Source organism: Eublepharis macularius, chromosome 1, assembly GCF_028583425.1.
Source record: "Eublepharis macularius isolate TG4126 chromosome 1, MPM_Emac_v1.0, whole genome shotgun sequence".
NCBI classification, from domain to species: Eukaryota; Metazoa; Chordata; class Lepidosauria; order Squamata; family Eublepharidae; genus Eublepharis; species Eublepharis macularius.
In genome coordinates, this window is record NC_072790.1 from 134915451 (window position 1) to 135035596 (window position 120146).

The following is a 120146-nucleotide window of genomic DNA, read 5'->3' on the forward strand; positions in this document are numbered from 1 at the left end:
GTGTGCTCGTCAGGTACTGAGACTGGGGAAATGATGGCTGGTGGAGGGAGGGGCTCTTTTCATCCTTCTTCAAAATGATAAAACAATGCAAATGTGTCACTAATTAAAGAAAGAGATCAGCCTCTAAAAAGACTGTTGCATCTCTTCTTTGCTGAACCTTGTCTCTAAACATTAGCAATATTATTCTTTTGGAATGTTGTAGAATATTCTCTAAAAACAGTAAAATCAGTGGAAAAATGTCCCAGGAACTTAACCTCAACTTCCTGAAGGGACTGGAGCAAGAGATTGTTTTGGATGTCTTGTATCGTGACCAGATGTTGAGAAAGATGGAGGAAGAAAGAATAAGGTATGTTGCCATTCTAGAATATGGTATGCTGTTGTTCCCCCCCACCACCACCTTTTTTTGGCTTTTTCTGGCATGATTTTTGCTTCTCCCAGCTTCTTAGCAGGTGACATAATTTGCTAGAAGCAATTTATTAAATGTATTTAGTCACGACCATTTGTATGGGAAAGACTGCTGCTTACTTAGTGCATAAGAATTTATACTGAACTTCCTTTCACAGCAAGTGCATATGGGGGAAATTTATTATATTTATTTTATCCAGGTTCCTTTAACTTCAATTATACCAGAACTTTTCAAAGATATTTGGAAAGCAATTGTGACTTTTCAGTACAGCTCACTAGAAAAAAGGGGCTTTCGTTGGACTGGGCTCTCAGCATAGGGAGAATGGGTTTAACTTCTGCTATCAGTTTCTTGATTTATATCACTCATCCAGACCTGCTATTTTCCTTGTAAGGGAAAACATATAGATACAATATAGTAACTTGTCTGTTTTCCCCCATGAGGCAAATAGCAGCTTGGGAAAAGTGATTTAAATTGGAAAAATGATGGAGTGAAAGGTTAAACTCCCTGTCCTGCCATGCCACAGCCCCAATCCTGCTTTTAGCACTTGCAAAAAAGTGCCATCTCATCAAATTTGGCCATAGGAGCAAATCCACTCTCACATCCCATGAGGTCAGCTGGTACTCCAGCATAACATCACAGTGTATAGATACTGTGGAAAAATTAATTATGGGTTGACTCTTATTTGTACTTGGTTTACATTGCCTATGCTAAATAAAGTGTATTATCCCTTAAAATTGTTTCAAGCCACTACCTAGACAGAAATTGCAGTGTTGGTAACTATCCAGAAACATTTATATTATTGCAGTCACTATATGCTGAATGTGTGTGCATATTTCTATTTCTTATGTTTGGGGACAGGAAACTGAAAATGCAGCTGCAGGAACTTCAGTGGAAAGGTTCAAAAAGCACAAGCCAGGAATACTCTGAGAAGTTATGTGCCCGCTGTCAGAAATCTCTTGGAGTGCTGATGAATAGAGGTGCTGTGTGTAATGGATGCAGCCATCGAGTATGCCCTGGATGTCGCATCATTCTGAATCCCTACACGTGGAAATGCACTGTCTGCTATGCTCAAGAGTGAGAAATTCTACATTAGTCGTGGGTGGTTATACACTGCTTGTTTCCTACCCCTTCTAGTGGACCGGCATCAGTCCTAAGACTTCCCCATCTCCTATGGTATACTAAAGGAAAGGAAGTATGGAAACTGCCTTTTCCACATTGCCACCCACCTTAAACTTCCTTTCACAGGTTTGGGGGCTTCCCAGGCAGTTAAAAGCTGGTCACCACACGCCACCCATCTAACCTCCAGTTTAGCAGACAGAGAGCCCTGACCCAAATTCTCACAAAGTCTCCTCTCTACTCTCCCAGAGGCTTTACCAGACAGGCAGCCAGTTCCCTCTATTTACTTCCCCTAACTCAGCTACTGCCCAGAGCTATTGGGGGGAGGGAGCTTAGAGTTTACTTTCCCTCATATACGCTGCCACTATTTACTTTACCTGGAGGACATGGAAAATAGCATAGGTTCAAAAAATAATGCAGGGAAGCATTGTAGAATCTTGAGAGAAGGGAAAAGAAGAGAGTCTAAAATCCCTGTCCACGCTGCTGCTGAAATGCCTGAAATGGTTCATTCCCCAGTCATATGCTATTGGGTTTATGAGAGGTATAAAATGATTTTCAGAATGAAAAACTGCTGTGTTTATATTCATTCATAAAATACGTTGCAGAATGTGAATGTTAGAATGTAACACTGACTGTTGACAAAAGGCTTCAATAAGTATAGATGTAAAACATTATCAGACTAGTGTGTCATTAAGCTCAGAACTTCATCTACCAGAAATGGCCAGTCAGATGTTTCAAAGAGGCTCAAATGGAAGCCATGATGGTGGTATTCCTCTTCTTGTATTAATCCTCTGTAGCTGGTAGTGAAAGATACAGACTTCCTGAGCAATATACATCTCAACATGGAAGCCACTAGCCTTTGATGCAATCCATCACAGCTGTGGTGTAAGCGTGAATACTAAAAGCACATGGGAAAGTCCATGAAGCTTTCCCATTTAAACCCTGCTTGCAGGGAAGCTTGCCAGTCTTGCCAGTCAGGGTGTCAGCCAACATCAGTTCTCAGTCCTCAACCTGCTTCTGGCCTTTAATATGTTTACAGGTAACAATCAATTTCTGCTAGTCTCTATGGAATACCATAGAATCTCTGTAGTATATAGTGTACCATAGGAGATGGGGAAGTACTAGAGCATCCATCCTGTGTAGCCACTTTAGGACTTCCATGCTATAATATTTCATAGTGCATCCTCTGAAGCTGCCAGTTCCTCCTGAGGAAATGATGTGTAGTCTGGTAATCAGTTGTAATTCCATGTAGTTCTAGGAGAATTCCATGCTGTACCTTGGAACTGGTAGCCTATATATCCTGATGGCAAGAACAGAGAATAGTTTCATTATCTTCTGTCATTTCATTTTTTATCTCAGTTGTTTAAATTGTATTGTTAGCTAGCTCTTTATACCATTATGCTGTTGCATAGTGGTTAAATGGTTGGGGTTGCAAATCAGCAGTCTGCAGGTTTGGCTCCCACTATTGCCATGAGCTCTGTAGGTGGCCTTGGGTAAGCCACTCCTCTCAGCTCCAGCTCTCCAGCTATATTGTGGGGATAATAACAACACTGATTTTATTCACTACTCTGAGTGGGCACTAATCTGTCCAGAAGGGTGGTATATAAGCACGTTGTTGTTGTTGTACGTTATTTATAGTCTGCCTTTCTCACTGAGACATGGGGTGGATTACACAGGGTAGCTTAAGCACAACCAACAGCATAGGACATCCAATAAAACATAGCTGTAGAGCTTGGTTTGCAGAAATCTGAAAACAAGGAAATGTCTGACTGAAATAAAGTTCAAACAACCTGAAGCTGTCTACATAATTGTTTAGTTCATATTGCTGTTCTTTGAATTAATTAACTACATTTTATGTAATGTACAGGAAAACATTTTGATAGATTTTTAAAAAGCTATTGGCCCTAGGCAGACATAATATTTCCCAATACTTTAACTGTGGTTAAGAGATTAGGAACACTTAATAGGCTTCTATGCACCTTCCTCCTTTTTCTGTCTGACCTTCTACTGTTGTCTATGTGTGTGTGAGAGAGAGAGAGTGAGAAAGAGTGAGAGAGATATTTGGAAATAAGCTGGCAAAAATTGCAGTGAACTTCTGTTGTTTTTGAGTACTTTAAAAAAAGTATTCATATTGGAACATAGTGTGATACGACATCTCCACTGTGGTTAAAGCTAACCATGCTTATTCCCTCCTCTTTTTGCCCTCACATCAAGCCCTGTAAAGTAGTTTAGGGTGAATAGAGCGACTAGGCTCATGGTGAGATTTATGCCTGAACAGTCTGTTGCAAACCACTATGTGACTATGTCACTATGTGACTATGTGACATAGTGGTTTGCAACCCTAATTAAGTGGTAGCTGAGGTTCCTTTGCCTCTTGTAACTCTGAGAATTATTTTCATGTCCTCTTATGATTATGAAAATCTCACTTGAAAAAAAGTGTGTATAGAAGGTTAAAATGTTTATTGTCTGTATTGCAGGGATATTAAGGCAAAAGCAGGCGAGTGGTTCTTTGAGGAGCGAGTAAAGAAATTTCCAGCAGAAGGTAGTTATAAAAAACAGCAGCAAATCACTATGTAGTACTAAATGGAATATAAGTCAAAATGATCTGTTATTTTTACACTTCATGTTTTGCTGACTTAGCATGAAATAAGATTAATCTTATCTGAAATAAATAATAGGTCCTCTGGCATGTAAACATATGAGCCTATAAGATGGGGAAATGCTATTTGCTTTGGCTACAAACCTGGAGAGCTTGGATTATATTGAAATATAATATTTTTAAAATCAAGTATTTTAGCAAAGTAGAATATATTCCATCTAGATTATAAATGTTTACTATGAATAACTGTTTATACTGGCCATTCTCATATCCATTGGCCATTGATAGCAATGCATGCCACTTGCATCATTCTTCTTATACTTGATATATATGGGCATACCAATCTGTGCAATAAGTAGACTGCACAAGTCTGAATTTGACAGAGAGATTTGATTAAATGAAGATCATGGATTGGATCCGAAGGTAATCTTATGTTCATGGAAGGAGTTATTCTGCTTACAAAAGCAGAATATTCTGCTGTGAGTGGAAGAACCTGTTTGGATCTAACCTGTAAAGAACTATGACACGGTGCATATTTAAAATGACTAGCCATGAAGAAAATACAGTATACATTTGCTGAGCTTGGGAAACTGATCCTGAAGGAGGGCATGTCTGTGCCAATGGAACAAAGGGAAACTTTAGTGGCCTAACCTTCCTGAAGTACTACAAATGTAGCTGAAATTAAATAGAGAGGACCAGCTATGCATGGAGGGCAACTAGCTAAATTCCAGCTGTGAACATTCTATTTCCATCCCTTAGACAGCAGAGAGGGAGAGTTCAAATGACTCCTTTAGAAGAAAATAAAAAGCTTGAGAACCTGTCTTCTCTAATGTTTCACAGGTAAAAATAGATGCTTATAACGCCCTTATAACAAGAATCACTTTCTAACAGTGTAATCCTAAGCACAGTTGCTCCAGTCTAAGATCATTTAAACGAATGGTAGTGATTTTCCTTAGGATTGTGCTTTAAGTACCCTAGCCCACCATTCTAATTTGCAAAAAGGCTCTAATCCGTTTCATCTGTAGCATCTGGATTGTTCTACTCTGTAACAGCCTGCCTTCCATTGGAAAGCCAAGAACTTGTTTAAGATATTTCTGAAAAAACATAACTGTCCTACAATCAGCATTTCAAAACGTACATCAGCAGCTACAGTGTGTAAAATGGAAGGCTAAACACTGTGTGGTGTCAGTGTTATTACAGGAACCAAATTTTAAAGAGTGACAATTTTAACAATTCACAAGAATAACATTTTAACAAGGCATATCCAAAGTTGCTGCCATATGGGGCATGCGAAAATGAGCCTCCATTGTCATGGGAGCAGTAGCAAGCTTCGTTCTCCCCATTACTGATCACCCTGGGACATCTTGTGTCTAAAATCTTCCCTACACTTTCCCTTTCCCTACTGAGCCATGCTATAACATAACATTACTGCACAGGTTAGCTCAGCAGGAAAAGGGCAGGAGGCTTTAAATAGTTAAAAGGGTGGTGGTGATGCACCCAGTTTTCCAGGCTGATGGGGTAGGGGTATGTGATATCCCTGTGTGAAAATAGCCAAAAAGTCAAAAATTGGGACAAAATATGGACAGTAATATTTCAAGACCATAAAACAGGAACTGTCCCTGGTAAATAAAGTGCTGCAAGAGATGGAACCCCTGAACTGACCATCAGAGCAGCTATTATTAATACCAAAGGTAAATACAATCAGGGTTGGGCTTTAAGGTGCTGCTAGAGTCAAATCTTGCTCTTCTACTGCAGATCAACATGGCTATCCACCTGAAACTACAATCAGGGTCATAATTCCAGGGAGGCCCTGATCCTTTTCCTGACCTTTCAGCTTTCTTTCTTTCTTTCTCCTTTTTAAAGAGACATGAGCAAAAATGAATATGAGCAAAAATGAATATTGTGCATTTGTCCCCAGTTTTCAGAATTCTCTTCAAAGTATAAGAATTGGAATGATTGAGAAGCAGAGATGTTTATCATTATTAATTCAACTATTTAATTATTTAAAAATACAAATATATTGGTCTACTTGTATTTTTTGCTTAGAGTGTGCCCTTGGTGTATATACCTTTAAGTCTATCTGGAATAGGGTTACCAGGTCCCGTGGCACAGAGTGGTAAGCTGCAGTACTGCAGCCTAAACTCTGCTCATGACCTGAGTTCGACCTGAGTTTGATCCTGGCAGAAGCCGGGTTCAGATAGCCAGCTCAAGGTTGACTCAGCCTTCCATCCTTCTGAGGTCGGTAAAATGAGTACCCAGTTTCCTCGGGGTAAAGTGTAGATGACTGGGGAAGGCACTGGCAAACCACCCCGTAACAAAAGTCTGCCAAGAAAACATCGTGATGTGACGTCCCCCCATGGGTCAGTAATGACTCGGTGCTTGCACCTTTACCTTACCTGTCTGGAATAGGGTTACCAGGTCCCCCTAGCCTCCCAGTGGAGGCAGGGGACCCCCATGCTTACCTCACTTCCATTCCCATAATCCTCTTTGTGAGCAAAGCACGCACAAGCCTGTGTAATAACAGGAAGCGATGTTATTATGTAGGCACGGCGGCCCACACATGCTTTGGCCCACAGCAAAGCCTGCGGTCTGAGGCAAAGCACAGAAATGCTCTCTAGGTGGTGCAATGACATCACTCCCAGGAGTGATATCATTGCACTGCTCCTGGAGTGCACCTGGGAAGCCCATTCCTGTGAATTTCCTCTCCGCTGGCCAGATGAGTAGTGGCCGGGTGTGTGTATGAAAGCAGGAGATTCCACCACCCCCACCGCAGGAATGGGATCCTTAAGTCTAGAATTTCAAATCATGCAAAAACTGTTCCAAGTTAAAAGCTGCAATCCTAGACATAGTTAGGCTGCTTAAATCCTATTGGTCAATGAAATTTCAGCAGTCTTTCAATGTGCAGGATTGTAGCCAAATACATTTGTTTTCCTATTTTGTGACTCTCTTAAAGGAAGAGTTAATGTACAAAAGGAAAACAGTTAACCAAAACTGTAATGATTATTCTTAGCTGATTGCCTTTCTTCACACTAATTGCTATTTGGGCAACTTAAGCATTCTGACGTACTCTGTACAGGGAACTGCGGAAAACAGAACTGCCAGTCTGTTAAAATGTAACTGATGAGTTGTCTAACAATTTAACGTCACTAATATATTAATTGATTAAATTTAAGATATTAATGTTTCTGAAAACTCAGCCTAGGTGCCTTCTTGAGATATTGAAGGAACTGTGTGAAAACTTACAGTTAAAAATGGAAATGGCTTGATCGTCTTAGTAGCAGCATTGAATCTAATTTACACAAGCCAATGTACTGGTTCCTCTGTAATTTGTCCATAATCCCCTCAACAAGTGTGCTTTTAAATCTCAGTCCCAAGATGTTAATCTATTAAAATGTAACCTATCAACTACAATGTAAAATATTCGAAGTTCTTTATCATGATAGTTCTTTTAACAATAGTAGAAGGTAGTAGACATTGGCCGTCGTCACACGGGCATCTCTTCCATTAAATTTACAGCATATAGCGTCCTACCTGTTATCGGCACAGTAACGTTTCTTTGGGTCAACTAATGGCTCTTCGCGCCACCAGCTGTCCACACCGAAGCACTCTGTTCTGTTCTCTCTAACCGCGCAGAAGCAGCTCCTCCCCCTTTTTTTTATTATTCTGGCATTTAATTCCGCTATAATGGAATAACAGCATATAAACATTCCGTTAGAGCAAAACATTATGACCCTTTTGTTTTTCCAACTTTGAAATTATATAAATAGCCCTTTGCCCGCAGAAAACTCCCTGTCTGACGTGATCCCCATCGCTGAAGACTCTGCCATGGCGATTGAGTCATTTTTACTTCAGCAGAAAGTTTGCATTGTGTTATGTCGTTATGGCGTTATAAGGACATAATAAAATTAAAAAAAGGGGAGTCGCAGGAAGAAATGGATTCTGGGATTGAAGGGAGGGCATAGGAAATTGCGAGGCGAAATACATCGATGTGAGGCATTCACACTGAGGCACAAAATAACGTGACTATCAAGCACAAAGCAGAAGAGAGAAAATCGCTGCAGTGTTGGAATAAGGTGGGTGTTTGCCAGGAAATAGCACCATTTTAGCGCTAAATAAAAGCCCGTGTGATGACGGCCATTATCATCCCCATATTACAGGGTAAGGAAGGAGCCCTGAGGTCAACCTCCTGTGGACTTTGTGGAGCGAGAATTTCCTGCTTCTCCCTCCCACCACCATTCTCTGGTTCCTAAATTTTTAGGCTGGCTTTTAAAGCCAATGAAAATTTGTCAAGCCCTGTGTTTGGGTATCTACTTGAATTACCCACATTGACTGCTTCCACACAAAACCAGTTTTCCATGTAGCTCTCATTGCAGTTGTAAATGCTGAGGCATTCATTGTGAGAATGGAGAATGTACACAGTAGTTTTTCTAGAACTTTCCTTGCCATAACCCACCCAGTCCCCATTCCACCATCTCTATTAGATGGTTTTAGACTGGAAATAGTTAGATCATTGTAGCATGATAACAATCTATTTGTTCCTGGCTTTCATTTTTTAAAAGTCTCTAGCCCTTTTCGTTGTGAAGGTATAAGGGGAGATGTACAGCCTGCACTTTTTGCCTTATAACTGCAAGGAAAAGGGTGAAGTACTTACCTTAAAAAAAGAAATCTGGTAACACGTAGATTGTGGCAATAAATTGTTATAACATTATTGCACTATAGCAATGTGTTAATTGCCATTTTTATCAAAAACACTCTATAGTTCCATAGGTGAAGGGAAAACAGGGGTGTGTGGCTATGGTAAGGAAAATGGTGCCAGTGTGGGTGGGACTTACAAATTCATACCTTCCTTTTCATACAGCATCTAAAAGCTCTTTGATAGCAATCTTTGTAAAAAGGTCTGACCAAACAAGGTTCAGGAAAGATCCCAGAAAAGCAAAGGAAAACAGAAGCAGGATAAGTACAGGAAGATGTCATGTGGATGCTCCAAAATGCTGCTGTAAGAATGCCAAAGCAGAGCAAAACATCTGTGTGGAAGCCGTCATTGATAAGTGAAGCAGCTCTTTCAACAGATTTCTTGTATGATGATTGCCCACCTCTCTGTTTTGTTGGCATAACCTGATATAGAAGATCAGGTAGTTGATTATTGTGGGAGAATAATTATTATCACTTATTTAACTGATCACACCAGTGTACAAGTTACCTTTTGTATTGTTTTAGTTAATAATTTATCTGAGGCACAATGATTATGTTTGTAAGTAGCTGTGTGATAGCAGAATGAGATTTCTGCTATTAATTATTGATGCTGATGTTTTTGCTGTGTGCTGCCCTTTGTTCGTTGCATGTGATTGGTCACCTGACTCCCTTGAATTGCAAGTATTGCTTAGCTGATTGTAGTGACAGAATTTTGTGAGCAGAAAGATAATTTTTATTGTTCATGTTTGTTATTTATTCAGATGTCTAGGTGTTGCAAATGTATTATAAATGTGCAAAATAACAGTAGCTATAGCAGTGTTTTTCTCTGATCATCCTGTTTTTTCTTAATTGTTGATAACTGACTTTTTTCCAAATGTAATTAAAGTTTCTAGCATCTGTACATTGTAGCACATTGAACTAAAATCTGGAAGAATGCTTTTTAAAAAAATCGCATTTTAAAAATGTGGGGATATGAGGGACTGCCCTGCAATGGTCTTTTTTCTCCGTGGTCGGGGACAGAAGGTGGCACTTGGGGAGAGATTATCAGTACGCCTACCATTGGTGTGCGGCATCCCCCAGGAGCCGATACTCTCCTCTTTGTTGTTCAATCTGTATATGCGCCCCCTTCCTTAGCTGGTACGGAATTTCAGACTGGGTTGTCACCAGTATGCAGATAACACCCAGTTGTATCTGTTGATGGACAGCTGGCCTGGATCTCCCCCTGAAGCCCTAATTAAAGCTTTGGAGGCCATGTCTGGATGGGTAGACTGAAGTTGAATCCCATGAAGATAGAGGTCCTGTACTTGGGCCGTGGGGTGTCGGAGGGGGGGATCCAGCTCCCAGCCTTTGATGGGGCACCACTTGTGCCCGTTCCATCGGTCAGGAGTCTTGGCGTGACATTGGACTCCTCCTTATCAATGGATGCCCAGGTCATGGCAGTTGCCCAGTCTGCTTTTTTCCAGCTTGCCCCCTATCTTTTAACCCATGACCTAACAACAGTGATCCATGCAATGGTCATCTCCAGATTGGACTACTGTAACTCGCTCTACACAGGGCTTCCCGTGAGTCTGACCCGGAAATTGCAGCGGGTCCAGAATGTTACTGTGCGTGTGATTGTTGCATCATACAAGGTACACATAACTCCAACCTTGCAGCAGCTGCACTGGCTCCTCGTGGAGTTCCGGGTCAGGTTCAAGGTGTTGGTCTTAACCTATAAAGCCCTAATCGGACTGGGACCAGCATACCTGAGGGATCGACTCCCCCTGTATATGCCTCTGAAGGTACTGAGATCAGCAGGTAAACACCTGCTGGTGGTCCCTGACCCCAGGGAGGCTTGACTGGCCTCAACCTGGTCCAGGGCTTTTTCAGTCCTGGCCGTGACCTGGGGGAACTCTCTATCTGAAGACACCTTAGCCTGCCAAGATCTTTCATCTTTTCGGCAGGCATGCAAAACAGATGTTCCACCAGGCATATGGTTGAGGCCAACATTAAATCCACCAATGAGCCTTCCTGCCGGTCTCCTACCTGGGGGGAGCTATATGACCCCCCCCCCCCCGCAATGCATGAGCAGCCATAAGCTATTGATCCAGTCCTCCACCCTTTTTATATATGGTGAACAGGTGGACTTCCTGATATGTTTGTGTTTGGAAACTGTGATTTTACTGTATTTTACTGTATTTCTCTACTTTTACTTCTTATTGTAACCCGCTCTGAGCCTGCTCAGGGCGGGCGGGATATAAATCAAATAAATAATAATAATAATAAAAATCATTTGAGAACCTCTAAGTGCAAGAAAAATGGGGGGGGGGATGTAAAGAACTTTTTGAATGCAATTTTATTGGTGCCAAATTACCTTAATGGGTTCTCTTTTTCTTTCATAGGTAAACATGAAACTGCTGGCACAAAGCTCCTGGAATCTTATCAGAAATTAAGGTAAGCATAAGAAGGACAATGTGTCCTAAAGAAGGAATATATTGAACAATACAAAATAGACTTTCCCATGAAATTTCAGCAGGTGTCAGTGTTCACTTTTTTATGACAAGCTTTTAACAGTGGTGCTTCTAACAAAAATTCTGAATAACTTGGGGCAGAAATGGATATTAACTAAACGGGTTTCTCCCAAAAGGGCTATCTTGTGTCAAGTCCCTGCTTCTCTATCTGTAATTACTAGTATCAGTCATCCCATGACCTGATGCCATTTAATGTGTGTTTTCACTGCTAACAGAAACCAGTGATATAGAGCAGCAGGAGTGGGGAGATGCACAGTGTAGTAAGATCAGGACATGGGGCAAATTATGCTAGATAGAAAATGATGGAAATCTTCCCATGGAGCTGCTGTCAAAAACATTATAGTGACGTTTAATTTAATTCTTTAGTTGGCACAACATAACAACAACAACACCACCACCACCATCTAAACTACATACATAACATACAATATTACATATAGGATCAAGCAGTGAGCATATCATAATAATAATAAAAAAGATTAAATAAGAAAGGGAAGAAAAATGAGAGAGAGAAAAGATGAAAAAGAAAACAGGCAATGTTGAATCAAACTGTTGAGGACTTTAAAAATTTATCTTGCACAATATAAAACATAGAGAGGTAATTTTTAATGGCATATGGGAGTTTTTTAAAAAAACATTTCTATATATACTATGAATCTAATCTCTTTTCCATAATTTGAGGAAGAGTTCAGATAAGTGTTGATGTTGGGTACTGTTCTGATTAGTATATGAAATGAAGTCTTGTCATGTTTCATAAAAAACTGGCATTACCTTTAACAACTCTAAGTTGATGTGCCAATTTTTTTGCCGTAGCTATTTGCCATAACTCAGAGTACCAGTGATGTAATGATAATGATTCTGCCAGATTTCCAGCACTTTGCTATTACCTTATGCACTGCCATCAACATGAACATTGTTAATCCCTTGGATGATACTTTTCTATTTTGTTCCCCCTATATTGTTAGCAAAGCCAATTGCTGGTGTGGCATAAATAACTTGATGTGTGATATTTTCCATTTCTATAAATATTTTCATCCAAAATTTTGATATGACAAAATTTTGATCACCACAATGCTGCATATTATCATTTTTGTTGTGAACCATCTTGGACAATCATCTGTGGCTGATGAATTTTAAACTGCAATGGTAAATAAAGTGGAAGGAGATAAAGATGGTGAATAGAACATTACCGAAATCTATTAAAATATTTTTTATGATGTTATTTTGTCCTTTATGTTCTTAGTAACATTTCTGTGATTCCTCCAACACCTCCTCCATTCTCTGAATCTACAAGTGGAGTTAATACAGTGGTAATGTATATTTCCGTCTTTCGGCTTAATAGGCTATCTAGATATACTCCTTTTAGCGTTGTCAGCTGCTATTTCCTTTTCCAGCCTTGTGTTCCTTTTAATCTTTTAGGCCTTGTTTTACTAGATGACATTGTATGTATGTAAGTCAGTTTCTGAGGACCATACTAGATGTGATAGTGGTAGATATGTGTGACTAAACCCTAGATCTGTCACAATCCAACAGGGATATGATGTAGGAGGGGGACTCCCCCTTCCTTTGAGCTTATCTTCCTGTAGTCTGTCTCCCAACTTCACTTTTCTCTCAGATGGCCATTGATAAAGGAAGTAACCTCTGTCAGGTCCAGTGTATATCTAAAACTATACTGACTCCATTTTCTAATGCTTCTAGTGTTTAAGTGCTTTCTTCCCAGGTGCACCAGTTCCCAGGCAGCATCCCCGCCGGAGGCGACTGTTTTGTCTAACCCCGTTCCACCAAGCATTGGCCTTGAAGGAGAGCAGCTTCCCAGGACTGAGAGATGTTGTTTTGAGAACTGTGGGGGGAGGCGAATCCAGATGGGTATTGTTACTTTGTACCTCATGCTTTGCCCTTCATTGGTAACAATGACTGTGTACCATCCTGAGTCTCCTATTCAGGACTGTGGACTATAATGGACCTTTTCTGCAGTAAAGTTTCCTTATTCAATCAATGGACTCTTGTTTGCTTTTGAGAGGGAACTTGTAGAAAGAACCTTATCTAGCCACAAGCTGACATTTTGTTACCAATCATGCCTGAGTCGGGCCCAGCGGAATCCAAGGGAGTCCCGGACAAGGATCCCTTGTTTGATCCGTATGTGTCCCCCGACAGTCAAACAGCGCAACCCCAAGAACCTCAAGAACCGGTGTCGGTCGGGGCCGGAGCTTCGACCTCCACACCGCCTCTCATCGACCTCGGCGGTGAGGGGACCAGGCCGAAGGCTACCGCTCTCCCCTTGATCTCGTTACCCACCCCGTCGGAGTGGGGAGCCAGACCCCGAGAAACGCGAGAGCGCCGGGCCGGAGGACTACATCCTAGAGTTTCGATGGACGGGCGCCGAAGCCTAGGAACTGTCCCTGAGCTGGATAGCAGCCAACCGTGGCTGTTTTGGAACAGGACGACCGAACGTACGGACGGGAATACATCCCACCGCGGCGCCCTGAGTTGGGATTATTCGGAACTTGCTCCATGGAAAGAGCCAACGGAAGTTCCTGAACAAAGTTGGGTGCAGATGCAAAGTCGCACCCATGCTGTAGATTCCGGGATCTCGGCAGTGACGGGTCTAGCCAAAGGAATTTTAGCAGCGAGATCGAGAGTCGATCAAGGAGATCCTCCGCCTTGGGGGCCGCTTTCCCCGGTGAGTACAACCGAGGGAGATTCCGCTACGGGGCAACCGGGTCCAAGCCGAATGCAACAGTTGGAAGCTAGACTGATTGATATGGAGGAAAGTTTGGCTCATGCCATCCACCTAATCTCAGCGATGGGGGCAGGAGAGAGGCTTTCACCTGAAGAAATGGCTGTACAAATAGCCACCCTCCAAAGCGTTATGTCCTATCCAGTGGAGGACGTTGGAGAACCGGGGGAAACGCCCGAGGAACCCCCTAGATTAGACGAAATTCCGCCTAGCGGGGATACTCCAGCTGAGGCACCCGGAGAGACTCCAACGGAAACCCCTAAATCAGACGGGGATACACCTGCCGAGGAGACTCCAGCTGAGCGGCCTGGAGAGGGGGAAGAAGGACCAACCCGTCCAACCGAGACGACGGTGATACCCCCTCCTGCTTCTACAACGACGGTACGGCCGACTCAGACGGAAGAGCCTCCGGCTCCTCCTGGGGAGGAATTGCCACAACAACCACGAGAAGCGGTCCCCATTCAACTAACCCCGAGGGACGGCCTACCGGCACCTCAAGATCAGTCTCTGCTTCCCAGGATCACGGCGTCGGGAGGGGCAAGCCCGCGCGACCCACCACCCATCAGACCTTCGCCGCTGCGGCCCCTTCCGCTTCGACCGCAGTTAACCCCGTTGCAGCAACCGATACATTTGCCACTTGATCAACCCGTGTTACCACCTCCGAACCAACCGGTGGGACCTACACCACTACGACCCCACCAACCCATCCCTCAGCGGCCGGTCATTACTCAGCCGCACAGGCCACCTCCACCTCAACCGCTACTGCCAGCACCTCCTGTATTGCCACCACAAGCCCGACCGAGATTGCAGCCGCCGGTCCGACCACGACTGCAGCCACCGGCCCAGCCGAGAGCACCACCGCCAGCCCAGCCGAGACCGCCACCCCCGGCTCAACCGGTGAGGCCGCCGCCAGCGCAACCAGCACCGCTACCACAACCGGGTCCCCCCATACCTCAAGTGCCATTGATGCTTCCGACGGACTTCTACCCAGCACCGGCTCCGAGGCAAGACCTCCCGATGGGTTGGGTGAAACTGGAAGCTACTTTTGATGGAGATCCCTCCAAACTGGGATTTTTCTTAGTGCAAGTGGTGCAATTCTTCAACCGGTGGGGACACCTCTTCGGCAGCGAGGCCAGTCAAATTGAACATCTCGGCTCCCGCTTACAAGGCAAAGCAGCGGACTGGTATGTAGGACTATACAATATCGGGGCCCCGGAACTCGATACTCTCCAGGGGTTGGTGGATGCTATCCGAGCGCAATATGAAGACCCCTTAGAGGAAACCAGGGCCCGAACAGAATTGCAAGCCATTAAACAGGGCAGTATGTCGGCGAGAGACTATATTACGAAATTCCGACAATTGGCCGCCAAATGCCCCAGGTGTGAGGAGTCCACCAAAATCATTCTGTTCAAGCAAGGATTAAACCCGAGACTTTTGGACAGAGCCCTCATGCAGGACAATCCCCCTACGTTGTTAGGTTGGATCCAACTTGCGTGCGAAGTTGAGAATCGCATTTTGGAAGTCCGTTTGGTTGAACAACAACAACAAACGGGACAAAGAAGACCCTTGACTTTACAGAAGGGAGGACGGGGAGCTGGGTACGCCACCCGTGGAGCGAGAGATGCTAGATGGCAACAAGGGCTGTGTTTGCAATGCGGACAAGCCGGTCACTTTGCAGCACAATGCCCCTACCGGCCTGTGCAAAGACCTCCGCTTCAATTACGGCGCCCAACCCTTGCTCCATTTCCTACTCTCCAACGCCCGATTCCCGCGCCACGCGCGAACAGAGGCCGCGGCGCTTCCCAAAGGCCCGCCTCAGAGAGAGGACTGGAAGCGGAAGAAGTTATGGAATACGACCCCGCTTCCCCAAACGCAGAAGTCAATCCAGAAAGCCCCCAGTCGGGAAACGAGATGGATCTGTCGTAAAAGGGCCCAAACGACAGATCCGCCCCAAGCCCGTCCCTGCACGGAACCGGCCGCCTGGGTCCATCTTATTCATGCCAGTAACTCTCATCAACCCAGAGAGAAAAATGCACATCCGAGTGCAAGCCCTTATAGACTCGGGCTGTTCGAGAGACATCATCGCCCCAGCTCTAGTCAATGGACTAGTCTTGCCAACTCGGGAATTACAAAATCCAGTAATCTTTGAACAAATGGATGGCACCAACATGAACCCTGTTACCACTGAGACCATCCCAGTGATCACAGGCATGGGACAACATTGGGAAAAAAGGTCTTTTGTCATCAGCGCCACTGCCAAATACCCGTTAATTCTAGGCAGCAAGTGGCTATGTGATCACAATCCCTACATAGACTGGGCACAAGGATGTATCACCTTCAATCATACCAACTGCAAAAATCACCGTTGGAACCAAAACTGGGGCAATGATCCAACTCATACTGAAAAGGCCCTTCTTACTCAAGAAGAAATCAACCAAATACCCGAACCGTATTGGCCTTTTCTAAACGCCTTTTCCGAGGAGGAAGCTGATACTCTACCCCCGCACCGACGAACGGACTGTGCGGTGGAAATTTTACCCGGAGCCTCACTGCCCAAAGGACGACTCTATCCCATGAGTCTCCATGAGCGAGAAGAGCTCCGGAAATTCATCGACACCAACCTCCAACGAGGGTTCATCCGCCCAGCCAACAGCCCCCACGCTGCTCCCGTTCTCTTCGTGAAAAAGAAGGATGGGGGACTACGACTGTGCACGGACTTTCGAGGACTTAATGCAGTGTCCACCAACAACGCCTATCCTATACCACTCATCCGAGACCTTCTCAACGTCGTGGCCCAAGGTAAGATCTTTACAAAATTAGACTTAAAAGATGCTTACTTCCACGTCCGTATCAAGGCAGGGGATGAGTGGAAAACCGCATTTAATACGCCCCTCGGACAATATGAATACCTAGTTATGCCTTTTGGATTGACGGGAGCCCCGTCTGTATTTATGTCCATGATAAACGAAGTTCTGCACGAATTTCTGTACAAAGGGGTGGTGGTGTACCTTGATGATGTCCTAATTTATTCAGACACAGAGGAAGAACATATCCAAATGGTACAAAAGGTCCTGGCCACCTTGATGAATAATAAACTGCCCATCAAGTTGTCCAAATGTGAATTCCATAAAACCGAACTCACTTACCTTGGGTATTGCATCTCCCAAGAGGGTTTAAAAATGGATCCAACCAAAATACAAGCGATTCAAGAATGGCAAACACCCACCACCCATAAAGAACTACAATCCTTCCTGGGTTTTGCCAACTTCTATAGAGACTTTATAGCAAATTTCGCCCAAATCACGCTCCCCTTAACAGAATTGTTGAAAACAAAAGATAAAGGGGACCAAGCTAAAAAACCCTCCTCCAAACTACAATGGACCTCCGATTGCCAAACTGCTTTCGAATGCCTGAAAAGGCGATTTGTAACGGAGCCCATCCTCTCCCACCCCAACGAACAGTCCCCTTTTGTAGTGCAAGTCGACGCCAGCGATACGGCAATAGGGGGAGTTTTATTGCAGAAGGGGGAGGATGGAAAGTTGCGGCCTTGTGCGTTCTTGTCTAGAAAATTTTCGGAGGCGGAAAGGAATTGGAATGTGTGGGAGAAGGAGGCTTTTGCAGTAAAAGCAGCCCTTACTAATTGGAGACATTGGCTGGAGGGGGCGCGATACCCCTTCGAGGTTTGGACAGATCATAAAAATCTGGAGGCCCTCCGAAGCCCACGCAGACTGAATGCCAAGCAATTGCGATGGGCGGAATTCTTTTCCAAATTCAACTTCACTCTAAATTTTCTCCCGGGCAAGACTAACTTTTTGGCGGACGCCCTATCGCGCATGCCCCAACACAAGAGCAAACGGGAGGAGACTGTCGACACGGTCTTCTCGCCTACGCAACTTGGGGGCGTGGTGACTACTCGCAGTCGAGCCAAACAGCCCCTCCCGGCCAACCAGGAGTGGAAATCGAAACTTAAAACTGAGGTGGAAAAGGAGGGGGATAAGGCGCCGCGAAACAAACTGGTCCAATCCCCACAGGGGGATTGGCTAGCTGGGAGCAAGTTTTATGTCCCAGACAGCCTCCGGCTGGAGGTTTTGCAGCGCTGTCATGATGCTCCCACTGCTGGTCATTATGGGTATCTGAAAACATTGCATCTAATCCAAAGGCAGTTCTGGTGGCCGGGCATGCGCAAAGATATTTCCCAATATGTTAGTTCCTGCCCCGTTTGCCTCAGCGCCAAAACCAGAAAAGGAAAACCTCCGGGTCTCCTACAACCATTGGAAACACCCAACAGACCTTGGGAAATAATATCTATGGACTTTATCACTGATCTACCTCTTTCAAAAGGACATAATTGCATTTTAGTCGTGGTAGATCTGTTCTCCAAACAAGCTCATTTTATTCCCTGTACTGCTATACCCACCGCTCGAAAACTAGCAGATTTATTTTTAAAACACATCGTAAAATTACATTCTTTTCCGTCCAAGGTGATTTCGGATCGCGGCGGACAGTTCGTTGCCAATTTCTGGCGGGAGCTTTTGAGAATGTTGAATATTGAGCAAGGCATCAGCTCAAGCCACCACCCGCAAACCGACGGACAATCCGAAAAAACAAACCAGATACTAGAACAGTTTCTTCGTTGTTACATTAATTTCCAACAAGATAATTGGGTAGACCTTCTCCCTCTGGCCGAATTTTCATATAACAACAGTGTACACGCTTCAACTGGAGAGGCCCCTTTCAAAATTGTCTATGGAGCTCACTTCAATCCCTTCCCGTTGGACGCTCCCCCTCTCCATTCCTCTAATTTGCCAGATGTATCTTCGTGGTGGGGGGAGGCGGCGCAACAATGGACTCTTATTAAGAAACATCTCGAAAAAGCCAAACTGGATTACAAAAAATACGCAGATCGCCATCGTGTGGCCGAATGGGATTTGCAACCTGGAGATCATGTGTATATTTCCACAAAGAACCTAAAACTAGCTCAAACAAGCCGCAAACTCGCTCTGAAATTCCTGGGACCTTTCCCCGTGCGCAAAATAATAAATAAAGTGACTGTTGCTGTAACTTTGCCCAAGAACTTACGCCACGTACACGATACGTTCCATGTCAGTCTTTTAAAAAGAGCTCCTACCGATGACAAGTGGCACATCAAAGCTCCACCCATTCCAACTTTGATTGACGACCAAATACACTATGAGGTGCAACAAATTTTGGACTCTAAACTTAAACGAAATCAGCTTTTTTACCTCATTAGATGGAAGGACTTTGATTCTGGGTACGATGAGTGGGTGAACTCTGTACATGTTCATGCTCCTAGATTAACCAAAGCTTTTCATACTCGCTACCCATATAAACCAGGGGGGGATCTATTTTAAGGGGGGCAGAATGTCAGGTCCAGTGTATATCTAAAACTATACTGACTCCATTTTCTAATGCTTCTAGTGTTTAAGTGCTTTCTTCCCAGGTGCACCAGTTCCCAGGCAGCATCCCCGCCGGAGGCGACTGTTTTGTCTAACCCCGTTCCACCAAGCATTGGCCTTGAAGGAGAGCAGCTTCCCAGGACTGAGAGATGTTGTTTTGAGAACTGTGGGGGGAGGCGAATCCAGATGGGTATTGTTACTTTGTACCTCATGCTTTGCCCTTCATTGGTAACAATGACTGTGTACCATCCTGAGTCTCCTATTCAGGACTGTGGACTATAATGGACCTTTTCTGCAGTAAAGTTTCCTTATTCAATCAATGGACTCTTGTTTGCTTTTGAGAGGGAACTTGTAGAAAGAACCTTATCTAGCCACAAGCTGACAACCTCAAATGGAAGATTTTGGGGAAGGAGGCAGCAGATGTAAGTAGGGGTGTGCCCAGGAAGAAAATTCTGTAAATTCAGTTTGGTAATATCAAATGGGAGAAAAAATTCAGTATTCCCTGAATACCAAATTGATTCTCTGGTTTGGTTTAGTATTACAGAGCAAATTCAGTAAAATTTGGCCATTGTATCCTGTGGGAAACTCAATTTGAGTTTATCCGGTGGCCTGGGGGAGGTCATTTTTTGACCAAATTTCACCAAATTTGCAGGGTACCTACTCCTAACTGTCCTCTAGAGATGTCCATCTCCTCTTCCCTCCTTCATTTTCTTTTAACCCATTGATTGCTACAACCCCAATTATGGACAAAAAAGGGGTGTTTCCCTTTGAGGAAGAAGGGTTACCCCCCTTGAACAAACAATTGAGACGGGAAGATTTTTTTTTTGCCCTGTAAAACTACAAAATAGATACAGCTGCCTTAAGATAGATGCTAATGGGGAAGAAGGGGAGGACTGCCCACTGGTTCAGATCACCTCAAATGTATATCAAGAGAAAAATCAAGAGGCAATTGCTTTGCCCCAGCCTGAGCCCTGGTTTAAAACTACATGCAATATGGGGCTGGAGGCACTAGCACATCAAACTCTACTGGTTGTACACACAGTTCAATTTTTTTTTCTCATTTCAAAACAATTAGAGATTTAATTCAAAAGAGACTTCTTGCCTCTGAAACGATACAGCAGCCTGCAAATACTTATCCCACAGAGGTCCCCAAGGATCATGATCATACCACCAACATTGTTGCCAACAGGAATGACAGGAATAAGCTCTCAAATAAGGAACACCCAATCCCACCAAATAACCCAGAGATCTTGAAGGAAACCACCCAAACATTAGTCTTCAATCCAAAAAGTAAAGTAGTGAACAAACATCTTCTTTTATCAAGGAAAGCATATCAATTTGTCCGCCAAGTGGAAGGCAACAAGTCATCTAGCTGTCCTCCTAAGCTTTGCACCTTCATCAATTGATATTATGAAAACTGTAAGACTGTGCCATTACTACAAAGCTAATAAAATATTTAGGGATAAATGTATCATCACGAAATGAGAATCTCTATAAAAATAATTACCAAAAAGTTTGGATAAGTATTATTAAAGATTTACTGAGATGGAAAAAATTAAATATTTCATGGCTAGGAAGAATCTCAACTGTCAAAATGAATATTTTACCTTAATTGAACTTTTTATTTCAAATGATTCCAATTCATATAACACAGAAGATTCTCAACAAGTGGCAGAAAGTAATAAATTACTTTATATGGAAAGGAAAGAAACCAAGGATAAGATTTAAAGTACTACAGGATGATAAAAACTGAGGACGACTGGCAGTGCCGAATATCAAACTCTATTATCAAACAGCGGTGTTAGTTTGGATAACAGATTGGATTATAAATCCAAGTAGCAAACAGATCAAATTGGAGACAGAGGACCCTAAGAAGGCATCCACAATTATTTATGGATCAAAAAATCAGGAAATCTATTCATAAGCAGGATGTGATGGATTGCTTAAAATATGGTTTCAGTGTAGAAACAGATTGAGTCACTAATCTCCCCCCTGATGTCGCCAATTAATGCTCACTATAATGCAGCAACCTGGCAAGAAATCCAAGCTCAAGGCAAAAATATTCTATGGCTGATGTATCATCAAATAGTATCAAGACTAAAGGAACAAACTCTTAAACAACGTGGTAGATTGAGATAAAAAAATACAATATGAACTATTAATATATGGAAAATGGAAGCATCTCTTGGGGAAGATTTACAAAATCTTTTTGCAATATCACACAGAAACAGAGCAAGTTAAAACTTGTATGATAAAATGGAGAAATTATCCCGATGAACATATGGAAAAATTTATGAACTAAGGACATAAAATTTACAGATTGTCAGTTATTGAAAGAGAATTGGTATAAAATGTTCTTTAGATGGTACAATACCCCCAAAGATGTTGCGAGAATTAGTAAGGGTTACAGCGGACACTGTTGGAAATGTCAAATCTTAGATGCAACATTTTATCATATGTGGTGGAACTGTAAGAAAATGTGAAAATATTGGATAAAGATACATGACGAGATGCAGAAGATTCTCAAACTTATATTTGAATTAAATAAAAAAAAATCCTCTTAAATATTCTACCAACTAGTAATAGAAAAGAACAGGGAGATCTTTTCTGTTATGTGGTGACAGCAGCAAGAGTATTATTTGCAGCAAAATGGAAAACAGATATCTGTCCTGATGTGTTAGATAAGATTCATGAATATGCATCAATGTCTAAACTCACTACCTATCTACATAACAGACCGATAGCTGAATCTGGGGGGAAATGGAAGGATTTCTTTGACTACTTAGGTAGAAATTAACTTTAATTAAGGCAACTTTGTATAAAGACAAAGCTGATATTGTAGTTTGTAGAAGTAAAATTAACCAAGGAGAGGGAAGGAGTAAAGGAGAACTAGTATGCTGTTACCAGAACTGCTTTTTATGGGGAAATTAGCAAGCAGTTTGGCTTGAGCTAGCGCGGATCTTTAACCAATATATACCAGAGTCAGGCCCTTTTCGCACTTAAGGTTTAAACCGCCGTTTATGAGCATTCGCCCGGATCGCAGTGGCTTTGGCATTGCACCTGTTCATTTCACACTGTCCACTGCAATTTCGATTTGGTGTCTGTGCTTCATTTCAAAACCTCGGTGCAATTTTGGGCTTTTGGGGCCTTGCAATTCACGTCACACTTTTTTAAAAAAAATTCAGCATGCGTAGTAACGTTGCAATGTTGGAACCCTTCCCCCCTTTTTGCTGATTGGGCTGTCCCCTGCCCACCGGAGAGGCAATTGGTGGCAGAGTTCTGGGGGAAAACATGTACCACTCTCATTTTTTTAAATCAAGCCAGGAAAGGGTTAAAATGCTGCCGATTAATCTCCTCCCAGGAAGCAGAGGCTTGTTTCCAAAGGGCTGTGCAAAATGCTTGGGTTTTTTCCCCCTCTTTGGCAAAGTCTGAAACATGCCTGGGAGGGAGGGAAAAGCAGCCATTTAATCCTTTCCTGGCTTTTAAAGCCAGGAAGAAAGTGCAGGAACATTACAACGTTGCAACCCATTCTTGTCTTTAAAAAAAAAAAGAATGTGTGTGCATACCCTAAGGGAGGAAGGAGAAAGCAGCTATTTAACGCTTTCCTTGATTTTAAAGCTAGCAGGGAATTAGCAGCAAGTTTAGGAATCATTCCTGGCTTTTGAAAAAAAATAAAACAGCATGCATACCGGGAGGAAGGAAACCAACGAAGAAGCAGCCTTATGACCCTCAGCTCCCTTTACTAAAAAAAATGGTGGACAAGGAGTTCAGAGAGCTGAGGAGGGTGGGAGTGGTTAATTCTGCACAAACCAATCAGCTCCCAGGGAAACGGAGAGGGGGGGAGAGAAGCAAAAAGGGGGCAAAAGTGTTCACATTAGCAAAATGCGGGCCAGCTGCCAGTCGGCAGCGAACTTAAAAAAACATCGGGGTATGTCCGCAGGGGGAAAAATCGGGGATACAGCGGACAAAAAGCGGGACTGCATCCCATGACTGCTTTTAAGTGTGAAAACCTTGCAAACATGGGATGTGGAACAGGTACAAACGCGCTCTAAAAACCGAGTGCGAAATGTACCTCAGTCTATCAGATTACTCAGACAAGAAAGAGGAGGCTAATATTCAAATAAATAATATTTACTAAAAGTGTGGCATATGCCTGACATAGCACTTACATACAGCAGACATACAAGAACTCAGAAATAAAGGTTGGAAAGAGTTACAGAGACATTTGCATTAGCAGGAACCCACTTGAGATCGATGGAATAGAGGCAATACATTACCTGATCACGGTGAGGAGCAGAGATTCCAGCAGCGAGGTTGGGGGGCGATGTACAGTGCCATCTGGGTTGGGGATGGGGCACAATGCCTGGCTGAGCATGGCAACAGGCACTGGGCACGGCGCCCAGCACCGAGCACCGAGTGTCAGGCAGACCCTACTTAAATAGCCAAAAATGTACCCTGGGGCGGGGGCCTTCCATGTAGTTCTCAGGAGGGGGAACAAGAGCTTGATGACTCTATAACTATCGCTGATGGGCCACTTTAGAATCTAATTATGTGATAGTGACACCTTGGGTAGGGACAAAAGGAAGGGAAGGAGTGCAGGGCAGGTTGATTAGATTTGACAGGAAGCCGGGTTGTACTGATGGGATCAGCTTGGAATGTCAGTGCTTGATGGGTGCATCAATATGAATCCATTGTCTGTTTTGTTCAGCCAGCATATCTCTTCCGTCCCAGGGCTGTGGCCAGCGATCTGCATATCAGGGTGAGCCTGGGCTCCCTGAATGTGACAGGAGCTGGTCTTGAAATGGCAGCTTCAGAGTAAAATGTCCTTGGTGGTTTTTTGCTGCCTGAGAACATGGCTTCTCCCTTGGCATGCTTTGTGGGCTGGCTAGCAGGCTGCCCAGTGGCAAGGGCAGACCCAGTGACCTTCCTGCAAGGGGCTCTCTGCGGGAACTGACCATGGGGTGCCTGGCCAGGCTCGTGGAGAGTCCCTCCGGCTGGCACTGTGCTGCTGGCGGCATGGCTCTGGGCCCAGGTGAGGTAGGTGTCCAAGGAGGCAGTAAACAGGCATAGGTGGCGCTGTCCATTACAGCAGGGAGATCAGGAAACAGACATGGGCAATGCTGCCCTTAAACAGAGTCTTTGGTGGAGCCTCAAAACAGCAAGGCAGGAAGCTGGCACAGTTCATAGCAAGCTCCATAACAGAAGGGGGGGCCTGGCAACAATGCGACTACGTTTAGGTATATCAAATTTTGAATGTATTCCGTTATTAGTTTAATGTAAATTTAAGTGTAGTACTTGTACAGGTCTTAAAACAATTTTATATGTACTGTTTATATAAGATTGTGTGTCTCAACTCAATGTCCAATCTAGTATTTGTATAATCTTTTTTATGCACTTTCTATTTTCACATATTCTTTTCAAAATAAAATCTTCTTGAAAAATAAAAAAGGAAAAAAAATTGAAAGACTTCCAGGACCTTTACGCTTTGAGCATTTTCTATTGCAGTTTCACTCAAATAGAATACCATCAATTATGCTCTCTCATGCTGTGGACTTCAACAAATGTGGGATTAGACTTCAAGGACATTTTAGGAACACTATAGTTCAGAAATTAGATCTACCAATCCCAAACAGCGGAATTAAATTTTCCAAACAGTCATTGTATCACGAGCAAAGAGAGTCGACAAGAACCAGCTGTTAATAATGGATCAAGCTGCTTCATCAAACCTGCCAGAACTAATGATTGACTCCTCAATAACAAACTATCAATCACCCAATGTCAATGGTGTACGGAACAAGGTGATTGCTGACCTATATTGGCTTGAAGAAGAGATTGAAACAAACCTTTTAGCTACCTTCAAAAACCTGCCAGAACAGGAGCAAGATTCATTGATAAATAGATTAGACCATCTAGTATATACCTTAAAGTGTCTAAAGCACCCATTGCCCATTAAGCGTCAACTAGAGACCCCACACCCCACTACCTTAGATGTCTTGATGGATCTCTCAGAAAATCCATCAGAAAACCAATTACCTTTAATTATAATTAATTATAAAAAAGAAAAAAGTCAAATTGAATCTTGTTGCTCCCCCAAATAATCTCATACTCTGCATGATATTCGAAGATATATCAACATAGGTCAACTGTCCCCTAAATACCCCCCAAGTTTCATAAAGATTGTACCTCAGGGGAGCATTTTGTGCCCCCCCTAAAAAGTGCCCCCAGCCTCCTCCAATGTCCATTATTCCCTATGGGGGCTATCCAGGGGGCTGAACGTGGCACTTTGCAAGCAAAATCCACCAAATTTTCAGGGGACCTACTTTGGACTATCCTTTAAAGACACCCCCCCCCCAAGTTTCAGGGAGATTGGATCCCAGGGTCCAATTCTGTGGGCTCCTGAACAAGGTGCCCCTAGCCACTCCATTTGTTCCTATTGTGGGGGAAAAGTCCAAGCCCAATTCTGTGGGCCCCTGAACAAGGTGCCTCCAGCCACTCCATTTGTTCCTATTGTGGGGGAAAAGTCCAAGCTGACACCCATGGTAGAAACACAACATCTAAGGCTGCCATGGCCAGAGGCACACTCCCAAAAGGAAGTTCCACAAGTTCAACAAAACCAAACTGATTCCCCACCCCCAAATCCCAGTGCTCCCTGATCAGTTTGACCTGCTGCTCTCCATTGTTCCCAGTGAGGACCAACATTACACCAGAGAATCATCCAAACCAAACTGAAGCAAGGAGCAGTCTTGCAACTAGAAGCAAACTGAAGAAGGGAATGGAATCTCCCCAGACCCAAAGTGCAGCAAGAGGACCAACTTCACACCAGAGAATCACATCCATTCCACCAAAACCAAACCGAAGCAAGGGACACTCTTGCAACTTAGCTGAACAGAGCCAGTATTATTCTCAGGAGCCAGGCACTGGATTCAGCCAGTAAGGAACACCACATAACAGAACCAAGCAGTATCCAGCCATAAGCACATGACAATGGCAAGTAAGTACAGTTGCATAAGATGAATTCTACCCACATGGCCTCAGGCTGAAACTGCAAATGAGGTACTTGAGAAACCCAAGTAATCCTCTCTCTGCAGCAGCCTTCATCATTGACCCCCTCCATCCCATCAATGAGGAAAGTTAACATTAGAACAACACATTGCATACATTATATTTCACAACAGCGTTCTGTAGTTTCATTTGGGTGTTGCTGTGGATTTCCCTCTGTGACACATGGTGTGTCGTTTTACTTTCCCAAACACTGACCCTTCCCATCCCAGTGGCAACAGAATAACATTTCTGTAGTTAATGGTAAGAAATAGAATGGTTCTAGTGCTGTTGGAAGTCGATATAAGAAAGGGGAGGGGGGGGTGGGGACATATAACAACTATTTAAGGGAACGAAAAAATTGGAATGTATTAATGTATATATATGCTGACCTACCCAATAAAAATTGTCATAATAATAAAAAAAGAATAACATTTCTGGTGCCTCTTTTCTCAATTATCTGCAGAAATTTGTGCTAAAACGGGCTGCTAGTTTTGCAGTGGGGGTGGGTGGGGGCGGGGGCAAATTGCAGTATGCATTTCTTGTGCCAACTGAATCAACTGTCCTTCTCCTGCCAGTTTTCTACTTAACTTTTAAGTCTTGGGGAAAGCATTTTTCCCACCTCACAGACTCCCAGAGGATGCAGGCCACCAGGTAGGCTCACCTCATTCACTCTGGAAGTCCAAAGTTAGGAAATTGAAGAGCAGCATGTTGAGTTTCAGGAAGACCAACTGTTCAACTCTCCAGGGGAGCAGGCGAGTCTGATACAAGCTGACAACATTGCCTGCATGGGAAAAGATGCACTCACTCTCCACACTTGTGGGAGGGTGTGAGAGGAGTTTCTGAGCCTCGAGGAAGAGGTCCAGCCAGACCACCTCTTTCTTGGCCCAGTAGCTCAGTGGATTGGTGGAAAGCAACTCACAGTGCTCTGCAAGGTAGTCCCTGACTATTGCCTCCACAGAATCCTACCTCATGCGCCTCATGTTCCCAGAGGGGCCAAGCACACTCTGGAGTATCTCCATCTCCATGAACATCCCAGCCTGGCCATGGGAGGAGCCTGTTGAGAAGGAGTGAGGGGAACAACAGAAGAGCTGGGCCCCTCCCCCAGTCCTCCTGCTGGCAGCAAGCCTATCTTGGCCTGCCTACATCACATATCTTGTGCTGGTGATGTTCCCAGCCCACTCAGCAAAGATGCCCTTGATGCTCAGGTTGCCAACATCTACGACTACTTCTCAGAGAGAGGCTGCAGCCAGGATGTGATGCTCTGTTGTAGCCTTCTCACAAGCACAAGCACTCTTGGAACAAGGTCTGCATGCCCCGCATCTGTGTCCAAGAAGGAAGCCTTAGCACTCTGAAGCATATGCACCAGAAGAATGACCAGACCCAGGGTCACCATATCAGACAAGACCATGGCACGGAGTTCCTTGAAGGGCCTCAGAACCTCCACTATTTGGAAGATGATGAGCCAATCCTCTGGGATGAACTTACCCTCCCCAATCCAAGTGTCACTCTCCAAGAGCCACAACATGAGGGTGGCCTGCTGCTCCACCAAATGCTCAAGCATGTCATGGGAAACTAGGGAAAGCCTAGTTAAATGCCACTAGTGGGCGGCTTTTTTGTCTATAGAATTTGAGTAGAACACAAACACAACTGAATCCTTCTTAATTCCTACACAAGCCTGTTAAAGAGAGAAAACTCTGTTGGTTCCTAAAAGCTAATACAGTTTTGTTTTACAAGACCTACAACTAGCCTATCTTAAAAACACTTTCTGAAAGTTTATACAACCCTCTCTGAATACCCAAAATACACTCAAACACCACTAGGTAAAAGTGAACCAAGCAGCACCCCTATAACACCCCCCCCCCTCCGGAAGAAGAATAATCAACCAACAAAAATCTACAGTGAGCACACCAAGCTAAACTTCTATGCCAACAGAGTACAGAAACACCACCAAACTTCAATAAAGAGCAGCCCTAACAACATGGGAAAACACAGACACCCCCCACATGAAGAACAAGTGAATCTAATAAGCAGAAAAAAACTATAAAACAGCAAACAAAGCACCTCAACAACACAAGTAAAAGCAAGCCCCACCAAACCAAACCAAAGTGCACCCCCCCACAGCAATCCCCACAGCTTTTAAAGAGCATACTGAAAAAAAACTTTTTCCTTTTCCTTTCCCTTTACCCCTATCCCTACCAGACACCAGTACAACACTCTTCCCCCAAAAACAGAAAAAAACGCAGTGAGTCTATGAATCTCAAGGAAGTGGAAGTCCTTCAAGTGCAGAAGTCCTCCAGGTGCAGGTCTCAGCAGGCAGCAGCAGTAATCCATTGGGCAGCAGGATCCAGTCCACATCAAGTCCAAAGCAGGCCAGGACCAGGCCAGACCACAAAGAGAGGGTCCACAGCGAGCAGCAGGCAGGCAGTTTCTCAGATCTCTCTAGGCAGCCAGAGCACACACACTACACAAAATGGAGGCTGATCTGAGGCAAGGCTGCCTATTTAACTCCTTGTGGAAAAGTTTTAAAAAGGCACTCTCCTTCAATAGAATCTCATTGGCCAGAGAAGGTGCGCTCCTGCAAGTATTGAATCATAGAATCATAGAGTTGGAAGGGGCCATACAGACCATCGACCCCCTGCCCAGTGCAGGATCAGCCTAAAGCATCCCTGACAAGTATTCATCCATCCTCTTCTTGAAAACTGCCAGTGAGGGGGAGCTCACCACCTCCCTAGGCAGCTGATTCCACTTTTGAACTACTCTGACTGTGAAAAAGTTCTTCCTAATATCCTTTGTGCATGTAATTTAAGCCCATTGTTTCGGGTCCTACCCTCTGCTGCCAACTGGAACAACTCCCTGCCCTCCTCCAAATGATAAAGAGAGCAATCATAACAAACAGCAGAGCAACAAAATTTTAGAGTTTCTGTGAGCCTGAAATGTGTTGTGATAAGAAGAGAGATCTATTGTGTTTTAAAAACTGGTTAAAAACTTACTTGATGAAGGGAGGTGGTACATGAGTTAATACTTTAGATGCATATAAATATTTTCTGAGGTGGAAGGTTGAGGAAAACTGACTATTATTAAAAAGTTGATGGTAAGGAGCCAAAAAATTGATTAATCGCAATTGTAGATAAAATTACTTATTTTGTATATAAATCTTGGCTGACATAGAATTTGGCAAGCCAAAAATAGATTTGTATTTCTATATATATGCATTTTTTTCTAATAAAGGATAACAATAATGGAGGTATGTTGTTTGTTGTTGTTATGGACTCCCAATGCTTTGGTAGATGCAAAAGGACTGGGCTGAGCTCTCTGTCTTTTTGCAAACATTTATAATTCCATCCCAGCCAAGATATTTGCTTAGAATTTCTTGACTATAGAATTGATAACTGTCTGCAAGCCTGGCACACCAGCTTCCTTTGCAGTTTCTAAGGGCATGAGACATGAGAAGCCTTGACAACACAGCTCCTTATTTGGTCTCTCTTTTTTGTTTATATATCACAGGAACATGACCAGAGGAAAGGCTTCCATCGGTCTGTGGAAAACTTATTTCTGTCTTTTACTACACATATAAAAAGTAAGTGGTCTTAAAGATTTCTAATGTTGCTATGAGAGCAATCCTAAATGGGTCTACTCAGATTTCTACTCAGGTTTCTTTAATGGGGCTTTCTCCTAGGAAAGTGTTCTTATGACTGCACTATATCTGTATCAAAGCTTGTCACCAGGCAGTGTTAAAGATGGGTCACACCCTTGGAGCAGAATGGAATGCTTCAACTTCCTTCTTCTGGTTTCACCACCTCATTGCTGACACATGGCCAAAGTAAAGGACCTGAAACTTGATATTTTAGAGAAAAATTTAGATTCAGTCTGCCTTCACTTTTCTTCTGAGGTGTGTACCTGCTTTGACTCCAGTGTGGTTCCCCACCACCACCCTTCAGGCATCAGCTGCATTTTAGTTTTTCAAAATGTATTGTCTGGGATCTGAGGTTCAGCCCCCAGACTTACTAGGAGAAGGGGACGGGAGGCAGTTGGGGGACAGCCACCCCAATGGGCACCCAGGATCAGAGCAGACCAACAACAGAAAGGGGAAGGAGGCATCCATGCCACGGGAGGGCAAAGAAGCACCCAAGCCTCAGAGAGTCAGGCGAGGCAGTTGTAAACCAGCTAGCCCCACCCTCTGGTGGGAAGGCAGGGGGCTGGGCAGGGAGAGTGAGGACCCCCAGGAGGGCAGTAGACCTGAGGGAGGAGGCACAGGAAGCAAAGGCAGTCAGCTAGCAGCCTTACCAGACAGGGAGAAGAGGCAGCCAAAACAACACAGAGCCACACCTGAGCCTGCAGGCCAGCTAGAAGACAGTAGCCTGGAGCAAAACAATCCCAGGTGAAGCCACCTGAGGCAATCTGCAGGAAAAGCTTGGCAGCCAGCCAAGGAGGCACAGGTGTACCTGCCCCAATCAGCCAGCAGAGCAAGCCCAGGTGCAACTGCCTGAGTCGGCCAGGGCCATGGACAGAGTGCAGGAGGGGTGGGTTGTGTAGGAGCGTGGTGGAGTTTGGAGAGAGAGGGAGGGAGGGGGACAGAAAGAAAGAAAGAAAAGCTGGAAGAAGTAGGAGAGAGATGAAGATCAGGAGGAAGAGCAAGCCCAGAGGAGATGAGGAGGGCAGAGGCTTTGAAAGGCGAGGAGAAAGGGGAGGCAGCCAGGACTCTGTCAGGTTGAGCAGGCCTGCGAGTGGACTGAGAGGGAGAGAGGGTGATGTATACCCCCCCTCCTTCCACAGAGCAAGAACCTGCACTGTCCCTGACAGTGTCAGGCTATGGATGACAGGATATGGTAGACAGGTCCCTGTACCATGGCAACAAGAAGTCCAAGCTCCTGGTTAAATGGTTTTATTCAAAAATACAATCATTTCCATATATATGTCCATAGAATTACTCAGAGGCAAGAAAGCATCTAAGCAGCACATGTTTTCTTGATAAGAATAGAGACTTGAGGAAAGTACAACTCTAAATACCCACTCATTTCCCCCCTCCCAGCTAGACCACAGGTTTGCGCAGGAAAGGGTTTGGGAATGCATGAAAGTAAGCTGTAACATTTCAGACAGTACAAGGTCACTTCTGTGAGCTTCAACGAAATGAAATAACACAGCTGGATTCTCAGGCTGTTAGAGAAACGGAAGTGTTGGTTAGAGCATTTGCAAAATGAAAACAAGGTACAGCATTAGCAGTGGTTCAACACATAGAACAATGGCATGGAGGTAGGGGTACAGACATGACAGACGGCTTCCCAGAATCAAGGTCAGGTGTGCTGGCCACTGCCGGCGCCAGGGTTTCTGGTGCCTGTGGCCAGCCCAACATGCACGCGCATGCAGTGTGTGAGCATGCCCCGGACTGCGCGATCACGTCATCACGTTATGATGTCATCACACGGCAAAACCGGGCCCATTGGCTGGTGGGTGGCTGAGGCAGCGTGTGGAGGCTGCCTGCTTTCCGCACGCCACCCCGGCCACTTGCCGTGCCTGCCCCGCAGCTGCTGCACCCGGCCAGAGCGTGTGGCAGCGGCGGTGGCAGTGGTGCAGGGCTGGCCAGCTTGAAGCAGCTGTGGGGCAGGCATGCCAGCTCCATGGCGTGTGCCTCCACCCCGGCAGCCCCTCCAGCACCCCCTTCCGGTGCCCACAGCGGCCACCTCACCACCTCAATGGTGGCGCTGGCCCTGGTGCTGGCACCCAGCATAGTAGCGCTCATGGCAGAAGCTGACAGGTATGTTGCCAGTAAAATGGTCCAGTTCTTCTCTACCTTATGCAGGGATGCCTTCCTTCTAGCTGGGCATGTCCATTGTCTGAGTGTCCTAGCCAGTTCCCACAGTCCATGTGGAAACGACCTGTGCCTGTGTCAGCTGGCACCTGGGTCATCACCAGCCCCTCTGGCATGGGCTAGCTGGGCTTCTTTGAAGGTCGGGATTTTAAATGTTCAAAGTGAGGTAGTGTGCTATGTAGCATGACCAGTATAGTCTCTACTCCACCCTTCACTTGATAGACAGGCGTTAAGTGACTTTGAAAAGCAGTAATTCCAGCTGAGGCTTGAAGTAAACGGAGAAAATAGTAACTTTCATTAACTTTTTTTGATAAAATAGGGCTGTTTAGTAAAGAGGTTTAGAACAATATACAAGTATAACACAGAGAATTAGCTGGGCTAAGTTACAGTGTTTCAGTTAACAAAGTAGAAGAGCAGAGAGCAGTTTTCAACCAAACTTTGATCCCTGAGGCAAACTTTTGCTCTTCTCCCAACCTTAAGAATTTCACTATGTAAGTGTGAGCTCCTTCTGGAAATTCTAATAACTTAACCTTCTACCCCTGAAAACCAAACTATAAGAAAGCATAGTGTTTACCGAAATGCACTTGCTTTATCCCAAAAGCCAGGCTCTGAGATGTACAGAGTTGCCTGATAAAGGATTTTTTCCTGTCTCCTCTTCTGGAGGCACAAAAACTATCTAAAAACATTCACTACCTGCTTGCTATCAAAGTTGTCTCTGAGACATACAAGTCTTCTGAGGCAGGATCTCTCTAACCTAGCACTCTGGAGGCACAAACCCTATCTGACAAGCTGACAGAATTAGAGATTTTTCTCTAGCACTCACTCTGCCCTCTAGCTCCTTCAGCCATCCCTGGGCCCTGATTGGCTGTTACTTGCTCTGTGCACTCATCATATAGGAATACAGGGGACTGCTGCCTGACAGAAAGGGGCAGGGCCTTTGTCCATCAGTCACAGGTTTCTAATATCTGTTTGTTCCCATTGCCCACTGCTGGCTTCCATCTCCCTCCCTACTCCTGCAATGATGAAAAACATTACAGAAAATGCGCAGGATTTGCTCTTCCAACCTCTCCCCCAAGCCATCTTGGCTGCTTTAATTTGGGCAACTAGCCCTCCTTCCATGTCTTTTCTGCAGCAGCAGGATGGCTGTGCCTGTTGAAGATGGATTGCTTGCAGGGAGTTGGGAGTGGGGACTGCTAATGCTGTCACCAATATTGAGGAGTGTGGCTAATGGAATGGTTGTGACCCTGGGCTTCTATTTATAAGGCATGTTTAAGGTATCTTCAGAGGCTTCTTAATAAGTAGTAGGAGTTGTACCAAGTTTTTTAGAAGTTATTGAGGAAGTAACATGGATTGGGGGTGGATCCAAGGCAGAAGGCTAGAAATGATGTTTGATGCATAAGCAGTGATGCTTGCTTTGGTGAACCCATAATGAATGAAGGGGAGATATATGTGTTCCTCAGAGATGTATGTGCCAAGAGACACAACTGACTGTGGCTTTCTCTCTTGGGTGTAGTTCATGCTTCTAGATATCCTCTTTTCCATAATTTATTGTGCTCACTGAAACTTATTCTAAACCCAGCTCCTCTATATATCTTTCCAGGAAGAACCATTTGAGGGCCAATCTAGAGACTACAGCATGCACACATCTGACCTATGCACACCACCACCATTTTAAAGAGATCTAAAAATGCTGTGAGGACTTGATCCTGATTGGACATGCAGCATGGTGGGCTGAGGCACTCGTCTTCCCTGCCTTTTCAAGTTCTGAAACAGCTGCGGGGAGGGGGGGGTGCAGCTTTTTTGCCACTTGAAAAGGCATAGGGAGAGCAGAAACAAAAGCACCTTCGCCTCTTGCATTGTGGGCTGTTGGGGCCTTTGGGGCATTTTTAGATTTCTTTAAAATGGTGATGGCATCCATAAGTCAGACCTGTGGATGCCATCATATCTAGTTTGGCCCTGACAATAGTCATTTGAACATATTCTCCCGATGAAGGTAATGGAATGTTTCAGGAACTGCAAGTTTCACTAAATAACTGTACTTACTGGCTCTGACTCTTTTCAGGGTTTTGGTATGGCCTTCAGCCTTTTGAGTTTGTTCATCTCAGCAAGCACTCCTATGTATGTGGCAAACATGCATGCCTTATTATGTGTATATCAGCAGTTGGTTAATTCTCTAACATTAACTTAAACACATAGATAAATGTAAATATGTGACTAGCCACACTGTGATCTTTATATTTTAGACACATTGTAGGAAATACTTAACTGAAATTGCAGTTGAAATTCAGATTGTGTGTTATGTGCTGTTTTGTTGCTTCCTACTTCTGGGGACCCTATATATAAATTAATGGCCTTCAAATTATCCTTGCTCAGGTCTTGCAAACTAAAGGCTGTGGCTTCCTTTATTGAGTCAAGCCATCTCATTTTGGGTCTTCCTCTTTTTCTATTGCCTTCAACTTTTCCTATTATTATTGAATTTTCCAGAAAGTCTTGTCTTCTCATGATGTGACCAAAATACGATAGCTTCAGTTTCGTCATTATTGCTTCTAGGGAGAATTCAGACTTGATGTGATCTAGAACCCTCTTATTTGACTTTTTGACCATCCATGGCATCTATAAAACTTTCCTCCAGCACCACACTTAAAATGAATCAGTTTTCTTCCTGTCAGCTTTCTTCATTGTCCAACTTTCACATCCATACATAGTAATGGAGAATACCGTAGTTTGGATTATTTTGATCTTGGTCACCAGAGAGACATCCTTATCTTTAAGGATTTTTTTCTAGTTCCCTCACAGCTGCTCTTCCAAGTCTCAGTCTTCTTCTGATTTCTTAGTTGCACTCTCCTTTTTGTTTGATGATTGAGCCAAGGAAGAGAAAATCTTGAACAATTTCAGTTTCCTCATTGTTCACTATAAAATCGTGTAATTCCTCAGTAGTCATTACTTTTGTCTTCTTGATATTAAACTGTAACCCTGCTTTGGCACTCCTTTAACCTTCATCAGTAGTCATTTCAAAACTTCACTATTTTATTCCAGTAATGTAGTATCATCGGCGTATTTTAAATTGTTAATGTTCCTTCCACCAGTTTTCACTCCATCTTCATCTAAATCTAATCCAGTTTTCCTTATATGTTCTGAACAGAGAGATAGTATACATCCTTTTCTGACAACCATTAGGAACCATTTTGTTTCTCCATATTCTGTCCTAACAGTAGCCTCTTGTCCAGAGTACAGGTTACATATAAACACAACCAGATGTTGTAGCATATCCACATCTGTAGCTTTTCATGATCCACACAGTTGAAAGCTTTGCTATAATCTGTAAAACAAACTAAATTCAGATCAGCAGAATGTAAATATATCAAGATGGATCCTACCACTCTCCTGAACAAAGTGTGTCACTTTCCTCTAACTTAAGAAGCTCTTCTGTCTTCTTCCAGTGGAAATGCTGCTTGAAGGATGGTTAGATCAAATGGAACAATTTCTCTCTCAGGCGTATCAAAACCTCAGCATAAATTTAAAAGTATTGCATATATATGTTTGTTCACTTTCTCTTCTTTTCTAGATATCTCAAAGTCCCAGAATGACATGACAGTTGACAAATATCTTCTAACAGCAGATTATGGGCAGGAGATGGAACTAAGGAAGGAAAGGAGGAGTCAGTCTGATACTGCCATTGATATTGCAACCAGGGTATTTGCACATATTTTAAAGGGCAAAGTGAATGTATCCAGTGAACTTAGCATTCTGTGCTGAAAGCAATACTAGATTCTGCAAGCAGAAAACACAACAGATCTTGAGAACGGAATAAATTACTGAAACTCCTAGTATGCTCAAAGTATAATATGTTCTTAGTTTAACTAATATGTTTTGTATGACTGGGAATTCTGTTATGTAGATTTTTTCCTGCTAAGAGAAGGAGTGTTGATAGGAAGTCACAGTGTGCATACAAGAATTCCCTGCACATGTGGAATGCCCTGTTATCTTTAACAGAACGAGTACACGTAGGTCACTGCCTTCCAGCATTGTGATCAGAGCCATCTTTTGGAGTGGAAGTTTTCATATATGAGTGGAGTTCTTGCACCTGCTGAATATTGTTGGGTTGGGTCCACTGTCTTAATGAAATAAACACGCAAATGGAGGAAAATTTATTTACAGGTAAAACTTGCCCCAAGTCTTCAGCGACTTATAAGTGGAGCACAAGATGGCAATGGAATTGCTCCTGAGAGGAATTGTCTTCAAAAGGTTGTTTCATCCAGTCCCCTAAGTAGCATATTTTCTGCAGGCATAAAACGAGTAAGTGCTGATCCTGTTTTCATCCTATGTTTCCATCCCTGAGCAGAGGGAAAGATTCTTAAATATATTCCTGAAATAGATTACTGAACATAAATATTCACTCATGCTACTTATGGTCAAACCGTGGAAAATTCCCTCCACCAAGAATATACTCCGTTTCACAAAACACCATAGACTGACCTTTCTACAGTTCCTGTCAAAAGGTGGAAACTATTAACCGATGGAAGCAAAAGTGCTAAAAACATGCTCAGTCTTATGAAGTTAAGATATCTGTGGTGTTTCAAGGCTGTAAGACTATACATCACACAGGAGTGTAGTCTAAAGAAGGATAAATGAATAGTGGCTTTGACATTGGATCTATTCTTGTCTTTTTACAGGGCAGTTTGTATAGCCTAAACAGCACATGCAGTGAAGCTGGCAATTTTGAGGAAGCTGATGTCAGTGGTGAAATAGAATTTGCCATCAGATATAATTTCAAATCTAGCATGTTAGAAATATTCATCAAGGCCTGCAAGAATTTGGCTTATGGAGAAGAGAGGAAGAAAAAGTGCAATCCGTAAGTTTATTTTGTTTTGTGCATGGAAACAAAGGCAGCTATTTCTTTAGTCTACAGGGACTAATGTGTGTCACAAATCAATTTAAATCATCATTAACTACCAGCTAGATGGGGATATACTTGCAGAAATTTATTTTGCTGCAAACATTTACTGGCCAGAAGGGGGCAAAAGACTGAGTTGTTTAGGAAGAAACCAAGTTAATAGATGGTACTTCCTTAGAAAGATTTTTAAAGCAGTCTTTTTAAGGATAATTGAAGCATGAAGAGATTTGTATTCTGATCCTATTTGTTTTATTTGGAAGTAATTCCCACTGTGTTCATAGGAGTTTATTCCAAGTTCATAAAGGTTTATCCCCAAGTAAATGTACATAAGATCCAACCTTAATTTCAAAATATTAATAATAAATTCAATTGACATTAACTATTATTAACTTAGTAATAGGGGTGTGCACCAAAGCAATTTTTTTGTTTAATTCAGATTTTGATATCAGGAATACCATAAATATTTGGTATCCCTGATATCTGAGTCAGATTCTCTAAACCAGTTTGGTAAAATTAGAGAATCCCAAATATATCCGGCCATTATTCCCTATGTTCCTCACAAGCAGAACAGCAAGCAACTCTTAACAGCAAAACTAAAACACCTTTGCCAAAAGAAAAGCCATTATTAAACTTTATCTAAGAAAAACCTTGCTCCTTCCTCCTTTGTCAACCCCCCCCCCCCCGCTCCAAACAGGGAAAAACCCCAATGAGTCTTAGTACTCTCAAACCAGATGATGTCAGATCAGGTGGACCTCCTCAGAAGGCAGCTCCTCAGGTCTTCCTTCAGTCAGGCAGGCAGGCAGGCAGGCAGGCAGGCAGGCAGGCAGCAGCAGTAAGATCCTGGCAGCAGCAGTAAGGTAAATCCAGTAGTGGTATCCCAAATGCCTTTCTCACTGAGACCCAAGATGGATTACACAGTGCAATCCAATAAAATCAACAGCTAGGACATTCAGTGAACAAACATAATAGGGTGTGGAATGTAGAAAATTGAAAAACATCATAAATTTGAACATGGAGATGAAACATTGTTGAAACAAAGCATAAATAATTAAATATCATGTGTGGTAGACATTCAAGGAAACGAGGAAATATTGGATAGAAATACATGAACAAGTTCAAAAGATATTAAAGTTTCACTTTGCATTGAATCCTAGAAATATGTTATTAAATATCTTACCAAGTAATATCATAAAAATAAACAGTGAACTATTTAAATATATGGTGACAGAAGCAAAAGTAGTATATGCAGCAAAATAGAAGGCAGAATTCTGTGTAGATTTGACAGAATGGATGAATAAGTTATATGAATGTGCATCAATGGCAAAATTAACATCTTATATACATAATAGGCCAATCCTAGAATTTCAGGAAAAATGGAAAGCTTTTTTGATTATGTAGCTGAAAATTAAGAATAACTAAGAAGAACAATTATCAGAAAATAGCTATCAAATCTGTAATGTAAAATGTTGAATATAGATTGTTGAATTTAAATGAATACAAGCAAGTATCATATTTCACAGAAAGTGTTTTGGGGGGGAAATGATGAAGGGGATGGTGGGAGAAATAGTCTGTGGTTGATATATTCTGTTATATATAACTTTTTCTGATTTACACAACTATGTTATATAATCCCTTCTTTTCTGTATCTCTTTTATTATTATTGTTTTTCAAAATAAAAATATTTTTTTAAAAATCAGGGAAAAGAGTACATGGAAAGAAAACAACAACAGTCTAGCTATCTTTCTAGTTCTGATATACTCCACCTTGTTTCTTTGTCCCCTTCTCTTTCTCTCTCTCTGACCCCTTGCATATGTGCAGGATAGTATGAACTATCTCCAATATATTGATTAGCCAATAGTCAATCTTAGGGTTACCTCATGAAGAATAAAACCTCCCCCATTTTGGTGGGAAGAGTCTACACCTAATTGGTTTTATGCTAAACTTGTCAATCAGCTTACAGAAACTTCACCTTAACCCTTTCATGACTGAAGGGATGACACTCGCAAAACCCAACAATCCCTCATTAAGAAAGATTAATTTCATTTCATTCTAACTCAACAAGATATTCCCAAAATTTTAGGGCATTTCTGAGGAGCAAGTGAGGAGGGGAATGTTAGACTTACTAATGATTGTCACTTAAATGTAAGTATATCTGGATATGTGAAGAAGGGACCTCTGACTCTTGAAAGATCATATCCTGAAAATCTTGTTGGTCTCTAAGGTGCCACTGGACTCAAACCCTGCTATGGCTGGATAGGCACTCTTAAGCTCGAGTTCTGTTCTTTGGATCACACAGCTTCTGGAGGGGGTGAGGATTTTAAAGAAATCACATGATTCTGACATTAGTACTGGTGGGGAAGTATCATTACTTACACTCCCCCAACAGAAACCTATGACAGCCACTCACACAACTACATTCCACAGAGTAAGTGTAATGCCAGTGACAGTGGAGGAAATGTTGCATTTTGAATGCTCACAAACTGATATATCTCTAGAAGGTTGAAGGAAAATATGAAACATTTTTGCAATAAATGATAAACTAATAGGGTAGGTAGGTCTAGAAGGCTGGGTGAACAAAAGAAAAGAAATGAAAAACCAATGAATGTTGCATAGATTAATGAGTAACAAACATTTGCTTTAATTCCTTCTTTCCTTCCAACTGCTCTTAACTGCTGTCTCCATCTCTATTTGCAAGGTATATCAAGACATATTTGCTACCTGATAAATCACCTCAAAGTAAACGGAAGACGTCTATCAAAAAGAACACAGTTGATCCAACTTTCCATGAAACATTAAAGGTACATTGCAGCAATAGTCATAATACAGATATCTCCCTCCCCACATTTTCTATTTCTCACAAAGCAAAATTCTCTTTGACATTTTGGGAAACTTCTAGTGAAGTAAGATCTCTTAAAGGCATATTTGGGCCATTTTATGTCTAGGACAGCCAAATCAAAGTAGCTCTTAAGAAACAGCAGACGCAATCAAAATAAGGAGCATCTTAGAACAGCTCCATCAAACCAGACAGTATCCATTTGTGGTGGTCTTGCCCCAAGATCCAATCATTCTGGGACTTAATTTCAAGGAAAATTAAGGAGATTACAGATTATGAACTGCTCATGACTCCAGAATCAATTTTGCTGGATCTTTGGGAAGACCCTGCCATACCAAAGGTGCAGAAAAATTTAATATTTATGTTACTTGCTGCTGCAAAAATGCTTCTAGCAGCACACTGGAAATCAGACAAGCTTCCGAAGCTACAACAGTGGGTTCGGAAAGTATGGGATATTTTTACTATGGAAAAAATAGCGGACCACCTTCATTCTATCTATAAACCACAGTATCAGTCATCATTCTTTACACAATGGTTGCCCTTTTTGAATTACTTACACAATACTAATCAACTGCCTAATGCTGACATCAATACTTTTAGCTTATTAGCTATATTATGAGAATATCTCCTCACTGTTCCCCCTTGCACTGTTTTTGTAGTCTATTACATTGGCTTTGTTATTGTTATTGACCGTTCCAAGGTTTGTTTCTTGTATTATTGTTATGTGTATTTATGAATATTGTAAAATGAAAAATAGTTAAAAAAAAAACAAGACAGTAGGAAGGCAGTGCTACCTCTTCTTTCTGTAAAGAAATGGAATGTAGCTTGAATGATGTTACGGCCATATGTTCCTAGAATGTGTTATCTAAACAATGCAAAGCCTGTCCAGAACAAGCTTATACACATGGGTTGTTTATATTACCAAGGATAGTTTCCATGAGCTCTTTCATTCATTCATGAACTTTTTACAAGAAGAGTGTCTCATGCAGTGTTAATATATGAATCATGCGTAGCTGTTAAGCCAATAGAAGTTAATATCCACTGTATAAGCTTCCTCTTCTTAATGCCAGCATGTCATTCATCACTGTTTACAATGGTCTGTTTAAATATGATGTTTCAGTTGTTACATTAAAAGGCAGTGGAAGATGTCAGTACTGATGGCTATACAGAATTCAGGGAGGTTCATCTTTATTTCATAGACCGGAAACTGTATTTGAAGATCTTGCAAAACTTTCAGAAGTTTTATTTGCTTAACTTCCTGCCCAGTAGATAGTTGGTGGTGAGTATTCATTGAGCCATCACGATGGAGTGACAAGGTCAGAATGGAGCTCAGGGCTCTATTTCATAACCGAGTTATGAAAGGCAGTTTCACCAACTGTAGCTGAAATTACTTGACCCTGCATGACAAGTCACCTGCTGAAATTTCCTCTTCTGCACAACTTGAAAAAGAACAGGTGTCCTCTCTGCCTTTGCATCTGATCACTCTATCTAAACCACCAAAACAGATAATCAGAGGCTTCAGCATTAACCCAATGATATATAGGCAGTGTGCTGTTTTTTGACCAGTGCAGTATCTCAGTATTATGGGAGTCATAACAATCAGAATGCTGCTAGATTAGAAATCATTCCTTGCAGCAACAGTAGCAGGAAGTAATTTTTGTGGCAGGGGTTTTGGGACATCACTGCTGCTTGTTGTGGAAATTTTGTGGGGGACCCCTCCTCCTTTCTCCATCCGTGGGTCCCCGTGATCAGTACCTTGGTTGTGTGTTCTGGGTGCGCCACTTACCAAGGCTTGTGTGTGTGTGTGTGTGCCACCTTAACCTCTACTTGCTTTCCCTATTGCTGATCTGCGTTACTGACGTAGACAAACACCTCTGTACAGACAAGATCTTAACCAGTACCAAAGGTTTATTTTAGAAACGAAGTGTTACATACACAGACATACAAGCATGCAATTAGTAGTATTATAACCTATATTCCTTATAGAAACCTAAGGAGAGTGCTTAACCTTAATAATATAAAACCTTAAGCAAACCTTGTAACAGTTCTATAGTAAAAATCCTTATGCAGTCCTAATGAAAAAATCCTTATAACAACCTATAAGCATGCAATTAAAATAGTTCTATAATGCAAATCCTTATACCTAAAAATAAGCAAGCATAAAAACCCTATAGCAAAATCCCAATCCCAAAGGAGATCTCCTGGTTTACCTATTGGAAACCCCTGGACCAAAGACAGGTCGGTGGTTGTTGTGGGTTTTCCGGGCTGTATTGCCGTGGTCTTGGCATTGTCGTTTCTGACGTTTCTCAAGAAACAGACACACATGAGATGAAGCGCCTTAGGAAGTTGCTTTTTAGGCCAGGACTGGTGCTATGCTATGGGTTTGGGTCCAGACTGATCCAAACTTCCAAAATTCTTACCACACTGCTTAGGTGCAATGATATCCTAATCCCAGTGGATTAGCAAATAAACTACAAATCTTATCCCACTTTAATTTGTGGGATGATTGGTGCTCTGCTGAACTGCTGATCATCCCATAATTGCGTGATCTGGGGACGCTTTTCAAGAAGTTGTTGGGTCTTATGCATAACTCTGCACCTTTCTAGGGACGGTCATCTACAATAGTTTGTCATAGATCCAGAGGAGTTAGCCGTGTTAGTCTGTAGTAGCAAAATCAAAAAGAGTCCAGTAGCACCTTTTCGGGGATCACAGTTCTCTTTGTCAGATGCAGCTGGCAGGGAGAGCTGTGATCATCGAAGGCTTATACTACATAGGAATTGGATACTTACAAATGAATATGGCAAACTGACTGCACACCAAAAGGAGATGTTTACATTTCCAAGCAAAGGAATGTTTTGACTGCCTCCACGCTAATTGCATTCTGTCTCCTTGTGATATATGTCACCTTCTCTCTCCCCTCTCATCCCTCCTCTTCTGTATTTGACCAGTTCGGATCATGCATCTGATGAAGAGAACTTGATTCTCGAAAGCTTATGCTACAATAAAATTGGTTAGTCTTAAAGGTGCTACTGGACTCTTTTTAATAGTTTGTCAGATACTGTTGTTCTCCTTTTGTTCTCAGTGAGATAAGAAAATATATATTCAGCATACCTTTTTAAAATTACTTTGCATGTAGGTGAAACTGTACAAGTCTTCAAATTGTAGAGCTTTAAAAAAGCTCCATCAACAGTCTGATCACAAAAATGGCATGGGGAAAAAAGGCTTGTCCCCTTCCCTTGTGTCATGATGACCCTGATTCAAGCTGGTGCCCACATGAGTGCAAGCAGTGGGTGGAAGATCTGAAAATGGATCTGCTATTATCATGCCTAGTTTGACCCTGAGTTGGCTAAACAGTTTGATTTGCTCTAGGGTGCACTGAATTCACATAAAGCAATAGTGAGGCCCAACAAGCTGTTGAAGTGTTTTCCTTCTAGAGTTGATCCTGTTTGTAATGTAGTTTATTGTACTGTCAGGGCAGGGGGAAGACTGGATTTCATTCTGTTGTGACATGCTGTAGATCTAGTTGGAGAAAAGGTATGGTTAATAGAAATTAATTAATTATATTACATGCAAGATTTCTTATGATTCTTATACTAGCTCCATTTATCTTTACAGTACAAGATTGAATACTCTCAGCTGGAAATGCGACAACTTCAGGTGTCTGCCTGGCACTCTGGAACTTTCAGACACCGAGTATTCCTTGGAGAAGTGGTCATATCATTTGAATCTTGGAATTTTGAAGACAAGTCAACTCAGTTGCTTAGTTGGTATCAACTCAAAGCAAAGGTGACTTGGGCTTTATTTAAAAACTGCAAACTTTAATTTTCCAGTTTCTTATTTTTTTAATGGCATGTGGCTAAATGTGTACAATAGTTAATTAATTAAAAACATTTATGTGCTGCCTTTCCATTCAAATTCTGTCCATAAATATGTTTGAAGCATATGAGTGATTATAAATCAGAACCATGATAGAACTTGCATTCACTTCTCATGCACATCATTTGGTTAACCCTCCTACGGCACACACATTATGGGGTACTGCAATTTGAAAAATTAGAGGTGCTTTGGGGGATTAAAATGGACCATTCTGAAGTCTTTAGCCAGGACTTGACAACAAGCCCCACTGTGACGTATTTGCTATTTTCTTCTCAGCCCTAAATGCTTTAAAGTAGTAGATACTCATTTTTATTAAATAAATTAATTAGGAGCTGGGAGACAAGGTGCACTAGTGCTAGAAGTAGGTTAAAAGAATGCAGTTTTTAGCCTTTTTGTTTCAGGTGGGTAGCTGTGTTGGTCTGCAAAAGAGCAAGATTTGGGTCCAGTAGCACCTTAAGGATCAACTAGATACCCTGGATGGTCTTTAAGGTGCTACTGGACCGAAATCTTACTCTTACCTTTCTGTGGCAACACAGGCATGGCAATAAGTATATGAAAAGGGCAGATGGTGATGAGATAGTGTTGGAGTAGAGGTGTGTGTTTGGATATATCAAAAGCTGAACATAAACCCAAAATTAAACCCCAGTTCAGGGATATCCAAAATGACACCCCCACCCCAACTCCAAAATTCTGAGAAAACATTTCATCTCTTGGAATTTCAGGAGTGTCTCTTGAGATGCCAAGAGCCCAAAGGAAGAGGGAGGAAGCTGGCTTTACCAAAGAGCTGTTGTGCAGCACCTCCCTCCCTTTAACTATTGAAGAGCCATTATGTCCTATAGGTAGACATAGCCTCTGTACTGCCCATAGGAGAAATGGGTAGTATACCTAGCCTCCCAGGTCTACTCAATCAACTGTTAGACAGGATCGCCAGCCCCTTTAAATTTTAAAGGGCCATTATTTTATGTGGAAGTAGACCTGTCTTCAGAGGCCAGGTCTTCCCATAGAAAATAATGGCCCTTTGAAACTTAAAGGAAAGGACCAAACAGCTGTTTGGTAAGGCCAGCTTCCTCTCTTCTTCCTTCACTGCTCCTGCTGCCTCTGGGGAGGTAATTGCTAAAATGGTTGTGAATTTTCAGGACACCTTCCCCATTCCTAAAAGTAATCCTGAAACAGTAAAGAAAGTCCCCAAAACTGGGAATAACAGAAAACATCCCCCCCCTGAAATCCATATCTGAAATTAATACAATTTTTTTGAAGTGCACACTCCTGGTTGGGAGGCAGAGGTATCTAAGTATGGGTAGAAAGAATACATTATTTATTTTATTTTATTTATTTTATTTGATTTATACCCTGCCCTCCCCACGAATGGGCTCAAGGTGGTTCACAACATCCATAAAATACAATTAATTAATCATAAAACTATAAAATCAGTAACAATTTTAAAACAGTCAAAATAATCCATGCGCCTTATCCATAGGCTACTTAAATAAACAGTTGGGAGTCTGTATATATGCATACATATGAGCATAGTACATGGCTGAGGGCAGTCCCAGAAAAAGTGGTAGTCTTAGGTGGAAGAGTGGGGACACCTGCTGGTCCTCAGTCAAAGGCCTGGCGGAACATCTCTGTTTTACAGACCCTGCAGAACTGCAACAGGTGTCAGAGGGCCCAGATCTCCAGTGGGAGAGTGTTCCACCAGGCCGGGGCCAGGGCCAGACGGATGTCCTTCGGGCCAGGGATCACCAGGAATTGCTTGTCTGCAGAGTGCAACACTCTGCAGAGGATGTAATGGGAGAGGCAGTCCCGCAGGTATGCAGGTCCCAGTCCATGAAGGGCTTTAAACACCAAGGTTAACACCTTTACAGGATGGATAGCAAATTGTAAAGTCAGTGGAAGTTGTAAGGTATCTTTTGGGCCTTGAAACTGAGTTTAGATAAAAGACAATTATTGGGATTCCCAGTCTGACCTAGATTGAAGTCTACTAGCATTCTAGTTTGATAGGTAGATCAGAGAAAGATGAGTTTAGACCAATTATGCAGATAATTGTCTCACATAATTGCTGTAATTACCACAGATAAACTTCCATTCTTGGATTTTTCTCTCTCTCGATAACAGCCACCTCTGCTGATCATGGGAATAAATCATGAGAGGAGGGGAGTGGCATGGAATGTTCATAAGTTTTCATGTGTGTTCCTCTCAACTTTGGTTCAGGCTGAACAGTCAGAAGATAACATGATTAACTACAGTGGAGAACTTCTGGTACGTGCAAAGCTGATTTCACCTTCCCTTTGTAACAACTCTGAATATGAAGATCAGATGAAAGAAAATAGAAAACACTGTATGTATTAATTTTACTGTTAATATTCTGGAATGATCTGTGTAAAGCCTTTAAAAGGCAAAATCACTGTTTGTTCAAGGTCTTATACAGTCTTGAATCTTCCATTGTGGAAAAATAGGAAATGACTGTATAAAACAGGTAGGCTAGTAATAGGTTTCTAGTCCTCCTGTCCCTTCTCCCTTCCTTTGCTGAAAGTTTTATGCCACATTCACTTTAGAGCTTTAGTTAGCTACATAAAAGTGACAGCAACAGCTTGGTTGCAGGATTGTGGCACTCTCTTTTCTTTGCATTATTAGATCCCCTTCTTACAAATGGCAGATGAGGTGGCAAACTTGTGTTTGGACTATACCACTTCTAAGTACAAGTAAGGATTCCATGATGTTTGTCCATATAAAATGTTCCCCACATATTTGAAACTGGACATGTTAATTTTCTTTGTGTAGGGATTCTTTGTAAAGAGGAAAACTCTTACACCTGCAGTCAGAAGTAGTATAGTCCAGACACAGGTTTAACATTTTATTATTTTTTTGTGAGTATTAGGCCTTGGTCTCTTTCTCCAGCTGTATTTTTTAAAAATTTCTTCCTCTGCTTCCCCATCAAATCCTCAGTACGTTAGGCTTTGAGCTCAGTAGCTTTTAGCATGGTGTAACCTCCCTGCCCCACCTATCTCTACTGTTCTTGTTTAATTAGAAAGCAAACAAGGTGAATTATTAAATAATATATATAAAGATCTAGAAGAGTAGCCCTGGAAAATATAAACATTCCATGGTACCTTTAGGTTGCAGTCAGTATTTGAGTCTTGGATAGGGGTAATTCTCTGAATCTAACAGTTTGACATACACATTCTGTCTCCTATACTCTAGTGTTAGGCACATCAGAACTTTCCACATTTTTAAAAAAGGGAATAGGATTGCCATAGAACCTCTTGCATAATGCTCTTTATTATGATTTGGATGCTAGAAGTTCTACAGGTCCCCAGAACATGGCTAAGCCTACCATTAGGCAGAATAAGGTGGCCACTTTATGTGGCAAACTTTGGATGCTGTTAAGGGGCATCAAATGAGTTAGTATGCTTATTACTAGGAGTTCATGTAGAACTGTAACTGCTTCTACATGGGGATTTTTCCCACATGGACGGCCGGAATCTTCCACTGTAAAGGGGAGCATCCAAATGACATCATGCCCAATCTGTGCACAATTCATCCGGACCCCATTTTCCCACCTTTTACTCCAGAGAAAATATATTTTCTCTGAAGTAAAGGGAAAACTGCAGGGTGGCTGTTGGTGTAGTGTCCAACTGGATGCTCACCCACAGCTGTTAAGGGAAGGAGGGCAGAACTAAGCTGTACCTTCAAGATGGCTGTGCACTGCATTGCCCTTCTTCCCCAGCCCTTTAAAGAGCTTTTTTCTTGTTTCTTAATGAGCCGTTCTGTAACAGTACAGGTGGCTGGGATGGTGTGTGTGTGTGTGTGTGTGTTGTAGGCTGTGTGGGGCTCCAGAGCAGTGGGCAGGTGTGAAGGGGGGTGGTAGCGAAGCAAGTACTGTGAGAATGGGGCATGTAGATGCTGTTCCTGTGCCACTTGCTGCTGCTATGGAGGAGGGGAAGGGTGTTTTCACATCTCGGCATATGCTTTTGGGTTTTCTGCTTGTGTAATGGATCAGTTTGTGTCTAGAAGATGTCACATCATCTTTTGTCATCTTTACATGAATCCATTGCCCAAAGACATACACAACTAATGATTAGTGTGATTTTTGGAAAGTTGCTGAAGGGACAGCACCTAGAAATGTTACCCTAAACATTTTCTAGCCTTTATCCATCTTACAGTTTAAGCAGTGTTTCCTCTTGCAGCGACAGAAGACAAAACATATCCTGGTTACCAGCTCCATCTTATAGTACTTGAGGCCAAAAATTTGCCAGCGATAAGACCTGACGGCCTACTGAATTCATTTGTTAAAAGGTATGGTTGACAATGTTTATGTTAAACTTATCTCAGTATGAGAAGTGTTTTTAAGTTTAAAAGAATGCTTCATACTTTTGGTTGGGATTCCAAAAGCTGGGAGAATAATGGTCCATTTGTATAAGGTGCCATTTCTGCAGCATCTCACCCTTTTGATTTTTATCTTACAATACAATAACAAGCTAGAACAAGAAATAAGACAAAGCAAACAGTCAAATAATACAAATAGATGAGACAGGCCGCTTCTACACATCCTTAATGGGATAGCCTGTCAATGGAACTCTGGCGGGTTATCTCACTCATTACACACGTCATCGTTTCCCATGTGCAAGCGGGTCATAATGATCCTGGTTTTTAAGCGTTTTTTGTGAGATCTGTTTTGGTCTGTGTTTATTTTTGATGCAGGTTTTCTGTGCAATTATCCTACCATATCAATGCATGTGGAGGCAAATCTCTAATCCCTCCTCTCCCCATTACCTCTCCTTTAAACATCACACATGTGTCTGGCTTGCATGCACGATCTTATAATCCCCCCCTTTAAACTTTTTTATTGGTCTTTGTACTATTACAGTATCTATCTATACAAAGGGAATCATACTGCAGTGCTTGCTACATAGGATCGCTCAGCAATCAGACTATCAGTCTAGGAACAACATTGAGAATGGAATGCCATTTATGATTTTATTTTAAACTAGCAATAAGACCCATTGTTTGAGAAAATACAATAAGCCCTAGCAGTGCTCCCCACCCCCGCCACGCCTCCCCCTGAGGCATCAGTTGAGGGAGGGGGATCAGAGAAGAGATGGGGGGCTCTCTTTGGCTCCTTGGCCACCACTTGGCTTGTGTGCAGCCCTTCCAAGGCCCTGTGGAGGCGGCAGGGAGCCCTGCCCCCCTGGCTGCTGCAGGACCTTGGAAGGGCCTCGTTGCCGCACTGAGCCTTTCTGGGCCTCTGGAAGCCCAAAGGAGGCAGCAGGGAGGCAAACTGTGTTGCCCCCCACTTGCTTCTTATCCCTGCATACTGTGCCTGCATGGGGATAAGGAGTGAGTGGTCAGGAACGTAGTTTGCCTTTTATATAGTAGGATATGGAACAGTGCAATCACACTACTTGCATATTTATGAAACACTTGCATTTAAAACTTTGAGTGGGAAATCAATGGTAGAGAACAGAGTACTATGCATGCCCAGTTTCTACAGAAGCTAAAAAACAGGACAACAGTATAGTGCAATCCCACATGCGCTCAAAAAAAAAAAAAAAAAAAGGAAAGTTGGGCGGGAATGCGCCAACGTCACATGTGGCAGAACATGCAAGAGATTCCGCCAATTCCTACTTCCTAGTCCAGCTATTGCATTGTTCCTGGGGACCCCCCCCCCCCATTCTTAAGAGTAGTGCTTGAGGGGGACAGAAGACTGCAGTAGGAAGATGGAGTTGGCAGAAATTCCCGTATGTACACACATTTGTTCTGTTTACAGTCCCTTGTATACGAGTCTGCTGTGCCTTTATGAGTTGTACAATGAGCAGAAGTGTAGCTTCCTCCTCAGTCTATTTCCATGTTAGGTAAAGCTTTACCTGCTAACAATCTGCTGGTCTTGCAGCCCTTAAAGTTCCAAAACATCTGTCAAGAACAGTGTGAGTCCTAATTGTATTCTCACCAGAACAGTACCTTTGAGAGCAGGGAGTTGATCAGTTGCTTGGTAGTTTTCAGTCAGACAACAGGAGCAGCAATATTGGTCACTACCAATTGCACTGTAGTATGAGGGTTGGGAGGGGCTGGGTTCAAATCTTACTCAACAATGAAGCTTACCAGGTTACCTAAGCCAGTAACTTTCCCTTTTAACTATGTATCTGAATGAAAATAGAATGGAGTCTAGGAGATTTATCAGAATACATTAAAAGATAAGGCTATCAAAAATTCAAAATAAAACTAAAGAACCAATGAAAGGTATTTCATACTGCTTTGGTATAGCTATATTAACCTGTCTTGAAACACAGTATCATGGTACCTGAATGAGTAATGAATTTGCAAGAGGCACAGGCTACAGCCTGACGTCTTCATCTATGCTACAAAGCTCATACTACAATAAAATATACCTGTCCTCAATGCCACGCCTTTTTTGTTCTGTCAAACGAGCACAATCCAACCTGTATTAAGTACTTTTTAATCCCATTGCTTTCAATAGGAAAGTGCTACTTGTGTGCTCAGTGCTCCTATTGAAGTCAAGGAGACTTTCTGAATCTCTGACTTTGGTTAGGTTGTGCCCTAACTTTCTCCTGATCTGAAACTCACTGCATGGTTTGTAAATCTCTTTATGGAAGCTGCCTTTGCATCCTGGGACGACGTGACATGAAACAAAGGACTCCTGTGCTGAAGAAACAAGCCCATCCACATTGGAAACACTTGTTTGTCTTCAGTGGGGTTACCACATCTCAGCTGCAGCAGTCTTGTCTGGACTTAACAGTCTGGGATCAATCGACTTTTGGCTTACGCAATCAGTTCTTGGGTGGAGCAAGGCTTGGAACAAGTAAGTTATTGACCCCCCTCCCTATCTCACGTGTTGAGAAACAGATATAATGAATACCACACACACACCACAGCAATGTTGCAACTGGCATAGCACAGGGAGAGAATGCGTTGCCAGCCAGGAAGGCTCCTGTTGTTCCAAGTATCTCATCCATAAATTCATAGGTTTTCAGATTCTCCCCCTGCTTCCCACTCTAAGGATTACTTGAGATAAGAATTTGAAAAAGGCTCAGTATTAATTAAATACAAGAAGGGCCCTGTAAGGACTCACAGGGAAAGAAAATCCCATTTTAATTTTATTAATTTATTGAGAGTATTTATACTCCACCATTCTCACTGAAACATAAGGCATCTTACACAATGGAAGTCAATTTGAAAACCAGCAAAAATCTAAATTAGAGCTGAAACACTGGTGAAACAAAACAATTTAACACGACATATTAAACAATACCTGGCTTGCCTCTACCGCCTGCCAGGCATTGGGCTCACCATCCCCACCCTTGTTGCCTCCTCCTGGTGGCTGCTGTGGTTTTATGCACCATTGTGGTGCTATGGCAGCCCAAAATACCACCTGAACTTTGATGCTTTTGGAAGGAGAGTGATAGCCACATTGCTCCTAATACACTTAACTCCCAAATTAGCTTTTTTTTAAAAAAGTAAACTGCAGGTTCCCCATGTTTGCAGACCTCTAAAAGTGTAGCTGTGGCTGGAACCCTTGTGCCAATTTACCTATCCACATGAGGCTTAGTCCTTAGCTGTTAAGATTATAGGGGTTAGCTTTAAATCCTGTCTTTTGCAGAGTTGGTTGCCTATGTCTTCTTAAATCCCATGTTTTAATTTTCATAATAAAATGACCAGCATGCATATATTGGTTGAGAGTATTTAAAGTGTTGCTCAAACAGTACAACACAGTAGAATAGGCAATATTGTTTATCTCTGTACTGCAGATGGAGATTGAGAACAGCTTGCTTAAGGCTGTTTACTGAATTTGTAATTCAAAATAAGAGAACTTGAGCTCTGGCTCTTAGCTACCATACCAGCATGGTTCCGGGGTAAAATGAAGAATTACAGTCAATAGAAGGATAATTTCTACTTTTCCCAAACCACTTTTAATAGTAACTTTGTTTTAGTAGTTAAATGACTCGATGGACCAGAAGAACTAAAATAAACTTCAAGGCATATAATTTGAAATCGTGTTTTGATAGGTTGGAGAATGTAAAATAACCAAAGCATTTTTAAGGTTCAAGTAGTTGGTTAGGAATGGTACACATGCCCTGATGTGCCCAATGTAATCTACCACCTATTTTGGCAGTTTATACCATGGTGGTTTGGATAAAATTAAAGCAAAGTATTGTACAGACTCACTACCACCTAAGAGTGCAGAATTCATTATACTGAAAAAAACAGTAACAACATTAATGCTTCTAAAGGAACATGTAAATCTGTCCAGCCTTATAGTCTTATGCAGAAAGGGCCAATTTTAGTTCTAAGATAATCAAACTATCCTGCTGGGTGTTCCCAAGATAAGAACTAATTGTCAAAGCTTATGACAAATACAGTGGATTCAGCTGGCAACACTTCCTTCCCCTCTCATACACAAGAAGAGGAAGTAGAGTCATTGTTCCTGTTGCTCTGTTTATAAATATACCCCCAAGGAGAGGCTGCCTGACCACCACAACCCCACAGTAGAAGTAATGTATGAACTGGGGTATCCATGGCAATGCTTGAATTCTTCAACAGCCACACTTGCATGGTATTATTTTTTCTCCTCTGAAAAATGGGGCAGGGCAGGCTGGGATAGGATAGAAATTATATAATGGGCCTCCTGGGCATCAGTTCTTGCATTTATAGACTACCTCCCCTGGAGGCTGCATTCCTTGAAGGATTTTGAAATGGATGAATCTCCAGCATGTGGGTCCCCAATATCCCCTAGAAGCAAAAAAGTTTGGGTAAACCTAGATGGCAGCCCAGCCTAGACAACTATTAACAAATGTGGATACTTGGCCTCCTGGCTAAGCAACAACATGTACTAGGATGGAGTTAGAGGGGAACTTTAGCTTCTCCTAACACCACTCGGCATTTGCTTTCAGAGGCCAGTGTCAGAGACAGAGAACCACTGGTCTAGTGGTTGCAGGCTGTATTCTCCAGTGGTCCTAGAAGTGGGGCAGTCCATACTCTTGGGATATAGCTCCTCCTCTCTGAAAGCAGGGTCAGTCAGCTGATATCGATCCTGGAGGAGATGGGCTTTTCCCTGGAATTGCCAGTCTTTCTGGCCTTGCCATCTGAACAGGACGTCTTCGCAATAATTCCGGTGAAGAAGAAACTGCCAGAGATGAGCTGGGCGTGGTAGTGCACGTCTGTAATCCCAGTACTCAGGGAGGCCAAGGCCAACAGGCAGTGTGGAGCTTGCATGGGAAGGAAAAGGCCCTACCCCACCCCTGTTTTGCTCGGAGTGACCGTGAGCATTAGAGCCAGAGGTTCCTAGGCTCCACAGTCGCAACTGCAAAACTTCACCGAGTTTCCCCACCTTTGGGCTGGGAGGAACTTCCCCTTGGACAGCCAGAGGGTGCAGGGAGTCTGTGGTAGCCTGTCACGTAGACCGATATTATCGGGAACTCCCTCAGGCTTGGAAGAAGCAAACTCCAGCAGCAGCAGTGGAGCTGCTCCAATCCCAGCAGTCCCAACTGAACTATGGTAAGACTGATCCAGTGGGGAAGAGAGGCTGCGAAAGGAAGGAGGGAGGAGAAAAGAGTAGCAGAAGCCTTGGAGCCAGCTATTTCTCCTCCCTTTCGGCTAGGACTTCTGAGGTGCACTTTCACTTTCTCCCTTTGGTGGGAAAATTCTGTTGGCAGGGATGTCAGTAAAGGCATACCTAGCCACCTCCCAGGCCTCAGAGAGTACAAGCCTGCAGCCTAGACTTGACCAACTCCCAGGCCTCTCAAACTAGTGAAAGGGGGCAGGTCCAGGGTCTGGACATATCAAGCAAGGACACCTGAATTGAGTTGCTGTAATGTTGTGATTAAGTGACTGGGCCACAAATCAGCACCCTGCTATTTCTAGTCCCATAATTGCTTGAGCTCAGTAGCTGACCTTGGGTAAACCAGTCTCAACTACCCAGCAGTTCTGGGGGAATAATGATAATTCTGACCTTATCACAGCCCGTGACCTGGTTAGTCCAAGCAAGCCAGATCTCATCAGATACCTGTAGCTCAACAAGGTTGGCCTTTGTTACCAATTGGATGGGAGACCTCCAAAAAAGACCAGTGTTGCAGAGACAACTACAACTGGATGGCATTCTCCACCACCAAGGGGAAAGAAGTTAATGCCCACTATTTACATAGTTGCAGTTGTAGTTATTATTAAACAAACCTACTGGCATGGCACAGGATGGAAATAAGAAGGAAATCAAAGAAGTCTTGAAGGCACACCAACAAATAGTCTAGCGGCTAAACCCTTAAATGGGCAAGAGGGACATGTGAGGCGGGGTCTGACTCCAGAATGGTAAAAGGGTGCCCCCCCCCAGATTAAAGAGACGGCAAGGGCCATTAAGAGCCCAGATCTCAGTTAAGCCTCCAAAAGAGAACTTGATTCTCGAAAGCTTATGCTACAATAAAATAAAATTGGTTAGTCTTAAAGGTGCTACTGGACTCTTTTTGATTTTGTTAAAAGAAAGGAAAATTCTCTAGTACACAGTCACCCTGATACAAACAATGTTTTCCTCAGGAGCTGTATCCTAGAAGGCTCCCTAAGATGATGAGGGTCCTGGAGTCTCTCTCTTTAAGGAGGACAACGGGGTCAGAGAGAATCCTCCCTAAAATCAGGAATAACTCCTTCAGAGATTCCCTTCCAGTAGCCATTCATACCTGTAGAAGTCTAAGAGGGAAACTGACAAAACTAACCACTATTTCCTTTTTTACCCAAGTCTTATACTTTGATTCCTGGGGTTACTAAGAGGATCAAGCTGCTGTCTAATCCTGTGCTGCTCATTGACGACTGGCTATGCACAGAAAATTGGAAGCTTCTGCTACATCCCTCAGAGCATTGGCAACAGCTCCGTTCCTTCCTAGAGCTGCATTCTCTCGGATCTCAGACCTGGCTGCAGTGAGCAGCAAAGTCCTTTAAAGAGCTGAAGGGCAAAGCTAAGAAAATAGCCCCGACAATAGTCTTTACACATTCTTAGATGCTATGCTGTGATCAACAGGAACCATGGTTTTCAGGCAGCCAGGCACAACACTTAGCTTAGGAATTGGAAAGCGGACCATTTCCCCCGAAGCCAAAATAGCTGTGGTTCCCTTTAAAGACATCAACCTGTTCGGAGAAGCTCTGGATAAAGGAAAGCAGACCAAACAGCTAAAGGAGGGTAGTACCTTCTCTCCCAACAAATCTGGTCAGAATACCAAAGAAGGGAACTCAGTGTATTGTCGAAGGCTTTCACGGCCGGAGAACGATGGTTGTTGTGGGTTTTCCGGGCTGTATTGCCGTGGTCTTGGCATTGTAGTTCCTGACGTTTCGCCAGCAGCTGTGGCTGGCATCTTCAGAGGTGTAGCACCAAAAGACAGAGATCTCTCACAGAGCTGGTCGAGGATGTGGTATTGTTCCCTGCATCAATTCCCTCCTTCAGTGGGAGGTGCCAGGCATCCATGCTTGAAAGATTCTTCAGGTTTTGAGACCATGACCTTCTGGACCCAAAAGCTGCTGTTAGTATCACTTCTGCACTTTACTATGTGATCTTCTGAACAGCTTTGTGCAATAGCTGTATTGGGGAAAGTATACAGGATATGCGGAGGTAGCTTGCTGCTCACAGCATCTATCCCTATGGTTTGAGGGTTCTTCTTGTGCCTTGCCAAAAACTGCTAGACTAGTTGGAGAATCTCTCTGGATAGCATCCATTCTGTTTGAGCCATCACTCTCTGGCTTAGCTAGTCCTCCGGGGAGTTGTCCTGGTCTGCTACATGTACTACTTTCAGAGATTCGAGGTGATATTTTGTCTGTATAAATACACGGTGACCTGTGTGAAGATCCTGGGATTCCACCAGACCCAGTCTGATGGCTCCAAGTTCCAAAGGATTTACACTGTTGATTATTTCTTCTTCAGCCAGATGCCCTATGCCATTCTTCCCTGGGTGTGGGATCCCCATCCCCATCCCCAAATACTACAATGCCAAGACCACGGCAATACAGCCCGGAAAACCCACAACAACCATGGAACTCAGTGTGTCTACACCAAGGTAACAGGCATAATGGCGATTGGAGGGCACTTACAATGCTTGGTAAACCCTTGGCAGCCAACAGTAAGAGACAGATGGGTGCTGGATACTGTGATCAGTGGAATTCACCTCTGTGCCACCTGGGCCTTTCCCCTCCAGATCCAAAAGAATTGCTCAAATAAAGCAGACACCTAGGAACAAGAAATGGAATGGAAAGGCTAAAATTTGTCATGACTGCCATTCAGAAGGGAGATTGTCTGGCTTCCATCGATCTCTCAGAGGCAGTTCCAACATCAAGCTCTTCCTTTTGACCTGAAAACGCCACCCAGGGTGTTCACCAGAATCCTAGTAGCACCGATAGCATGGGTAGACTGCAGATCCACTGATCACAGTATCCAGCACCCATCTGTCTCTTACTGTTGGCTGCCAAGGGTTTACCAAGCATTGTAAGTGCCCTCCAGTCGCCATTATGCCTGTTACCTTGGTGTAGACACACTGAGTTCCATGGTTGTTGTGGGTTTTCCGGGCTGTATTGCCGTGGTCTTGGCATTGTAGTATTTGGGGATGGGGATGGGGATCCCACACCCAGGGAAGAATGGCATAGGGCATCTGGCTGAAGAAGAAATAATCAACAGTGTAAATCCTTTGGAACTTGGAGCCATCAGACTGGGTCTGGTGGAATCCCAGGATCTTCACACAGGTCACCGTGTATTTATACAGACAAAATATCACCTCGAATCTCTGAAAGTAGTACATGTAGCAGACCAGGACAACTCCCCGGAGGACTAGCTAAGCCAGAGAGTGATGGCTCAAACAGAATGGATGCTATCCAGAGAGATTCTCCAACTAGTCTAGCAGTTTTTGGCAAGGCACAAGAAGAACCCTCAAACCATAGGGATAGATGCTGTGAGCAGCAAGCTACCTCCGCATATCCTGTATACTTTCCCCAATACAGCTATTGCACAAAGCTGTTCAGAAGATCACATAGTAAAGTGCAGAAGTGATACTAACAGCAGCTTTTGGGTCCAGAAGGTCATGGTCTCAAAACCTGAAGAATCTTTCAAGCATGGATGCCTGGCACCTCCCACTGAAGGAGGGAATTGATGCAGGGAACAATACCACATCCTCGACCAGCTCTGACAAGCCTCACAGCATGGAGATTGAATGCAAACAACTAATAGGGTTGGACTATGCAGAAGGCATAATTGGTACTATGTTAGCCTCCAGGAAGAGTTCCATAGAGTCTACAAAAATTCCTGCCAAGTTCCCAGAAGAGTGCATGGCTAGAGGCATGTAAACCTTTTGGGGCCAATTAGGTAGTTTTAATCCTCCCTTCAAGAAGGGTTGAAGAAAAGTCTTAACACCAGCACCCTTAGACAACAGGTAGCGACCATCTTGACAATTAGAGGTTCTAGGAAGTGGCATTCCCTTATACTTCACCCTCATGGCAACAGGGATAGCATCCATTTTAAAAGGGAACCTCATTGTTGAATCTTCCAAGGCCTTGCCGGTTTTTCCCACATGAAATCTTAATTTGGTATTGAGAGCATTATTCAAAAGACGCTTTGAGCCTATGGCCTCATGTCCTCTAAAGGAATTGACCTTTAAAACCATCTTTCAGATGGGAATAAAATCAGCTAGACAAGTGTCAGAATGGCAGGCACTAGCAGCAGCTCCATGCCTTTTCCTTCAAGATGGTAGAGCAAGTTATGAACAGAACTTTCTTCTGAAGGTGAACTCTGCGTTTTTAAAGAATAGAAGAGAGAGTACTTACCTCCTTCTAACCTAATCCAAAACATGGGAAGGAAAGAGAATCTCACTACCTTGATATACGTAGAGATGCAAGATCCCACTTGGGCAAGACTGAACAGTTTTCACAAGTTTGAGACACTAGTTGTATGCTTTCAGGAGGTCCTCCTTGGGACAGTGTCTTTTTCTTTGCTAAGTAGTAAAGCAGAGAGTACATAATTCTGGCAGGTCAAGCCAGAGGTCTGGAGATACCGCTGGATGTCAGGGCACACTCACTAAGGGAAGCAGCGACATCAGCAGCCTATAAATCTTTTAGTAGTTAGAAAGATCGATAAGGAGGCCACGTGGAAACCAGTATATTCTCTCATCAAGAAATATAGGATAAGTTGTCCTCCCCAGAGACAACCTTCAGTCGGAGGGTACCACAACACACACTCTAGACCTGGAAGCCGGACTATCCATCCTGGGGCACACTGCTCTTGTATGTCCCAAGAGTACATACAAGAGATTTGTTTGTATGGAAGATTTGTATTCACTTACCGTGAAGCTTCCTTTCTCAGTGGTCCAGGAGTCAGGCAGTCCTACCCACCTGAGTTTCTTGGAGGGTGGCTTCTAAGATCATATGAAGAGTTAGGACAATAGTCTTCCACTGGATTCAAGGAAGGGACCTTTCTATAAAAAATTTTTTGAGGGAAGTTATTTATCCCTCTTGATATCGTGATGGGGAGTCAGAGCTTGGGAATGGACTGTCAATTCCAGGGACAAGCTCCTCCCTTCCGGGATCAAAGTCAGCTGACTGATCCTGCCTTCAGAGAGGAGCAGCTGTATTCCAAGAGTATGGACTGCCCCACTCCTGAACCACAGAGAAAGGAAGCTTCACGGTAAGTGAATACAAATCTTCCATTTTAATTGTGTGGATCTTTGAAAGTGGAAAAAGTGAGACACGGAAGTTTTACAACTGCACTAATTAAACATTTCAAAGACAGATCAATGGCTAAAGGAGGTAATTTTGTAGCTTTTTTGTAGCGCATCCAAGACATCTTGCATTTAAGTCAATAACCTAAATGGATGGTGGTAGATATACCATGTAATATCAGTCATGGCTGGTTTTTGCACTTATCTGGCTGATAGTGTTTGGTGCAAAGAAAATTGATAGCCTAGTAAGCATGTTAAGCAATGTTGAACCTCTCTGATTAAATCCCTTCATTCTTTTTCTGGATTTCTGTACAGAAAATGCACATTATGCAGTGTTGGTTTCATGTTAGGGTCAAGTACTAGAAGATGCATTTGGACTTGTGATAAGGAAGACACTCCTATATGTGGTTTTAGGCACAAACCCGAATCAAGTGAAAGATTCTGAACAGCCTGTATTACAAAGACAGTTTTCATGTAAAACTATCCCTGGGATAGTTTGGCATACTGTATTGTTTTAATTAATTTTAATAACTTTTATAAACTGTGATAAGGGACTTAATTGTTTATTAGTCAATGTTTGGTGAATTGTGACGGCCTATGGCTATAGACAAACTCTTTTGATCTCTTTTTGATGTAAAACTCATAAAATGTTTACAGCAAGCAAACTTACAGTTCTATAGGGCAGTGGAAATTGTAAAGTTCTCCTTAGCTGCTTTATTATTCAACTTCCTTACTTCAGGGTGTGCATGTCAAAATTAAAGATAGATATGTTGATTTTGCAAACATGGTACCTGCTGAAAGGAGACATGGTAGGAGTAAGAAGTGTGCATTCCTAATAGCTGTTACTCAGAGTATTCTGTTGCATTCTACATGACACAAACTAAGAAAGATAAAGAACAGAACAAAGAGTCAAAGTAGGTAATTCTTATTTTCTTATGTTTGCAGAAGTCCCAACCAGAACCTCAGATGCAACCTCCCAAGCAGATCTTCAATGGCAAAAAGTACTCAGCAGCCCAAATTCATGGACAGATATAACACTTACTCTACATTCCAATGCTCATGTATTTAACTTCTGAACCATTTTCAGACTGTCTTCTGCAGCTACAGTAGATAGAAAGCTATTTTGTAGCATTAAACCTTGTGTAACAGGTATGATTTGTTTGTTATTTGAACCTAAGGAATAAAAGCCTGAAGAACATGCTCGCCTAGTTGACATTTAAAAACTAGTTCTCCTTGTACACGTCTGGTGCATCTATACACCAAAAGTGGTTAACTGCCAAGTTCATTACAGATAATCCATTTCTTTTGGCAATTAGCTGGGTAGCTTAGTCAATTTGGGCATGACGTTTTCCTGCCACCATTGATGGTGCTAGTTTGGGAATTCAGTGAGGATGCTCTTAAACAAATATTGTCAGTTTATGTTCTACTAGGAAAAAAACCCACAAGTCCACAAAGATGGCTATATTTTACTGTTCTATTGCTTTCTTGAAGCTAGGCCCAGCAATGAACTAAACAATGCAAATGGTCAATCTTATCTCAAACTTGGTATGCAACTGTGAAAGGCTGCATATTTTGTATACAAGAGGTTATACAGTCATCAAAGGCTACACCCTTATTCTTTCTTCCACAACTTGCTTGGTCTTCTCTTCAGTACTAGTCTTTTCTTCATATTTCTGTACTATTGCATCAGCATTTTTATTTGATCAGTCTGGGTTTCATTAATGACACAATACTACCTGTATAATAAGCATGGATCTCGAATTTGTAAAACTGTACCAACATTTACACGATTTAAGGTATTTATAAATTGTTTTTCCCATACAGTTCAAATGATGCATCAAATGCAGCCAAAACATTTTGCCACTTGAACACCACACCCATGGTGTTCTTTTAGAAAGGCCATCTTAGGTTGACTTTCAAGTTCATTGAGTTCTTCTTTGATGGGGCCAATGAAGGATAAAGAACTGTCCTTCATTACCAAGCATCTTTGATCAGCCAGTCTTCATCATTCCCCTGTTAAAGTGGTTAGATGGGTTTTGTCATTAACTATTTCCCCCTCTATTATATATTTTATCAGTGTTATGAGACTATGTATGTACATGTATTGCAATAATTTGAAGGAGACAAGGCTCTCAGGGGAGGGGGAAATCACACAACTTCCAATTCCTGTTGCCTTGCAGATTTTTTATTTGTTGGTGAATTGCAAACAAATCCCATAACACTTTGATATGAATGTTTAGCTTTAAGAGTACAAAGCAGCATATGGAGCTTTATATAGAACTAAAACTAATACCATACTCTTGGTATTCATTCGTTCCAGCAGATTTCCAGAGCTTTCGAGAATTGTTTTGGGAGTAAAGACTAATATGGGCAAAGTGGTGGAGGAAATCTATAGAAATGCTCTTTAATAGAGAATAAAGTCGACATAAGGTCCCTTCATGGTTGGAGTCTGAAACTATATCATTTAAAAAATTCAAAAACTGTTAGAAAAAATAGGTTCAATGCAATTATATATACTTAATCATAGGCATGTATCAATTTTCTTTAAAGTAAAAAAGATCACCTTTACAAATGTTTTCTAGATAGTAATCATTTTCCTATGCTGCTTTGCAGCAAAGAATAGGAGTTATTATTTCTAACATGTTATTCTTTTAATATTAAATCTGAGATAACAAAATATACAAAGCAAAAAACTTTTAGCCTCCCTTTTCAAACTACAATTATAACTCATATTCGCATTTACATTTTAATATAGATATATAAATACTACACTACAGCTGATTGGTTACGTTGGAGTACTACACTATCAGGTTGAAGGGTGACAATATTCCTGCCTGCCTCTTACACAAGAAGTGTATCCAAGTGTGCCAATATATGAGTGGTTACTGTGGATGTGTCTCCAAATTCAGTGGGGGTAATCTAATCTCAGACTTACTCCCTTAAAAAAAAAAAAGAGTGTTCTTTACTTTCATTGTGACATTTCTGCAACAAGGGGGAAAATTACATGGAAGCCTTGAAGACTTTAATAGCCCTATATACTGCATATTCCGTCTAATCTGTTGCAATGTTTAGTAGTAGGAAACATGGCACACCACACTAACTGCAGGTTTATTATTTATTTTTTAATCTAGACATATCTGCCACAGTGGAAGTGCCTGTTCTTCAGTACTGTTACAAGCAGCACACAAATCTTAAAATGGACAACAAAACCAGGCTTTTTGGCACTAGGATATGACAAAATGTGACGTTATCAAGATTTGACTGAAATTCTCTGCCAGCACCCCCTGTACATTTAAAGTTAATGGATGCATTACCTAAGTTCAGGTAGCATCCAAGTGGGAGGGCTGGGGAGATATTATTTGTTGTGTCTGTTCAAGCGACCCTTCAGAAAGAAAAGTCAGTATTCAGTATCTGCACTTCCCAGAGTCTTGCCTTCTTGGTGCTTTTACATTGCCTCAAATTCATCAATCCTTTGTTTGGTATTGCCTTGTCGAATCTGTCTCAGTGTCTTGTACTTGTCACGCCCTTGTCGCATGTTCTCTGTGTGGATGATGTCATTTTGGGTCTTCTTGTTCTCATCTCTGGCCTGAGCAAGTTCATCAGTCAGCGTCTACAATGTTAACAGAGTGTTAATAGGAGGTACAAATACTTTTAGGAGAGAGTGTTCTAAGAATATACAAGCATTAATAGGGTTGAACATACAAACATGGTAGTCTGAGAGTTTTGAACACTTAAAACTGGGAATCAAGTTTTCCACTTCTACAAGAAAGTCCAACTTGTAATGAAAACATTTCAAACCCTCTTTATCCCTCTAGTGTTCTACTCTTACTGAGTTTCATTAGGCTTGTCCAGTCTACATAAAGGAACACCACAGGAAATTCTGCTTTCCAGAGAAAAAAGCTGGATAAACAGTGTAAATTCACATTGTGTATGAGCTTCTCAAACCTGAGCACTACCTCTCTATCACAATAAAAATAACTTTTTAAAAACAAAGAATAAAGCCCCCTTGGGAGTAGCCTACATAAAAGGAAAGAGATGTCAAGCAATAGGGGAAATGGCGATACAATTTTTCTGCCTGTTTGAACTACCTTTCTCTAAGCTTACTCTGAACTTTTTGGAGTACTGATGGGGGTAAAGCCTGCCTTTTTCCTGACTTAGTCAGGATCTCTCAGTATCTGAATATATGAACAATTCAGTACAACAACCGGATGGCATGGTTGTTGCTGAGAATACAAACCTTCAGCTGCCTCTGAACACGCTCGTTCTTTTCAGCTTCAGTAATACGCTTTTCTTCATTGCGATCATCTAATATGCCTTCACTTGAAAACTCTGCGCTGTAGCCAGATGACTCTGTTCCTTCATCTTGAAGATTATCATGGACATGATAGTTCACTGGCTCATACACTGGTGGAGGGGGAGGAGGGGGAGCAGTCATCACCAAGTGTAGCTCCTCTTTTGTTTTTATGAGATCTTCCTGGGCTTCTTTAGCCTGCAGAAGTGGAATCAGGAAACAAATTCCTACAGTGTACTATAATATATGAATGTACCTGTGCTTCCAACTAGACATGGGCACAAACAGCATTACAAACAGAAAAAAACCATGAACAGCCTAATCTGCTGTTCTCGAACAAGCTGTTCGTGAGGCCCCATCCTAAACAAACAGGTGGTTGTTGCAAGCCTCCGCAGCCCTTTGTCAAGCCAGACAGTCTGGCACCTGCAATCAATCCCCCTGGCAACCGGAGGCAGGGAGGGACTGAACTCTGTCTGAACTCCTTTAACCCTTCAAAGTACTTCCAGCAGAGAGTCCCGTTTTTGCCACTGTGAAGAGAAAATGACAGCCAATGGGGAAACCCATGGATCATGCCTTTCCCAGGGTGCAATCTCTCTGAAACTTGGGGTTTTTTCAGAGGACAGTGAGGACTATGTCCCCTGCAAATTTGGCGGGTATTGGACATTGGGAAGGTCACGTTTGTAACCCCTCAAACTAGCTGCCAGCAGACACTGCTGTTTTTTCCAGGACAGGGGTCTTTAAACTATCAGCTGGCAGGGGGGAATCCAGGTAAGTGGGTTTGACGGGAGGGGGGGCTAGGTGGGGGTGGGGTTTGGGGGTGGTTCTGGCCCCCACGAACATGTCCGGGGACAGTTCATGTTCGTCCATGTATGGCACCAAATGACGAACAGGGTGTTCGGAATTTTTTTCCCATTTGTGCCCATGTCTACTTCCAACACACAGGAGACAGAATGCTAGAAGCAGTATTTTTGCTAAAGAAAAGCCTTGTATTCTACAAGGAATTTGTTTTTAATGTTTGAGGTGCCAATTACACCAGCATAAGTCTGTTTAGCCCAATTTCAAATATTTAGCTTCTTACGAATAACTATGCATGTACACACTAGGTGGCAGAAAGCAAACAGCAGCCCCATCCACATTACAGTCTAATGTCATCACAGCAGACTGCAGTAGTAGTTTGTCTACAGTGACAATGTGTAGCTCCATTCACCACTCTGGTTATGTGTAGGCCCACAGTGGCAAAAACTACTATTCTTCAGGACTTTGTGATCCATGGATGCATTGTGATGGCCACAGGTTGCTAAACCTCTGGAACACAATCCTAAAAAAAACCCCTTGATTCTAACCCTGTGCTGCCATTCATCCACTTCATTCTCTTTGCGTTTTCTTGCTTCTTCCAGAAGTGCAATCTTGGCTGTATATTCCGCAAGTTCTGTAGCCTGTTTGACCGGGTGAAAGGGGGAGGGAGGAGTCTTATTAGCACTTTTGATTTTCTCTCTTATTCTCAGTCATAAAATATATAAATACAATTTCTTGAAATCCCCTATGGGTTATGTTCTCATTCCCCATTTAAGTTTATTCAGGTTGTATCAGCTTCCCATAATTATACCATAAGGCTGGCATTCCTGCCCCATAATGCACCTCTGAGGCATAGCCATTTCCCAGAATTATCTCCCAGATCATTTCATTCCTTTATTTACAGTCACTTGACCAATCATATAACATGGTTATATCTCACAGATCTCTTCATGTCATACCAGCTGCTCCTGGCTCTTCATCTGGTCAGCAGCTTGTCTCTCTAGTTCTTCCTTGGCTTGCAGAGCAGCCAAGCGCTCATTCTCTAGGCGTTCAGATTCCTCCTGTGCCCTTTTCCTTTCCTCCTCAAGCAGCAGGGCTTTTTGGATTTGGTCAGACAGCTCTGCAAAGAAGGAAATCACACACACAAACTTTTGTCTTGTTTTTTTGGAGGGAGGGAGGGGTGTAAAATACCAGTCTTAAAAATATTAAAATTAAGTGTCTTCTATGTGTAGAATGTGACAAGGAAGGGAGAAAGCATTGCCTTAGTGTTTTCTAAGCTCACTTGTCATTGCTCTTCAAAATTAAATAGTTACATTTGTATATTATATTTAATTATATTTATAGTTTCCCTCCAAAAGCTTAATGCAGTCCCCACACCTAAAAAAATCAATAAATAATTAAGTCATCCTTCAATACTAAGACTCAGAAAAAAACAACATTCTACTAAAGCCTCTTTTAATAGTAATAATGCCTTTTCTAGTACTGTATAGCAGAAAAGTTGTTGATTCTAAAGCATTAAAATGGTAAAGCTTTAAGGGAGGAGAGTGGCTCATCAAAATTAGATGTGAAGCAAATAAAACTGCACCATATCAAATGTTGTCCTGCTGTGGAAAACAGAACACAGTGTAGCTTAGCCACACTGAAATTTCCAGACAGGCAAGAAATTCTCACAGGAGGCAGGTATCTTCCAACTGTGCAGCAACGACGTCAAATATTGGCTTTTCAACTGCAGTTTCTCTATGCTTATGCAAGCCATTTAATCCATGTATAATGTCTGTGGCCATGGTAGAGTTTGGGGGTACATTAATTTGATTAATAAAATCCGTCTGCTAGGTAGGCAAGTTAATGGAAAACAAAAGCTGTTTTATGGAATTGTTTGGCTCATTCTGCTTGAAGTATTAATAGTAGCAGCAGCAGCAAATGTCATTTGCATTTTGCAGAAAAGACTTGGATCATAACCATGCCGTAGATTAAGAAGATGGTGCTACAAAAACCTTACCACATGCTGACAGTGCTCAAAAGGAATGTCTCCCTGTATTCATATTTCTATGCAGACACACTTCTGACAGGACAGTCCAGAAAAGTTAAAATAGTACTTTTTAAAGAGTTATAAACACATTGCTAGGCTAGATGTCTAAGCATAACAGAGTAAACAAGGATGGAAATGTTATACTTGAGCTCAGGTGCATGAGTCCAAGTTGTACCTTTTTCTGCTTTCTGTGTCTTCTGTTCATATTCTTGCAGTCTCACTATTAGCTCTTCTTTTTCCCTTAACATCTGCTCTTTTTCTTTCTCAATAGTCTCTCTCTTCTTCTTCTCATTTTCTAATTGTTGCCTTTTAGGATGTAACATTTTAAAAACAAAGTTATATACTTATTTATTCCACTTAAAACCATGAGTGGGCCGGGGAGTGGAGAAGATAAGGTTCTGGAGCAGTAGTGATTTTCTGGTACCCAGCTGTTACTGTAGTAGAAGGATGTTTGAATCATGGAAGCTAAATATGCCTTTAAATTGGCAATACTGGATATAGTGATGGCGGCTGCATTTCTAATGATTGAGGAAACCAGAAACAATTAAGCATCTTCAGCTTTAATATTATGTAACCTAGAAGAAATTACTAAAAAATGTACTAATCAAACAACTACAGCAACTGTAGATCTGACTTCCCTTAATATCTAGCATACCTAGCGATGTAAAGCTGTTGAAATAAGACATGCCGTACTGTTCATGGCAACCTGGTGGTCAGTCATATGCAGCGATTCATATATACAATCCCTGGTTATACACCGTAACAGTGATAGCATTTCTTACAAGATTTTCTAAAGCACTTGGCTATGCCTGTTCTGAGACAGAAGATAATGGATCTGACAGATCACTGTTGAGATTCCATACAATTGCTATGCCAGATCTTCACTGCTCAATGTCACAGAGCAAAACAAAATAGACGAAAAGGCATCCGAGTCATCTTAATTTATAACTTTGTTTTGATGGTGTTCTACCTTACATCAGCAATTCCTTTCTATTCTAATGCGCATTACTCCAATGCACATTACTCATACACTTCTCTCCATTCAAGTGAGCCATTTCCCTCCTCTCCCCCTCACCTTTCCAGCTGTTTCTGGTGCTTCTCTTCACGGGCCTGGGCTTTCATCTGCTGGACCTCAATGGTGTCTGGTTTCCTACGACGCATGTACAACTCATGGTTTCCCATGCACAACTGCAGGATCCTCTTGTTAATTCGAAGACGAGGAGCATAAAAGACAAAATCCTTGGGGGAAAAAAATGCAAACTGATCAAAACTCAGATACACACAGGCTTCCCATAAACTCTCATAATCGACCAATTTTTGTAAACATCGCTCAGTTATTTGTAAGTGAAAATCCAACTAATAACATGTTACGAATAACTTATATGTTTAATTATAAATACCTTTGTGTTCAACATATAAATTGTGTTAATATCTAAATCTGATCCTTCTGCAACTGCTGGAACACTACTCCTTTTAATGTGTAACTTGAAATGATCAAGGAGGACAGAGCGTGTGTTAAAAGCACAGAAGGCAACTGAAGCTTTAAGAAATTTGTCAGTCATTTTACAAAGAACCAAGCACTAGGAATATATGAGATGGTCTGGACATAACACAAACATGAGTGAGCCTGAGGAATCATACTTTCCTCCCTCCCCTTGCATACAGCCTTCTAATGAGTTGTTTCTCATTTCATGGCACCATTACATGCAGTTTCCCTTCAGATCAGGACTCCAGACCAGGATTAAACCACTCCCTGGAGTCTGGTTTCAAAGGAAATCCCAACCTGCAGTTTAGTGGGCTGGACACAATGACAAATCAGGGTTTGCCACAAAAGTAGAGATAACTAACTGGCAACACATGAGGGGAGAGGGGAATATATGAGCCTAAGGATCTCCCAGGCTCATTCACATAGCAGAAAATCATGGTTTGCCATTAGGTGTGAAGCATGCCGGGGTATGTGAGACGGGCACAAACACAGTGAATGATTGTGATGGTACTGTGAAAAGGAAACAATGAGAATGGACAGTTCCATAACCCTAGTTTGTCAATAGTATTCCAATCAATATTTAAACTAAGTGCCAATGGACAGATGACTTTCCCCCCTTTCAAGTCATGTGTTACACCACCAACCTTTAAAAGGGAAATATGTTCTTAAAGAGCAGTATTGCTTTAAGTACTTTATCCATCAATGCAAGAGAAGGAAACAAAAAATTCACTCCTCCCAGGTACTTGTAGACTACCCATTCAAAAGTAGATTATCTAGAAATACTATTTCAACTATTGATTATACCAGCTATTCTCAAACTTTAGCAATTCAAGTTCTCCTATTTTGATTTTCATTCCTCCCTTACTCCTTTGCATGCCCATGCTACACACCAGTGCACACAGTGACCCATGTACTCCCTGTGGAGGCTTCTGTCCCCTCGCTTTCTCAAAACAATATAGAAAGATCCTGATCAGGTACACTTTAAAAGCAAGTTTAAGAAAAAAATCAGTGACTGTACACAACCTATGAAGTCAGGTCTTAGAGGGCAACTGATTCTATAGGGCTACAAGTAAAAAGGCCCTGATCCATGTTAACCAATCTCCCCCCCTTGATTGGAAGGGGCTTTTTGTAACCAAGAGACACAAAGATTTTGTTAAGATTTTGCCTGTTCCTTTTCTGCAATGGGCAGCAGTCTGCAAACTGACTGAGCTGTGTTCCTAGATATAAAGGGAAACGAGTGTATTTCTGAGACAGGTGCTTTTTATGCAGGTAATGGAAGACAGAATGGACTTCTAAAGCCAATAAACTGCCATAAAATATTATTTTAAAGATGGACAAGAAATGAAAACTCTGGCTTCCTTCAAATTTCTGGAGCCACTTTTCTGGAAGTTGGTTACAATGCAGAGCCCTGAAAACATACAAGTTGCTATCCTATAGAGCTGCCAACAGCAAGACAAACCTGTTTTTGTACACAACGCCAAATTAGTATTTTAAAGCAATTTTAAAAAGGAGACATGCATAAATGATCTCCACAAACTGTCTGTTAGGCAAGTTCCTGTTTTTTAAATGTGCATTCCACCTTGCACGGGACTAGGAGTGGGGGAGCTCTACTCAAGATTCACAAGTATTTTTGTATGCAATGTAACTTGTAATAACAATGGAGCAAGATCTGAGTCCAGTAGCAGCTTAAAGGCTAACAAGATTTCCAGGGTATAAGCTATCAAGAGTCAAATTTCCCTTTGTCAGGTACAAAGATTTCAAAGGATTTTTCCTATTGATTAGTACAGCTTATGCATACAAGGTGTTGTCAGAATTTGTTGGTGGGTCGGAACCAGGCCTTTTCTGGCTCATGTTAGAAATAGGGAGCCAGCTACAGTTTGAAAGAAAAAAAAAAGGGAAGAAAGAAAGAAATCTTCCGAAGACTCTCCCTCCCTCACTGCAGAATTAAGTCGCAGTTCCTGGGAAGGTCTCACCCCTGCACAGGAAACAGATAAGACCATAAAAGTTAATTGTTTGAGACCTCTTCTAGGGTCCTCTGGCCTTCTACATATAAATCACCAAAAGGGTAAACAACAAACAGCTTATCTTTAGGAAAACAAGGTGTCTAAAATCCTCAGCCAGTGAAGTGTGAACATTCATGTGTAATTTACAATGTAGTCAAATACATATCAAAGATGCAGTCTATCACAGAGGTAAAGGATGTGTAGACTTGTGTTTACATGAAGGACTTTCGACGGAACTGTCTTTCAAGAACAAAGACAATGCGATTGATTAAGATATTAATGAAGCAAGTCTTTGATATTTCCCTATAAAAGAGGGATGGAACAAGAACTCGGGACCCCTCACTTGCCAACACGCAAAGGCCAGATTGAGCTTGTGGTTGTGCAACGGAGTGGTCCCAGAGCTCTGGAATGGGAGGGGGAGGGAAGGTTGTTTTTCTGTAGTCATCTTGTAATATTATTGTATCTTGCATGCTAAGGTATTCTGTATCTATCTCTATAGTGCTCTCGCGGCCAGTGAGCTGGGCCCATATCTGGTGCCTTGCTCAACTGTTTTCTTGTTTGTTTTACCTTTATAAATAAAAACTTCCAGTCTTGCTTAAGACCTTCTTGCTGCTGGCCCATTATTCTTAGCAGAGACATCAGTTTAGTACTAGGGAAAGATCAAGGGAGGTTGCACTCTTTACATGCCTGTGGTAAGAGGCAAAACCCAAGCAGCAAACCGACAGCAACTAATGGACTAGTCCCTGGTTGCAGAGAGACCATTTCCACAACACAAGGAGTAAGGGAACATGCTGGACTTCACTGGTTCATAGTCCAACAGATGTCTTCTTATGGGAATAAAGACTATTTAAAGTACTGTCTAGCTGAGGGAGATACTAAGTATGGCTTGGTGGGACAGGAAGCTACGCTAACCAGCCCTGCCTCCAATCCATGTCAGCTAGCTATACCCCAGTTCCTATACCTCCCAAGTGCTCTTCCACAGCACCCCCGTCCTCGCATATACAGATCACTGTTAGCAGCAGTTAGAACAAGGTATGTGCATCCATCCACTTGCCTGGTGACATTTTTTAAATGTAAGGTCTGCAGCAGTCATCAGAGAGGTTTCACATATACAAGGAACAGCATCAGTGATCAACAGCAATTGACAAACAAATTATTTCTAGCAGCTGGCCTATGGGATAAGTTATTTAGACATCATGGGGGAAATCTTTCTCCTGCAAATATGGAAAATAATAAACTGAATTCTTGCTACAAAATGATAATGCAGTACTGCTTTTGGATTTTTGTAACAGTATTTTTAAGGTACTTAGGAGACTACAAGACAGACGGACTCACATATGTGAAGAAATAAGAGTTTGCTTATAACGAAACAATATTCCATTTCATCCCACCATTTCCTTTGCAGACATTTCAGTAAAAATATTCTCAATGGCCTGGCTTGTGTACAGAAGTAAGTTCTCCTTTGCAAGGGCTAAGATAAACATAATTCAGTACAGAGTTTTAGTAATGAAGATATTAAACATTCCTTCACAATGTCAGCAGCGATACTTACAGGTGCTTTCTTGTCAATAGGTTTTATAACAAACTTCTTATCATTGAAAGAGATATTCCTAATCTCACTCCAGGGGAAGCCAATCTTCGGGGTCAATCTGGAAAAAGAATTATTACAATTGTTTAAATTCCAAATAGACATGACTAGTAAATGAAATCTTGATTATATAACACCAAAAGTGCCATCTCTCTACAGCATCAAGTTATTGTTTGAGTTGCTCCTGGGTGTACAGTCATAAAAGGTTACTTTTTCCATTTCCTAGAAGACAAAGGCTTAGGTGACAGAAATCTAAACTAGGCAAGTGGCTCAGTGGTTGAGTACTTGTTTAGCATGTAGAATTCCAGGTTCAGTCCTTGAAGAACTACTAGCTGTGAGGCTAGACAAATGACTGCACTCCGACCAAGTTTACAACTTACCTTTGTAGATACTGTTAGCCTTCTAAAGTGTTTTTACATGTCCAATTCAACTCAATGGTTTTCTATTATGCATTCCAGAAATTATTAATCTCATTTTTAATATACACAGAAAGATTGTTCATGTCAATCATCCATATAACAAATCTTACATAGAGAACAATTTGAATCAGGCTGACTCAGAATCCTACTCAGGTTTATTCAATGGGCAATACTCTCAGGAAAGTGTTTTTAGGATTGCACAGCGTTTACAAACTGAAGGACCTTGGTGAAAAGCCAGACCTAAGAGTTTTACCTTAAATACATTTTAATGAGAACTTACTGTAGCTGGCAGGTATGTTGTTCTTCCTTTTGAAGACCCAGTGGTCCCCCATCACTTAATCATTGGGATGCTTTTGTAGGAAGTATAAAGACTATTTAACAAGGGCATCTAGCCACAGTAAGTATTCAGGCATATCACAAATGACTTATACACTGGACAGGGTTATCACTTGTCTCCTTTTCCTATTTATTCTATGTACAGAACCTCTGCTTATTAAAGTCAGAAGACTGAATTACTTAAAAGCATGGAAGTAAGAGGCAGGAAATATAAAATTGATTTGTTAGCCAATGACAAACACTAACATTATATAATACAGGTGCCTTTATGCCCTCACTGATTAAAATACTTCGGAAAAAATTTAATTTTTTTTTAAATCTAAAAATCAGTGGATTGGGATTAATATTAGGGTTAAAAAGGTTTCTATAGATAAATTCACCTGTTAAATGCCTGGGACACTGATGAATATAATGTAGACAAAAACACAGGTTCTTAACTTCTGTAAATGTTTAATTTGAAAACCAGACATCTGAAATGGTCTAAATTACAGCAAGCATGGACACGTAAACTATCACATATGAAGATAAATATACTTCCTAAGATCATTTTCTCTGATGAATATCCCACTAGCTAGAAATAATTTAGGAGTGAATGGCAGGAAATATTTTTTTATTTTTTAATTGCACAGAAAGTTGTCTAGATTAATCTTCCTGCTTTATGAGGAATGAAGTTCCTGAATTTCTTTAGGAATTATGAAGCCTGCTAGTTTAATGAATCAGATAAATATGGAAGTAAATTGGCCATCCCTTTAAAAACTCCACTTTAGTATCAGAATAGAAAGAACATTAAGACTATTGGCAGAACAGACAAGAAAAGTAGGCTAAAGATTGAGGAAAGGAAATTCCTTCATCTATATAGTACTGGATTAAAACCAGCGGGTTGGATCCCATAGATCTATTCTGCTAATGGAATGGAAACTCTCTTTGTGTTTGAAGATGCTGCTGTGATATTTAACCTACTATTCTTAAAAACCAACGGTTTCTGCAAATCTGAAAGGAAACTGCTTTAAAATATTGCATGAATAATCTTTTACACTACACTATCTTGAATAGATTGTTAAGTATCCTGAAAATCACTGTCGGCATCGTGGAGGCAGATGTTTTTCATATCTCTTGGAAACGTAATAGAAACTATATTTGAGCAGTTGGTTTCAAGGCAAGCTAAATAGATTACTAGACCGGAGATACCAATTGAAAACATTCAAATTATAAATTATTTGGAAAATCTTGTTGAAAAGACAGATATGGAAATCATGATAAAGCTTCTAACAGAAGCTGTTAACTCAGTATTTATGTATTTTTTGAAAGAATATTGGCCTATTTCAGAATGGATCTATTGAATTAGGGACATGACCCTCTCTAATATGACTTATTAATGGTCAAATTAGCAAATAACAAATTTACTGAAAGACAGTCTATCTTGTCACATTTGGAGCAACCAATTATCTGATGACACCAGATCCTATGCCCCATTTTCAAGTGTTTCATATCATACGGTTTATGTCTTGCATAAAAATAGGTAGCATGGAGCAGGTTAGTGGGTACTAAACCGCCCAGATATTGTTGATGTTAATTATTAATGATAATATTACACTTCGGTGGCATGTCAATACATCTTGAAAATGCATCTATATTATTGTTTGGCTACTCTATCAATAATACTAATTTGTTGGACTTGGTTACACTATTTAGATACTATTTTTTCTTCTTAATATCATTTTTACTAATCTTTACTGAACTTTCTATCCTGTGTTTACTTTTATATGTTATTTATGATGCGCATGTATTAAGTATAAGTACACTTGTACCTAATGACCAAACTACCTTGATCTTTTCAGCTTTAAAAAAAAGAAAGTGGCCAAAATCAAAAATAATATTTACCTTTACGTATTCCACGTACTCAAATAAGTTTCAAAGTAATCATTGGCTTATATATGTTTAATTTGAAAGTACAATATTTTCCAGGGAGGGGGGAAGGAGAGAAATCAATTTATCCCCATTGCTCTGATATAGAAGAGATAATTTACTAAATTACAACTGTAACACAATTTTAATCTTGCCGTACCTTAAAATACTAGCATAATTACATGTGGGAGGGCAATAATTGGTGTTCATTAAAAAAAAGCAGAGGCACAAATATTTTAATGTTAAACTCTGTGTTACCATAGGTGTGGTTTGCCCTGCTCCCAGTACATTCCAGCTCCAATTCATTTAAGGGACTGGAGACATAACCACATACAGAAGGAAAAAATTCACCAGCCACTTCATGTTAAAAACACACATTAATAATTAAATATACCAGTATTTAGTTTATGGGCACATTTCCCCTGATTTTTCTTGCAAGGCAAAGGTTCCATTCTGCAGGCATTATATGCAGCTTGTAAAACCTGTTTGTGTGACTGTAGCTATACAAAGAGGCTTGTCATTCAAGCAGCTAGAAGCAGTTTCACTCATGCAATACCTAGAATGACACTCCTTGTTTTCTGGGTGATGCTGAACATTACCATCACAGAAATTAATCATTCTTCTTCTGCAGTCTCAACAGGAACCTCAATACAATCTCTATTCAGGACAACTCCAGGAACTAGCCTATCTTCTTTTCAGGTCTTAGAGATCACTTGCACATGCCACTCCTGCTTGTTTGAACTAAGTAGCTTATAGCTTGCATGAGGTACAAACAATAAAAGCCAGGTCAGAATTTGCAAATAACTGTCTGCATATCACGCACCATTCCTTATCTCTCTTCAGTCTCTGATTTTGAGTTTCCTTTTTGATGCTCAGCAAACATTCATGTGTACGAGAACTATTTCTTTTTATATTTTGTTATCATGGCATTTTTGTCTTTTACTGACTCTTAGACCATTCCCTCACCTCTCTGTCATAATCAAGATCTCTCTTAGCTACCTACTAAAAAGATCCACTGCAAATCTATGCACAAAGGTTACAGCCTAATTAGCTCCAGGTTAACACCAACTCTGCCAGCTAGGAGTTAGCCATTAAAATCAATTTAAACTTTTCTCCACAATTAATCATTGCCCTGTACCATCTCTTGGCTCTATAGCTTTCCAGTTCCCCATTTACCTACAATCCCATTTCCCCCTTAATTGTACATTTAGTAAGATACCAGCCAAGGATGATTCAGAGATCATAAATCTTACCTTTGTGTAATGTTTGGCACTGAAGATGGACTTTAGGACCTCTGGAGTTTCTCTTAGACTTATCACTGGCTTGCCTTTGCCAACATACACAGATTCTTTCCTTTGACCCCCACCCTTACAATATAGCTTAAGTCTGCTAGTACATGAGCTCAAGGGCAAAATCTGGTCATTATTTTGGAGATAGGTAAAGGCTTTGGCACACCTCTGTCTGAGAACAACTGTATTCACTGGTTATTTTGAAAGCCAAGGTGAGTTAAACTGATACAACTGCTACAGAAACACCTAGTGAGAGTTCTTTGGCACTAACGCCTGCTCTTTAGACTTACAAAGGAACAATAAAACCACAACTTACTTGTCATCCTTCTCATAAATATTCAGCCCAAGTGCATCTACTCCTAGCCAGAGTTCTGTCCCTTTTTTATTCTTGATTTCAAAATAGTTGATTCCATACATCTCTAAATCCTGGGCAATCTTCAGGTATTCCAGCATGGCATTCTCTCTATTTGACGGAGAAATCATACACAAAAATTTTTACCAAAGGTTCTAAGATGGGCACAAAGGTCAACAGGAAAATTAATGACTCATTGAGATAGTTTGAAGGACCTCACAAAAGTCAGACAGACACTTAATTTTGTAACAAAACTGAAAACATTGCTCTTTGTTAAGCAAAATCTGTTTCCTTGTACTATTCAGATCATCTCAGCAATTTCAGCCATAATCTGCTTGAGCCACATCATATGTATGATACTGGGACATATGCATGTATTAAGCTTGCCTTCAATTCTTTAACAGAGAAGCACAGATTATAAAAGCTCTGACCTGTTCTTCGTTAGTTTACCTTTGAAGGGGTAGGGTGCAGTTATATGGGGAAGATGAAGTTTCTGGCATGTTAAGGGTCCAGGAAAAGATATTTCTTAAAAAAAACCTGAACACAATATAAAGCACTTATATAAAGATAAAGAACATTAAACATTCAAGTATTTCAGTGTCATTACTCACTTGAGCATTCCACCATGCTCAGCATGCCAGACCTGGATCCGTTCTTCCCACTGTTCTCTGGAGAGTTTGTGCTGGTCCATTACTCTAAAGAGAAAAAATTCAATGAGATTTATAATTCTTCTAGGAAACCCCATTAATAATATTTAAGTGACTGTCTTCTCACACTTTGCATAATATAAAAAGCACAACCGCTTTATTAGCTAATGGCAGATTACCTGTAAGAAATTTACCCTTTGCATCAAGGGAGAAAAGTTTGTATCAAGCCGGGTGGGGGAGGGAGTGTGTGTCATATTACTTTTCCAAGATGAACTAAAGCTTTGAAAATGTTTCTACACTGTAGCCCTTCCCACTGACCTTTAGTGCAAGTTGGTGGTGCCTGGAGACACAGTATAAATTCACAGGAACACTGTTGTCTGTACCAATGTATGGCTACATGAATTTTGCATCAAAAACTTGTTGACTCCACAGACTATGAGCGGAACTACAAGTGACAAAAGGCACAGGTTGGACACTTGTCAGCTTCCCTCAAGTTTTGATGGGAAATGTAGGCATCCTAGTCTTGCAGCTTGGCTCTCTGACTGCTGTCCAATGGACTTTTCAACTGTTACTTGTCCAACATTCCGCCAAGCTGCCTACATTTCCCATCAAAACTTGAGGGACGCTGACAAGTGTCCAATCTGTGCCTTTTGTCACTTGTAGTTCCGCTCTGAATCCCCAACTTGGCAAGTGGATCATACTAAGCAATTCTACAAAGTAATCCAGGCTTGCGGAACCCTGGCTATGACAGTTGCACATCTAACTGAAATATCGAGTTTTTATTCAAAGGTGATTAGTTGCAGGAAGTGATGAGAGAACACCAGGATGATTAATTTTTCAAAGAAAGAGTTACAAAGGCCTCTCCAGGGTAAGGGTGATGGACTCAGAAGCTAATTTCTTCTCACCCAAGAATTCCAGAAGTATGGCAGCTATCAGTTCTTGGTAGATGCTAGATGACCAGCCTTTAATTTGTGTAGAACTGGAATGACCTTTTCCCCATGGCATGACTAAATGCGTTTTGACATTAAATTTAAAGTATCAGATTAAAGGTTTCTGTGCCTCATGATTTCAGAAAAATGTCATCAAGGTCAAAAAGAACAACCCCGCATTTTATTAAGGTATCAAACATCATGATTTCTAAAATGCAGTTAATTATGATATTTGAGCAGCTGAATTTGAACTGGTTTAAACTGAAAGAGAATCAACCAACTGAGGAAAACTCTACTGTTAAAAGTAGCATTTCCCAGCAGAAGACAGACATTGTTTGCATAACACAATTAATTATTTTCCACTTTTATTTGCTAGTATTTATTTGCTAGTTAACATGCTAATTGCTGGGCATCCATTAGTGAGGAAATCTCTAGAATATTATGAGAACAGTCCCTTTATTTCATATCTCAAACTGTTCCAAATCACAAAGGAAGAACTACAACATACTTATTAATTCTCTGTTCCAATTATGCTGGTTATATTTGAGGGACACACATGCACACCCAAAACAAAGCAGGTTAATTGTAGTACAGCAACATTTCTAAATTGGTCCTCCGTACTGAGCAAGTTGCAAATCCTGTTTTAATTTTTTCCATTTCATGTCTTGTTATATAGAAAGATCTTGGAATTTGCAGAGGTGCCAGACACCTCCCCTCCAAGTTTTAATAGAAATTCTCACCTTTGGGGGATCAGACGTTCAGAACTGAGGTATCCAGACTTGTGCACTTCTTTATTGTAGTCTCCAAATTTGGCTTGTACAGCATAAGACCCAAGAAGGACAGCAGTTTCGGGTGGGCAATAGATCTCATCACTAAGGATTCCTTCCTTCACCTGCAGGAAAAACAGCTTTTGCGTGATGTCCTGAATCAGCTCTTCAGACACATCCTCAGGGAAGAACTTGGCACGGAATTTGAACTGCAGAGGGTTCTCTTTTCTGACCTCTTGAGCAGAGACCTGATATGAAGAAGCCGAGGAAGAGGGAGAGAGAAGCAACAACACTGTATGGTTGGTTGAACACAGAAGAATTAATTTTACAAAACTATATTTTAAACTTCACAACTTACACAGGCTCATTTCAGAAATTCTGGCTATGGTCTTCTACCAGTTTGAAAGAGAGGGTTCTGTACTTGTACAAGGTTCATTTGAAAATCAAGGTTCCATTAAGGCAAGGAAGAGATCCAGTCCAGGAAACCCAGTTTTAAGCAACTAGGTCTCAATTTACCTTTTAAAGCACTTTGAACATCCCTATCTAAACGTTTTGATTACTACACATTTATCTGCAGTTTCTTAGAAACTATCCCTACAGGCAAGATGCTTTCAAGTATGCTCTTGATCACAACCTTCCTGTGCTGAGTGCTGACCATTAGGCTCTACTTGCCAACGGCTGATTTTTCTTCCCACAACTATATTCTGTAATGATGCTTCTGGCCCAGGACTCAGCACATAATGAAGCCTTAGTATGAGCACCAAACATAATTGTCTAGATGCCTTTTGTCTGTGATGAAATGGTGAAAGTGTATTTCCAAGTTCCAACCACCTTCCCCAATCCAAATAGCACAAGGCAACAGATTCCTAGCTGATCAGTATTAGCTATGGCTCACACTAAATGCTGGCAAAAAGGGAAAGGAGAAAATAAGATCTCTTATGCAGGATTCCCCAAAGCTATCATGAAACAGAGCAATTAATACAGTGTTGTCCAGCAAACTATGCAGAGTAAAATGCTTTCATATCTATTTTTTCAGAATAGTATTAACTATAACACACTCCATAAACTAGAAGATAAATATCCATGGTTCACACACTATTAAAAAGCCTTCAGAACACGTAGTATATCTAGATTAGTGTTTCTGCTATAATTCATCTATGAGAACAACCTATTCTCAGCAGCCTGACAACTAATAATATAAAGCCTTTAAAGGATTAAGCCATGTGCAATTACAGGTTCCACTAGTTGAGATAAAAACAATAGCTAGATATTTTCCAGCAGGCAAAGACGTGCTTGGACTAGACTATGTACAGTCAAGACTGTCAGTATCAGTGGAGTGCACAGAAATTAAGGGACTGTTTAGTTTGCCATTAGTCATCGAATTGGTACAAAGCTTCATTTGTGGTTTCTTTTTTTAATTAGGTCCCCATACTAAGCAGATAAGTCAATCTCTCAACAGCAACTGTTATGCTTACTAGACCGAGTGCTTGACACAGCTGGCTTCCCACCGACTTCCAGGCAGAACTCACTAGTTCCATATACAGGGTTTTAAAAAGCTCCTTTCCCTCCTTGTCTCATTACTGACCATCTTCTTGAGAATGTTGTATGTGCATCATGTTTGGATAGCAAGGGCACAGAAAGATCTACCACGTTTTTAAAAATCCTGCCCTTCCTTTAAGTAAATCTGAGTTGTATATATCATTCTCCCACATTCCTTTTTATCCTCACAGCTATGCTGTGAAGTAGGGTAGGCTCTAACAGATAATAATAGGCCCCCAAGGGCACACAGCAAATGTTATGGCAATGCAGGGATTTGAACCTGAGTCTCCTAGGTTCTAGTCCTGCACTAATCACTACATTGTCTCCTAGACTCAGCCTAAGTGGCTGATCCTCAATTGTGTAACCTCTTTTTCTGCCAGTGCCCAAGCCTTAAGATCTTCTGGAACAAACTGTATTTCCCCCCGCCCACAAAGTGGCATCAGACCAGGAATAAGCTGGTTGAAGAGGGCCTTTGGTATACTGTTTACCTATTTTTTGTTGATCTATATAAAGAAGATTTTAATTTTTTTTTTACTTCTACTACAAACCTTTTAAGTTGGCTCTGGCTACAAATAAAAAATGCTTACAGAGCATAGATCCTTCTTTAAAAATCTGATTAAGAATCAACTCTTAATTCCAAATTTCACTAACCTTTTTGTCAAGTTTCAGCCAGGTTGGAAATCCTTTATTGTCAACATACTGAAGACCAAAGTACCACACTTCACGCAAGCCTATAGTCTTGACCACCTGAAGGAAAAAAAGGAAAAGTTCAGAATGGGTTAAATATCTACTAGTCCAAGATTCCTGCCACAGCTAACTAATCAAATCATTGCTTAACTGAATATATTCATTTATACTATATGCACTCAAAAACATGCAGGCCTTCTTGCAGCCAGCTTTGTGCATCAAAGAATTCTAGTAATCAGAATGTGATTCCCTTCCAATGTAGAAGAAACAAAGGATAGAGGAAATAAAGTGTCAAGTGGTTTACGCAGTAAAAGGAAAAGCACACCTGACTGGCTAAGGAAAAGACTAACTGATTTACTATCCAATTCATTATAAAAAAAGAATAGTTTTCTCACAAAATGGAGCATTAAAGCAGATAAGAATTTACAACTCTGTATTTTTTAATAAAAAACAGTTCTCCAAAGGCAATCTCTTTTGTGTACTTTCATCAATAAAAAAGCCTTAAAAGACTGGGAGTAGAGGGGAGATGTAGTACTCATCATTATATTTTAAATAGTGTATATTAATTTTATATGATGCACTAGATGAAGAGCAAATGGAAATCACACAAGATAAGATTAACTATTGGTGCATGATAGGAAACTCTGGAAGCAGTACATCTTCAAACATCATTTTCCTCCAGTTGAAGGAAACAACTTTTCAGCTAATTTAGGCATTTCAGCTCATTTAGGCATTTCCAAAACAGGCAGAAGTTACAGGCAGCCATTGTTGGTCCAGAGGTTTCCTGCCCTACCACTATATAATACTACCAAATCTTACTTCCATCAGCTCTTTACCTAATGCATCCTTTAACATTAATCTCCAGTATTGTTAATATAAATGACTACCATATTTTTCTTATGCTTATGGAATCTGCGTTTTCTGTCTGGTATCAGAAACATCTATTCAACTACGTTTTTACGTTTTCAATTGGAGGCTATCCCTTCCTCCCTCTTCCTGCAAGCACAGCCCTACTGATGGAAGAGAAACAATTTTTCCACCACTTGGGCCCCCACTGTTGTGTGCAGGTCTCGCTGCTCCAGAAAGGATCCTTCCCAGGATCAAAAGGGACTTCTGAGAGGAGAGGAGAGTAGCATGGGGGAAATCTGTATTGGTGCTAGGCACTGGCATTGGCTGGATCCAAGTGCTTATCAGATTCTTTCATGGAAACTGTTAGAAAAGCCTTGCTGCTACAAACAGCATTGATAAGGAACTAATAGCTAATAACTCTTACACGTTTTGGAACTATTTAAAACATTTCTAATAATTCAAGCAGTCAGTGCAATTTTTTAAAATCCCCTCAAATTATTTTGGGAGGAAACTATGATTTTATAACTCATAAAACAAGCAGTCTCAAATCTCAGCAGTGGATAGTATCATTTCTTGACAATGGGGGCCCAAGGCAGCTAACATCATCCTCACCTCCTCCATTTTATCCTCACAACTCTGAAGTCGATTCAGATGTGTGTGTGTGTGACTGACCCAAAGTCATTCAGTAAGCTTTTGCAGCACAGTGCCAATTCAAACTTGGGTCTCCTAGATCCTACTCTGAAATTCTAATCAATACATTATACTGGCTTTTAGGTGTAGACTGCTGCTGAACACTAGCAAGCAGCCAGGCCTGAGTAAGTCATGCAGGTCAGGTAGTATCAAGTTGCAGAGTGATTGCTTCTGGGCCTGGCCCCAATGTGTCCTCCCTCAAAGGCCAAAACTGCTGTGGAAAGGGCCCTCCCTCCTGCCTTTTTTCAACAGAAACCAAGCCTGCTATACAGACTAAACAGTTATGGTTGCCTAGCACAAGCCATTAGTTAAAACTGTAAGTGTCCCTTTTATCATTTTGCAGTTTAACCCCAATTTATTTATTTTCTTTAGATTTCAGATTTTTCTGCAAACCAGGGGGATTTTTCAGGAGTGTAGGAAGATCTGTCTTCTCTGTACATGGCTCCAACCTTTGTATTTAAGTATCAACAGATCAGGGCCACCTGGCTATTAGTATATACAATAATCCCTCAAATATTCCATATTCTTTCTAAAGTCACTAACATCACCACAGAAATCCCTGAAGAAGATACTTAGGTAATTAATCAGGTAGAATAGTGGAGACCATCCACTCACAAGTTTTATGATGTCTTTGCTGCTAAGTAAGCAAAACAAAACTAGAGCCTGCTTCCAAATTATACAGAGCAAACACATTAACATCCTTTGGGATATAGACCATTAGGTCATTATCGCTTCTCTTTATTACAGGGTATTGTCTTCTCTCTACTTGGTAATCCCACAGCAGTGACAGGTGCTAAGTAATTTAAGTATGATTAATACATACTTCTACAATTACAAATGTTGATTTAACATAGCAGAACCTGTACTTGAACCCTAGCAATAATTCATTAGCTGCCAGTTAATCTAGCAACATTATTAACTAAGTACTCTGTGGGCTAATATGGATGGGGAGAAACATCAGCCCGCAAAAACAAACATTATAGAAGTCTAAATCCAACGCTATTTTACGCAAGAGGCTTTCTCCATACGTCACTTTTTATTTCAAAACAAATCAGCACTACTGAAAACTACATATCATCTGCATTTCTAAAATATAGGTTATTGTGTTCCTTCAGACCAATTCTGTTTGCATCCCAGATGTGCTGGTCTTCAAATGCCTTATGTGCAAGGAAATGCATCTAGTTTGATAGTAAAGAAGGGTATTTCAGTTAAAGGTAAGAAGTCCCTATGTGCTGTTTCAAGGGAAAGCAGTTCAATACCTGAATATGCTGGAAGAACATCAGTCATGGACCCTTCCAGAGCACCTCACACTCTTTTGGACATAATACTTGTAGACCTATGTTTCAGGACAATAATCAAAGCTTTTGCCTAATGATTCCGTCATAAACCCAGGAAGAGCCATTTGACCTCCTGACTACAGGTGGCAGATAGGAGACAAGATTGCCACCTAGTCTAATTCACTCACCTAACCATCTGAGGTATTCTGTACCACATTTCTTGTGATTCCTATGGCAGGATAATAACCTGACAGATATATGCACTTGCCCTATTAAAACCATCAACCATTTGGTCAGGCAGGAAGGCTCAGCTCCAGTCCTGACCTACTCACATTTCCCAGGACTGCAAAGCATTGAAATTCATAGCCAGTATCATTAGTCTTCAAGTACCCTATGAGGGATCTGAGATAGAAAAGGGTATAATAAGGGCACCTCTAGCACTCCATTTTTGCAGCTGATTTTGTTCCTGACCATCCTCCATTGATGAAATCGCAGGATCTGCCTCTCCTACAACCACTGGATGCTAGTATCATTAGATCCTCTTTGTCAGGACAGAATTTTCCTCCTCCTCCTATTCTGCTTTCCCTTTCTGGAATTCACCCTTCATGTATTCTTACCTGCTTCTCCCTCTCCTTTTGCCACTGATCTGCCTCACAGCCACAAGTCTTTCCTCACAGCATCCTAACCTTCTTAGGCACTCCTACTCTTTTCATTTCAAAATCTTCTGTCTTTGGGTTGATTTTTACTGGACTTGCCATGTGGAAGAACACAATTTGGACTCAAAGTAACTAATTAAATATTTAAAATACTTAAACCACTACAATTGAGCACAGTAAATGGTTTTTATTGAATTGTCACATATAAATTATGGTTATATTGTTGCCATTATACAGTAATCTTGTTCCCCACCTCTTTCTATGCTGTACCTTGGTTAGGTTAATAAAGTTACTTTCTGGTTAAGCATCAATCTCTCCTCCTTCCCTCCCTGGGAGATGTATTGTGTCAAGCTGGGAGCTGTGTATAAAGAGACTTAAAACATCCCTTTGTAATTCCTGGATTTCTGGTCCTTCATGTGTAGAGGATGCTCTTCACATGACAGACCTAACACAAGGACTAATTTGGGTTAACAAGGTTCACAGAGCACAACTTCACTGTATCCCTGATGGGATTTTGATCTGCTCCAGACAATGCACGCTAGATCACCAATGCAAATAAATTATTTCTTGATTTATTTCTACAGTTCATCTTCCTTTTATCTAGAAGTGAAAGGTCCTTTTACTTCACTGTGTTTTAGGCACCCACAGAAATAAAATGTCGTTAAGGATATTTGCATTTTATTATTGACCTGTATGAAGGCAGATCTTCAAGAAGCTCCTCAGAAGCCATTTTTTGGTACAAAATAAGTATTTCAGCCATTTGAAGAAAAGTGTTAAAGATTTTTAGAAAAAAAACACACCCATTCATGCTCACCTGGTCAAATAGCTGCTTCCCTGTAGTATTAGGCTGGATGGCAAACTCCAACTCTGCATCCATAGTAGTAACACGAACATTGATCTAAAAGTGAGAATATCAAAGTGATGGATAAGGAAATCGGGGTCACAAATATAATAATTAAACAACATACTGTAGTTTACCTACAAACTGAGGTTCCATGGCTTGGGGATAGCATTTGTACTTTTTCAAAATACAGTGCAATATTAAAATATTTTAATGACTATTGCAATGTTTAAGAGCATGACCACAAAATTTAAAGATCCCAGTTCTTTAGATTCATCACTTGCAGCTTGGTTCATGAAGGATAATGAACCAAACATTATTGCGAGTGCTTCACAAGTGTTTCAACTTATTGTTCCATTGGATTGAGGTTTTTTTTCTTTCTTATTTTGCACTTTTAGTTCAAGAGCATATTGTTATATTGACCCAGGACTGCTTTAAATGTGGTTCATGACAGCTTGATTAGCATCCTTTTGGAATTGGGGCAAGGAATGCTGATATTAAGGGTAAGCTTTTAAAACATAACACAGACACAACCCCCACGCATAGTTACATTAGGAGCAGAAGCTATTCTGGGATTTTAAGGAGGTAAAGGGATGCAGATTCTTCCTTCAAGCTAATCAACATTAATCCAATAAACATTCATTGTTATCTTGCCTCATTCTGCCTTCAGTAGAGCTCTAATGAGCTCACAGAACTGAAGTATATTTCTGTAGCCAGTTCTGTGGAAGAGACTATTTACTTCATGTATAGCATGCCTTTCTTGCTGTGACAGAGTGTGCATAACAGAATTGGTTGGGGGCATTTTTATAAGGTGATTAGAATTGAAGAATAATGGAACAGTCCAGGAAGGCAGTTTTATAAGGGAATAGGATTGTAGTCTACTGCAGTTATTATTGTATGTATCATCTTGGTTTTACTGCATTGTCTTCTACCTTTATAATCCACTTTTTGCACTGTTTATGGTAGATTATGCCATAAACAGTATTCTGTTTGCTTTGTTTTCTAGTTTTGTAACCCTAGTCCAATTGAATTGTTTATTGGATGTCTTATGTTGTCTAATTGAATTATTATTATATCTTGTAATCTGCCTTGAGAAAGATGTTATATCATATAGAAGTTATAGGCTAACGTGGCTGTTTTAACTGCAAATGCTTGACCAGTTATTCTCTTGTGGCAGACTGAACCACACATGGGAGCAAGCATGTTACTATTAAGATTGCAATGTAAAGATCAGACCAAAGTCAACATAGCAGAGTATTCGTTCTCCTGGAGGTGCAAGCAGGATATAAGAGTGACATCCCTGGTTTGTAGATCAAGATGAGTAGCCAGGTTAGTCTGTCTGTAGCAGTAGAAAAGAGCAAGAGTTCAGTAGCACCTATAAGACTAACAAAATCTGTGGTAGGGTATGAGCTTTTATGAGCCTCAGCTCACTTCTTCAGATACCAAGAAGTGAGCTGTGGCTCATGAAAGCTCATACCCTACCACAGATTTTGTTAGTCTTATAGGTGCTACTGGACACTTGCTTCTTTGTATTCCTAGTTTATGTATTACTTCTGAATGGGAGATCCCATTTAGCTGTCAAAGCCAGCAGAACAATTCAATCCACCATGAAGTTGTGGGTAGTGGATGCTGGTGGGATAATATGGTAAATGAGAGACAGATGGATTGAATCCCTTTGTCCTGAATGACAGAACACTTAGAAGAAACACTAGATACATTTTGCTTTAAGAAACAAGTTTCACCCAAGCTGCTGTCACACACACAAGAATATACAGCTTGTTTACAAAATACCTCCATGAAGAAAAGCAGAGTGAGCATGACTACTCTCAGAGCCAAGCTACAAGTGATGAATTACAGTTGCCTGGCAAGTGAACAGACTCAAGTGTATTCCTCCCTGTTCACTTGCCATTCACTTGCTCTCCACTTGATCAAGTGGAGCGCAAGTGAACAGGGAGGAATACACATGAGTACACATGAGTCTGTTCACTTGCCAGGCAAGAGTAATTCGTCACTTGTAGCTTAGCTCTCAGAAGAGAAAGTTATGATATGAAGCAGTGTTATGATACAAGACCACCACCAATTTCTTAGTACAGAGAATCAGAATGTTGTGACCAGAACTCTTATTCCGAGTATTCCAAACTCATTAAAGTTTTAAGGGAATATAGTTCTTTATGTGATAAACAGAGCATGAGCAATGCTAAAAGAAGTTTGGATTTTCAAAATACTTTTTCCATATCAAACAGCAGCATGGAGCGAGTGTGGAAAACATGCACCCAAAGCCTTTTTTAAAAAAAATGTCTCTCAATGTATCTAGGATATTTAGGCGGTATGTGAAATTTGGATTTAATTATTCCAAGCTCTTTTAACAAGCCATTTCTCAGCACAAATCTTAAGGTATTATTTCAACTTAAGAACATCTACCTCCCAACCCCACCTGGGATAATCAAGTCTGATAAGATTTATTCTAGCCTCTCCTTAAAGAACATAAGTAATTATATTCCTTGCAGAACACAAAAGCTGTAACTCCCATATATTGTTTACACTTCCTGGTGAAAACCAATCCCCATGTAAAGTAAATTTACACTCAGTTGCTAAGAAAAACTTGAGAGCTATGTTTCCTTCATATTTTTCTGCAAGTCCTGCCTTTCTCAATGCAGATATCTTTGCTTAAAGAAAAGCAATGTGTTTTGGAACCCTGCAGATTTTTTTTTAAAAAACCTTCATTTTATATTTGGATGAGGAAATGTACAAAAGAAGCCAAAACATGCATTCTACCTATGCAGTGTTTGCTATCAAGATCACTGATAAAGACTAACCAATGAGCGGCTTCCATAATTTCCTACTCAACATGGGACACGGTGCGCCAAGTTGTTTTCTAATACCAACAAATAGGAAAGTAACTAAAACAGATACAATTCAATTCAATTCAAATACCTTTAATGGTATACATAAAACAGATACTTTGAATGTGCTGTTCTTTTTAGTCCAATTTGGATCTAAACATTGGTGCCATCAATGGCAGTTCACACATAAATGCTTATTACTTGGATTCCCACATCTTGAAGACTTTCATATGTGCAACCACCACTACAGGCTAAATGGCCATGACATTTCATCTGTCGCCTCAAATTCAACTATCTGTATTCTACAATTCCAAGCAGCATCATGTGAAACACTTCTTTGGCCTAAGGTGCCTTCCTTCAACTTAAGCTTTTAACAAGCCATTTCTTAGTACAAATTTCTCAGAACTGGAGAAGTTCTTCTAGCTTAAGGTAGGATACCACCCAGTGTTTCTCATTTGCAATGTGTGAGGTCAGCTTTTAGCACAGAGGAAGTGAAAATAGTGTGTAATTCATGTCCATGGTGGCTTTAGGCTGAATTATTGTTCATGCTGATCTTTATTACGGGTGCCTGTGTGGAATTTCTTTAAGAATCTATTCATCTATGGCTATCTTGTCCTGTGCTGTAACAGATTCTAAGAAACACGCTTCAAAATACATCAGCTAAGGAATCTCTGTATGAAAGTTATCAAGGTTAGCTAATGTGTTGCAATTTAGCAACACAGCAGATTAGAGCTAGTCTTGGGATCTGCAAAAGTTGCCTTCATCAGCTACACCAAGGTCAGGAGCTTTATGTGGGCCATCTTCCCAGAGCTGGCTAGAGTTAATGCTAAGGAGCTTGGCTGGGGTGGGGGGGGCAGGCAAAAGGCGCAGTATAAACATGAGACTTCCTACCATCTGCAGTTGCATTGTCATGGGACAACAGCATGTTTTTAAAAAGCAACTACGTGATCCAGAATGACCCACAGCCCACACCAGAGTAATAACAGTTATCCTTTGCAATCCAGGTCTTGTGATGACTGGTAGCGCAACACATAACTAATATGAATGTAAGTGGTGGGGAGGATAGTAACTTGTCTGTAACTATTTCAGGAGGAAGAGAGCAAGAGGATTCACTTCATCCCTCCGTCTTTGGTTTTGGGAAATCCAACCCACATTCATCTCAGAATGACTAAACATACTTGAAAAAGAAAAAGTAATGGAGTCTGATGGCATCTCAAATTTAACTTTTTAAAAAAGAAAATGAGATATGGGATTGGGAGTGCTGGTAGCCTTGCTGAATGCCATTGACGCCTTTGTTGCATGGGAAATCTGTTAATCTGTAAATTTCACTGCCTCCTTGATATTGGGGGGGGGGGGTTGGATCAGAAAACTAACAATTCCTAGATATTCAAAATTATGCTCTGATCAGATCAATGGATTAGTACCGATGAAGATGCATCTTTAGAACCATTATCCTCCTACCTAAACTACAGGCTGGCCTCTAGAGATCTAGGATTGTTTAAGGGATTGGGCAACCTAGTGGGATTTTTGAGTTCTTTCTCTATGAACAGAAGACTCCCATACCATATCACCATTTGCTTTTCATCTCCTCAGTTTAAAGAGCAGTGTGCCATGTGGAACAGAGGGTGGCTATTCTGAAAACACATGTCTGATCTCTTGGGCACAAGGATCTAGGTGTGCCTTTTTAAAAAAAATCCCAGCTAAATCAAAAGAAAATGTCAGCCAAGATATTGCCTATAATAAATTATTATTTCTATCATATTTGCACAAAATAACCACGCTAATGTAAATCTTGCTTCAGATTAAAATGCACAAATTTAAACATGCAAGTAATGAAACTTATGCAATATAGAACACAAAGCCTATGATCTGAATTGTAAGATTTTCTATTCTGAGCCCGTCAGTTATTGCTGGTATGGGAGTGGAAGGAGAACTATAAATATACAAGAAATGGTACAGTGCCCTATATAGGAGCACTTCCTCTAACTCAGTCAGCCTAAACAAGCTCAATTTATGATGTGTACCACATTAGTAGACATACCACACTTGCTGTGAACTTCTGTATGTTAAGAGATTATTGGGACGAATTGCTCCAGTGATGGAGGATGTAGAACTAAGAATTTGAGAAGTGCTGGCATTTCTACTGAAACTACAGCATGCTGTACCTTATATGATACTACCTATTAAGACAATAATGAAAACAAGAAGACAAAGAAGAAGCAGCAAGAGAAAATTAGCTATGATCTTATTCTTATCACTGTTGCAAACAAAATAGCAGCAGCATCTCTGGTAGGAATAAGAGAACAGAAAAGCAAAGATTCCATAAATCGTATCATAACAGAATTTTATTCTTGGATATTATGAGTAGTTCAGAAATGCATGCCAATGATGTGCAAAAAGCCTTGAGAAGAACTCATACAGGCAGTTACTGCAGTGCTTACTGGACTCCATTCAGGCACCAAAGATCAGCATAAGAGGGAAACACAAATATACATTCATATTCCTTAAACAAGCAAGTGAGAAATGCTGTACGAAGAGACACACCCAGCAACTGTTGCACACAATACTACAGTCATCATGGTTAGCATCTATGAGCAACAATTTTAGTGTTTTAACTTTACAATTAATCAGCATTACACAACAGTCCAGCAACAAGCCTCCTCTTCCTGAAGCAATTTCTTTGAAAAGAGATAACTACCTATAGTATTACACAGGTCATGATTCTGGTGCAACACTTGAAAGGTGGTTGAATCAGGCAAGCCGTGGTGAATTAAAATTGTCTTGAGAAGAATAAGCACAATTTCACAGTGCACAATGAATATAGCTGACAGGATCCACTATATTGCTCTCATCAGCATTTTCCCCCAATGGTACAATTCTAAGGCAGTTGTTCACTCAACTATGCTGACTTTTTACTGTCACAGAATGTAGGAACAGAATCCCAAGAGCAGTTATGGGGGCAAGGTAGAGTAGCATAGAGGGTGGAGCAATTGGGAAATGTAGAATTTCCAGAAATTTTGAAGCCATTGTGTGGGAGGGGGGAATCATTTATCTCAGAAAAAGACATTTGGGAGGAAATTGAAATATACACAATTTTTATTACTTATTTTATCATCAAGCTTAAACTTATTTTGTTGATTTAACATAAAATGGATCATTTATAGCATAAGTAGCACTTAAAATATTGTACTCCTTAGCATATTTATGGAACTTACAAGTATGAATACCATATTTTCTATAAACAAGACTGTAAATAGAAAAACACGTATCTTCCCTGTCATCTAGGCCTTCATATCTTTACCTAGGATTAACAGCCTGTCCCCTGAATAATTTTCAAGGCTTTAAGTGGCAATTTTGGCACTCTATGCAAGTTTTAAATGTTCATAAATTTTTTTGCTCTTATTCTGGAACGTATAGCTGCCTTCATTTTTGAAAGGGCCAAATCCTTCATCATGTAGCTTCTCTTCTTATTAGCTTTCTCTGTAATAAGCAAGTAAGGTAATATGCAAGTAGTGCATATAAAATTACAAAGGCATGCATCTTAATTTTCCAGAGGCACCATGTTATTTTAGCTCCACACTCTCTTTTTAGTGAAAGGAAATCACAATGAAAGGATGGGGCTATAGATCAATGACAGAGCACCTGCTTTGTATACACAAGGTCCCAAGTTCAATCCCTGGCATTTCCAATCAAAAGGATTAAGTAGTAGGTGGTACGAAAAGATCTACAATAGACAGCCGCTATCAGAGTAGACAGAACTGACCTAGATAGATCACAGATGTAAAGACATGACAATTTCCTCTCTGACATATGCTTCATCTCTATGGCTTCAGTAGTCTAATATCATTCAACCCTAGGCAACCAAAGCTGTTTAACCTCTTGGATACTGTTCTAAACAGCTTCAATAATGCCATATCAAAACATCTTAACAGTCATCAAGGAAGGAAAGCTTCACTGTCAAGTTTCAGATTTTGTTTATTTAGGTGGACTTGAAGACCAGAAAACTCAAAATCGTAAAAAGTTCAACATTCTGAACTATATGAATTGAGATTTCCATATTTTCACTTGACTGGCAATTACATCATGGTATATGAATATAATATATTTGAAGACCATTGCCTTGGTTTTCAACTGTGCCTGAATACCTTCAAGGGCTCAAACACAAATACTTTTCAATCAAGTAAGATGATACAGGAACCAGCCCAAAATCTTCAGGCTATTATGCAAGGTAAAAAAAAAAAAAGAGTAGTTTCCAGCTCTGTCAGACACTAAGCAATTTAAACAACTTAAAAGAAAAGAAAACCCTTTATAAAGAAAAGCTTGCTTCATGGTCCTCCATGAAACTAGGAATTGTGCGATTGTGTCTCTACCTGATGCTTTTCCGGAGGATGCTGAAATGTCTGATACCATACCACTGTCACATTTGGTGCTGTCAGTCACGGTCACAGACATGGCTATGTCACAGGATGCCTAAAATATCATTTTCTGTTTGGGAAGAAGCCCAAGATTTGGATTCTAATCACTGTAACTTTTACATTTCAAAAAAACAAAACAAAAGATAGTTTCAGGTAGGTAGCCATGTTAGTCTGCAGTATAACAGTTGGGTGAGAGTCCAGTGGCACCTTAGAGACCAACAAGATTTTCAGAGTATACACTTTTGATAGTCAAAGCTCTCTTCGTGGTCTCTAAGGTGCCACTGGACTCAAATCGAGCAAAACAAAAGACTCCACAAATCTGTAGCGCTTGTTCAAATATTGGACCTTTATTTTCAAGGGAGGAGGAAATCTTAATGAAGCTGGATGAAAATTAGAAATAAGGCATTTGTTTCTATCTACATAGGTCAGTTAGCACAGCCGAATTTTGGGTGACAAGTGACTTGTGTGCCTTTTTGTCACACACTGTTAAGAAAACAACAGGATCTTTGTACAGGAGGTCAAACAAATACAAGAGAATGAGTGGGCAATTGTACTAAACTCCTCCCTAAGTGAACTGCTTTGACATAACTGGTTGTTGTCAGAATTTGTTAGTGGGTCGGAACCAGGCCTTTTTGGCCTATGTTAGAAATAGAAAACCAGCTATAGGTTGGGAAAAAGAAATCTTCCAAAAACTTTCTCTGTCGCTGCAGAACAAAGTTGCATTCCTTGGGAAGATCTCACCAGAGAATAGGTAAGGCTATAAAAGTTAAATCAAAAAGAGTCCAGTAGCACCTTTAAGACTAACCAATTTTATTTTATTGTAGCATAAGCTTTCGAGAATCAAGTTCTCTTCATCAGATGCCTGATCCGAACTGGACTCTTTTTGATTTTGCTACTACAGACTAACACGGCTAACTCCTCTGGAGCTATAAAAGTTAATTGTGTAAGACCTTTTTTTTTTTAGTCCTTTGGTATAAATCACCAAAAGATCAGAGGTAATGAGGGCTAGGGTAAACAACAAACAGCTTATCTCTAGGAAGAACAGGATATCCTAACACCACTGGTGTGGTGTGAGCATTCCCTTGCAAATTACAAATGCATATCAAGGATGCAGTCTATCACAGAGGTAAAGGATGTGTGGACTTGTGTTTACATGAAAGACTCTCAACGGAACTGTCTTTCAAGAACAAAAACAATGTGATTGATTAAGATGTTAATGAAGCAAGTCTTTGATATTTCCCTATAAAAGAGGGACGAAACAAGAACTCGGTACCACTCACTTGCCAACACCCGAAGGCCAGCTTGAGCTTGTGGTTGTGCAACGGAGTGGTCCCAGAGCTCTGGAATGGGGGGAGGGAAGGTTTTTTTTCTGTAGTTATCTTATAATATTGTTGTATCTTGCATGCTAACTTGTATTCTGTATCTATCTCTATAGTGCACTAGTGGTCAGTGAGCTGGGCCCATATCTGGTGACTTGCCCAACTGTTTTTGTTTTGTTTTGCCTTTATGAATAAAAACTTCCAGTCTTGCTTAAGACCTTCTTGCTGCTGGCCCATTATTCTTAGCAGAGACATCAGTTTAGTACTAGGGAAAGATCAAGGGAGGTTGCACTCTTTACATGCCTATGGTAAGAGGCAAACCCAAGCAGCAAACCGACAGCAACTAGTGGACTGGTCCCTGGTTGCAGAGCGACAATTTCCACAACACTGGTATATGCAAATGAAAGGTTCATTAACAAAAAAGATAGTGATGCTACAAGAACACATGTACAGCTTTATTTAGGAAGCATTTTAATACAGAAGGCAGCGTATGGTGGGGGAGGGGATAAAAAACATCACTCAAGGCTAGACACCATCAACGAGCTAGCACTTAACAGCCTCTAACACATAAAAGAAAAAAAGTAAGAGGAGAAAAAGTAAGAACTTCAGTATGTAAAATGGGGGGGGGGGAACAATTAAAGCCAAAATACGTACTCCATAAGAACTTTATCTTCAGTTTCTCTAGGAGAAAAATATTCCTCCTAAGAAATAGGAGGAACATAAGAAATTTAAGACAAGGTTTTACTCACTCAAAATGCTAAGAACTTTACACTACAGACGTTTTCCCAAGGTTATTTGTTGCTTATATGATTACTTTCCACAACTGATACTACATATTACATGATTACAAGAAATACATTATTAAATAGATCAAGGTTTTCAATGCTGAACTCAATATCTAAAGCTGCAGAGTAGGGATGTGCAATTTGGGTTCAGGATTCGGGTTTTAATACCAAATTTTACCTGCTTTGGTAAAATTAGATATTACCCAATCATGTTAAGTATTTCCAAAGCAATTTGGTAACACTGAACCTAAGCTTACCGAAGCGCTTTGGAAAGCTCTGGTAAACTTCAGGAGCCACAGCAGCAAGAATCACTGCTTCCTGCCTGTTTCCAATGGGAAATGCGATTCAGTGCTTTCTGGAGGCCTGGAGCGGCATTTTTGGACTGAATTTTACCAAATTTGCTGGGGACCTACTCCCAACTGTCCTCTAATGACCCTCAAGTTTAATGAAGATTGGACTTCGAAGGCCATTTTATGCCCCCCCCCCCAAAGAAGGTGGCCCCAGCCACCTCCAATCTCCATTATTCCCTATGGGGAAAACTATGGAGACTATCCAGGGGGATGGAGGTGGCATTGCAAAAGAAATCTACAAATTTTTTGGTGAACATACCCCGACTATCTTCTAAAGACCCCCCAAGTTTCATGAAGATTGGATCCAGGGGGAGGGCATTTTATAGCTTCCCCAAAGAACATGCACCCCAGCCACCCCATTTGTTTCTGTTGTGGGGGAAACGGTCTACCACTGCAGAAGCACATGAAGTCCAATTTTCATGAAAGTTGGGTGGTCATGAGAGGACCGTTAGGAGTAGATCCCCAGCAAATTTGGTATTATTTGGTTTTTAAAAACGCCTCCCCAAGCTGCCAGATATATGGGAATGGCATTTCCCATTGGAAACAATGGCTGAAGCTTACCAAATAATACCAAAGTGGCTTCAGAAACCTGAAGCCGAAGTGGGAAACTGATTTGAGTTTTCCAATCCCCCCCCCAAATAGTTTTCCTGTGCACACCCCTTGTCACAAGTAATCCAAATAATAAACCTTCATCTGTTTATTACAAAATATGATTTTAATTTTTCCCTGCCTATCAGAAGATGTGTCTGTTTAGGCACCCCAGGATGTAGCAATTCACAGTGTGTGTTTAAGCATCACTTGGATCCGATCAGTGATCCGTCTAGTCCAGCATTTTGTTTCAGAGGTTTACTGCCTCTGAATGTAGAGGTTCCTTTTACTCACCATGGCTGTTTGCGATCAATGGACTTATCCTTCATGTATCTGTCTAACCCCCTTTTAAACCCCCACCATCATCAGTCCGCCTTTCTCACTGAGATCCAAGGCAGATTACACAGTGCAAGTAAAATACAATATAATCAACAGCAGGACATTAATAAGCAAAGTACAATAATGAACAGTTAGGAAATCAGAGAAAGATACAATACAGTATGGTAGCAGAAGATTTGAAAAACAAACGTAATGCCAAACATACAGACAAAACCTTTCTGAAACAAAGCATAACTAACTTACATAGTCTGTTTTGCAATGAGGAAACTCCCTAGTAGGAGCATGTCTACATCAGCAGACAGCAACCAACAGAGTAGTGAATAGTCCTGTCCCTACCAAGGCATCTATGCATATGGCCATCACTACCTCCCCTAGCAGTGAATTCCACAACATTAAGCAAAGAAGTGATTCCTTTTGTCTGTCCTGAACCTATTCCCCAACTATTTCATTGGCTGCTGCTGAGTTCTAACATTATGGGAGAGGGAGAAAAAGCTCATTTCCCCCATTTTCTCCAATCTTTGAACAAAACCAAGGCACTTATGACTTAAAACCAGGTCCCGTGGAACTTGTTATTGTTCCGCCAGGCCTGCAAAGTGGAGAAGTTCCACCAGGCTTATGGTGGTTGAAGAGGGTGAATTATACAGTCAGCCTCCTGCTTGGGGGGGGGGGGAAATGGGCTACCCTCCTGATCTTGCTGTCCATGTAAACAGCTGCCACCTTGACCCATGGGCTCTGAATGTTCTGGGTTGTGCAATACTGAGCGCTGCATTGTGACGCTGTTTTATTGTATCTGTAATATTGATGGATTTTATTTTATATTGTGGGTTGTTTTTTTCTTTTATATGTATGAATACATGTTGTTGTTATCTGCTCTGAGCTTGATTGTAAGGAGAATGGGCTACAAATTTAATAAAATATATGCTTATGAAATTATTACACAGTTTATATCCTTAAAACATTACAATGAGTTTTGACAAGGATGCACTACATATATTCAATGATGAACCAAATGTCCATTTTTTCCAGGAAGGAAAAAAAAGGAAGGCATCCTACCCCAAATGTCCAGATAATTTATAAGCTAAGCAGTACCTTCTGCTCCCAAGAATGTGACAATATTGATTCAAAATGTTACCATACAGATTAAGCAGCAGGTGACAAATATACTTCAGAGTCTAACCTTATTCCATGTTCAAACTGCAATACACAGCACAATTCTGGGCCACAGCAAAGCAGTATCTACTTCTGGAAGCAATGAGGCAAGTCAAAAGGTCCTTAATGGACTGGGACCAACATATCTGCAGGACTGAGAGATCTAAACAAGAGTTATGGCCAAACTACACTTTACATTTGACATATATTGGGACACAGGTAACATAGTACACTTTCAATTACACCAAATAACGCACTTACAATGCACTTTGCCACTGATTTTACAGTGCGAAATGGGAAAATCCACTTGCAAACAATCACTAAAGTGCATTGAAAGTGGATTGAAATGCACTGCTCAGCATATGTGAAAGCTGCCATAGTCAAATGTTACAGTAGGGGCTAGCCTTTAAAATGTCTTTGTCACCCTGTGCAATGCCAAACACTGAAGAATGCCAGTGGAAATGGCCATGGGGGGCTGTTTTCCTCTTTCTCTGGCTTCATATGTCCTGGGGATAGACACAAGGAGCCAGGGGAAGGGGAAAACAGGCCTGCCTATGGCCATTTCCACTGGCAAAAGCAGCACAGGAGGAAAGCATGAATCCCCTCCTTCACCCGTGCAATGTGTGCAGCTGGGCAGGGTGATGAGACGTTTTTAAAGGTTATTTACCTATGAGCAAAAATCCAGGATTTAAATTGAATTCCCACCAGTTAACACATCAATGTTGTATAATGCCTCGTTGCACCTATGAAGCAAATCTATTCAGGACTGCAATATGAAGGTGTTCAGGCAGCTGTAAGTGATATAGCATGCAGAGCTTAAGATTGATGTTCACTGAAGATAAGACCATGGGAAAAATCACTTCATTTGGGACTAGTACTGTTTGTACAACTGTCCCCCAAATCATTCAGTTCAGTGCTGATCTGCATGGAATAGATAGCCACAGGAAGTGGGATACACGAGGACAGAGGGTTCAGAGCAGGGCAGCACTGGACTAGAGATGTTGATGAAGCCAAAAGCAAATGACAGATGAGCAGTCTCATTGTCTTAATAGAATATGACGGCAGGCCTGGATAAAATCTGGTCTAGACTTAGGTGTCACCTCCAAAACTGTGCAACAAGCATCATCAATTTATTCACAATGTACAGATCTAAAATGTCTCAGTAATATAACTGACCAACATTACTGATCAGTTATTTAAAATGCCACATGACTCCCATTTATTTTAAAAGCGCATTCATTCAACACACATGCACACATTCTTATATTGTATAGGTATTTCTGTAGAGGAATAAAGTTTGAATGAGGACAAAAGCTGACTGCTCCTCCTCCTCTGTAGTGCCCATACAAAAAAGTGTTGTGATAATACTTAGTATACAAGTGTTGGAAAGCAGATTAGGGCTGCACTTACTTGGGAGTCACCCCAGAATAGAAGTCTGTTAGCCTGCTGCAGCAAAAACAAACCAGACTCCATATCATATTACAGACCAATGAAGTCTTATTCTAATGCAGGTTTTTGTGAAAGAGGCCATCTATTTTTACTTGAGAGTAAATCCCATTGAATCGCATGGGTTAAATAGGGTTAAACTGCAAGATGCCTTTGGCAGGAATGGCAATAATATAGAAACATGCAGGTCTAAATTCTTTGACAAGCAGGTTTTCAGTGGCTCAGGGGAGGAGGAAGAGAAGGGTGGCAGGGACAAAAGCCAGTGTGGCACTTCGCAATATCATTCTGCCACACATTATTCAATCTGTAAAATGTCATATGATTTCTTTGGGCAAGATATTACTTGATGTTTTGCTAGTGATTTCTTAATTTATTTTAAACCATTTGCACAGGAGCAAATGTGTTGCTTTGAAGTGATGGAGTACAAACACAGAATCTCAGAGTTGAAAGGGGTCTTGTAGGCCATCTAATCCAACCCCGTCTGATGCGGGAACAGCCTAAAGCATCTCTGACAAGTATTTGTCCAGCCACTCCTTGAAGACTACCAATGAAGCGAAACCCACCACATCACTAGGCAGCTGATTCCACTGCTGAATTACTCTTAATGTGAAGAAGTTTTTTCCGAATGTCCAGCTTATACCTTCCCTCCTGTCATTTAAGCCCATTGTTTCAAGTCCTATCCTCTGTTGCCAACAGCTCCCTTCCCTCCTCTAAGTGACAGCCTTTTAAATACTTAAGAGAGTAACTGTCTCCCCTCAACCGCCTCTTCTCTAAACTGAACCTTCCCAAGTCCCTCAGTCTTTCTTCATAAGGCTTGGTCTCCAGGCTCCTGATCATCCTGGTTACTCTTCTCTGCACCTGTCCCAATTTGCCCACATCTTTTTGAAGTGTGGCCTCCAGAACTGCACACAGTAGTCCACGTGAGGCCGGACCAACACACATTTTAAAATTAAGGATGTGTTTTGGAGATTTAGGAACCTAAAGTATCTGCAGTACAGTGTAACACCAGCTAGCCAGAAAAAAGATGAAACACTACTGTGACCTTTTTATTGATTCGCGTCATTTACACTCCTCTTTTCTACCCAATGGGCATTCAAAGTGGCGTACATTGTTCTCCTTGCCTCCATTTTATTATAACAACAACTCTGAGAGGTAGATAAAAACTGAGTGTGTGTGACTGGCTCAAGACCACCCAGTGACCTTCCATGGTGGAACATAGATTTGAATCTGGGAGCCAAACTTCAAGTGATGCTTGACACAGGTTGGACACTTGTCAGCTTCCCTCAAGTTTTGATGGGAAATGTAGGCATCCTGGTCTCGCAGCTCTCCGACTGCTGTCCAATGGACTTTTCAACTGTCACTTGTCCAACATTCCGCCAAGCTGCCTTCCACAACTCATGTGCCATCCCAGCAGCTAGGTTTGCAAAGCTTGCATGAGGCTGACTCAGGGAACATGAGGCATATGAAAAAATGACTGTTAAACACACTACTGCTACAGCTGTGGTGGTCCTAAGGAGAAACATTTCTTCTCCTCCATCTCACTGCAAGCCCATGCCTCGTATTGCCAAGCACCAGGGGCATATATTCAGTCACTCCAGTGGCTCTACTTGAGACAACTGCACATATGCACCATTCACCACCAAACACACATGTTGTCCCAACTAGAGCAAGCCGAGGACCAGAACACTGTGCTGCTTCAGGGAACAGAGGCAAGCTGCACATTGTGGGTTAGGTTAGAGGAGCAAATAGAGCCCACCAGAATGGGCCAGGACTGACTTCCTCTGCACAGGGAAAGGAAAGTGGGAAAGAAAGGTATATGGAGGAAAGCATGTTGCCATCTCTATGGCAGGGTACAACTTCTGTCGCTAGCCACAACTCCTGAAGTGGTGATCAAATGGGATGAAGGGATATCTTCTTGGCTTTGTGGATTTTGTTTATTAAAGTCTTTCATCACCCTTTTTCAGTCTGTGAAGATCATCTTTGTTTGAAACATTGTGCATACATTTACTTTGTAATAAGTTCTCCCGTATACAGTGCAACTTCTGAGCAGATATGCATAGGATCAGGTTACACCGTATGTGTTTGCAATAAAGCAGATTGTAAGAATCTCAGTATCTGCCCATCACATTTTATTTACTTAAATTCATTGGTGCAAGTATGGACTTGTTGACAGGGGACAGGTTCATTGGTTCTATTAGGCAAGTGACTCTCAGCCTCTTGCTCCATCCCTAAACAGAAGACAGCAACCAATATCACAGGGGCAAAGTCTGGATAAACAACATAAAGTATTTTAAAGAGTACAATACAATTCTAGTGCTACAACTGAAACATTCTATGTACCACAGTAAACTTCCAATGGTCATACAGCTCTCCTTCAACTATACCAGGAACAGTGGAGGGCAGGACTGGAAACACAAGCTAATCTTTCTTCTTTTTAAATTGGTACATGAGCAATATGTTTAAGCCATGTAATCCCCGTATGATTCCTCTTCCCCTTTCCTAGTAACTATTACCAGCCAAAGAGCTACTTAAATGCTGATTATGTAGAAAGCAGAGCATGCCCTGTACTAGCAGACACAGGATCTATAAATCCCTGGTGGAATCACATGAGTCAAGTCGTTGTAAGAAAGCATTTTGGCCCTCTGACATTTGTTAACTGCACAAGAAAGAGGAACAAGTTCACCTCTGCTTGGTATTTCTCCAGGCGTCAGCTGACAAACTCAGTTCAGATACATTTATGAACACAGTTGTAAGCAGCTTTTATTGATTAAAGAACTATTCTTCAACCAACAGAACATTTCTATGTAACTAACCAGAGCTCGGGAGGTCATACTGAGAATGGACAATATTATAGAGACTGCCAAATTTGTCTCACTTATCTATACAGCTTGATTGAAAAGTGCAGAAAGCATTAGAAAAGAAGGGCCTTCTGCATCACTGCAGTAATATCAAGGGTGCAAAATGGAGTACGGCAGCATAACAGAAGGAGGGGAGAAGCAGTATAGTTGAGTTTCAGATTGATTAAAGGCAAGTTACGGCTGTAAAGGAGGTTGGAAAAGACTGATAAGGATATCAAATCCAATATTATACTGGGGAGCCACTGGGAAAACATACAGATTGCAAGTTTGCATTCGGTGCAACAGAAACAAGCCACAAAGTGACAGCCAGCATGGTACAGTACTCAAAGTGTCAGACTAGAATCTGAGTTCACCTCCCCCCCTCTCATGAAGCTAACTGAATGACCTTGGGTGAGTCACTGCCTTTCAGCCTAACCAACCTACCTCAGAGTTACTGCAAGGATAAAACTAAGAAGGGAGGACCATGTACACTACTCTGAGATCCTTAGCGGAAGAGTAGGATGCACATGTACAGGATGGAAGGAAGAACACCTCTTCCACAAGTACCAAGGTGAGCCTTGAAGAGTGTATACCAATTCAAAGTCCTGTTCATATACAGACTGAATGTCGCTGAGCAAGCTCAGCTTCAACTCCACCATTAATAAAATGGAACTCGTAACCTCTGCCAGAGGACTGCTCCAAGAATAAGAAAATCGAAGACTACAACGTTATTTATACATCTGAACTTACTGACAATGCTATGTGACATGTGAAACAAGATTCAGACACTAGCAAATTGCCAGGCCACAGTTTTTAATCAAAATGCAGCACAAGCTAGCCTTAAGCAGAGATGTGTCCACAAACACATATAATCAAACCAACCCACCTCCCCGCCTTTTAAGGATGGAAACTCAAGTTATCAGCAATTGACAGATATATTTTTCTTCCCTTTCCAAGTCACAGCTTTAACTATTACAAAAGCATAGGGTCCAACCTTCCACATCTGTGCAGCTACGCTGTCCTAAAAGGTCCACAAAAACAGAAAATGGTTACTAAAAATTCTTAGTACCAATGCCTGTTAGTCAGTTCAGTATTAGAAACTAGATCTTCCCAGCATTCAAGTCCCATTGAAAGGAGGAGAACCCACACTGTTAATTTTCTCCAAACCTGTTCAAATTCAATAGTTTCTTGAGCTGGCTCACTTTAGTAAGGGGATTACTACTATATACATAAGCAAAACAAAACAGAAACGAAGTTCCCAGAACTAGAGCCAAGGCAATAATTTTATCAGAAAAAAATGAGGGTGGGGACAAGAGTGCTGTGGGCCTGATCACGGCTGGACCCTCATAACATTTTAAAATTACTTTTAAATGGTGGCTGTGTCCTTGGGGGTGACCATGAGGATCCCATCACATCTCGTCTGGCCTTAGAATTGTGCACCTTTGCTCAGGATTGCACTGTTATTGCCCATCGTTATGCTTGTTTACTCACAAGTATGTCCCACCAAGTTCAGCTTGCTTTTCTGTCAGTGTACAGAAAAAACTCCAGGTAAGAGGAAAGCTTCTTTGCTCAAAACAAAAAAAACACCCTGTCTGCTATTTTGGGCGCTACTAGCACCTTATTACAGTGACTTGCCATCCTCTATTCTCTCTCATGAGATACTGAAAACAACTGGAGCTCTATACATACATTTCCTTTACAACTGTGCCTACAGCAGAAGGTGGTCAAGGGAAAGGAGACACAAAAGTTAGAAAGGGGCAGACGTCCATACATAGCACCCAGTCAGTGTGGTGCAGTGATCTCTGGAGTTGATCCTACTACATTGAGGAACTCACCCAGCATTCATGGAGTTTTAGCTCTATTTGTGACCATCCCACATGCATAATCAGTATCTAGGTGTAATTGATATAACTTATTCATGTGGTACCGCTCATTTACTGAGCTTGAATGTGCAGAGTAACACTTCAGTTTCATTCTAGAAGGAACTCCCTTTTATCACACTACTGAACTCTACCATTCATCTGCAATCCAAGTTCATTATTAAACTGCTTCTTAGATACCAGTTCTGCAGGAGAAGCAAATTCTTTGTGTCTCCACGTGACCTCTGAAAAGTAATTCAAAACTGCACTGTTCAGTCTGAGCACATAGTCCAAGGTCTGAAGGAGACCACAGCAATGATTCCAATGAACAAGAGAAGACACTGAACCTTAACAAGGTGTATTTGAGAAACCACAACTATTATTAACAAAACTGGAAGAAAGTAAGACTGGGTACTAAGAAACTTTATAGGAAATAGGCTTCCTTGAATGGGACATACAACCTATCAAGCATACTTCAGATCCCACCACATGACATTGCATGAAGCAGGGAAAACAACAACACAACTAAATTTAACTGGCATTCATGCCAGATACAAGAGTACACAGATAAACATGGAAGCGTATAAAAACATTAGAAAAAGCAATTCCACATTTAAACTCAACTTGTTTAATCTTGCACATACTATGACATGTGAAAAAGCTTTAGTTCTTTACAAAGGAAAGAAACAGATATGCAACTTGTTTTTCAGGTAACAGAATTTTATAAACAGAAGGATGAAAATAGTAGTAATTTCACTGGGATTTTTAAGCTGCTATCTACAGACTGTTACAAAAGGGAAACATTTTATTTTATTAGGGTGAGATAGCAAACGACAGTTCCCATATTGTCTACAATTCATCAGTATTATTTTTCTTAAACAGGTCGGGGGGGGGGGTGAGAAAAACTTACTGGTTTTGGCATTTTTGATTCTTGATGAGTTTCTGTTGGTCCAAAAGCAAATATTCATGCAGCAGCCTACTGATGGCCCTTCTTTCCTTTGAGAAGCCTGAACAGAAAAACCAACTAGTTTATCATCTGTGTAATAACTAACAGACAAGCACGGCAGAGGAGTTTTAAGCATTAAGAAGCAGGTTAAGTAAGCAGGGATGATTCATTCATGACCAATAATTACTTAGTAACGCCATAGCTTTAGAGAAAACATAAAGCCAGCAGCCTCACCCAGTTTTTTTTTAAAAAAAGAGTTTAACTGCAAGCAGAGAAGGTCATTTGGCCTGCCACACCCACATGAACCACTATAATTTCAATTTTTTTTAAGGGAAAGGGGGAGGGGAGGAGAATCTTTCAAAAAATTTCCTCTCTTGCAGTTATACCCAAACATCACTGACTCTACTGGACCTTGGGTTGAAAAAGCCTTATAAAAAGTAATTGAGATCCTATGGAGTAGCAGTAAATATACTGCAGTATTTTCAGTACTCTTGACTAGAGATCCCTGGAACTTTGATGAGATTTTTCTAGATAATAACCGAGTCGCAAAGCAGCAAGTTCTACAAAGGACAGAAGGGAAGGACAACCTTGCTGTTTCCAACAATTGCCTCTATTCACCTTGAAACTTAGGCAGGACAAAACAGTTTCCTGATAGGTCCGATACAATCTTTCAACTTCGGACAGGAACTATTTCAAGCTTCCTGCGTTCTTCGAATAAACTGCCGAGGAAAGACCCCTCTCCTGAGACCACACACGCAAGATGGCCACTCGGCCTTAATTACGTCCCCACCGCCCAGTTCCCCAACTGCAGCCTCCCCCTACTCCTCGGAAGCATGCACAGAAAGGGAGACGGGACCCGCCCTTTCGGCGCTCGACTGCGAGAGGGATAACCAAGGCACCTTAAGTGAGCTTCAGCAGGTGTTTCCCAGAAGAAAAGGCTACCACACTGAACCGAGTAGGATTTCCTTACAAGTAAATCTGCCCAAGGTTAAGCTACCTATCCGAAATCCTCCGCACGCTTACTCGGGAGTAAACTGACCGAAGCGGGACTTACTTCTGCGTAAGGAACGGGCCTGTTAAAGGCATGGAACTCCGCTTTAAGTTAGTCTATGAAAGCATAAAGTTTGCCGAAAACTATAGGACGAAGCACAGCACTTAACTGGCTCCTTTGGTAGAGCGTAACAAATCTTGCTTCTATAGGAACCTGCTGGAGTCCCTTCCCTCCTCAAAGAATGCCGAGCATTAAGCCCCGCCGCGACACCTGTTGCCAAAGCCACGTCTACCTCCTCAGCAGGGAGCAACTTCGCGCCACTGGGTCCCGCCCGAGCCGCCTGGCTTTCCTCGCCAGCCTCCTGGGCTAGAGAGCGGGGTTCGACAGCCCTTACCTCGCCGGCGCGTCCTCCGGGTTCGTCTGAGCAAAACGACTGCAGCAGCCCCGCACGCCTACCCTAGTCACTCTCTGGTCCGTCGGGCGTCGCTGCCTGCCCCTCCCCGGTAGCCGCAATATGGCTGACTGTGGAATGGGCAAGCGCCACAGGAGGACTCTAGCCTTGTCTTCCACCCCGCCTCCCCCGCGCAAGCAAGCCAGTGAGGCGCGGAGGCCGTACCTTCCTCCTGGCCGCGGCTCAACTGGCTGCTTACCTGGGGAAGGAGGCGGACCCCAAACGCCTCGAGGAGCTGAGAGTTCTAGCGAAGATCTGTGATTGAAAAGGATAGGCAAATCTTTCCGGGCAGAGTGGCTCACCTGCTTGGGAAAAAGAGACGGTCTGTATGAGGAAGGACTGTTCTAGCCTGGATTGTTTCCTTGGTGTGTGATTTCCACATTTGTCTTCTGCCGGGAAAATTACTTTTCAGGGCGTCTGATGATGCAGCAATGGTGTTACATTAGCAACAAAAGTCTCCCGGAGAACAAACCAACCAAACTAATCTGAAGTTACAATCAGTAGAGAGATACCTGGGCAACAATTAAATTTCATTTAGGTTAACAAGGGGAAAACCCCCTGTCCACTGGGGTGGGGGGAATCATATGGGGCTGTAAAATAACAGCACCTTACTCAGATCCCGCCTTAAATCATAGCCCAATGTGTAAATTTAGGAGTTCATCAAAAACTATGATCAATTAAGGTATTAATTAAATAAGGAAAAGTTGTTGCCTATAGTTCTTTTTTTCTTCTTTGCATAATATCTATTTCTGGTGAACTCAAAGGCTTGTAAACTATGTTGTGAACTTTTTTGCTGATATTGTTTTACTATTCCCGTATTACAGCAGGATTTGAGTCTAGTGGCACCTTAGAGACAAGATTTTCAGAGTGTAAGCTTTCAGAGAGTCAGAGCTCCCTTCAGATGCAAGTAGAAATGGAGTCTTTATGTCCCAGCCAAAGGTGGGTGGGGTGTTACAAGGGAGGGTATCAGGATGTAAAGGTACAATGCAGCTAATGTAGAAGATGTGACGTAAAGCATTACTAACATTTGGTTGGGAGTGAAATTACTGCCTCCACATTACTTATGTTTTAAAACTACCTAGTACATATATGACAAATTGTTATATTAAACAGTTCAGTAGTAATCAAATCTCCCAGCCTCAATCAGAGAAACAGGGCAGATAAAGGAAAGTAATGTACAGCAAAAGACGTTTCCTCTGTTTGCATTACCACCCAGCTGCATCTTTTCTGTAACATTTGAAGAGTATTTGCATGTATGAAATTACTAAACACCATGCACACTGGGCCTCAGCCAATTGCATTCTTGCCATATATTTTTCAATGTGCAAATGTTCTTTGTGGCTCTTAGTGTGAAGAGGTGCATTTGTTTTTGCTTTTCTGGGATTGGAGACATGCATACAACATAATCTGCCAAATAAATATACATCCAGAAGTGAAGGTGCCGTGTTAAATTCATCTGCAGAGCAGAAATAATCCATAGCGTTGGATCTAGACTAAATTTTCCAGTGGCAGGCTGGAAATTTTCTGCCTCCCCCTTCCCACAGCAGCCCACTGGTCTCCAAGAAATGCTGCTCCTGTTAGACAGGAGACCCTGAGGAATGTCATGAATCTGCAGCATGAGGAGGGATTCCATGGAAACTGCCAGTTTAGTCTGGATCCAACTCATACTGAAGCACAAATAGTGCTTTCCCGCCATCCATTTTGCAGTGTTGGTGTGATATGTCCCCATGTTTGTTCTTTGGGCACCTTTCCCCAAAATTATTGGTTTAACACTGGAGTGCTTAAACTGAAAGGAAAAAGTTCCTTATAGATATTTTCTGAGGTGTATATTTTTGATCTGACCCAACCCAGCTCTTACGTTTTTTTCCTGATCCTATTAACACTCTACTGTGTATCATATTTATATTCCATCCTTCCTCTGGGGTACATATATGGGATTTTCCTATTTTAGGATTGCAATTATCTTGAGAAGCATGTTAAAGACAACAGCAGGCCCAGTCACCTATTGACCTTAATGAGCAGGGAATTCAAATCAAAATTGTCTAGTCCAAGCCTGCTCAACTTGTGAATGCAACCTGTGATAACCTCCTTTTTGTTGCCCTCGTCAGACTGCACAAACAGGTAGGTTATGTAGCACCTGGCACCTGGCTAGTGGGAAGTGTTTAGCTCAGTGGGTCACAAATTGTGCACTCCAACTTTGATATGATTCTCTTGACTACTACACCAGTGATCTCCAACATATGGGATCCAAATTTAACCCAAGCAGCTGAAATAGAAGAAAACAACAAAAAAGGAAGAACAAGAGATCTGTTCCAAAAGAGCTGAAAAATCAAAGGGAAATTCAAGCCATGGCTTGGGATGCTGAAAGATCAACACAGAAATACAGTATCTGATCAGGACAAAATAAAGGAAAGATGAAAACAATACACCAAAGAACTATACAAAAAAGATGAAAGTATGATAGATACTTTCATCAAAGAATCCTTTGATGAAGAACCAGAAATCCTAGAAAGTGAAGTAAAAACTGCACTCAAAGCAATTGGGAGAAACAAAGCACCTGGAGTAGACAGAATACCAATAGAGCTATTCCAGGCTACAGAAATGGAGCCCATCAGAATTTTAACATGAATCTGTCAACAAATATGGAAAACAAAACGATGGCCCACAGACTGGAAATACTCAGTCTATATTCCAGTTCCAAAAAGAGGGGATGCCAAAGAGTGCAGCAACTATTGGACTATCACATTAATTTCCCATGCAAGCAAAGAGATGCTCAACATTCTACAGCAAAGACTTTTACCCTATATGGAACGAGAAATGTTCAAGCTGGATTCAGAAAAGGAAGAGGCACCAGAGATCACATTGCAAATGAAACATACCAGGGAATTTCAGAAGAAAATCAGCCTGTATTTTATAGATTACAGCAAAACTTTTGACTGTGTGGATCAAGAAAAAATATGGAGAGTCTTAAAAGAAATGGGGGTGCCACAACATCTGATTGTTTTGATGCACAACCTGTACTCTGTACAAGAGGAATATGGGGAAACAGAATGGTTTCCAATTGACAAGGGTGTCAGACAAAGATGCATATTATCTCCCTAGCTGATCAACCTATATGCAGAGTACATCATAAGGAAAATTGGATTCGATCTAGAAGAAGGTGGAGTGAAAATTGGTGGAAGGAACATTAACAATGTGAGATATGCAGATGACACCACATTACTGGCAGAAAATAGTGAAGATTTGAAACAATTACTATTGAATGTTCAAGGAGAAAGCACCAAAGCAGGATTACAGCTGAACATCAAGAAGAAAAGTAATGACTACTGAGGAATTCAGGGCGGGATCGATGGGGGGGGGGTAGTCTGCTCCCGGTGCCATTAAAGAGGGGGCACTGGGCGCAGCTGCCAGCCACCGTGAGCGTGCGGGCGGCTGAGCAGAGAGCTAGGAGCCCATCCACACCATTTGCCTGCCCCAAGGGCAGGGGGCGCACGGCAAGCCTGCTGCCTCATCAGCGTGCCATCCGCATAGCAAGCTGGCTGCCCCAGTGCACTGTGGAGCTGGCGGCGGCAGCACAGGTGGCTGGGAGGCCACCCACGCCATTCACTTGCCCCGCAGGACAGGGGGCACACAGCAAACCAGCCAGCCCCTCAGCGGGGCAGGCGAATGGCGTGGGTGGCCTCCCAGCCACCTTCGTTGATACCGCCAACTCCGCGGCATGCCAGGGCAGCCGGCTTGCCATGCGGGCAGTACGCTCTGCCCTGTGTGATGACATCATTGATGTTAATCCGCTCGGAGCCCGCATACGGGGAGAGCAGACTACAAAATAAACAAACAAACATAATAGTGGATTAAATTCCAGTCTCCACATTATGTCCAAAAGATTTTGTCACATATTTAATTATTATAGACATGCCAGCCTAAAGAAATGCCATGTTTACTTTGCCATTGAGGTCATTTGAAAATATTGCTACATTGTGGCGTTACATGAAAGTAGTGTGCATAAAACAAAATTACTAAGTCTTTGGAGGGAAAAAAAATCACTTTTGCTTGTTTGAAACTTTGTTGCTGGTTATTCATTAATGTAATCCTCCTGTTCCTCCTCTCTGTCTGGTGTCTGGGCCCAGGGTCCAACTAGCCCTAGGAGGCAATGGACAAATAAAAGAACTGAGAAGTCTTGTTATCACAGAATTCCCTCTCTTGCCTATTACTTTCATACAAACCAGACTTCCTTGATCAGACTGGAAAATCTGCAACAAACTGGATAAAAACTACTTAAAGTCTGGCCATCATTTATGGCATTCTGTTGTCTTGGCTGGCAAGCCAGGTAGAAGCTTGTGTTTATAGCGATGGTGGTGGTTATACCTAGGTCCTCACACTATTAATTAGGGATGGTCAAACTCCAGCTGGTTCTGATCATGTCCTGATTAGGCAGCCAGTTTTTATGTGATAATTTTGACTGCTTGCAACTTGTTCACAGATGTTCAAGGGACCGATTTACCCCATCTCAACACAGTATAGTGAAGCATGATTGGCTTTCATGCATGCTGTAACATAGTTTGACAGAACTCTCTTCCCATCCAAATCATTGCTATGTACTACTCTGGTCCACAGGCAAAGTTTCATCAACATATCAAGTCAATGCCCTGTTTCCTAAAACAAATCCTACAATCCATAGTATTCCTTAGTGATGCTAATGGCTGGTAGGGTTTTTGTGCATACATGATTTTTTGAAGCACCATGGGAATTGTAGTTCCCCTCCAGTTTGTTTCCCTTGTCTTAAGGAATACATTTTAAAAAATAAAATAAAATTCAGCAGAGGCAAGCACTCCCCCAAGAGAAAAGGTTTTTTTTTAAAGTGCACTTTTCCTGATTGTTGTGAGCAAAACCCCTGCTGCACAGTCCCTGTAACAGAGTGCAAACTGATCCAGAAAAGCCCTTCATTGTACTTTCTACTATGTAATCAAGTGCAGCATGAGCAAGGACTACTCTGTTTGGCTACCTTCACATGCTCAAGCAACTAAATGCTAGCAAGTCTGTTCACAAGTTGATTGAGTAGTTTGCCACTAAACTGGACAAGTCTGGAAATCAGTTCACCTTGATAGCCATCAACCCAGGTAAAATGAACTGTTGAATGCATTCCCTGTGAATTTGGAAACGTCTTAAGTATGGATCCCCTGTGAGGGACATGAGATGCCTGTGGGAGGCCCATAACTCTAGAAGTGATTCACTGCAGCTGGAAGAGGCTTTCTCTCTGTAGAGGTGTTGTTCCTCTGGCTTAATCTACAGCAGAATGTGATGGTAAAGTGTGGAGGTAGCAGAACGAACTGTTTCACTTCAGATTGCAAATGAAAGGGCTGAAACTGAATAATTTTTGCTGCTCTAATATCTAAACCTGGAATTCCCCACCTGAAGCTCCAATGCTGTCCATTCTATTGCCTCATGTTCTGTGACCTCGTTCCCTTTTGTATGGGTAGGCTAGGCCTCTGAGACCTCAAAACAAAACTTTGAAAGCAGCAGACAGAGGGATGAGTGGATAGGGGAGATCATGGGAGGGTATCAAACTGAAATCATTGCTAAGCCTAAATTGCTCTCCTTTATTCTGTGTATTGATTCATGCAGCTTGGTTATTAGCAGGAGTTAGGAGGAGTATGACTATTATTCCCATTCTGCTGTCACTCAGTAACTGGGCTTAATTTAAGATATTGACTATCAAACCTTTTCACAGCCTTGATCCATCATATCTACAGGAACATGTCTCTCCCTATGTTCTACCACAGCAGTTCTGCTTATCTGATCAAGGTGCCACCTTGCATGTGGGCAGATTCGATAGCTGCCTGCACACATGCATTCTCTGTTGTATCCCCCACCTTATGGAATGACCTACCTGAAGAGGCCAAGAAAGCTCCCACTATTCTGGTTTCTCACAACCTATGCAGAACTGAATTATTCAAGAAGGCTTTTTACCCAGATAGGAAGCTGTATTGTAAAGAACTGGTCTCAAAGAGATGCATCAATAAAGAACTAGGGACTACAGACTGTACTACTATGTACTGTTGTTAGCAGTCATACCCCTCCTCCCACTGAGTGGCAGTTTATAGATAAAATATCATAAATCCCCCTTCCTCATATAGCATAAATGCAAGACACGACCTTGCCTGACATAAAACAAAATGGACACCAGTCAGATAACAGCCTGGAAAATATTTTAAAAGGAGAACCAGAGCAGCTGGTTGACTAAACACCCCTTCCTTGCCCCCAGAGATGCATACATTAGTACAGCGAGGCTCTCAGAAAGCCCCTGGTTAATCTCATCAGTGTCCTGCCTCTCTCTTCCCCACCCATTTACCCTGATTAAGCACCACCTAAGGCTATTTAGCAAACCTGGTAGCTTTTCCCATCTGGTATTCAAAGGGTCATCGAGCACCATTTACACCTATAGTCCACTTCAGGAAGCTTCTCTCAAACTCATCATCCACCTCTGGAAAACCAGTGCCTGTGGAGGGCTGAGTTTGGAACAGGGAGGGAGGAGGGGGGAACTTGGGGATGGGATGCCACAGAGCCCATCCTCCAAAGCAGTTTCCTCCAGGGGAACTGATCTCTCTAGTCTGGAGATCAGTTTGGGAGATCTCTAGACCTTAACTGGAGGTTGGTAGCCCTACTACCTTTCTCCTGACCTGAAGTGGATAAAGGTGAAATAAAATAAAAATACCTATGTCAAATAAGTCAAACTATTGCAGCAATAAATAAAATGTATTAAAAGAATGCTAAAAGCCATAACTTCAAAAACACCCTGTGCACATATTCCCTTTGTCTCAGACTCAGACTGGCTGAGTGGGTTGAATATTGCCTCGCCTCTTCTGAATTCTGAAAGAGTATCCCTGAACCCTCACCGGGGCCCTTGCTTGGCCCTTCCCAGAATCGCTTTTAGTGACTGGATCACTTTCAGGCACGGAGAAAAGACAATGAGTCTCCACAGTCACCACCAGTCTGCTGTGCTGGCGAAGGAATCTAATCTGTGAAAGGTTGCCTGGTGCTGTTGCGTGTTCAGGGAGGGAAGGCTTTCCTTCAAAAATTTCGAAAGTCCCTATATCAAAGTAATGGAAGTACATAAATGATAAAGACTGAAAGAGCGGCGGGGAGGGGGGAGCGGGATATAAGCAACAAGACAGAAAACAAAGGGGAAAATCCTCTTGCTTTCAAAACTTACGATGCATTTAAATACAGTCCCAGTGAAAAGCAGCTTTTGTAAGTGGTGCCAAGTTGGCAATCAGTTCAACTACCATCACAAAGAAAAGGAAACATTTAGCTGAAGCTTTCAATAATTATGAATAATTCATATTGTACTTTTTAATGTCTAACATGCTTGATGATCTTTGGCCCTGATCCAGTGCTCTCCTGTCCAAACATACAAAGGATCGTGTATGGAGGAGTCATGGTGGTTTGCTTTTCTAAGCAGCCATTATTCCAACACAAGCCTCAAGCTGTTCTCTCTTTTTTAAGGAACAAGTATCTGGATTTGTGGCATTTTGCAGTATGCTGCTGAACAAAAGTCCCTCGTGCTGTGCACAGTTCTCTCCATTGCACTCTTCTGAAGTGGAGGCAATATATGGTTTGGCCTCGGAACTGTATTATCTGATAGGTCACTTAAAGGTAAAGGTAGTCCCCTGTGCAAGCACCGAGTCATTACTGACCCATGGGGGGACGTCACATCACGTTTTCTTGGCAGACTTTTTATGGGGTGGTTTGCCATTGCCCTCCCCAGTCATCTACACTTTACCCCCAGGAAACTGGGTAGTCATTTCACTGACCTCGGAAGGATGGAAGGCTGAGTCAACCTTGAGCTGGCTACCTGAACCTGACTTCTACCAGGCTTGAACTCAGGTTGTGAGCAGAGCTTGGGCTGCAGTACTGCAGCTTACCACTCTGCACCACAGGGCTCTTACTGTTCTCCATTTTACAAACTAGGTGTTGAGGCCCTAATTCCAAATAATGTAGATGCACTACATATCCCACCTCCATCCTAGGTCTCTCCAACAACATTTGGTGAATGTTGAAAAGTGGAGCATGGAGCATGGAGAAAAGTGGAACATACTATCCACTATTCCATGGATGATTTCTGGGTAGAAAGGTGTGACAGACTTCACTTTTTAAAAGCTTAGAAATGCTGTACAAACAGCTGAAGGACTGTGAAGGGTTAATTCTTCACAGAGTAGCCTTGAGTGACAGGCTGCTCCAGGAAATCTGATTGGGTAGCATCAGCTGAACAGAGAAAGACTTCTGAACTGGATGCTGGGGAGAGTCTGATTTCAGCCCTAGCTGAGAGGAGTCAAGTACTGATAGTTTTGAGATTCAGCCCTGATGGAGAGCAGTTTAACGCAGACAGGAGAATTGGGGAAAAGTTGGCAAGGAAGTTGGAAAAGTAGGCACAGATTCCCATTTGGCAAAAGAAAGGGGATACTTCTAATGCGAGGATAATTTCCCTACCTAGTCAAACAGAGAGTTAGCTCTGAAAAGTGAAAAGCTCCTTGGTTTGGTGTGGTTAGAAATTGCCTTTGGAGACCTTAAGGGTCAGTTAAAACTCAAGATGAGTACTGGTGTTTCAAGAAAAGGGGTTTGGGTACTAGAAAGAGGGTACCGGCCTTGTGGAAATGAAAGAGTAAGAGAATACTCAAAGAAAGTGTACTAGAGTGTTTGGGGAAACAGTGGAACAAAAGCCTCTCAATATAAACATTTAAGTAACTGTGAAGATCTTAAGAAACTCTCATTAGTCTGAAACATTAAACCTTAAGTCTGTGCATGTACTGATTCTACCTCAGAGTTATCTATATTGAATTATCTCAGAAATTTTCAACTCTGATTTCACCTGACCTTTCCCATCTATGTTAAATAAAATATTTGGTTGTTTTTGAATTTAAAAACATCTCTAGTGCCATTTGTTTAAGTCAAGGGGGGGGGGTCATAGCAGGTGTAGTCTTTCCATTACCAAAGTGGAAGTTTTAGGAGACTATCAGCCAAATCCTATGGTTTTACTGAGCCCTACTGAACACAGTGGACTTACTCCCAATTTAGCATATATAGGATTGCTGACTCACAGAATGCAATCAGACCAAATGTAGTTCCCAGGTAAATACTCTTCGATGAAGAATTCACCTCACCAACTTTGTTCTATTTATGAACCCCAAACAGAAATGTTAACCCCTGCCATCACCAGAAGCTTGTATATATATGCCAGTTTAGCCCTTCTAGAAACTAAATGATATCCATCGTACTCTTTGAAAGTTCTTCTTCAACTTAAACACAATAACAGCAGACTTTTCCTCTCTTCTACCCCAATATACCCCAAGACTGGGAACTGAGTTCATTTTAGTAATTTAGATCAAGGGAGGAGTTTTTTTTGTTTTGTTTTGTTTTTTTGTTTCTCCTTATACCTTGCTAAGTGCATGCTCAGATTAGGTTTTTATGTGGAGCAGCCAGATTAGCATAAAACACCAATTCTTTAAAAGAAATTCTTTAAAGGAAATGTTAACATGACTTATAAGTAAAGCCACTGATTACAGAAAGGGCACTCCCACCCCATTGCTGAGCAAGAAAATATCTAACAGCTACTGAGCAAAAGTAATAAATTGCAACATGCTGTGCACGAGGCTGCACTTTAAATCAGTTCTGAAGCATCAGCTGGTACAAACTACGGCAGTTAAGGGCCTTACTGAAACCTGTCATAATAAACTGTACAGCCTTTTCTCTTTCTGCTGCACAGGCTCCCAGTTAGCTTCTGGGCACAATTTTAGGTTCTGTTTTTGACTTTTAAAAGCTAAATTGCTTCTGTTCACAGTTTTGGAAGGATTACATCCTCTCATACCAATCTGCATAAGCCTTAAAGATGATGAATGAGGTAACAGTAAAGAACTGGATAACAACAATTTTCTGTTCCAAAAGGTTTTAGAGCATCTGTTCTTTTAAAAAAATGTGGTGGAGAGGGAAGTAGTTTTGGTCAGTTTACTCTGGAGTTAATTGTTTGAGATTCTTTTTGTCAGGATCTTTAAGTAGCCATACTGTTATTTATTACATTTGTATGTAGTTTTTCCCTCCAAAATGCTCAGGGAAGGCTTACAAGTAACAGCTGTGTGGCGTAGGATAGTCTAAGATATTGTCACTTCAGTGAGTTTACTTGCTAGGCAGGTTTAAATTTTGTACTTAAAGGACATTCCACTAACAACATCTTTTTGTTGTTGTTGCTCATACTGTTGTTCAGGATATCAGGAAATCTGATACACCTACCTGCATACTCACACCTACTCATATACCCACATCTAAGCCCAGCTTCTTTCTCCCGTATTCTACATTGTCTGTAGACTAGAAAGCCAAACTCTTACTAGAGCCATCCATGATGGATATGCCTCCATGAATGGGTCCATAATGAATAAACAAAGAGGCCCCTTATCCCAAGAGGTTGTTGCTTGAGATGAGCATTTGTTATTTTGCCAAGGTATCTCTGCCATTTGGTCTTTGCAGACAGTGAGGCACCTAACTGCCAAAGTAGATGTGCTGGTGACAGTGTATTTGTTTAATCATATATCTGCTCAGTTCAGAGGGAGAGCAAGGGCCTGATTTTATGTTCAAGGTAAATAGAACTACATATATCAACAGATACTTATTTATTTATTTACTTTCAATTTCTATTCTGCCCTCCTTGAACTGGCAAGCTCAGGGCAGATTACACTCTGCAAAACAACACACTAAAAAAACCATACATTTAACAATTTTAAAACAGCCATATAAAACTGCAATATAAATATTTAAAAGGTACAAGAAAGCAGCACAGGAGTAGTCAGTTAATCAATCAAATAACTGTGTTTGCTGCCATCTTATCTAGCTTGGCCCTAACCCGTGTCAGAATAAGACACCATGTGAGACTGATAGGCCCCATCCCTGATGAAAGGAAAGGATTTAACTGTAAATAATTATAAGAACTTGTTCTCTTATATAGGAAAGGGGCATTCTATGTAGAAGCGTAGAAAGAAAATGTTATTGTGAACAACTACAACAAGGCTGATTTCTTTGGTATGCACAATTGTTAAGTTGGCAATGAAACTTCAGAGCCAGTATAGATTATATCTTTCACTGGCTGTATTTTTTGCTAGAAAAAAACAAAACAAAGTGAACTTTTGAGCTGAGAGAGCAAGAAAAAATTGCCCTGTGTGTGCATATCCAGTCCAGTAACTGACATTTTAAATCCCTTATAATAAAATCAACATTTTCCAAGCTCCAAGGTGATGTTTAGATTTCTTTCTTTGTGTCAGTTCTTTCAAAACCATCAGTCCAGGGGAGTCATTCATGTGATTGAAGCATTTATCTCATCAGTTGGTAGCAGAACTATAGAGTACTTCTATTCATTTTCTAGCAATTTATTTATATTAATGAACAACTTTTTAAATGGCATCTATAAGTTTGGGCAACAGAGTCTATTGCTCTTTGTTAGGCTGAAATATAACTGCTGCCTACTGTTGCCTGAAATTTTTTGCAGAGAACATAAGCCCCCGGCAGGTGCATCTTACGGTTCTGTCTCTGCTTACTAGAGATCATATGCAATTGTGGACTGAGGCTTGATCAAATAGATTAGCTAGTTAAGGCAATGTACCTCTAAATGCTTTTCAAAAACATCCTTGCTTTCCCTTTTCTGCCAAGTGTTTGACAAAGAAACGCAGTATCATTTTATGGTGCCATCTCTTTGCTGGAAAAGACAATAATTGAGGAAAGGGGACAGCTTTATGTCTCGGCAGGTTCCTGTTTTATAAACAAGTTAACTTACAGAGGTACAGTGAAGTTACTAGTTATGAAATAATTGTTTTTACATCTTATTAAAGTGATCACGTTCACACCAAGGTTTACTGTTCTGTCTTCATGCACTGTAGTTGGACTGGAGCCTTACTTCAGTCATCCAGTAATATAAAGACAGAGGAGTTCCCTTGGAACATAATAATTATTTTTATAGACTCCCTTTGGGAAAAGGAAGTGCAAGTGATTTTATGTTTATAAGGTACAGCTCCCAGGTCTTGCAGCGCTCTCCACCTGGTGATTCCCTTAGGAGGTCCAACAGCCTGTGTGTGGCCCTGGTGAGTGGCTGCAAGTGGCCCTGGATGTCCTTCAGGCCCTTGGGCCAGCAGCTATGTGGCAGGCTTGTGACAGCTGACAGTAGGTCACACAGCTGGCATTCCATGTTGTGCAGTAGATGGCACATGATGTCAAGCTCGTTCTCTGACTGCTGCATAATGGTTGTAACCTGATCCTACCTGGCCTTGATATGGTGCTGGCCTGCCAGAAGGGAAGGAAGGGGGCATAGTTGGAGCAAGGTCAGTTGCAGGACCAGCTGGACAGGCCCCTGCACCCCATTCAGGTGGGACGCAGATGCCCAGCCTTGCCCTGGGGGCTGAGGCTCCTGCAGTTTGCATGTGGGGCATGGTACAGCCTAAGGCAGGGCTCCCACCCCAATCTGGCACCTGAGAAAGGGGATACTTATCCTTAGCAGGACAGATCCTCAGTCCCACTGCCATTCTTGGCTATGACAAGCTGATAGCTATAATGGCCTCTGCCCAAGTGCAATGTCACCGGGACTCCTCTCAAGACAGTGGAGCAGCCCCGGGTGGATCCCTCTAGGTCTAGTGTGACCTTGCCCCCCTCTTGTTGTCTGAGGATTGCTTTCCCTGGGCAGGGCCCTGGACAGCAAAGTACACATAGCCAGATCTTGACACTTCACAGGGCTGGTCCATTGCTGCTGTGGGGTATAGGCATAACAGGAAGGTAGTATATGGGGCCGGGGTGACAAAGGCCACAAGGGGGCACATTGTGGTGATGATGACGATGACAACAATGGCAACAAAAACAACAACAACAACAACATTCGATTTATATACCTCCCTTCAGGACAACTTAATGCCCACTCAGAGCAGGTTACAAAGTATGCCATTATTATCCCCACAACAAAACACCCTGTGAGATGGGTGGGGCTGAGAGAGCTCCAGAGAGCTGTGACTAGCCCAAGGTCACCCAGCTGGCTTCAAGTGGAGGAGTGAGGAATCAAACCCGGCTCTCCAGATTAGAGTCCCGCGCTCTTAACCAGTACACCAAACTGGCTCTCAGTTAATGCAAGTATCACAATGCCCTAAGGTTGCCAGGGGCCTCAGGGGCCAAAGCAGATATGGAGGGGGCTAGATGCAGGGGGCTGATGAGGAATTTACCTCCCATACATGTCTTTTGTGCTTGCATGCCCCCACCATCTCCCATCCCATTGAACTGACTTCAGTGCGCTTGCATTTCCTCACTTGTGCTGGAAAATGACATTGTTTTCCAGCAGGAACAAAGAGCCACATTGAAGCCCAAAATCTCCCATTTGGGGGCTTCAGCATGCCCAGCATTTCCAAATCAGACTTCTGGCCTCTCCCTACCCCAAGCAGAGGAATTGATCCAGCAGCCAACCCTTGCCCATTGGCCAGGCAGCCAGGAAGTGGTTGATCCCAGATGCAGCAAAAATTTCTGCATTATGCACACTGCCCGGGAACTTGACCACTAGATCCATGAAGATGCCCTTGTGATCACAGCTGGCCTGCATGTTCAGGCATGTTCAGCTGGCCTGCCTGTTCAGGCATGTTCAGCTGGCCTGCCTGTTCAGGCTCTCTCCGTCCCGCTCACACTGGGAGAGCAGGTGCTGCCTGGCTGCTCCTGTCCGGTGTGAGAGGGGTGGAGAGATTCTCTCCATCCCTCTCGCACCAGGAGAGTTGGTCTGCTCCTGGCCAGTGCGAGAGGAGCAGAGAGATTCTCTCCATCCCTCTCACATCGGGAGAGCAAGCACTACCTGGCTGCTTCTGGCCGGTGCAAGAGGGGCGGAGAGATTCTCTCTGTCCCTCTGGCACTGGGAGAGTGGGTGCCACCAGGCTGCTCCTGCCCCATGCGAGCGGGGTGGGGAGATTCTCCCTGTCCCTCTTGCACCGGGCAGAAGCCACGTGGTGCCAGATCTCCCGGTGCTAAGAGGGATGGGAAAATTCTCCCTGTCCTGCTCACACCCAGCAGAGCTGGCCTCTCGGAGCTGCTTCTGCCCCATGGAAGTGGTGCAGGGAGATTCTCCCTGTCCTTCTGATTCTGGGCAGTAGCAGCCTGGTGGTGCTGGCTCTCCCAGGGCTGAGACGGATGGAGAGATTCTCCCCCCCTCCCACCGAGAGAGCAAGCAGGCCGGGCTGCTTATGCCCGGTGTGGGAGGGTCGAGAATCTCCTAGTCCCTCTGACACCGGGCAGAAGAAGCCTGGTGGTGCCGGCTCTCCCAGTGGGAGGTGAGAGAATCTTCCCGTCCCTCTCAACACTGGGAGAGCCAGCGCCGCTGGGCCACTGCGACCTGGTGCGAGAGGGGTGGGGAGATTCTCCCCATGCCTCTCGTACCAGGAGAGGGGCAGCCGGCACTCAGCTGCTCGTCAGGGAAGCCCCCAACAAGCAGCTGATTCAGGGGTTTAAATGCCCCTTTCCGGGCCGCTGAGCAGTGGCATGGAAAGGGGCATTTAAACTCTGAAGCTTCCCGAAGCTATACAAATAGCTTCGGGAATCTTTGATTCCGAGTTTCCAGGGCAACAGCAGGAGTTCAGACAATCCCTGCCTGAGTTGCCATGGGAATTGATTGCAGGTGCCAGACTGTCTGGCTTGACGAACTGCAAGGAACAGCAACAAACGAGGCTTGCAACGACCACCTGTTCGTTTGGAATGGGGCCTCATGAACAACCTGTTCGCGAACAGCCAAACAGGCTGTTCGTGGGCTTTTTTGCGTTCATAATGCTGTTCGTGCCCATTCTAATAATGAGTCAGCATCTCCACCACCAAAAGGCAGTAAACAGTCTAAAACCGGTCTCTTTGCTATTCCCTCCATTATATTTAAAAATACTTCATCTGGCAGCTAGGCAGTCACATGGACAGAAACATGGCAATCTTTTTTACGCCACCCCTTTCATGGTTCCAATATGAATGAGGGTCCCCTATCTGTTCACAGATTTCCCATTGTGATGTCTAGTTTGGCCTGACAAAAAGGCAATAGTTGAGTTCAAAGCAGTCTTGATAATAAGCATAGCAACCGGAAAAAGATGCCTTTAGTCCTGTTTGGGGGAAAAGACTGGTTTTAGATTTTTTGTAATAATGAATAAGATAAAGTCTGTTTGTAATGGGCTGGATCCAGGTAACTTGCTCTCTCATTCTCATGCCATTAATTCCCTTCCCTACTATAACACCCCATCCCACATGTCTTTTGTAAATGCAGGTCCCATGACTCCCAGCATAGACTTTTTTTGGTGGCCAACGAGGACCGCTTCTTCCTTTTTCACCATCAGAAAAGCTAGTGGGATCCAGTCCAGTCCAATACAATTGCTTATGAAAATGAATCCTGAAATGTAGAAAGTAAATTAGACTGATGTCCTAAGGCCAAATTATGTCTTGGATCTAAGAGAGGATTTCCATTGCCAGAAAGAGGTGATTTTTGCCAACGACACCCTTTTCTTGCTGAAGATTTCCCTTTCATGCTGTTCCTGGAGTGTCTGTGGCCCCCAAGAGCAGCATTTGAGGAGGGCATTTTGGGCTTTAGTGCAGGTGGGGGAGGAGAGGAAGCTGTGTTCTGCAGATGCAATTCCTTCCCTCAGCAGAAATTACCAGTGGATCCAAGTTATGAGACACAGAGATCCATGTTATATCTCCCCATTTTCCTCCTAAAGTGAAAAGCAACTTCAGTGAACTCTGATTTGGATCATGGTCATCATGGTTCAATAAAGGAGGGGATCCCTTTCCTGCTGTGCAGTTTCTCTTTGGAAATT

General features: G+C 41.8%; 2 protein-coding genes across 4 annotated transcripts; one reads left to right on the forward strand and one right to left on the reverse strand.

Moving 5' to 3' along the window:
* Positions 1 to 236: 236 nt before the first annotated feature.
* SYTL3 (synaptotagmin like 3) lies at positions 237 to 59758 on the forward strand. Of its 2 annotated transcripts, none has more exons than XM_054983764.1 (15): positions 237 to 346; positions 1265 to 1480; positions 4000 to 4064; positions 11195 to 11246; positions 12567 to 12633; positions 30023 to 30095; positions 35890 to 36017; positions 36483 to 36620; positions 36998 to 37176; positions 39914 to 40016; positions 43667 to 43837; positions 46139 to 46265; positions 48100 to 48223; positions 50539 to 50744; positions 59560 to 59758. In XM_054983764.1, exons 1-15 carry the CDS (start codon positions 237 to 239, stop codon positions 59688 to 59690), a joined length of 1890 nt encoding a protein of 629 aa, XP_054839739.1. In that variant the 3' UTR covers positions 59691 to 59758. The 2 variants fall into 2 exon arrangements, with proteins under 2 accessions (XP_054839739.1, XP_054839748.1); XM_054983773.1 differs by having other exon boundaries at positions 48115 to 48223.
* Positions 59759 to 60783: 1025 nt separating this feature from the next.
* On the reverse strand, positions 60784 to 104386 carry EZR (ezrin). Of its 2 annotated transcripts, XM_054970038.1 has the most exons (14): positions 104251 to 104386; positions 102830 to 102926; positions 83963 to 84046; positions 79641 to 79736; positions 77424 to 77698; positions 75719 to 75802; positions 75072 to 75218; positions 70771 to 70867; positions 66805 to 66968; positions 65905 to 66035; positions 64660 to 64820; positions 64249 to 64341; positions 62852 to 63103; positions 60784 to 62224 (listed from the first exon to the last, which is right to left on the reverse strand). In XM_054970038.1, the coding sequence occupies exons 2-14, from the start codon at positions 102839 to 102841 to the stop codon at positions 62060 to 62062; spliced, it is 1761 nt and encodes a 586-aa protein (XP_054826013.1). In that variant the 5' UTR covers positions 102842 to 102926; positions 104251 to 104386; the 3' UTR covers positions 60784 to 62059. The 2 variants fall into 2 exon arrangements, with proteins under 2 accessions (XP_054826013.1, XP_054826020.1); XM_054970045.1 differs by lacking the exons at positions 77424 to 77698; positions 79641 to 79736; positions 102830 to 102926; positions 104251 to 104386 and having other exon boundaries at positions 83963 to 84021.
* Between the last annotated feature and the right edge of the window lie 15760 nt (positions 104387 to 120146).

What these genes read in the sequence shown, in the direction of transcription:
- SYTL3 (XM_054983764.1), top strand. Translation starts at nt 237, where the DNA reads ATGTCCCAGGAACTTAACCTCAACTTCCTGAAGGGACTGGAGCAAGAG. An exon ending in GAAAGAAAATAGAAAACACT is followed by an intron (nt 46,266 to 48,099) that starts GTATGTATTAAT and finishes CAGTTTAAGCAG; the next exon opens with TGTTTCCTCTTGCAGCGACA. An exon ending in CTGAATTCATTTGTTAAAAG is followed by an intron (nt 48,224 to 50,538) that starts GTATGGTTGACA and finishes TCTTTATGGAAG; the next exon opens with CTGCCTTTGCATCCTGGGAC.
- EZR (XM_054970038.1), bottom strand. An exon ending in GAACGTCTGATCCCCCAAAG is followed by an intron (nt 75,803 to 77,423) that starts GTGAGAATTTCT and finishes TTTTCTCTTTAG; the next exon opens with AGTAATGGACCAGCACAAAC. An exon ending in TGGATGAATGGCAGCACAGG is followed by an intron (nt 63,104 to 64,248) that starts GTTAGAATCAAG and finishes CCACTTCTGCAG; the next exon opens with GCTAAAGAAGCCCAGGAAGA.